Raw genomic sequence first — 127,890 nt, forward strand, 5'->3', positions numbered from 1 at the left:
TATTTAGTATTTTCAGAATGCTTTAATCCTTCACTATTTAGTATTTTCGGAATGTTTTAACCCTTCACTGTCTAGTATTTTCGGAATGTTTTAAACCGTCACTATTTAGTATTTTCGGAATGCTTTAACCCTTCACTATTTAGTATTTTCGGAATGCTTTAACCCCATTCACTATTTAGTATTTTCGGAATGTTTTAACCCTTCACTATTTAGTATTTTCGGAATGCTTTAACCCCTTCACTATTTAGTATTTTCGGAATGTTTTAACCCTTCACTATTTAGTATTTTCGGAATGCTTTAACCCCTTCACTATTTAGTATTTTCGGAATGTTTTAACCCTTCACCATTTAGTATTTTCGGAATGTTTTAACCCTTCACTATTTAGTATTTTCGGAATGCTTTAACCCTTCACTATTTAGTATTTTCGGAATGCTTTAACCCCATTCACTATTTAGTATTTTCGGAATGTTTTAACCCTTCACTATTTAGTATTTTCGGAATGCTTTAACCCCTTCACTATTTAGTATTTTCGGAAAGCTTTAATCCTTCACTATTTAGTATTTTCGGAATGTATTAACCCTTCACTGTCTAGTATTTTCGGAATGTTTTAACCCTTCACTATTTAGTATTTTCGGAATGCTTTAACCCTTCACTATTTAGTATTTTCGGAATGCTTTAACCCCATTCACTATTTAGTATTTTCGGAATGTTTTAACCCTTCACTACTTAGTATTTTCGGAATGCTTTAACCCCTTCACTATTCAGTATTTTCGGAATGTTTTAACCCTTCACTATTTAGTATTTTCGGAATGCTTTAATCCTTCACTATCTAGTATTTTCGGAATGCTTTAACCCTTCACTATTTAGTATTTTCGGAATGCTTTAATCCTTCGCTATCTAGTATTTTTGGAATGCTTTAACCCTTCACTATTTAGTATTTTCGGAATGCTTTAACCCTTCACTATTTAGTATTTTCAGAATGCTTTAACCCCATTCACTATTTAGTATTTTCGGAATGCATAAACCCCTTCACTATTTAGTATTTTCGGAATGCTTTAACCCTTCACTATTTAGTATTTTCGGAATGCTTTAATCCTTCACTATCTAGTATTTTCGGAATGCTTTAATCCTTCACTATCTAGTATTTTTGCAATGTTTTAACCCTTCACTATTTAATATTTTCGGAATGCTTTAACCCTTCACTATCTAGTATTTTCGGAATGTTTTAATCCTTCACTATCTAGTATTTTCGCAATGTTTTAACCCTTCACTATCTAGTATTTTCGGAATGCTTTAATCCTTCACGATCTAGTATTTTCGCAATGTTTCAACCCTTCACTATTTAGTATTTTCGGAATGCTTTAACCCTTCAGTATTTAGTATTTTCGGAATGCTTTAACCCTTCACTATTTAGTTTTTTCGGAATGCTTTAACCGTTCACTATTTAGTATTTTTGAAATGCTTTAACCCCTTCACTATTTAGTATTTTTGGAATGTTTTAACCCTTCACTATTTAGTATTTTCGGAATGCTTTAACCCCTTCACTATTTAGTATTTTCGGAATGCTTTAACCCTTCACTATTTAGTATTTTCGGAATGTTTTAACCCCATTCACTATTTAGTATTTTCGGAATGCTTTAACCCCTTCACTATTTAGTATTTTCGGAATGCTTAACCCTTCACTATTTAGTATTTTCGGAATGCTTTAACCCCTTCACTATTTAGTATTTTCAGAATGCTTTAACCCTTCACTATTTAGTATTTTCGGAATGCTTTAACCCCTTCACTATTTAGTATTTTCGGAATTCTTTAACTCTTCACTATTTAGTATTTTCGGAATGCTTTAACCCTTCACTATTTAGTATTTTCGGAATGCTTTAACCCCTTCACTATTTAGTATTTTCGGAATGCTTTAATCCTTCACTATTTAGTTTTTTCGGAATGTTTTAACCCTTCACTGTCTAGTATTTTCGGAATGCTTTAACCCTTCACTATTTAGTATTTTCGGAATGCTTTAACCCCATTCACTATTTAGTATTTTTGGAATGTTTTAACCCTTCACTATTTAGTATTTTCGGAATGTTTTAACCCTTCACTGTCTAGTACTTTCGGAATGTTTTAACCCTTCACTATTTAGTATTTTCGGAATGCTTTAACCCTTCACTATTTAGTATTTTCGGAATGCTTTAACCCCATTCACTATTTAGTATTTTCGGAATGTTTTAACCCTTCACTATTTAGTATTTTCGGAATGCTTTAACCCCATTCACTATTTAGTATTTTCGGAATGTTTTAACCCTTCACTATTTAGTATTTTCGGAATGCTTTAACCCTTCACTATTTAGTATTTTCGGAATGTTTTAACCCTTCACTTTTTAGTATTTTCGGAATGCTTTAACCCTGCACTATTTAGTATTTTCGGAATGCTTTAACCCCATTCACTATTTAGTATTTTCGGAATGTTTTAACCCTTCACTATTTAGTATTTTCGGAATGTTTTAACCCTTCACTGTCTAGTATTTTCGGAATGCTTTAACCCTTCACTATTTAGTATTTTCGGAATGTTTTAACCCTTCACTTTTTAGTATTTTCGGAATGTTTTAACCCCATTCACTATTTAGTATTTTCGGAAAGCTTTAACCCCTTCACTATTTCGTATTTTCGGAATGCTTAACCCTTCACTATTTAGTATTTTCGGAATGCTTTAACCCCTTCACTATTTAGTATTTTCAGAATTCTTTAACCGTTCACTATTTAGTGTTTTCGGAATGCTTTAACCCCTTCACTATTTTGTATTTTCGGAATTCTTTAACTCTTCACTATTTAGTATTTTCGGAATGCTTTAACCCTTCACTATTTAGTATTTTCGGAATGCTTTAATCCTTCACTATTTAGTTTTTTCGGAATGTTTAAACCCTTCACTGTCTAGTATTTTCGGAATGCTTTAACCCTTCACTATTTAGTATTTTCGGAATGTTTTAACCCCATTCACTATTTAGTATTTTCGGAAAGCTTTAACCCCTTCACTATTTCGTATTTTCGGAATGCTTAACCCTTCACTATTTAGTATTTTCGGAATGCTTTAACCCCTTCACTATTTAGTATTTTCAGAATTCTTTAACCGTTCACTATTTAGTGTTTTCGGAATGCTTTAACCCCTTCACTATTTTGTATTTTCGGAATTCTTTAACTCTTCACTATTTAGTATTTTCGGAATGCTTTAACCCTTCACTATTTAGTATTTTCGGAATGCTTTAACCCCTTCACTATTTAGTATTTTCGGAATGCTTTAATCCTTCACTATTTAGTTTTTTCGGAATGTTTAAACCCTTCACTGTCTAGTATTTTCGGAATGCTTTAACCCTTCACTATTTAGTATTTTCGGAATGTTTTAACCCCATTCACTATTTAGTATTTTTGGAATGTTTTAACCCTTCACTATTTAGTATTTTCGGAATGTTTTAACCCTTCACTGTCTAGTACTTTCGGAATGTTTTAACCCTTCACTATTTAGTATTTTCGGAATGCTTTAACCCTTCACTATTTAGTATTTTCAGAATGCTTTAACTCCATTCACTATTTAGTATTTTCGGAATGTTTTAACCCTTCACTATTTAGTATTTTCGGAATGCTTTAACCCCATTCACTATTTAGTATTTTCGGAATGTTTTAACCCTTCACTATTTAGTATTTTCGGAATGCTTTAACCCTTCACTATTTAGTATTTTCGGAATGCTTTAACCCCATTCACTATTTAGTATTTTCGGAATGTTTTAACCCTTCACTATTTAGTATTTTCGGAATGCTTTAACCCCGTCACTATTCAGTATTTTCGGAATGTTTTAAGCCTTCACTATTTAGTATTTTCGGAATGCTTTAACCCCTTCACTATTTAGTATTTTCAGAATGTTTTAACCCTTCACTATTTAGTATTTTCGGAATGCTTTAACCCCTTCACTATTTAGTATTTTCGGAATGTTTTAACCCTTCACTATTTAATATTTTTGGAATGCTTTAACCCCTTCACTATTTAGTATTTTCGGAATGCTTTAACCCCTTCACTATTTAGTATTTTCGGAATGTTTTAACCCTTCACTATTTAGTATTTTCGGAATGCTTTAACCCCGTCACTATTCAGTATTTTCGGAATGTTTTAACCCTTCACTATTTAGTATTTTCGGAATGCTTTAACCCCTTCACTATTTAGTATTTTCAGAATGTTTTAACCCTTCACTATTTAGTATTTTCGGAATGCTTTAACCCCTTCACTATTTAGTATTTTCGGAATGTTTTAACCCTTCACTATTTAGTATTTTCGGAATGCTTTAACCCCATTCACTATTTAATATTTTCGGAATGTTTTAACCCTTCACTATTTAGTATTTTCGGAATGCTTTAACCCCTTCACTATTTAGTATTTTCGGAATGCTTTAATCCTTCACTATTTAGTATTTTCGGAATGTTTTAACCCTTCACTGTCTAGTATTTTCGGAATGTTTTAACCCTTCACTATTTAGTATTTTCGGAATGCTTTAACCCTTCACTATTTAGTATTTTCGGAATGCTTTAACCCCATTCATTATTTAGTATTTTCGGAATGTTTTAACCCTTCACTATTTAGTATTTTCGGAATGTTTTACCCCTTCACTATTTAGTATTTTCGGAATGCTTTAATCCTTCACTATCTAGTATTTTCGGAATGCTTTAACCCTTCACTATTTAGTATTTTCGGAATGCTTTAATCCTTCACTATCTAGTATTTTCGGAATGCTTTAACCCTTCACTATTTAGTATTTTCGGAATGCTTTAACCCTTCACTATTTAGTATTTTCGGAATGCTTTAACCCTTCACTATTTAGTATTTTCGGAATGCTTTAATCCTTCACTATCTAGTATTTTCAGAATGCTTTAATCCTTCACTATCTAGTATTTTCGGAATGCTTTAACCCTTCACTATTTAGTTTTTTCGGAATGCTTTAGCCCTTCACTATGTAGTATTTTCGGAATGCTTCAACCCCTTCACTATTTAGTATTTTCGGAATGTTTTAACCCTTCACTATTTAGTATTTTCGGAATGCTTTAACCCTTCACTATTTAGTATTTTCGGAATGCTTTAATCCTTCACTATCTAGTATTTTCGGAATGCTTTAACCCTTCACTATTTAGTATTTTCGGAATGCTTTAACCCCATTCACTATTTAGTATTTTCGGAATGCTTTAACCCCTTCACTATTTAGTATTTTCAGAATGCTTTAACCCTTCACTATTTAGTATTTTCGGAATGCTTGAATCCTTCACTATCTAGTATTTTCGGAATGCTTTAATCCTTCACTATCTAGTATTTTTGGAATGTTTTAACCCTTCACTATTTAATATTTTCGGAATGCTTTAACCCTTCACTATCTAGTATTTTCGGAATATTTTAATCCTTCACTATCTAGTATTTTCGCAATGTTTTAACCCTTCACTATCTAGTATTTTCGGAATGCTTTAATCCTTCACAATCTAGTATTTTCGCAATGTTTCAACCCTTCACTATTTAGTATTTTCGGAATGCTTTAATCCTTCACTATCTAGTATTTTCGCAATGTTTTAACCCCTTCACTATTTAGTATTTTCGGAATGCTTTAACCCCTTCACTATTTAGTATTTTCGGAATGCTTTAATCCTTCTCTATTTAGGATTTTCGGAATGCTTTAATCCCTTCACTATTTAGTATTTTTGAAATGCTTTAACCCCTTCACTATTTAGTATTTTTGGAATGTTTTAACCCTTCACTATTTAGTATTTTTGGAATGCTTTAACCCCTTCACTATTTAGTATTTTCGGAATGCTTTAACCCTTCACTATTTAGTTTTTTCGGAATGTTTTAACCCCATTCACTATTTCGTATTTTCGGAATGCTTTAACCCCTTCACTATTTAGTATTTTCGGAATGCTTAACCCTTCACTATTTAGTATTTTCGGAATGCTTTAACCCCTTCACTATTTAGTATTTTCAGAATGCTTTAACCCTTCACTATTTAGTATTTTCGGAATGCTTTAACCCCTTCACTATTTAGTATTTTCGGAATGCTTTAACTCTTCACTATTTAGTATTTTCGGAATGCTTTAACCCTTCACAATTTAGTATTTTCGGAATGCTTTAATCCTTCACTATTTAGTATTTTCGGAAGGTTTTAACCCTTCACTGTCTAGTATTTTCGGAATGTTTTAACCCTTCACTATTTAGTATTTTCGGAATGCTTTAACCCCTCACTATTTAGTATTTTCGGAATGCTTTAACCCCTTCACTATTTAGTATTTTTAGAATGTTTTAACCCTTCACTATTTAGTATTTTCGGAATGTTTTCACCCTTCACTGTCTAGTATTTTCGGAATGTTTTAACCCTTCACTATTTAGTATTTTCGGAATGCTTTAACCCTTCACTATTTAGTATTTTCGGAATGCTTTAACCCCATTCACTATTTAGTATTTTCGGAATGCTTTAGCCCTTCACTATGTAGTATTTTCGGAATGCTTCAACCCCTTCACTATTTAGTATTTTCGGAATGTTTTAACCCTTCACTATTTAGTATTTTCGGAATGCTTTAACCCTTCACTATTTAGTATTTTCGGAATGCTTTAACCCCATTCATTATTTAGTATTTTCGGAATGTTTTAACCCTTCACTATTTAGTATTTTCGGAATGTTTTACCCCTTCACTATTTAGTATTTTCGGAATGCTTTAATCCTTCACTATCTAGTATTTTCGGAATGCTTTAACCCTTCACTATTTAGTATTTTCGGAATGCTTTAATCCTTCACTATCTAGTATTTTCGGAATGCTTTAACCCTTCACTATTTAGTATTTTCGGAATGCTTTAACCCTTCACTATTTTGTATTTTCGGAATGCTTTAACCCCTTCACTATTTAGTATTTTCGGAATGCTTTAACCCTTCACTATTTAGTATTTTCGGAATGCTTTAATCCTTCACTATCTAGTATTTTCAGAATGCTTTAATCCTTCACTATCTAGTATTTTCGGAATGCTTTAACCCTTCACTATTTAGTTTTTTCGGAATGCTTTAGCCCTTCACTATGTAGTATTTTCGGAATGCTTCAACCCCTTCACTATTTAGTATTTTCGGAATGTTTTAACCCTTCACTATTTAGTATTTTCGGAATGCTTTAACCCTTCACTATTTAGTATTTTCGGAATGCTTTAATCCTTCACTATCTAGTATTTTCGGAATGCTTTAACCCTTCACTATTTAGTATTTTCGGAATGCTTTAACCCCATTCACTATTTAGTATTTTCGGAATGCTTTAACCCCTTCACTATTTAGTATTTTCAGAATGCTTGAATCCTTCACTATCTAGTATTTTCGGAATGCTTTAATCCTTCACTATCTAGTATTTTTGGAATGTTTTAACCCTTCACTATTTAATATTTTCGGAATGCTTTAACCCTTCACTATCTAGTATTTTCGGAATATTTTAATCCTTCACTATCTAGTATTTTCGCAATGTTTTAACCCTTCACTATCTAGTATTTTCGGAATGCTTTAATCCTTCACAATCTAGTATTTTCGCAATGTTTCATCCCTTCACTATTTAGTATTTTCGGAATGCTTTAATCCTTCACTATCTAGTATTTTCGCAATGTTTTAACCCCTTCACTATTTAGTATTTTCGGAATGCTTTAACCCCTTCACTATTTAGTATTTTCGGAATGCTTTAATCCTTCTCTATTTAGGATTTTCGGAATGCTTTAATCCCTTCACTATTTAGTATTTTTGAAATGCTTTAACCCCTTCACTATTTAGTATTTTTGGAATGTTTTAACCCTTCACTATTTAGTATATTTGGAATGCTTTAACCCCTTCACTATTTAGTATTTTCGGAATGCTTTAACCCTTCACTATTTAGTTTTTTCGGAATGTTTTAACCCCATTCACTATTTCGTATTTTCGGAATGCTTTAACCCCTTCACTATTTAGTATTTTCGGAATGCTTAACCCTTCACTATTTAGTATTTTCGGAATGCTTTAACCCCTTCACTATTTAGTATTTTCAGAATGCTTTAACCCTTCACTATTTAGTATTTTCGGAATGCTTTAACCCCTTCACTATTTAGTATTTTCGGAATGCTTTAACTCTTCACTATTTAGTATTTTCGGAATGCTTTAACCCTTCACAATTTAGTATTTTCGGAATGCTTTAATCCTTCACTATTTAGTATTTTCGGAAGGTTTTAACCCTTCACTGTCTAGTATTTTCGGAATGTTTTAACCCTTCACTATTTAGTATTTTCGGAATGCTTTAACCCCTCACTATTTAGTATTTTCGGAATGCTTTAACCCCTTCACTATTTAGTATTTTTAGAATGTTTTAACCCTTCACTATTTAGTATTTTCGGAATGTTTTCACCCTTCACTGTCTAGTATTTTCGGAATGTTTTAACCCTTCACTATTTAGTATTTTCGGAATGCTTTAACCCTTCACTATTTAGTATTTTCGGAATGCTTTAACCCCATTCACTATTTAGTATTTTCGGAATGTTTTAACCCTTCACTATTTAGTATTTTCGGAATGCTTTAACCCCTTCACTATTTAGTATTTTCGGAATGTTTTAACCCTTCACTTTTTAGTATTTTCGGAATGCTTGAACCCTTCACTATTTAGTATTTTCGGAATGCTTTAACCCCATTCACTATTTAGTATTTTCGGAATGTTTTAACACTTCACTATTTAGTATTTTCGGAATGCTTTAACCCCTTCACTATTTAGTATTTTCGGAATGCTTTAATCCTTCACTATTTAGTATTTTCGGAATGTTTTAACCCTTCACTGTCTAGTATTTTCAGAATGTTTTAACCCTTCACTATTTAGTATTTTCGGAATGCTTTAACCCTTCACTATTTAGTATTTTCGGAATGCTTTGACCCATTCACTATTTAGTATTTTCGGAATGTTTTAACCCTTCACTATTTAGTATTTTCGGAATGCTTTAACCCCGTCACTATTCAGTATTTTCGGAATGTTTTAACACTTTACTATTTAGTATTTTCGGAATGCTTTAACCCCTTCACTATTTAGTATTTTCAGAATGTTTTAACCCTTCACTATTTAGTATTTTCGGAATGCTTTAACCCCTTCACTATTTAGTATTTTCGGAATGTTTTAACCCTTCACTATTTAGTATTTTCGGAATGCTTTAACCCCTTCACTATTTAGTATTTTCGGAATGCTTTAACCCCTTCACTATTTAGTATTTTCGGAATGTTTTAACCCTTCACTATTTAGTATTTTCGGAATGCTTTAACCCCGTCACTATTCAGTATTTTCGGAATGTTTTAACCCTTCACTATTTAGTATTTTCGGAATGCTTTAACCCCTTCACTATTTAGTATTTTCAGAATGTTTTAACCCTTCACTATTTAGTATTTTCGGAATGCTTTAACCCCTTCACTATTTCGTATTTTCGGAATGCTTTATCCCCTTCACTATTTAGTATTTTCGGAATGCTTTAACCCTTCACTATTTAGTATTTTCGGAATGCTTTAACCCCTTCACTATTTAGTATTTTCGGAATGCTTTAACCCTTCACTATTTAGTATTTTCGGAATGCTTTAATCCTTCACTATCTAGTATTTTCGGAATGCTTTAATCCTTCACTATCTCGTATTTTCGGAATGCTTTAACCCTTCACTATTTAGTATTTTCGGAATGCTTTAACCCTTCACTATTTAGTATTTTCGGAATGCTTCAACCCCTTCACTATTTAGTATTTTCGGAATGTTTTAACCCTTCACTATTTAGTATTTTCGGATTGCTTTAACCCTTCACTATTTAGTATTTTCGGAATGCTTTAATCCTTCACTATCTAGTATTTTCGGAATGCTTTAATCCTTCACTATCTAGTATTTTCGGAATGCTTTAACCCTTCACTATTTAGTATTTTCGGAATGCTTTAACCCTTAACTATTTAGTATTTTCGGAATGCTTTAATCCTTCACTATCTAGTATTTTCGGAATGCTTTAATCCTTCACTATCTAGTATTATCGGAATGTTTTAATCCTTCACTATCTAGTATTTTCGCAATGTTTTAACCCTTCACTATCTAGTATTTTCGGAATGCTTTAATCCTTCACGATCTAGTATTTTCACAATGTTTCAACCCTTCACTATTTAGTATTTTCGGAATGCTTTAATCCTTCACTATCTAGTATTTTCGCAATGTTTTAACCCCTTCACTATTTAGTATTTTCGGAATGCTTTAACCCCTTCACTATTTAGTATTTTCGGAATGCTTTAATCCTTCTCTATTTAGGATTTTCGGAATGCTTTAATCCCTTCACTATTTAGTATTTTTGAAATGCTTTAACCCCTTCACTATTTAGTATTTTTGGAATGTTTTAACCCTTCACTATTTAGTATTTTCGGAATGCTTTAACCCCTTCACTATTTAGTATTTTCGGAATGCTTTAACCCTTCACTATTTAGTTTTTTCGGAATGTTTTAACCCCATTCACTATTTCGTATTTTCGGAATGCTTTAACCCCTTCACTATTTAGTATTTTCGGAATGCTTAACCCTTCACTATTTAGTATTTTCGGAATGCTTTAACCCCTTCACTATTTCGTATTTTCAGAATGCTTTAACCCTTCACTATTTAGTATTTTCGGAATGCTTTAACCCCTTCACTATTTAGTATTTTCGGAATGCTTTAACTCTTCACTATTTAGTATTTTCGGAATGCTTTAAACCTTCACTATTTAGTACTTTCGGAATGCTTTAACCCCTTCACTATTTAGTATTTTCGGAATGCTTTAATCCTTCACTATTTAATATTTTCGGAATGTTTTAACCCTTCACTGTCTAGTATTTTCGGAATGTTTTAACCCTTCACTATTTAGTATTTTCGGAATGCTTTAACCCTTCACTATTTAGTATTTTCGGAATGCTTTAACCCCTTCACTATTTAGTATTTTTGGAATGTTTTAACCCTTCACTATTTAGTATTTTCGGAATGTTTTCACCCTTCACTGTCTAGTATTTTCGGAATGTTTTAACCCTTCACTACTTAGTATTTTCGGAATGCTTTAACCCTTCACTATTTCGTGTTTTCGGAATGCTTTAACCCCATTCACTATTTAGTATTTTCGGAATGTTTTAACCCTTCACTATTTAGTATTTTCGGAATGCTTTAACCCTTCCCTATTTAGTATTTTCGGAATGTTTTAACCCTTCACTATTTAGTATTTTCGGAATGCTTTAACCCCTTCACTATTTAGTATTTTCGGAATGTTTTAACCCTTCACTATTTAGTATTTTCGGAATGCTTTAACCTTTCACTATTTAGTATTTTCGGAATGTTTTAACCCTTCACTTTTTAGTATTTTCGGAATGCTTTAACCCTTCACTATTTAGTATTTTCGGAATGCTTTAACCCCATTCACTATTTAGTATTTTCGGAATGTTTTAACCCTTCACTATTTAGTATTTTCGGAATGCTTTAACCCCTTCACTATTTAGTATTTTCGGAATGCTTTAATCCTTCACTATTTAGTATTTTCGGAATGTTTTAACCCTTCACTGTCTAGTATTTTCAGAATGTTTTAACCCTTCACTATTTAGTATTTTCGGAATGCTTTAACCCTTCACTATTTAGTATTTTCGGAATGCTTTGACCCCATTCACTATTTAGTATTTTCGGAATGTTTTAACCCTTCACTATTTAGTATTTTCGGAATGCTTTAACCCCGTCACTATTCAGTATTTTCGGAATGTTTTAACCCTTCACGATTTAGTATTTTCCGAATGCTTTAACCCCATTCACTATTTAGTATTTTCAGAATGTTTTAACCCTTCACTATTTAGTATTTTCGGAATGCTTTAACCCCTTCACTATTTAGTATTTTCGGAATGTTTTAACCCTTCACTATTTAGTATTTTCGGAATGCTTTAACCCCTTCACTATTTAGTATTTTCGGAATGTTTTAACCCTTCACTATTTAGTATTTTCGGAATGCTTTAACCCCGTCACTATTCAGTATTTTCGGAATGTTTTAACCCTTCACTATTTAGTATTTTCGGAATGCTTTAATCCCTTCACTAATTAGTATTTTCAGAATGTTTTAACCCTTCACTATTTAGTATTTTCGGAATGCTTTAACCCCTTCACTATTTCGTATTTTCGGAATGTTTTAACCCTTCACTATTTAGTATTTTCGGAATGCTTTAACCCTTCACTATTTAGTATTTTCGGAATGCTTTAACCCCATTCACTATTTAGTATTTTCGGAATGTTTTAACCCTTCACTATTTAGTATTTTCGGAATGCTTTAACCCCTTCACTATTTAGTATTTTCGGAATGCTTTAATCCTTCACTATTTAGTATTTTCGGAATGTTTTAACCCTTCACTGTCCAGTATTTTCGGAATGTTTTAACCCTTCACTATTTTGTATTTTCGGAATGCTTTAACCCTTCACTATTTAGTATTTTCGGAATGCTTTAACCCCATTCACTATTTAGTATTTTCGGAATGTTTTAACCCTTCACTATTTAGTATTTTCGGAATGCTTTAATCCTTCACTATTTAGTATTTTCGGAATGCTTTAACCCGTCACTATTTAGTATTTTCGGAATGCTTTAACCCTTCACTATCTAGTATTTTCGGAATGCTTTAATCCTTCACTATCTAGTATTTTCGCAATGTTTTAACCCTTCACTATTTAGTATTTTCGGAATGCTTTTATCCTTCACTATCTAGTATTTTCGCAATGTTTTAACCCCTTCACTATTTAGTATTTTCGGAATGCTTTAACCCCTTCACTATTTAGTATTTTCAGAATGCTTTAACCCTTCTCTATTTCGTATTTTCGGAATGCTTTAACCCCTTCACTACTTAGTATTTTCGGGATACTTTAACTCTTCACTATTTAGTATTTTCGGAATGTTTTAACCCTTCACTATTTAGTATTTTCGGAATGCTTTAACCCCTTCACTATTTAGTATTTTCGGAATGCTTTAATCCTTCACTATTTAGTATTTTCGGAATGTTTTAACCCTTCACTGTCTAGTATTTTCAGAATGTTTTAACCCTTCACTATTTAGTATTTTCGGAATGCTTTAACCCTTCACTATTTAGTATTTTCGGAATGCTTTAACCCCATTCACTATTTAGTATTTTCGGAATGTCTTAACCCTTCACTATTTAGTATTTTCGGAATGCTTTAACCCCTTCACTATTTAGTATTTTCGGAATGTTTTAACCCTTCACTATTTAGTATTTTCGGAATGCTTTAACCCCTTCACTATTTAGTATTTTCGGAATGTTTTAACCCTTCACTATTTAGTATTTTCGGAATGCTTTAACCCCTTCACTATTTAGTATTTTCGGAATGTTTTAACCCTTCACTATTTAGTATTTTCGGAATGCTTTAACCCCTTCACTATTTAGTATTTTCGGAATGTTTTAACCCTTCACTATTTAGTATTTTCGGAATGCTTTAACCCTTCACTATTTAGTATTTTCGGAATGCTCTAACCCATTCACTATTTAGTATTTAGGAATGTTTTAACCCTTCACTATTTAGTATTTTCGGAATGCTCTAACCCATTCACTATTTAGTATTTTCGGAATGATTTAATCCTTCACTATTTAGTATTTTCGGAATGTTTTAACCCTTCACTGTCTAGTATTTTCGGAATGTTTTAACCCTTCACTATTTAGTATTTTCGGAATGCTTTAACCCTTCACTATTTAGTATTTTCGGAATGCTTTAACCCCATTCACTATTTAGTATTTTCGGAATGTTTTAACCCTTCACTATTTAGTATTTTCGGAATGCTTTAACCCATCACTATCTAGTATTTTCGGAATGCTTTAACCCTTCACTATTTAGTATTTTCGGAATGCTTTAATCCTTCACTATCTAGTATTTTCGGAATGCTTTAATCCTTCACTATCTAATATTTTCGCAATGTTTTAACCCTTCACTATTTAGTATTTTCGGAATGCTTTAACCCTTCACTATCTAGTATTTTCGGAATGTTTTAATCCTTCACTATCTAGTATTTTCGCAATGTTTTAACCCTTCACTATCTCGTATTTTCGGAATGCTTTCATCCTTCACTATCTAGTATTTTCGCAATGTTTTTACCCCTTCACTATTTAGTATTTTCGGAATGCTTTAACCCCTTCACTATTTAGTATTTTCGGAATGCTTTAATCCTTCACTATTTAGTATTTTCGGAATGCTTTAACCCTTCACTATTTAGTATTTTCGAAATGCTTTAACCCCTTCACTATTTAATATTTTCGGAATGCTTTAATCCTTCACTATTTAGTATTTTTGGAATGTTTTAACCCTTCACTATTTAGTATTTTCGGAATGCTTTAACCCCTTCACTATTTAGTATTTTCGGAATACTTTAACCCTTCACTATTTAGTATTTTCGGAATGTTTTAACCCCATTCACTATTTAGTATTTTCGGAATGCTTTAACCCCTTCACTATTTAGTATTTTCGGAATGCTTTAACCCTTCACTATTTAGTATTTTCAGAATGCTTTAACCCCATTCACTATTTAGTATTTTCGGAATGCATAAACCCCTTCACTATTTAGTATTTTCGGAATGCTTTAACCCTTCACTATTTAGTATTTTCGGAATGCTTTAATCCTTCACTATCTAGTATTTTCGGAATGCTTTAATCCTTCACTATCTAGTATTTTTGCAATGTTTTAACCCTTCACTATTTAATATTTTCGGAATGCTTTAACCCTTCACTATCTAGTATTTTCGGAATGTTTTAATCCTTCACTATCTAGTATTTTCGCAATGTTTTAACCCTTCACTATCTAGTATTTTCGGAATGCTTTAACCCTTCACTATGTAGTATTTTCGGAATGCTTTAACCCTTCACTATTTAGTATTTTCGGAATGCTTTAACCCTTCACTATCTAGTATTTTCGGAATGCTTTAACCCTTCACTATTTAGTATTTTCGGAATGCTTTAACCCTTCACTATTTAGTATTTTCGGAATGCTTTAACCCTTCACTATTTAGTATTTTCGGAATGCTTTAACCCCTTCACTATTTAGTATTTTCGGAATGCTTTAACCCTTCACTATGTAGTATTTTCGGAATGCTTTAACCCTTCACTATTTAGTATTTTCGGAATGCTTTAACCCCTTCACTATTTAGTATTTTCAGAATGCTTTAACCCTTCACTATTTAGTATTTTCGGAATGCTTTAACCCTTCACTATCTAGTATTTTCGGAATGCTTTAACCCTTCACTATTTAGTATTTTCGGAATGCTTTAACCCTTCACTATTTAGTATTTTCGGAATGCGTTAACCCTTCACTATGTAGTATTTTCGGAATGCTTTAACCCTTCACTATTTAGTATTTTCGGAATGCTTTAACCCTTCACTATCTAGTATTTTCGGAATGCTTTAACCCTTCACTATTTAGTATTTTCGGAATGCTTTAACCCTTCACTATTTAGTATTTTCGGAATGCTTTAACCCTTCACTATTTAGTATTTTCGGAATGCTTTAACCCCTTCACTATTTAGTATTTTAGGAATGCTTTAACCCTTCACTATGTAGTATTTTCGGAATGCTTTAACCCTTCACTATTTAGTATTTTCGGTATGCTTTAACCCTTCACTATGTAGTATTTTCGGAATGCTTTAACCCTTCACTATTTAGTATTTTCGGAATGCTTTAACCCTTCGCTATTTAGTATTTTCGGAATGCTTTAATCCCCTTCACTATTTAGTATTTTCGGAATGCTTTAACCCTTCACTATTTAGTATTTTCGGAATGCTTTAACCCTTCACTATTTAGTATTTTCGGAATGCTTTAATCCCCTTCACTATTTAGTATTTTCGGAATGCTTTAACCCCTCACTATTTAGTATTTTCGGAATGTTATTAGTATTCTCCACCATGAAGACTGGTGCAAAGTATTTGTTCGACTGTTCTGCCATTTCCTGGCTCCCCATTATTATTTCACTGGCTTCATTGTCAAAGGGTTTAATTGCTCTCTTCTTGAATTTACATATTCAAATCACCTCTTGGTGTTTAATTGTTACTTTGCTCTCAAGGTTCATTTTCTCCTTTAATATTTTCTTGGTCATCTTTTGTTGACTTTTCAAATTTTCCCAATTCTTTAATAACTCAACAACAGTGAAGATAGTCATTCGGCTAAAAATGTGTAGGTGCCTTCAAGTAATTAATAGTACTTTTAACATTAATCATCAATTATTTTTAAAAATCACATAACACCAGGTTATAGTCCAACAGGTTTAATTGGAAGCACTAGTTTTCGGAGCACTGCCCCTTCGTCAGGTGGTTGTGAAGGAGCAGCCAGCGCTCCGAAAGCTAGTGCTTCCAAATACACCTGTTGGGCCATAACCTGGTCCTATGGGATTTTTAACTTTGTACACCCCAGTCCAACACCCGCATCTCCAAATCATCAAGTAATGATTGGTTACAGTGCTTGCAGTAAAATAGTAAATTTGATAAAGTTAAGCATTCTGAGTTAGTTCAGTCCATAGCTGGTTTGTAATAAAATAGAATAATGCAAAGTAACAGTATAACTCAGACAACTGTTGGTAGAAGTTTAAGACATTATAATGTATCACTGCAAGTTGGTGCAAAAAGTGACCTTGAATTCATGGAAAGACGGAGGGAGAAGAATAGTTAAGATTCAGAAGTTAGACTCCAGATCCTTGAAGTAATACCAGAGGCTAACTACTTACACTTTTACTTGGTTACAGTCATTGTATCAACAATAATAAATAATTTAAAACTGAAAGCTCAGAATCACAGCTATGTTACAGAAGAGGAGGAGGTCATTCAGCCCATCAAATCTACACCTTGAGCTCTTTATCCACTGCCAATCTCCCACTTTTTAGAATATTTTTGCAGTTATATTTATCAAAATAATCATCCAATGCCTTCTCCTGTTACCGTGGTGTATAAACTGAAGCCCAGCTCCTCAATACAAAAGCACCAAGAACTCAATGTTTATTGTTCTGGTATGTGTATTTGCCTTCAGCCATTACTGTGATGCTTTAATCTGAACTACAGTTGCATTTCCATGATATGATGTGAAATTAACATAGTGAACTGTTATTGCTTGAGTAGCTGTAATTGAATAAAGTAGATTTTAGCTGTACATGAATGGTGTCCTGTCAAATCCTTCACTGAGCTGAGCAAAGAATTCCCAGTTCCACACTATGTTTACAAAGGATTGTCTGTGCAGCTGAATCTTATTCCTTGATCCAGTTTATTTAAACATTGGTCATTATCAAAAATGCCCTAAATCCTGAAACCCATTTGCATTCTCATATCCCCCAGTCCATTACTGACTTGATATGCCCGAAACATTGATTCTCCTGTCCCTCGGATGCTGCCTGACTAGCTGTGCTTTTCCAGCACCACACTCTTTGACTCTGATCTCCAGCATCTGCAGTCCTCACTTTCTCCTTCCTCTATTCCCTGCCTGTTCATGTGTCTGGCTAAATGTCTGTTAAATATTGCTATCATATCTGTGTCCACCAGTTCCCCTAGCAACATGTTCCAGGTACCTAGCAACCTCTGTGTAAAAAAACCTGCCTCGCACATCTCTTTTAAACTTTCCCCTCTCAACTTAGACCTCTGCCCTCTAGTATTTGATATTACCATCCTGGGGAAAAAAAAACTTTGACCATCCACCCTATCAATACCTCTCATATTTTATATACTTCTATCAGGTTGTCCCTCAGCCTCTGGGGCTCTAACAAAAACAAAGTTTGTCCAATCTCTTCTTAGTTGACAATGGGTCCACCGTGATCTCCTCTGCAGTTGGGGTGAGTGATCCACCTTCCAGAATTCACCTCAGTCACTTCTCACTATTGCCCTCTGCTCATTATAATGCTGAGTCTGGGATCTACCAAGCTTCATTGCAGCGTTGACTCAAACATGGACCAAAGGGCTTAACTCCAAGGGGTGAGGAGAGAGTGACTACACTCCACTGAATGGGGCATTAAGGAACCCCAGCAAAATTGAAGTAATTGGTAATATGGGAGAAAGCCTCTCCATTGGTTGGAATAACACTGAGCACAAAGGAAGATGGTTTCAATTCATAGGATCACAGGCAAAATGTTGCCATTCAGCCTTTTAGGTCCACGTGGTTCTCTGGGTATTCCATGTTATCTCCTCCACTTCCCGTACCCCTGCCCTTAAACCCCAGGCCTTCAACTGCAAAAAGGATAGAACCCCCTTGGTCCTCACCTTCCAACCCATTACTCTCTGGATACAGCACAATATCCTCCGCCATTTCTGCCATCTACAAAAAGACCCCACCATCAGAGAAAAATTTCCTCCCCACTCCTATTTGTGATCCGCAGTAACCATTCCCTCCTTGATTCCGTCATAGGCGCCCCCACCAACCCACCCTCCACTCCCGGCACCTTCCCTTGTTGCAGCAAGGGGTGTAAAACCTATGCTCACACCTCCCACCTCAGCTCCATCGAGGCCCCAAAGGATCCTTCCATATCCAACAGAGATTTCCCTGCACATCCAAACACCTCATCTACTGCGACCATAGCTCTCGATGTGGTCCCCTCTACATTGGGGAGACAGGACACCAACTCACGGAATGTCTTTGAGAACATCTCTGCGACACATGTACCAAACAACCTCACCCCCTGTGGCTGACCACTTCAACTTCCCCCTCCCACTCCTGGGCCTCCTCCACCGCCAAATCCAAGCTATTCGACATCCACAGGAAGATGGCCTCATCTTCCGCCTTAGGACCCTCCATCTTCCGGGATCAATGTTGACTTCACCGGTTTCCCTATTTCCCTGCCCCCTACCACCTTATCCCCTCCCAACTCAGCACCGCCCTCTTGAACCATCCTACCTGTCCCCCTTCCTTCCCACCTATCTGCTGCACCCTCCCCTCCGACCTATCACAATCACCTCCCACCTGTATCCACCTATCACCTTTCCAGCACCCCACCCCCACCGTCCTATTTATCCATCAGCTCCCTTTTCCCCCACCCACATTCCTAATGAAACATCGATTCTCCTGCTCCTCGAATACTGCCTGACCTGCTGTGCTTTTCCAGCACCACACTTTTTGACCTCATTCTAACTTGTCACCAATCTGCTGCTGTTTCCCCAAATCCTGAACATTATTTCTATTTAAATATCATTCAACAGACTCTTGAATGCCTCAACTGAACCTACCCCTGTCACACTTTCAGGCAGTGCATTCTATACTCCAACTAATCACTGTGTGAGAAAAGCGTTTTCTCGAATTACATTTGCTCCATTTGCAAATCACTTTGAAGCCATGCTCCATGGTTCTTGATGTGTTTAAAAGTGGAAAAGGTTCTTCCCTGTCCACTCTGTCCAGACCCTTAGTGATTTTGAAAGCATCAATCAAAGTTCCTCTCAGCCTTCTCTTCTCCAAGAAAATCTGTCCCAATCAATCCTTGTCATTGAAGTGTGTCTCATCCCTGAAACTACTCTCACAACAGGGGTCACGGAGCTGTATAGTACAGAAACAGACTCTTCAGTCCAACTTGTTCATGCTGACCAGATATCCTAAATAAATCTAGTCCCATTAGCCAGCATTTGATTGATGTCCCTCTAAATCCATGTCTCTGACTCTATTTACGTACCCATCCAGATGCCTTTTAAATGTTGTAACTGTACCAGCCTCCACCACTTCCTCTGGAAGCTTGTTTTATACATGCATACCCTCTGCATGAAAACCTCGCTCCTCAGGTCCCTTTTAAATCTTTCCCCTCTCTCCTTAAACCTATCCCCTCTAGTTTTGGACTCCCCATCCTGGGGAAAAGACCTTGTCTATTCATCCTATCCATGTCCCTCATGATTTTATAAGCCTCTATAAAGTCACCCCTCAGCCTCCAACACTCCAGGGAAAACAGCCCCAGCCTCTCCCTCATGCTCAAACCCTCCAACCCTGGCAACATCCTTGTAAACCTTTTCTGAATCCTTACAACATCCTCCCTATATCAGAGAGACCAGAATTGCACATAGCATTCCAACAGTAGCCTAACCAATGTCCTGTACAGCCACAATATGACCTCCCAACTCCTATACTCAATGCTCTCACCAATAAAGGCAAGTGTACCAAATGCCTTCTTCATTATCCTGTTTACCTCAGACTCCACTTTTAAGAAACTATGAACCTGCATTGCAAGGTCCCTTTGTTCAGCAACATTCCCCAGGACCTTATCATTAAGTATTTAAAGCTTGCCCTGATTGGTCTTTCCAAAATGCAGCATCTCATATTTATCTAAATTAAATTTCATCTTCCAAAGACTAAGAAGCTTACATGAAGTCACTCCAGGACTTACAACCAAGGTAATAAAGGAGGTTTGAAATGAAATTTCAAAGATGATGTTCTGCTGCACTTTAGAGATGATACAATTCCATCAACCTCCCCAAAAAGAACAGTAACAAGAGAAGCTGAACAGTGGGGTTGGTTAATATAGAACACAATGACTTTATCCATCATGTACATCAACACACATGCTATACAGTATTCCCAATTCCTCCGCCGGATCTGCTCCCAGGAGGGCCAGTTCCATCACAGAACACACCAGATGGCCTCCTTCTTTAGAGACCGCAATTTCCCTTCCCACGTGGTTAAAGATGCCCTCCAACGCATCTCGTCCACATCCCGCACCTCTGCCCTCAGACCCCACCCCTCCAAACGTAACAAGGACAGAACGCCCCTGGTGCTCACCTTCCACCCTACCAACCTTCGCATAAACCAAATCATCCGCCGACACTTCCGCCACCTCCAAACGGACCCCATTACTAGGGGTATATTTCCCTCCCCACCCCGTTCCGACTTCCGCAAAGACCGTTCCCTCCGTGACTACCTGGTCAGGTCCACGCCCCCCTACAAGCCACCCTCCCATCCTGGCCCAGCAGGAATTGCAAAGCCTGCACCCACACCTCCTCCCTCACCTCCATCCAAGGCCCTAAAGGAGCCTTCCACATCCATCAAAGTTTTACCTCCACATCCACTAATATCATTTATTGTATCCGTTGCTCCCGATGCGGTCTCCTCTCCACTGGGGAGACTGGACACCTCCCAGAGCGCTTTAGGGAACATCTCTGGGTCACCCGCACCAATCAACCACACCGCCCTTGGCCCAACATTTTAACTCCCCCTCCCACTCTGCCGAGGACATGGAAGTCCTGGGCCTCCTTCACCGCCGCTCCCTCACCACCCGACGCCTAGAGGAAGAACGCCTCATCTTCCGCCTCGGAACACTTCAACCCCAGGGTATCAATGTGGACTTCAACAGTTTCCTCATTTCCCCTTCTCCCACCTCACCTCAGTTCCAAACTTCCAGCTCAGCACTGTCCCCATGACTTGTCCTACCTGCCTATCTCCTTTTCCACCTATCCACTCCACCCTCCTCCCTATCACCTTCATCCCCTCCCCCACTCACCTATTGTGCTACTTTCTCCCCACCCCCCACCCTCTCTCACTTATCTCTCCATCCTTCAGGCTCTCTGCCTGTATTCCTGATGAAGGGCTTTTGCCCGAAACGTTGATTTTACTGCTCCTTGGATGCTGCCTGAACTGCTGTGCTTTTCCAGCACCTCTCTAGTCTAGACTCTGGTTGCTAGCATCTGCAGTCATCATTGTTTTTACCTACCTGCTATACAGTTTTGTCATAGGCACACTAAAATAGATGTGACTGGTATGCTTAGTCCTGAGACATCTAAATCATGCTCTAATGCAAGGTCCACATGAAATTCCTGCATTTGTTATTCATTCACAAGATAGATCCAGTGGCTAGGCTAGCATTTACTGCCAGTTCCTGGCAGCCCCTTGACAAGGGGGTGGTGAATGTAGGTACACAACGGTGTTAGGGTGGGAATTCAAATATTTCCACTCAATGACACTAACAGAATGGTGATATATTTCTAAGTCAAGATGGTGTGTGACTTCAGGGGAACTTAAAGATGGCAGTTTTCCCATTTATATGCTGCCCTTGTCCTTCTGATCGTGGTCAGAGCTTTGGTAGGTTCTGTCTACGAAGACTTGGTGTGTTACTGCAGTGCATCTTGTAGATAGTATACACTGCTGCCAAGGTGGAGGGAGTATGTGTTGAAGGTGTCAGATGGGATTCCAAACAAGCTTTGTCCTGGATGGTGTCAAATGTGGAGTCATAGAGGTAATGCAGCATGGAAGCAGACCCTTCTGCCTGAACTGGTCCATGCTGTCCATGGTGCCCACTCAGCTAGTTTCAATTGCCTGCATTTAGTCTATATCCCCTTAAATCCTTCCCTTCCATGTTCCTATCTAAATGTTTTTTTAAATGGTGCTATTGTACCTGCCTCAACCACTTTCTTTGGCAGCGCATTCTATATGCTTCTTGAATACTGTTGAAGCTGCAACCATCCAGGTATATGAGAGTATTCCTCACTGTGCCATGTAGATGGTGGATAAGCCCTGGGGAGTCATAAGTTACTCACTGCAAGATTCCCAATTTCCCCGATCCACTCTTGTAATTGCAGTATGTATAATCAGTGGCAATCCCCACAAGAATGTGATGGCTAGACCTTCAGCAGTGGTAATACCATTACACATGAAGGAGCAATGGTTAGATTTTCTCTTACACAGAAACATAGAAGATAGTAGCAGGAGGAGGCCATTCGGCCCTTCAAGCCTACTCTGCCATTCATCACTATCATGGCTAATCATGCAATCCAACAGCATAACCTCACAATCTGGAAGAAGTATCTAGATGAATGCTTGAAGTGGCATAACATTCAAGGCTAGGGGCTGGTGCTGGTGCTGGAAACAGGGACTGACATAGATTTGGCCGTGCAGACTTGACCAAGGAGCCTCTTCTGTACCGTATGATTCTATGATTCAAAGTCACTCAGTTCCAGGGCAGTTAGGGATGGGCAATAAATACTGGCTTAAATTAGGAATCCTACATCCCATGGATGAATTTGAAAAAGTGGATTTTTCCATCTACTTGGTTCTCTCACTGCTAGTTTGACAAAGATCCATCATTCAGGACTTGGCTAGCACAGTCAATATTCATTCTATTTACTTTTAGCGATGAACTTCAAGCCCTAAATCTACACTGTATTTAGTGCCTTTTCCAACCTCAGCATTCTTGCAAATAACATAGATGGTAATGGAAATGGCAGTAGGTGATAATTAGGCAGAAACTCTCTGACCCGCATTTAGCGTGAAACCAAGAGACTTCATTGGATAATGCAGGCAATGTTGAGGACTCCCAAAGCCACTCTCTCTTGACTGTATAGCATGGAGCCATTGCTTCTGGTATATCTGCCTGCCAGTGATAGGTAATTAATGCAACTCCTACTAAAGGAGAGAATAGTAGAACACCGAGAAATAAGAAATATAATAATGAATAAGCATTACGGTAACAGAAAAAGCAGACAATGGTAATGCAGTCAATGTGATTAATTTGAATTTACAAACAACTTCAAATAAAGAACCCCCCAACACATCAATTAATAAGGTCAATAAAGATGGAGTCACAGGACAACTGGCAGAATGGATCGTGAATTGCCTTCAATACAGAAAGTAGTGAATGGGAATCAATAGTACTTATTAACGTGGTAGGAGGAGAAGTGATGGTCTTCCAGGAGGATCAGTTCTGGACCACTGATGTTCACAATTTATATTAACAGCTTGGACTTTGGAATTAAACACACAATTTCAAAATCTGAAGATGATAAATTGTGCATGAGAGGGGTCTAGGATACTGTGAAGGTCTGCAACAGAATACAGAACTTTAACACATTTGCAGAATGGACAAATAATTGCCAAATAGAGTTCAATACAGATTGATGTGTCATATTACATGTTAGTAGGAAGAATGGAAAGTTCACTCGTTTTAAAATGCAAGTTTACGTCAAGCTGAGAAATAAAGAGATTTTGAAGTTATGACTCAATGACTAATTTTATTTGACTATAGTTTTCAGAAACAGTTGCTTCAAGCCCTACAATGAGAGGGTGTGTCCGAGATGGACATAAATAAACCCTCCCACTGGTGCAGTACACAGCACAAACTTAACATTTTAAAACAAGCTGGAAAATCCATACGATTGGTAATGCTTATGGCAGGATTGGTCACATTTATTAAAAGCAGATAACTTATATATGCACATTGTCAGCTGAACAGTCTGAATACAAGATTGCCCAGAGTTATGCATATCTAGAAGAGCAAATGTTTTCTTTAATAAACACCGAAATATCTACAACCGAATATGAAAAACAAACAGTTTACAATTCAACTACAGAGCACTTTCAACAGATCCTTCCCGTTTGCTTCCTAATTAGCTCTCAAGATGTGGGTGTCACTACTGACAAGGCTGGGATTACTCCTCCATTCCACAGTTGCCAAGATGGAAGTGACCAGAATTTGATCTATTGATAAATGGTTTGGGCCTTAGATAATTTCAGAGGCAGTTAAGAATAATATTGTTGTGGATTTACAGTGAATATATCAGCCAGAGAAAGGAAGGAGAACAAAAGTGTCCTTTCCAAAAGACATTCAGAAAATAATTTCTTTCAAGTAACAATCCAGAGTTACATAGTGAGAGTAGCTTTTAATTAATATTCTAAACTGCTGTGGTGCAACTTAAAATTATCTGTTCTCTTTCTAGTGTGAGATTACTAACTTTGTGACATAGCCAATTTAGCTATTTTGTAACAAGATCAGTGATCATTCACAATGAGTTTCTGCCTCAAGTGGGGGAAAATTACAGAAATTATTTCTTTGCAGTAGTTTAAAAACTCCATGCCTATGGGAATCAAACCACAGAATCCCTGCAGTGTGGAAGCAGGCCTTTTGGCCAATCGAGGCCACACCAATCTTCCAAAGAGCATCTCAGCCAGACCCACACCACCCTACCTTACATCTTTCCCATGGCTGATCCACCTAGCCTGTACATCCCTGGATAGTATAGGGCAATTTAGCATGGCCAATCCAAATAACCTGCACATTTTTGGACAGGCAGATATGAGAGGCATATCACGTGACATTGTGATGGTTAGTCCCTGTTAAATTGCCTAGGTTCTGAAAGCCTGTGCTTTCCAGGCATTGTCCCCAGCTCGTGGTCTTTCGCACGATCCCATCCATCTGCAATTACACCAGGACATAATGAATAATCTCACTCAGGTCATATCCTGTCACTGCAAAGGCGTTTCCTTCAGGGTCACAGAACTTGGCTCCACATATCTGCACATCAGTTACGCATTCCATGTGCTCATGTTCCACTTGACAAGGAAAAGTATCCTGTTATATTCTTGGCTCACAAGCTGGAGAGAACATTTCTTGCTCAGCAACAGAAATTTGCCTTCATACTCGATGAATCTCATAGCTTGCTGCCTGCTAGGTCCTTGTTACATCTAGCCTGCATGCAGTTGGCCCCTCTGTTACAGATGGCACTCAGTTACAGATCAGGCCTCAGTATTACAGATGGCCCTCAGTCACAGAGTAGGCCTCAGTGTTACAGATGGCCCTCAGTCACAGACCAGGCCTCAGTGTTACAGATGGCCCTCAGTCACACACCAGGCTTCAGTGTTACAGATGGCCACCAGCCACAGACCAAGCCTCAGTTTTACAGATGGCCCTCAGTCACAGACCAGGCCTCAGTTTTACAGATGGCCCTCAGTCACAGACCAGGCCTTAGTGTTACAGATGGCCCTCAGTCACAGAGTAGGCCTCAGTGTTACAGATGAAGCTCAGGCCTCACTCAGCTTCTCTTTTCCACCTTCACACTAAACCCACCCCATCCCATTTTTCTCTCCACCCTGGCCGTTCCCTTTCTTTATTCCTGATGAAGGGCCTTTGCCAGAAATGTAGATTTTTCACCTCTTGGCTGCTGCTTGACCTGCTGTACTTTTCTAGCAACACTCTAATCTAAACTCTGAATTCCAGTATCTGCAGTCCTCACTTTTGCCTCAGTGTTACAGATGGCCCTCAGTCACAGACCAGGCTTCAGTGTTACAGAAATAGAATGCTGAATGTCTGTCAGGAAAGATACACAGTTGAGAGGGCAAAGGGATGGGTGAAAGTGTGGCTGTTTCAATGCAAGAAGTATCAGGAATAAGCGTGCTGAACTTAGAGCATGTATCAGTACTTGGAACTACGATGTTGTGGCCATAACGGAGACATGGATTTCACAGGGGCAGGAATGGTTGCTGGATGTTCCAAGGCTTATATATTTTAAAACGAACAGGGAGGAGTGTAAGAGAGGAGGGGGACTGGCATTGTTAATTAGAGACAATCACATCTGCAGAAAAGCAGGTTTTTGAGGTGGATTTGTCTACTGAGTCAGTATGGGTGGAAGTCAGTAACAGGAAAGGAGCAGTCACTTTATTGGGTGTTTCTTATACAACCTCCTCGATAACAGCAGAGAGAGGGAAGAACAGCTTGGACAGATCTTGGAAAGGTGCAGATATAACAGAGTTGTCGTTATTGGTGACTTCACCTTCCAATTCCAAACTATTGTTTGGAAGCACCTTAGTGCAGATGGTCTGGATGGAGTCGATTTTGTCAGGTGTGTCCAGAAAGAAATCCTGACTCAATATCTAGATAGGCCGCCTAAGGGAGAGGTCATATTGGATTTGGTGCTAGGCAACAAGCCGAGCCAGGCAGGTATCAGATCTCTCGGTCAGGAAGCATTTCAGTGACAGTGACCACAACTGCCTCACCTTTACCATAGCCATGGAGAGGGATAGGAACAGACAGTATAGGAAGGCGGAGGGGAATTTATACTGCTATTAGACAGGACCTGTAGAGTATAAATTGGGAACAATTGTTCTCAGGAAAGGCAGAACAGAAATGTGGAGGCTGTTTAAGGATCACTTTTTGAGAGTGTTGTATTTTTTTTCCCCACTGAAACATGGAATGAATGTTAAGGAGAAGGAGCTTCTTATCAAAAGGAAGAAGTAGATTGATATTAAGAAAGTGGATGTGCTGGAATGTCTGGGAAGCATCAAGATAACTAAGTCCCCCAGGGCCAGACCAGATATATTTAAGGTTACTAATGGTAAGGTCCTGGGGAGTGTTGCTGAACAAAGAGACCTTGGAGTTCAGGTTCATATCTCCCTGAAAGTGGAGTCACAGGTAGATAGGATAGTGAAGAAGGTATTTGGTATGCCTTCCTTTATTGGTAGAGTGTTGAGTACAGGAGTTGGGAGGTCATGTTGCGGCTGTACAGGACATTGGTCAGGCCACTGTTGGAATATTGCGTACAATTCTGGTCTCCTTCCTATCGGAAAGATGTTGTGAAACTTGAAAGGGTTCAGAAAAGATTTACAAGGATGTTGCCAGAGTTGGAGGATTTGAGCTGTAGGGAGAGGTTGAACAGGCTCGAGCTGTTTTCCCTGGAGCGTCGGAGGCTGAGGGGTGACCTTATAGAGGTTTACAAAATTATGAGGGGCATGGATAGGGTAAATAGGCAAAGTCTTTTCCCTGGGGTCGGGGAGTCAAGAACGAGAGGGTATAGGTTTAGGGTGAGAGGGGAAAGATATAAAAGAGACCTAAGGGGTAACTATTTCACACAGAAGGTGGTATGTGTATGGAATGAGCTGCCAGAGGATGTTGTGGAGGCTGGTACAATTGCAACATTTAAGAGGCATTTGGATGGGAATATGAATAGGAAGGGTTTGGAGGGATATGGGCCGGGTGCTGGCAGGTGGGACTAGATTGGGTTGGGATATCCGGTTGGCCTGGACGGGTTGGACCGAAAGATCTGTTTCTATGCTGTACATCTCTATGACTCACTGACTCTACTATGGGAAGTGAGGAATGACATTGCTGCAACTCTGGTGATGAGCTTTGCTTCCTCACTCTCCACATGAGTAGTACCCGATGATTGGAGGGAGGCGAATGTTGTTCCTCAGTTTAAGAAAGGGAATAGGGAAATCCCTGGGTATTACAAACCAGTCAGTCCTATGTCTGTGGTAAGCAAAGTACTAGAAAGGATTCTGAGAGATTAGATTTACGAGTATTTAGATAAACATCATTTGATTAAAGATAGTCAGCATGGCTTTTTGAGGGGCAGGTCTTGCCTCACAAGCCTTATTGAGTTCTGTGAAGACGTGATGAGACAAGTTGATGAAGGTCGAGCAGTGGATTTCAGCAAGGCTTTTGGTAAAGTTCCCTACGGTAGGCTCATTCAGAAAATTGGGAGGTATTGGATACTGGGAAATTTGGCTGTCTGGATACAAAATTGGCTGGCTGAAAGAAGACAGCCAATGGTAGTAGATGGAAAGTTTTCTGCCAGGAGGTCAGTGACCAGTGGGTGTCCCACAAAGATCTGTTTTCTGCTCTTTGTAGTTTTTATGAATGACTTGAATGAAGAAGTGGAAGGGTGGGTTTGTAAATTTGCCAGTGACACAAAGGTCAGTGTCAACAGCTGTTGCAGGCTGCAACAACACTGACAGGATGCAGAGCAGGGCTGAGAAGTGGCTGATGGCGGTCTTCCTAGATATATGCAAAGTGATTCATTTTGGAAGGTTGAATTTGAATGCTGAATACAGGATTAAAAACAGGATTCTTGGCAGTGCGGAGGAACAGGTCTACATACGTGGATCCCTCAAAGTCGTTACCCAAGCTGATAGGGTTATTAAGAAGGCATATGGTGTTTTAGCTTTCATTAACAGGGAGATTGAGTTTAAGAGATGCAAGGTTCTGCTGCAGCTCTATAAAACCCTGGTTAGACCACACTTGGAATAGTCCAGTTCTGGTCGCCTCATTATAGGAAGGATGTAAATGCTTTAGAGAGGGTACAGAGAAGATTTACCAGGATGCTGCCTGGTTTGAAGGGCTTGTCTTATGAGGAGAGGTTGAGGGAGCTAGGGCTTTTCACATTGGACAGGAGGAGGAAGAGAGGTGATTTGATAGAGGTGTACAAGGTAATAAGAGGCACAGATAGAGTAGATAGCCAGAGACTTTTCCCCAGGGCAGAAAGGGATCATAATTTTAAGGTGATCGGAGGAAGGGGAGATGTCAGAGGTAGGTTCTTTACGTAGAGCATGGTGGGTGTGTGAAATGCACTGCTAGCGCTGGTAGTAGAGTCAGAGACATTAGGGACATTCAAGTAAAGAGACCAGGCCCCAGTGTTACAGACCAGGCCTCAGTATTACAGCTAGCCCTCAGTCACAGACTAGACATCCCTCTCCTCTCACCAAACACAACACAGATTTCTCCCTTTCGTTCTCACTCTTTCTGTGCAACTAATCTTCATCTCATCCACAGCCCAGACCTCAATCACAGCCCAACAGGTTTTTTTTTAATTTACGCAACAAATCAATCACAACACAGTTCTCTCTCTGTTTGCTTAGACCTCAATCAGAAACCAGCTTCCATGTACAGCTAGGCCTCACCCTAATCACAATACAGGCCTCTGTATACAATTAACAAAATATTATAGATGCTGCAGATCTCGCATATAAAGTGTTGAAGGAGGTCTGGCAGCCTCTTGTGGAAACAGAAGCAATTGAGTTTCAAACACAATGGCGCTTCTCTGGAGTTGTAAAGTTCCAAAGAAAAACAGTTGGATGTGAAATGTAACTCTGTTTCTCATTCCACAGATTCTGCCAGAACTGCTTGAATTGTCCCATTTCCTCTCTCTGTACAGCTGAGGCTGCTGTCAGTACATATAGACCTCACATCAATCAATTACACTCCTGATGTATCCTATATATTCTTCCTATGTCAATCAAAATTTGCACATTCAACAAAAGTGGATGGAGAGTGTGTAGGTGAAAAGGAACTCTGGGTGTCACTGGCTGGAATTGCATTCATTGCCCGTTCATTGGCCTTGCAAAGGTGGTGGTGAACTGCCTTCTTAAACCACTGCAGTCCATGTGCTGTAGGTATGGAGTTAAAGAGAGAGTTTCAGGATTTTGACCCAGTGACACTGAACAAATGGCGATATACTTCCAAGTCAGGATGGTGAGTGGCTAAGGGATGAACTTATGGTGGTGTTCTCATGTATCTGCTGTCCTTGCCTTCCTCAATGTAACTGCCCCATGAAGTTGGAAGCTGCTGTCTAAAGAGCCTTGGTGAATTTCTGCACCACATCTGCTGCTATTGCATGTTGGCCGTGGAGGAACTGAATATTTGTGGATGTGCTGCCAATAGATCAGGCTTTGTCTTCAGTAGTGTCAGGATTCTCCAGTTTTGTTGCAACTGCACACATTCAGGCAAACAAGCAGTGTTCCATCATGCACCTGACTTGTGTCTTATAAATGGAAATAGGTCTCAGGATGCTGGAGGTAACTTCTTCACTGAAGAAGGGTTCTGAAGGAGGGTCACTGGACTCAAAACGTTAACTCTGCTTGCTCTCCACAGCTATTTCCATACCTGTTGAGACTTTCAAGCAATTTCTGTTTTTATTTGCCATTTTTGACTTATTCACTGTAGGATTCATAGAATCAAACAACACAGAAGAGGCCCTTTGGCTCCTCAACTCTCTACCACCAAAATTAAACGACTACCTACACTAGTCCCAGTTTTCTGCACTAAGCCCATGATTCCTCGCATCTGATTTACTGTGAGTCCAGTTCAGTTTCTGGTTAATGGCAACCCCTGGGATGTTGACAGTGGGAGATTCAGTGATGGCAATGCCACCAAATGTCAAGGGGCATTAGTTACATTTTCGTTTGTTAGAGATGGTCATTTCCTGGTACTTGTGTGGTGAATATTACTTTCCACTAGTCAGCCTAAGCTTGGATATTGTTCAGGCCTTGCTGTATTTGGACATGGACTGCTTCTGTATCTGAGGAATTATAAATAACACTGAACATTGTTCACTGATTATTGCACAACCTTCTTGTGACCTTATGATGGAGGGAAGATCATTGATGAAGCGGCTGAAGATGGTTGGATCTATAATATGACCCAAGGACCTCCCACAAAGATGGAAATTAGCTGGATGATCTCCAAAAATCACAATCATCTTCCTTTGTGCTTGATTAGATTAAATTCCCTACAGTGTGGAAACAGGCCCTTCGGCCCAACAAGTCCACACCGACCCTCTGAAGAGCAACCCACCCAGACCCATTCCGCTACATTTACCCCTGACTAATGCTAACACTATGGGCAATTTAGCATGGCCAATTCACCTAACCTGCACATCTTTGGAATGTGGGAGGACATCGGAGCACACCCACGCAGACACGGGGAAGGTGTACGAACTCCACATAGACTGTTGCCCAAAGTGGGAATTGAACCTGGATCGCTGGTGCTGTGAGGCAGCAGTGTTAACCACTGAGCCACTGTACCACCCCTTGGGTATGACTCCAATTAGCAGACAGAGTTCCCTTGATTCCATTCAAAACTCATTTGGTCAGGACTACTTTAATGCCACAATTGGTAAAATGAAATCTTGATCTCAAGGCTAGCCTTTGTAGTATTCAGTGCTTTCAATTGTTACATGGATATCACATGGAGTGAATAAAATTGGCTGAAGACTAGTATATATGCTGCTGGAGACCACTGGCGAAGGCAGAGATGGATCATCCACCCAACATGTTTGGCTGACATTCTTGCAAATGCTTTAAATTGATCTTTTGCACTGATGCATTGTGCACTTTACCATTGCGAATGAGGATGTTATGGAGCTTCCTCCAGTGAGTAGTTTATGACTGGATGTGGCAGGAACTCAGATCCCATGGTTATGAGAGTGCTTAGCTCTATTGCTTTCTGTTTTTGTTGTTTAGCACACATGTAGTCCTGTGATGTAGCGTCAGACTGACCTCATCATTACGTAGGTCAGATATTCCTCGGACATGCTGTCTTCCACTCTTCCTCAAACCAGAACTGAATATCTGTCTTTGCAGATTAGATGTGCGTACTATTTAACCAATGCTCATGGCCCTCAATAACTCCTTAATGGAAAGGATAAGGTCAGGTATGTTTTTCCCTCACCACCTGCTGCAGACCAGGTCTAGCAGCAATGCCCTTTAGGACTCAACCAGTTTGGTCAGAGATGATGTTGCCAAACAACACTTGATGAAGGACATTGAAATCTCCCACCCAGTGTATATTCTGCACCCTTGTCAGCACTTCCTCCAAGTGAAATTCAAAATGAAGGAACAGAGTCATTTGCTGAGGTTTTTTGGGAGGGGGAAGTGAGCAGCAGATTTCTTTGTCCATGTTTGACCTGATGAAATGAGATGATTCTCATGGCAACTCCCTCCTGACTGTAAGTTATTATGCTGCTATCTCTGCTGGTTCTGTCTTGTTGGTGGAACAGAACATACTAGGCATAAGTCAGGAATACTCCCCACTTGCCTGGATGGGTTCTGCTCCAAAGACCCCAGCTCAAGAACCTTCACACCATTCAGGACAAAGCAGCCCGCTTGACTGGCACCAAATCCACAAACATCCACTCCCTCCATCATCGATGCTCAGTAGCAGCAGTGTGGACTATCTACAAGATGCACTGTGGAAATTTGCCAAAGACTCTTGACAGCACCTTCCAAACCTAAAACCAACTTCCACTCAGGAGGACAAAGCCAGCAGATATATTAGAATGTCACTCAAGATCCCCTCCAAGCCCCTCCTGACTGACTTGGAAATATATCATAGTTCTTTCAGTGTCGCTGGGGTCAAAATCCTGGATTTCCCTCCCTAAGGGCAATGTGGATCTACCTACAGCACATGGACTAAAGCGGTTCAAGATGGCAGTTCACTCCCACCTTCTCAAGGGAAACTAAGGAAAGCTACAACTCACAAGTGAACAAAAAACAGTGCCAGGGAGGTGGTGGCGATGCTTTGAACATGGACTGCGAGATATAATTCCACGGTTATGACTATGTCAGGCTGCATCTGTGAGACAGCTTTCTCAGTATTTGTGCTGGCTCCCAGATGTCAGCAAGGAAAATTTTGCATGGTTGTCAGGGCTGTTTGTTATTGTCGTTTCTGGTGCCAGGTCATCGCCCATTCTTAATTTTTGGTCTTCTTAACATGGTGTAGATAGTACACACTGCTGCTAGTGGGCATCCCTGGAGGAGCAGGCAGCAGGCCCAGGAGGAGACAGTCCTGCACTTACCTTGGAGCAGCTGAGTGCCGATACGGAGCAGACTTGGGCTTGGAGGGAAGCAGGAATGGCCGTTGGACTGGGATCTGATGTGGGTGGTCAGACCACATGCAGAAGCCCTGTGCTAAGCTGTTAAACTGTAATGTCTATTTCGAATTTCCAATCTTACTGTAATGCCAACCCTTTAATGATGTCCTATTTTCAATTTCTTTGTCAACTCTGTAAGTAATGTAACTACTTTTAACCCTCTGCTGTATCCAAGAATTGTACTTAGTTACTTGTATCTAAGATGTCATCATAAGGCAGCAGACATTGGAAAAACCTTTCCCTGTCCTCCTGCAATGGAGTACATGTGACAATAAAATGATATTGACATTGACAATAAAACAATATCGAGGACGGACTGAGTCTTTGTGGATGAGGAGACAATTAATTGGGCTGCTTTGTCCAAGATGGTGTCAAGTTTCTGGAGTGTTGTTGGTGCGGAGAGTTTCCCCCAACTCCCACTGATTCCAGTTTTGCACAGGCTCCTAGATGCCACACCCGGTCAAATGCAGCCTTGATGTTAAGCAGTTTTGTCTATGTTTGAACCAAAGCTCGAATGAGGTCAGGAGTTGCTGTGGTGTTACGTGAATCCAGGTTTCCCACAGATTACCTCAATTTCTAGATTACAATGACCATCAAAAATACCACCGTGGCTTTTTGGCAGGTGCACGAGGCTGTTACCAGTTGTCACAGGGAAAAACCATGCGTTGAAAGGACAGAACTGCTAGATTGATGGTACACCCACAACTTCTTTCTCTCAGTGAGGTGGGAACCACACTTCGTCCTCCTCTTTCTACTTACTTCGCTCCAGCACTAACCACATTCTCAATATTATTTTCTCATAAAGCTGATTGGTGCTGAAAATGTCTCGGTAGTGAGGAGGCCCAAGGAACAGATGGACAGACCTAATCAATAAGCTGGGGAGGGAAGGGGAGAGTGGACAAATATTGGCAAGAGCCTGAGGCTACTACCAGTGGTCCTGTCACAAGAAGATCAAGGAACTCAAATACAGTCCGGGGTGCTTTACACGTTATATCAGTTGGAGAAGACAGCGATCTTCCCTGAAAACTAATCGAGTTGGATAAAACTGGTTGGACCGTTTGCAATACAGTGTTTGTGAGCTGGCGAGGAGCTTCTGCATGTACACTAATTTTAAACCTGGATAAATCTATTGTTTAATTTTGTTTAATGATGCACTTGTGGACATTAAGCCCTACTTACCTCAATGGTGTTGGACTCAGAGTTCCGATAAATCCTCCAAATCCTGAGAAAAGAATCCTCAGCTCCCGACAGCAGCTGTTTGGAAATTGAGATGTTACCACATGGTAAAGGGATCTCACAAATTATGTTGTAGATTATATCAATAAAGATGCAGTAGCAGACATTTAAGATGATATTTCAGAATGTGTAAAGTAGTGTGATGAAAAGGATCAGATTTTTTTTTAGAACTTAGGTTTAAAACAGGGAAGATTACTTCAGAATATCTGGTCGGCACAGACGAATTGGACAGAGAGGTCTAATTCCATGCTAAATGACACTACGACTCCAATTGAATACAAAAGTATGAACTGAATACAAAATATAGAGGGGACTGGTGAAACTGCATCTGGAATTCCATAGACAACACTAGTCTCCTTATTGAAGAAAGGATGCAACAGCATTGGAAGCAGTTTGGAGAAGATTTACTAGACCAACTCCAGGAATGGGTAAGTTGCCTTATGAGGAAAGGTTGTTCGAGGTAGGCTCATATCCACTGGAGTTGAGAAATATAAGACGGACCTTAATTGAAAAATGTAAGATTCTGAGGAGCCTTGAAAGGGTGGATGTGAAAAGGAGATGTCTTCATATGGGGAAATCTAGAAATAGGGAATTACTATTTAAATGTAAATAGTCATTCATTTAAAACAGAGATAAGCAGAACTGTTGATAGAGGGTTGAGCATCTTTGGAACTTCTTTCACAAAGGATGCTACAAGCAGAGTCTGCATCACTAAGGCAGAGGTAGATAAATTCTTGATAGGCAACGGAGTAATAGGTTATCGAGAATGGTGCAATAATTCGCATTAATCCAATTGAACTGCAGAGCAGGGTCAAAAGGTTGAGTGGTCAACTCCTAATTAGTATGTCTGCAAGTTCATATTTTGTGATGCAAACAATCCAACTCCTTCAGGGAGCAACATAGCAGGGAGAGAAAGTACACAGCCTGTCAGTGTCATGCAGGACAGCAGAGCTCCAAAGAAGCTTGTGGATACCTTGCCACTTTCAGATGCGAGGTCGAGAGCGCAGATCCAGCGTGCGTGAGCATTCACCTCCACATGCACTGTACCAGTCGCTGCATCATAAACCAGGATCTGGCCACTCCCATATCCTGCTGCAATGATCCCACTCCACATCTTCACAGATGAGCAAGTGCCTCTGGAAACAGGCAATAATTGGCTAGTTAGCACTGATGGTTCAGTAGTGAGTCTCAATCTACTGCAATGTGATTGATTCTTAACTACCTTCCTGGCAATTAAGGCTGAGCAATGAATGCTGGTTGAGCCAGGACCCACACCTCACAAGTGATTTAAAAAAAGCTTTTTCAAAATAGAAACATACAACTTTGGAACAGGTCATTTAGCTCCTTGAGCTTGCTCTACCACTCAATAAGCTGATGTTAGTGTGATCTTAAATCCCCTTTCCTATCTATGCCTGATACCCATTGACTTTCTCGTTCATCAAAGAAAAGTGCAGTGTGGTGGAATAAAGGTACATGCAGGCCAGGACGATGGGATTTTAACTCCGGGTAGCTGGTCCAGTATTTGAAATACTGAGCACTCCTAAAGTTAGAAATTAGAAATCCTACAGTGTGGAAAACAGGCCTTTCGGCCCAACAAGTCTGTACCGATTCTCTGAAGAGCATCCCACCCACACTCACACCACTATCTTATCGCTGCAACCCTGCATTTCCCATGGTTAGCCCCACCTACCTTTACAGCCCAGTGATGATATGGGCAACTTAGCTAACCTGCAAATCTTTGGACTGTGGGAGGAAACTGCAGCATCTGGAGAAAACCCATGCAGACATGGGTCGAATATCCAAACTCCACACAGACAGTCACCCCAGGCTGGAATTGAACCCAGGTCCCTGGTGTTGTGAGGCTGCAGTGCTAACCACCAAGCCACTGTGCCGCATCAAATGTGTCAACTCTGGAAAGTTCAGATCCAGGGGCCCAGTGCGAACTCATAGCTGTAGTGGAACTGCATTCTGCATCAACGAAGCGGTTGTAGCACCAACTCATGGCTGTTGTGTCAGAGGTGAGTTTGGGCTCCCGGCACTGTTTGCGTCCAAAGCAAATTCATGGAAGCAGAGGCAGCTTTGGTGCCCAGTAGAACACCCACCAGCATCAGCAGCTGCTGCATTGGCAAGGTATGCTTGAAGTGGACTGGTGATGGCGGAATCGGGTTTGGGCTGGTGCAGTACCCAGCAGCAATGGTGGCATCTGCATTAGTGAGGTCCAGCAAGGATGCATAGTGGTAAGTAAACTGGTGGACAAGCAGAAGGCTGGAAGATCACAGGAAGCCAGGCAACATCAGGAGGTGGAGAAGTCAATGTTTTGGATATAACACTTCTTCAGGACTGGGGTTGGGTGGAAGGGGAGCTGCAGATAAAGTGGGGGCGGATCAGGCAGGAGGAATAGGTGGCCACAGGCAGAGGGCACAACCTGGTTGGTCGATGGGAGGAATGAATCTGGTTGGTAGCTGTTTCATTGGCTTTTCGGTTTCAAAGTCTCTTCAAACCAAACTGGTGGAGGCTTGACAGCACCAAAGAGTGGCGACATTCATTCCAGCTGCGACAGTGAGGTAAAGGGGACTTGTGCCTCACTACCAGCCTCATGGCCCATGCTGGGGTGCTTAACAATAAGCAGTGGAAAGCAGTGCCTTTGTATTCTATGTTTTGGTTTATTTTTCCATGTTTTGAGATGACACCAGAGAGTGGTGACATATACAACATTTTTCACTGTATTTTGTAAAAAAATACACATGGCAATAAGTAAAACCAGTCAGATTATTAATCAACTTTGTGATTCTCTATTACACTTATTGGAGTGAGACAAGACAAAGACATCACCTACCCATAAGCTGCCAACTTATGCATTAATTTAAAATCTTCCCCTGATTTCCAGATACACAGGACCCCAGAGTCATCTGCCGTCACCAGATCTGCAACATACTCCTATAGAATGAAACCAGCATCAATCAATCCCAGTAAAACATTCTATTATTGGATACTTGGGAAAAAAATGGGATATGAGAAAAACTCGGATTGTATTTGGAGTACCCCTGTGCAGTGAACCTTGCTTAAAGTGCCCCACCAGTCCTCTCAAACAGTGCACACTCAGAGTCAAAAGGTGTGGTGCTGGAAAAGTACAGCAGGTCAGGCTGCAGCCAAGGAGCAGTAGAGTCGACATTTCGGGCATAAGCCCTTCATTGCCCGAAACGTTGACTCTCCTACTCCTCAGATGCTGCCTGACCTGCTGCTGTGCTTTTCCAGCACCACACTTTTCGATTCTGATCTTCAGCATCTGCAGTCCTCACTTTCAGATCCAATTCAGTGTCACCTCTCAAACACCTTCAGCAATGGCTTCACTTCCCAGAAAATAACATGCAACATACATACACAAAATCATATTATAGTAAAGACCACATGTTTAAAATTTCTTTTATGTCACAAAGGAAGGCGCAGCTATAAACCAAGGAGGCTGTGCAAAGTGGCTGCAGTTTCAAAAGGTCTTGTTATTGGAACACTTTGTGAATCATATACAATTTGGTGTTTTTCTTGGGGCAGTGAGAATAATCAAATGCCATGGAACCAATGGGTTATGAACTAAGGAGCAACAATATTTTGATTGCCTCCTGACCAGGTGACCACAGCCTGTATGTGGCCAGTGCAGTGGAAAACACCTTGAGAAAGCATCAAAAACGACCTAGAGCTTTAGCTTTTGCAGAAGTACCAGGAAGTCCCCAGTAACAGCTAGTTTTCTTCCATTCACCTTTCTCTGCAAATCCTCTGGTGAAACTTCAAAGATTTTGGAAAGATACATTCTCAACTAGTGACAGAAAATGTGCATTGATGTGCAAACAACTTTGTGACAACAGTAAAGAATTAAAAGAAATGAATACAATCTGAAAGAAACAACTCAAACTCGTGAGATTCAGACTGATTCTACTGCACTGTGTTTCCATGATTTCTTCTCCCCACTTTTGATTATCCATGTTTTATCTGCCTGGAAAAAGAAGTTAAGTTAAACTGTAAAGACCTATGAGGTTATCAGTTTGTGTTTTGTTTCTCCCATTTGGATAATTTGATTAATTTTTTGAAACAGATAGAAATGTTTAAAAATGAGACAATGACTATCAGCCATTTCCAAGAAATACCGAGACAAAACTAGGCTATGGTCATAGCCATTAATAGACAAAATAACCACTGCCCTTTGACATTTAGTGGTGTTACCATCACTGAATCCCCCACTATCAACATCCTGAAACTCAATTGGCAATGCCAGATAAATACAATGGCTACAAATACAGCTAGGAATACTGCAGTGATTAATTCACCTCTTGAATTCCTGGACCAAATCCTGTCCACAAAGTACTAGTCACAAGTGTAATGGAATACTCCCCACTTAACTGGATGGACGCAGCTCCAGCAACACTCAAGAAACTTGGCACCATCCAGGACAAAGCAGCCTGCTTGTTTGACACTGCCTCCACAAGCATCCACTCCTTCCACTGCCAACGTTCAGTAGCAGCAGAGTGTACTATCTATAAGGTGCACTGCAGAAATTCACCAAAGATTCTTAGACTGCAGCTTCCAAATACAGGACCATGTAGATCTAGAAGCACTTCAGTAAGGTGTTTGATAAGGTACCCCATGGTAGGCTGATGGAGAAAGTGAAGTCACAAGGGTGTAGTGGTTAGATGGATAGAGAACTGGCTGGGCAGCAGCAGACAGAGCGTAGTAGTGGAAAGGAGTTTCACAAAATGGAGAATTGTGACCAGTGGTGTTATACAGGCTTCGTGTTGGGACCACTGTTGTTTGTGATATACATAAATAATCTCCAGGAAGGTAATGGTGGTCTGATTAGCAGGTTTGCAGATGACATGAAGATTGGTGGATTGCAGATAGTGAAGGGATAGGTCAGAGAATGCAGCAGAATATAGATCGATTGGAGAGTTGGAAGGAGAAAAGGCAGATTGAATTCAATCTGGGCAAATATGAGGTGGTGCATTTGGGAAGATCCAATTCAGAGTGAACTATATGGTAAATTAGATTCCCTACAGTGTGGAAACAGGCCTTTCGGTCCAACAAGTCCACACCTACCCTCTGAAGAGTAACCCGCCCAGACCCATATCCCTCTGACTAATGCACCTAACATTATGGACAATTTAGAATGGCCAATTCACCTGACCTGCACATCTTTGGACCGTGGGAGGAAACCGGACCACTCAGAGAAAACCCACGCAGACAAAGGGAGAATGTGCAAACGCCACACAGACAGTCGCCCATGGCTAGAATCGAACCTGGGTCCCTGGTGCTGTAAGGCAGCAGTGCTAACCACTGTACAGAGATCTGTATGGAAATCAGGTCCATTGTACCCTGAAGAAGTGTTGGAGAAATTAGCCGAATAAATTAGAGATTACAAAGCACAGTGCGAAGTGAAATTGACAAATAGTTTATTAGTAAGGCGATATCGCGGAAGAAAAATTGACCAAGCTGAAATAGCACAGACAATCTGTCCAGGTAGCCGAGAATTCTCTTCTTCGAGCTGAGGATGAAGCCAGGTTTTATAGGAATCTTGTACAATGAGGTTAATTAAAATGGGGAAAGATACAATATATTTTGAAAATTCAGTAATCCGGTTACAATTACAATAATTGAAAAACAGTTATTGGCAGAATGTCCTGATTGTTGATAAAATGCAACATCCTGACGGTATCAGTGTGATCAAGAGATTCCAGTTCTCTTTGCAGGTAGGTGAGCATGCCTCCTTTGAACTAGTAAGGAGCTTCCATTGTCCTTCCTGGGAGCGATGTCCTGAATTATTTTCATTAGAGAGACAGAGTTGAGGGGGGACCTGACTGAGGTCTACAAAATCATGAGAGGTATAGAGAAGGTGGTTAGCAAAAAGCCTTTTCCCCCCAGAGTGGGGGACTCAATTACTAGCAGTCATGAGTTCAAGGTGAGAGGGGAAAAGTTTAAGAGAGATATGCATGGTAAGTTCTTTACGCAGAGGGTGATGGGTTCATGAAACGTTGACGTGGTAGAGGTGCACACAACAGCGTCATCTAAGATGTATCTAGATAGATACGTGAATGGGCAGGGAGCAGAGGGATACAGATCTTTAGAGAATAGGTGACAGGTTTAGATCGAGGAACTGGATCGGCGCAGGCTTGGAGGGCCAAAAGGCCTGTTCCTGCGCTGTAACTTTCTTTGTTCTTTGACAAGGGCAACAAGTACATGGAAACACCACCATTTGCAAGTTCCCCTCCAAGTTATTCACCATCCTGACACTCCTTCTCTTAATGACGTTGAGAGTCAACCTACGGCATTTGGACTGCAGTGGTTCAAGGTAGCAGCTCATCACCACCTTCGCAAGGGCAACCAGGGACGTGCAACAATCTGGCCAGCCAGTGACGACCATGTGAGTAAACAAATGCAAACTCGTAATGTTATCGCATCTCTACTCTTTGCATTGAACATTCCAGTTGAGTTAACACAAAGGAAAGTAGATAAAAAAGGACAAAGGAGACCATCAAAACCCAATTTGGTTTGCCTTGCTGCTAACGGCTCCAACAGTTATCTGACCCAAAATACAGTGGGTTAGGAGTGAAAGACGCAGGAACATAGGTAGCCACTCAGCCCATCAAGACTGCTCCACCATTCAATAAGATCATTGTTGATCAAACACTGCAGTTCCTTTTACACACCCCGAACCCAACATCCCTGTACACAAGTGGAAATCAGAAATCTATCAATCGCCACCTTAACCATATTCAACCTTCTATAGCCTCTCCATGATAAGAATTACAAACATTCAGAGTATTGAATGCAGGAGTTGGGAGATCATATTGCAGCTGTACAGGACATTGGTTAGGCCACTGTTGGAATATTGTGCGCAATTCTGGTCTCCTTCCTATCGGAAATATGTTGCGAAACATGACAGGGTTCAGAAAAGATTGACAAGGATATTGCCAGGGTTGGAGGATTTGAGCTACAGGGAGAGGCTGAACAGGCTGGGGCTGTTTTCCCTGGAGTGTCGGAGGCTTCAGGGGTGACCTTATAAAGGTTTACAAAATTATGAGGGGCATGGATAGGATAAATAGACAAAGTGTCCTTGGGGTCGGTGAGTGCAGAACTAGAGGGCATAGGTTTAGGGTGAGAGGAGAAAGATATAAAAGAGACCTAAGGGACAACTTTTTCAGAGGGTGGGACGTGTATGGAATGAGCTGCCAGAGGAAGTGGTGGCGGCTGGTACAATTGCAACATTTAAGAGGCATTTGGATGGGTATATGAATAGGAAGGGTTTGGAGGGGTATGGGCCGGGCACTGGCAGGTGGGACTAGACTGGGTTGGGATCGCTGGTTGGCATGGACAGGTTGGATTGAAGGGTCTGTTTCCATGCTGTACATCTCTATGACTCTAATTAAAAGTAAATTCTTCTCTTCTTGGAGATAATGTCATTTACTGTCATTAAAGACTACGCTGCACATTTTGGGTGAAGGACATCTCATCTAGGCTGGACAGGAAGCTGGAGAAGAGGGATCCAGTTGTTGTCATCTGGTACTACTTACTTGAGTGAATGCATAAAAGAAACTAATTCACTGCATAAATGGAGATTAATGGGTAATAATCATTATAGAGATATGGTCATATGGAAGTTGAAATTGAGAACTGAACATTCAGGGGTAGAGACCTTTTGAAAGAACTGGCAGGAAGGGAAGAATGGTGATATGGCATTCTTAGTACAGGATGGAATTAGTACAATAACAAGAAATAATCTTGGATCGGAAGATGTAGAATCCATATGGGAGGAGGTAAGAAAAAAATAAGGGAACGTTGTTGTAGTCATCTAGAGGCTCCCTAATAGTAGTCACACAGTGCAAGGGCTGATTAGGGATAGTCAACGTGGCTTTGTGCGTGGGAAATCATGTCCACAAACTTGATTGAGTTTTTTGAAGAAGTAACAAAGAAGATCGATGAGAGCAGAGCAGTAGATGTGATCTATATGGACTTCAGTAAGGCGTTCGACAAGGTTCCCCATGGGAGACTGATTAGCGAGGTTAGATCTCATGGAATACAGGGAGAACTAGCCATTTGGATACAGAACTGGCTCAAAGGTAGAAAATAGAGGGTGGTGGTGGAGGGTTGTTTTTCAGACTGGAGGCCTGTGACCAGTGGAGTGCCACAAGAATCGGTGCTGGGCACTCTATTTTTTGTCATTTACAAATCCATGATTTGGATGCGAGCAAAAGAGATACAGTTAGTAAGTTTGCAGATGACACCAAAATTGGAGGTGTAGTGGACAGCGAAGAGGGTTACTTCAGATTACAACAGAATCTGGACCAGATGGGCCAATGGGCTGAGAAGTGGCAGATGGAGTTTAATTCAGATAAATGTGAGGTGCTGCATTTTGGGAAAGCAAATCTTAGCAGGACTTGTATGCTTAATGGTCCTAAGGAGTGTTGCTGAACAAAGAGACCTTGGAGTGCAAGTTCATAGCTCCTTGAAAGTGGAGTCGCAGATAGATAGGATAGTGAAGAAGGCATTTGGTATGCTTTCCTTTATTGGTCAGAGTATTGAGTACAGGGGTTGGGAGGTCATGTTGTGGCTGTACAGGACATTGGTTAGGCAACTGTTGGAATATTGCGTGCAATTCTGGCCTCCTTCCTATTGGAAAGATGTTGTGAAACTTGAAAGGGTTCAGAAAAGATTTACAAGGATGTTGCCAGGGTTAGAGGCTGGGGCTGTTTTCCCTGGAGCATCGGAGGCTTATAGAGATATACAAAATTATGAGGGGCATGGTTAGGGTAAATAGACAAAGTCTTTTCCCTGGGGTCGGGGAGTCCAGAACTCGAGGGCATAGGTTTCGGATGAGAGGGGAAAGATATAAAAAAGATCTAAGGGACAACCTTTTCACGCAGAGGGTGGCACATATATGGAATGAGCTGCCAGAGGAAGTGGTGGAGGCTGGTACAATTGCAACATTTAAGAGGCATTTGGATGGGTATATGAATAGGAAGGGTTTGGAGGCATATGGGCCGGGTGCTAGCAGGTGAGACTAGATTGGGTTGGGATAGCTGGTCGGCATGGACAGGTTGGACTGAAGGGTCTGTTTCCATGCAGTACATCTCTATGACTCTATGGTACAGAGAATAAATGAGAAGATATTAGGAGGAAGGTATAAAGGAGACATCAGAGGTAGGTTCTTTACGCAGAAAGTTGGGAGTGCACGGAATGCGTAGACAACTGAGGTGGCAGAAGCGAAGTCATTGGGGACATTTAAGCGACTGCTGGACATGCACATGGATAGCAGTGTGTTGAGGGGTGCGTAGGTTACTATATTTTACATTAGGATTAAGTCTCAGCACAACATCATGGGACTAAGTGCCTGTTCTGTGCTGTACTTTTCTATATTCTATAATGAGGGTGTGTAAAAAGACAATACATTGATTGGTGACTTTAAGCTTTCTGTGGATTGGCAGAGGTAGCCATAAAGAAGAATTCAAGGAATGTAAGGGACAGTGTTCTCAACCAATATGATCCAACCAGGGATCAAGCTATTGTGGATCTGGTAATGTGTAATGAGGCAGGTTTAACAAATAATGTCAGAATAAAAGATCCCTGAGGAGGTATTGACCATAGTATGGTAGAATTTAGCAATCAGTTTGAGAGTGAGAAATTTGGGTCAGAAACAACTATTCAAAATTTAAACAAGGGTATGTACATGGGAATGAAGACAGAGTTGGCTGCAGTGAACTGGGAAAGGAGTTTACCAAAAAATGTCAATTGATTGGCAAAATAATTCTGAGTAGGACTGAAAGGAACAGGATGGTCATTATGAGCGACATCCCCCATAATTCCCCAACATTGACTGGAAATGCTGTAACTCTAGTACATCGGATGGATCAGTTGTTGTCCAATGTGTGCAGGAGGGTTTCCTAACACAGTATGTCGAAGGGCTGACAAGAGGGGAGGCCACACTAGATCTGGTGCTTGGAAATGAACCAGGCCAGGTCTTTGATATAGTGGTAGGTGACTACTGTGGAGAGAGTGACTATAATTCAGTTACATTTAGTTTAGCGCTGGAAGGGGACAGCTCCATGCCACAGGGCAAGAGTTATCAATGAGGCAAAAGTAATTATAATGCGATTAGGCAAGTGTTTGGAGGCATAGAATGGGCAAAATGCAGGGGATGGGGACAATTGAAATGCGGAGCTGGTTTAAGGAACAGATATTGCGCGTCCTTGAAAGGTATGTCCCTGACAGGCAGGGAGAAAGTGATAAAGTAAGGGAACCGTGGTTTACTACAGAAATTGCATCTCTTGTTAAGCAGAAGAAGGAGGCTTATGTAATGATGAGACAAGATGGTTCAAATGAGGTGATGGAGAGTTACAGATCAGCTAGAAAGGATTTAAAGAGAGAGTTAAGAAGAGCAAAGAGAGGACATGAGCAGTCTTTAGTAGATAGAATAAAGGAAAACTCTAAAGCTTTCTATAGGTATGTGAGGAATAAAAGGATTACTAGGGTAGGAATAGGGCCAGTCAAAGACAGAAGTGGGAAGTTGTGTGTGGATCCTGTGGACATCGGAGAGGTGCTAAATGAATATTTCTCATCGGTTTTCACTCAGGAAAAGGAGAATCTTGTAGAGGAGGAGAATGAGATACGAGATATTAGACTAGAAAGGATCGAGGTTCGTAAGGAAGAGGTGATATAAATTCTAGAAAGAATGAAAGTAGACAAGTCCCCTGGACTGGATGGGATTTTGCCGAGGATTCTCTGGGAACCTCGGGAGGAAATGGCTGAAACTTTGGCTTTGATCTTTAAGTCGCCATTGTCTATGAGTTTAGTACCAGAGGATTGCAAATGTTGTGCCCTTGTTCAAGAAGGGTCGTAGAGATGACCCAGGTGATTAGAGGAGCAGGAGAATCAACGTGAGCCCTTTTTCAGGAATGAGGAAAGTATGCCAAGCAGGCTAAGATAAAAGGTAGACAGGAGGGACTTGGGGGAGGGGCGATAGGTGGAAATGCGATAGGTGGAAGGAGGTTAAGGTGAGGGTGATAGGCCGGAGTGGGGGTGGGGGCAGAGAGGTCAGGAAGAAGATTGCAGGTTAGGAAGGTGGTGCTGAGTTCGAGGGTTGGGACTGAGACAAGGTGGGGGGAGGGGAATGAGTAAACTGGAGAAATCTGAGTTCATCCCTTGTGGTTGGAGGGTTCCTAGGCAGAAGATGAGGCGCTCTTCCTCCAGCCGTCGTGTTGATATGGTCTGGCGATGGAGGAGTCCCCCATGTCCTTGGTGGAGTGGGAGGGGGAGTTGAAGTGTTCAGCCATGGGGTGGTTGGGTTGGTTGGTCCGGGTGTCCCAGAGGTGTTCTCTGAAACGTTTCGCAAGTAGGCGGCCTGTCTCCCCAATATAGAGGAGGTTACATTGGGTGCAGCGGATGCAGTAAATGATGTGTGTGGAGGTGCAGGTGAATTTGTGGCGGATATGGAAGGATCCCTTGGGGCCTTGGAGGGAAGTGAGGGGAGAGGTGTGGGCGCAAGTTTTGCATTTCTTGCGGTTGCAGGGGAAGGTGCCGGGAGTGGAGGTTGAGTTGGTGTGACCTGATGAGGGAGTCACAGAGGGAGTGGTCTTTTCAGAACGCTGATAGGGGGAGGGGAGGGAAATATATCCCTGGTGGTGGGGTCTGTTTGGAGGTGGCGGAAATGACGACCAATGATACGATGTATATGGAGGTTGGTGGGGTGGTAGGTGAGGACCAGTGGGGTTCTGTCCTGGTGGCGATTGGAGGGACAGGGCTCAAGGGCGGAGGAGCGGGAAGTGGAGGAGATGCAGTGGAGAGCATCGTCGATCACGTCTGGGGGGATTTTGCAGTCTTTGAAGAAGGAGGCCATCTGAGTTGTACGGTATTGGAACTGATCCTTCTGGGAGCAGATGCGGCGGAGACGAAGGAATTGGGAATATGGGATGGCGTTTTTACAGAGGGCAGGGTGGGAGGAGGTGTAGTCTAGGTAGCTGTGGGAGTCGGTCAGTTTATAGTAAATGTCCGTGTTGATTCGGTCGCCTGAGGTAGAAATGGAGAGGTCTAGGAAGGGGAGAGAGGAGTCTGAGACGGTCCAGGTAAATTTGAGGTCGGGGTGGAAGGTGTTGGTAAAGTGGATGAACTGTTCAACCTCCTTGTGGGAGCACGAGGCAGCGCCGATACAGTCATCGATGTAGCGGAGGAAAAGGTGGGGGGTGGTGCCAGTGTTGCTGTTCCACATATCCTACAAAGAGGCATGCATAGCTGTGGCCCATGCAGGTCCCCATGGCTACTCCTTTGCTTTGGAGAAAGTGGGAGGATTGGAAAGACCATCATCTCCCAGGCCATCCATAACCTCATCACCTCAGGGGATCTCCCATCCACCGCCTCCAACCTCATAGTCCCACAACCCCGTACCGCCCGTTTCTACCTCCTGCACAAAATCCACAAACCTGACTGCTCCGGTCGACCCATTGTCTCAGCCTGCTGCTGCCCCACCGAACTCATCTCTGCATACCTCGACATGGTCCTGTCCTTCTTAGTCCAAGAACTCCCCACCTACGTTCGGGACACCACCCACGCCCTCCACCTCCTCCATGATTTTCGCTTCCCCGGTCCCCAACGCCTTATCTTCACCATGGACATCCAGTCCCTGTACACCTCCATCCCCCATCACGAAGGACTCAAAGCCCTCCGCTTCTTCCTTTCCCGCCGTACCAACCAGTACCCTTCCACTGACACCCTCCTTCGACTGACTGAACTGGTCCTCACCCTGAACAACTTCTCTTTCCAATCCTCCCACTTCCTCCAAGCCAAAGGAGTAGCCATGGGCACCCGCATGGGCCTCAGCTATGCCTGCCTCTTCGTAGGATATGTGGAACAGTCCATCTTCCGCAGCTACACTGGCACCAACCCCACCTTTTCCTCCGCCAAATCGATGACTGTATCGGCGCTGCCTCGTGCTCCCACGAGGAGGTTGAACAGTTCATCCACTTTACCAACACCTTCCACCCCGACCTCAAATTTACCTGGACCGTCTCAGACTCCTCCCTCCCCTTCACAGACCTCTCCATTTCTATCTCGGGCGACCGAATCAACACGGACATTTACTATAAACTTACCGACTCCCACAGCTACCTAGACTACACCTCCTCCCACCCTGCCCTCTATAAAAACGCCATCCCATATTCCCAATTCCTTCGTCTCCACCACATCTGCTCCCAGAAGGACCAGTTCCAATACTGTACAACCCAGATGGCCTCCTTCTTCAAAGACCGCAATTTCCCCCCACACGTGATCGACGTTGCTGTCCACCGCATCTCCTCCACTTCCCGTTCCTCCGCTCTTGAGCCCTGCCCCTCCAATCGCCACCAGGACAGAACCCCACTGGCCCTCACCTACCACCCCACCAACCTCCATATACATCGTATCATTGGTCGTCATTTCCGTCACCTCCAAACGGACCCCACCACCAGGGATATATTTCCCTCCCCTCCCCTATCAGCGTTCCGAAAAGACCACTCCCTCCGTGACTCCCTCGTCAGGTCCACACCCCCCACCAACCCAACCTCCACTCCTGGCACCTTCCCCTGCAACCACAAGAAATGCAAAACTTGCGCCCACACCTCCCCCCTTACTTCCCTCCAAGGCCCCAAGGGATCCTTCCATATCCGCCACAAATTCACCTGCACTTCCACACACATCATTTACTGCATCCGCTGCACCCGATGTGGCCTCCTCTATATTGGTGAGACAGGCCGCCTACTTGCGAAACGTTTCAGAGAACACCTCTGGGACACCCGGACCAACCAACCTAACCACCCCGTGGCTCAACACTTCAACTCCCCCTCCCACTCCACCAAGGACATGCAGGTCTTGGACTCCTCCATCGCCAGACCATATCAACACGACGGCTGGAGGAAGAGCGCCTCATCTTCTGCCTAGGAACCCTCCAAACACAAGGGATGAACTCAGATTTCTCCAGTTTACTCATTTCCCCTCCCCCCACCTTGTCTCAGTCCCAACCCTCGAACTCAGCACCACCTTCCTAACCTGCAATCTTCTTCCTGACCTCTCCGCCCCCACCCCCACTCCGGCCTATCACCCTCACCTTAACCTCCTTCCACCTATTGCATTTCCAACGCCCCTCCCCCAAGTCCCTCCTGTCTACCTTTTATCTTAGCCTGCTTGGCACACATTCCTCATTCCTGAAGAAGTGCTCATGCCCGAAACGTCAATTCTCCTGCTCCTTGGATGCTGCCTGACCTGCTGTGCTTTTCCAGCAACACATTTTCAGTTCTGATCTCCAGCATCTGCAGTCACTTTCTCCCAGGTAATTAGAGACCAGTCATCCTTACATCTGTTGTAGGAAAAGTTTTGGAAAGGATAATAAGAGGCAGGATTTATAATCATCGAGCACGCAACAATTTGATTTCAGATAGACAATAGGTGCAGGAGTAGGCCATTCTGCCCTTCGAGCCTGCACCACCATTCATTACGATCATGGCTGATATCCTCAATCAGTATAATGTTCCTGCTTTATTTCCATAACCCTTGATTCCACTATCCTTGAGAGCTCTATCCAACTCTTTCTTAAACAAATCCAGAGTCTGGGCCTCCACTGCCTTCTGGGGCAGAGCATTCCACACAGCCACCACTCTCAGGGTGAAGAAGTTTCTCCTCATCTCTGTCCTAAATGGCCTACTCCTTATTTTTAAACTGTGTCCTCTGGTTCGGGACTCACCCATCGGCATCCAGAGTGTCCAATCCTTTCATAATCTTATACGTCTCAATCAGATCCCCTCTCAGTCTTCTAAACTCAAGGGTATACAAGCCCAGTCGCTCCAGTCTTTCAACATAAGATAGTCCCGCCATTCCAGGAATTGACCTCGTGAACCTACGCTGCACTCCCTCAATAGCCAGAATGTCTTTCCTCAAATTTGGAGACCAGAACTGCGCACAGTATTCCAAGTGTGGTCTCTCCAGGGCCCTGTACAGCTACAGAAGGACCTCTTTGCTTTCATACTCAATCCCTCTTGTTATGAAGGCCAACATGTTATTAGCCTTCTTCACTACCTGCTGTAACTGCATGCTTACCTTCATTGACTGGTGTACAAGAATACCCAGATCTCTTTGTACTGCCCCTTTACCGAACTTGATTCCATTTAGGTAGTAATCTGCCTTCCTGTTCTTGCCACCAAAGTGGATAACCATACATTAAACTGCATCTGCTATGCATCTGTCCACTCACCTAACCTGTCCAGGTCACCCTGTAATCTCCTAACATCCTCCTCACATTTCACCCTGCCACCCAGCTTAGTATCATCAGCAAACTTGCTAATGTTACTATTAATACCATCTTCTATATCATTAATATATATTGTAAAAAGCTGCGGTCCCAGCACTGATCCCTGCGGTTCCCCACTGGTCACCGCCTGCCATTCCGAAAGGAAGCCGTTTATCACTACTCTTTGTTTCCTGTCAGCCAACTAATTTTCAATCCAAGTTAGTACTTTGCCCCCAGTACCATGCGCCCTAATTTTGCTCACTAACCTCCGATGTGGGACTTTATCAAAGGCTTTCTGAAAGTCCAGCTACACTACATCCACTGGATCTTCCTTGTCCATCTTCAGAGTTACATCCTCAAAAAATTCCAGAAGATTAGTCAAGCATAATTTCCCCTTCATAAATCCATGCTGACTCTGACCTATCCTGTTACAGATGTGTCGTAATTTCATCCTTTATAATTGACTCCAGCATCTTTCCCACCACTGAGGTCAGACTAACTGGTCTATAATTTCCTGCTTTCTCTCTCGCTCCTTTCTTAAAAAGTGGTACAACATTAGCCACCCTCCAATCCACAGGAACTGATCCTGAATCTATTGAACTCTGGAAAATAATCACCAACGCATCCACAATTTCTCGAGCCACCTCCTTCAGTGCTCTGGGATGTAGACCATCAGGCCCTGGGGACTTATCAACCTTCAGACCTAAGAGTCTCTCCAACACCAATTCCTGGCAAATATGAATTCCCTTCAGTTCAGGTCCTTCAGCCAGTTACCTCAGGGAGATTGCTTGTGTCTTCCCCAGTGAACACAGATCTGAAGTATCAATTCAACTCTTCTGCCATTTCTTTGTTCCCTGTAATGTATTCCCCTGTTTCTGTCTTCAAGGGCCCAATTTTAGTCTTAACCATTTTTTCCCCTTTACATCCCTAAAAAAGCTTTTACTATCCTCCTTTATATTTTTGGTCAGTTTACCTTCGTACCTCATTTTATCTCTGCGTATTTCCTTCTTAGTAATCCTCTATTGTTCTTTAAAAGCTTCCCAGTCCTCCGTTTTCCCACTTATCTTTGCTACGTTATACTTTTTCTCTTTTAACTTTATATGTTTCTTAACTTCCCTCGTCTGCCACGGCCACCGCTGCCTCCTCATAAGATCTTTCTTCCTTTTTGGAATGAACTGATCCTGCATCTTCTGCATTATATCCAGAAATACCTGCCATTGTTCCTCCACTGTCATCCCTGATAGATAACATAGTTTTGTCAAAGGCAGGTGATGTCTCACAAACCTCACTGAATTTGTTTGAGATGGTGACCAAGCATGCGGATGAGGTTAGGCCAGTTGACGTGGTGTACATAGAGGTAAAAATAATGACTGCAGATGCTGGAAACCAGAATTTAGATTAGAGTGGTGATGGAAAAGCACATCAGTTCAGGCAGCAACCGAGGAGCAGTAAAATCTATGTTTCGGGCAAAAGCCCTTCATTAGGAAGCAGTAAAATCAATGTTTTGGGCAAAAGCCCTTCCATGGGCTTCAGTAAAGCCTTCGATAAGGTTCCATATGGTAGAATGTTGGAGAAAATGCAGAGGTTTGGGATTGACGGTGATTGAACAGTTTGGATTAGAAACTGGCTTTCTGAAAGAAGGCAGCCAGTGGTATTTGATGGAAAATATTCAGCCTGGAGTCAGGTTACTAGTGGTGTGCCACAAGGATGTTTTGGGATCACTGCTGTTTGTTATTTTTATAAATGACTTATTCGCAGGCATAGGTGGATGGGACGATAAGTTTGCAGATGACACTAAAGTCGGTGGAGTCGGTGCAGTGTGGAAGAATGGTGCAGGTTGCAGGAGGACTTGGATAAATTACAGAATTGGGCTGAGAGGTGGCAAATGGAGCTAAATGTGAGGTGATTCACTTTGGGAAGAATAACAGGAAGGCAGAACACTGGGTCAATAGAAAGTATTGCGGATGTGCAGAGGGATCTTGGAGTCCATGTGCATAGATCCCTGAAAGTTGCCACCCAGGGTGATAGTGCTGTTAAGAAAGTATATGGTGTGTTAGGTTTAATTGGTAGAGGATTGAGTTCTGGAGCTGTAATGTCATGCTGCATCTATAAAAAAACATTAGTGCAGCCACACTTGGAATATTATGTACAGTTCTGGTTGCCCCATTACAGGAAGGATGTGGAAAGCATTGCAAAAGGTGCAGAGGAGATTTACCAGGATGTTGCCTGGTCTAGAGGGTAGGTCTTATGAGGAAAGGCTGAGAGACTTGAGTCTGTTCTCATTCGAAAAAAGAAGGTGAAGAGGGGATTTGATAGAAATGTAGATGATCAGAAGATTAGATAGGGTAGACAGTGAAAGTCTTTTTCCTAGGATGATGACGTCAGCTTGTACGAGGGGGCAGAACTACAAATTGAGGGGTGATAGATTTAAAACAGATGTCAGAGGCAGGTTCTTTATTCAGAGTGGTAAGGTGTGGAATGCCCTGCCTGCCAATGTAGTAACTCAGCCACATTAGGGAGATTTAAACAATCCTTGGATAAGCAAATGGATGATGATGGGATAGTGTAGGGGGACGAGCCGAGAATAGTTCACAGGTTGGTGCAACATCGAGGGCCGAAGGGCCTGTTCTGCGCTGTACTGTTCTATGTTCTATGATGAACAATGGCAGAAAAATAGGTTGTGTCTCACAGCAAAGAAATAATCCAGTGAGGAAGTGGGATTCTAGAAAGGGGATAAAGTAACTATGGCTAACCAAGGACATTAAGACCATTACCAAATTGAGAGGAAAAATATACTTTGTGGCAAAGATCAGTGACAATTATAGAATTGGGAAAATTTTAAAAGTCAACAAAAGATGACCAAGAAAATATTAAAGGAGAAAATAAACCATGAGAGCAAAGTAACAATTAAACACCAAGAGGTGATTTGAATATGTAAATTCAAGAGGAGAGCAATTAAACCCTTTGACAATGAAACCAGTGAAATAATAATGGGGAGCCAGGAAATGGCAGAACAGTCGAACAAATACTTTGCACCAGCCTTCATGGTGGAGAATACTAATAACATTCCGAAAATACTAAATAGTGAAGGGTTAAAGCATTCCGAAAATACTAAATAGTGAAGGGGTTAAAGCATTCCGAAAATACTAAATAGGGAAGGGTTAAAGCATTCCGAAAATACTAAATAGTGAAGGGTTAAAGCATTCCGAAAATACTAAATAGTGAAGGGGTGAAAGCATTCCGAAAATACTAAATAGTGAAGGGTTAAAGCATTCCGAAAATACTAAATAGTGAAGGGTTAAAGCATTCCGAAAATACTAAATAGTGAAGGGGTTAAAGCATTCCTAAAATACTAAATAGTGAAGGGTTAAAGCATTCCGAAAATACTAAATAGTGAAGGGTTAAAGCATTCCGAAAATACTAAATAGTGAAGGGGTTAAAGCATTCCGAAAATACTAAATAGTGAAGGGTTAAAGCATTCCGAAAATACTACATAGTGAAGGGTTAAAGCATTCCGAAAATACTAAATAGTGAAGGGTTAAAGCATTCCGAAAATACTAAATAGTGAAGGGGATTAAAGCATTCCGAAAATACTAAATAGTGAAGGGGGCTAAAGCATTCCGAAAATACTAAATAGTGAAGGGTTAAAGCATTCCGAAAATACTAAATAGTGAAGGGGTTTAAAGCATTCCGAAAATACTAAATAGTGAAGGGGTTAATGCATTCCGAAAATACTAAATAGTGAAGGGTTAAAGCATTCCGAAAATACTAAATAGTGAAGGGTTAAAGCATTCCGAAAATACTAAATAGTGAAGAGGTTTAAAGCATTCCGAAAATACTAAATAGTGAAGGGGTTAAAGCATTCCGAAAATACTAAATAGTGAAGGGTTAAAGCATTCCGAAAATACTAAATAGTGAAGGGTTAAAGCATTCCGAAAATACTAAATAGTGAAGGGGTTTCAAGCATTCCGAAAATACTAAATAGTGAAGGGTTAAAGCATTCCGAAAATACTAAATAGTGAAGGGGTTTAAAGCATTCCGAAAATACTAAATAGTGAAGGGTTAAGCATTCCGAAACTACTAAATAGTGAAGGGTTAAAACATTCCGAAAATACCAAATAGTGAAGGATTAAAGCATTCCGAAAATACTAAATAGTGAAGGGGTTAAAGCATTCCGAAAATACTAAATAGTGAATGGGGTTAAAACATTCCGAAAATACTAAATAGTGAAGGGGTTAAAGCATTCCGAAAATACTAAATAGTGAATGGGGTTAAAGCATTCCGGAAATACTAAATAGTGAAGGGGTTAAAGCATTCCGAAAATACTAAATAGTGAAGGGGTTAAAGCTTTCCGAAAATACTAAATAGTGAAGAGTTAAAGCATTCCGAAAATACTAAATAGTGAAGGGTTAAAGCATTCCGAAAATACTAAATAGTGAAGGGGTTAAAGCATTCCGAAAATACTAAATAGTGAAGGGTTAAAGCATTCCGAAAATACTAAATAGTGAAGGGGTTTAAAGCATTCCGAAAATACTAAATAGTGAAGGATTAAAGCATTCCGAAAATACTTAATAGTGAAGGGTTAAGCATTCCGAAAATACTAAATAGTGAAGGGTTAAAGCATTCCGAAAATACTAAAGAGTGAAGGGGTTAAAGCATTCCGAAAATACTAATTAGTGAAGGGTTAAAGCATTCCGAAAATACTAAATAGTGAAGGGGTTTAAAGCATTCCGAAAATACTAAATAGTGAAGGGTTAAAGCATTCCGAAAATACTAAATAGTGAAGGATTAAAGCATTCCGAAAATACTAAATAGTGAAGGGTTAAGCATTCCGAAAATACTAAATAGTGAAGGGTTAAAACATTCCGAAAATACCAAATAGTGAAGGATTAAAGCATTCCGAAAATACTAAATAGTGAAGGGGTTAAAGCATTCCGAAAATACTAAATAGTGAATGGGGTTAAAACATTCCGAAAATACTAAATAGTGAAGGGGTTAAAGCATTCCGAAAATACTAAATAGTGAATGGGGTTAAAGAATTCCGGAAATACTAAATAGTGAAGGGGTTAAAGCATTCCGAAAATACTAAATAGTGAAGGGTTAAAGCATTCCGAAAATACTAAATAGTGAAGGGTTAAAGCATTCCGAAAATACTAAATAGTGAAGAGTTAAAGCATTCCGAAAATACTAAATAGTGAAGGGTTAAAGCATTCCGAAAATACTAAATAGTGAAGGGGTTAAAGCATTCCGAAAATACTAAATAGTGAAGGGGTTTAAAGCATTCCGAAAATACTAAATAGTGAAGGGGTTAAAGCATTCCGAAAATACTAAATAGTGAAGGGTTAAAGCATTCCGAAAATACTAAATAGTGAAGGGTTAAGCATTCCGAAAATACTAAATAGTGAAGGGGTTAAAGCATTCCGAAAATACTAAACAGTGAATAGGGATAAAGCATTCCGAAAATACTAAATAGTGAAGGGGTTAAAGCATTCCGAAAATACTAAATAGTGAAGAGTTAAAGCATTCCGAAAATACTAAAGAGTGAAGGGTTAAAGCATTCCGAAAATACTAAATAGTGAAGGGGTTAAAGCATTCCGAAAATACTAAATAGTGAAGGGGGTTAAAGCATTCCGAAAATACTAAATAGTGAAGGGGTTTAAAGCATTCCGAAAATACTAAATAGTGAAGGGTTAAAGCATTCCGAAAATACTAAATAGTGAAGGGTTAAAGCATTCCGAAAATACTAAATAGTGAAGGGGTTAAAGCATTCCGAAAATACTAAATAGTGAAGGGTTAAAGCATTCCGAAAATACTAAATAGTGAAGGGGTTAAAGCATTCCGAAAATACTAAATAGTGAAGGGTTAAAGCATTCCGAAAATACTAAATAGTGAAGGGTTAAAGCATTCCGAAAATACTAAATAGTGAAGGGGTTAAAGCATTCCGAAAATACTAAATAGTGAAGGGTTAAAGCATTCCGAAAATACTACATAGTGAAGGGTTAAAGCATTCCGAAAATACTAAATAGTGAAGGGTTAAAGCATTCCGAAAATACTAAATAGTGAAGGGGATTAAAGCATTCCGAAAATACTAAATAGTGAAGGGGGCTAAAGCATTCCGAAAATACTAAATAGTGAAGGGGTTAAAGCATTCCGAAAATACTAAATAGTGAAGAGGTTTAAAGCATTCCGAAAATACTAAATAGTGAAGGGGTTAAAGCATTCCGAAAATACTAAATAGTGAAGGGTTAAAGCATTCCGAAAATACTAAATAGTGAAGAGGTTTAAAGCATTCCGAAAATACTAAATAGTGAAGGGGTTAAAGCATTCCGAAAATACTAAATAGTGAAGGGTTAAAGCATTTCGAAAATACTAAATAGTGAAGGGTTAAAGCATTCCGAAAATACTAAATAGTGACGGGGTTTAAAGCATTCCGAAAATACTAAATAGTGAAGGGTTAAAGCATTCCGAAAATACTAAATAGTGAAGGGGTTTAAAGCATTCGGAAAATACTAAATAGTGAAGGGTTAAGCATTCCGAAACTACTAAATAGTGAAGGGTTAAAACATTCCGAAAATACCAAATAGTGAAGGATTAAAGCATTCCGAAAATACTAAATAGTGAAGGGGTTAAAGCATTCCGAAAATACTAAATAGTGAATGGGGTTAAAACATTCCGAAAATACTAAATAGTGAAGGGGTTAAAGCATTCCGAAAATACTAAATAGTGAATGGGGTTAAAGCATTCCGGAAATACTAAATAGTGAAGGGGTTAAAGCATTCCGAAAATACTAAATAGTGAAGGGTTAAAGCATTCCGAAAATACTAAATAGTGAAGGGGTTAAAGCATTCCGAAAATACTAAATAGTGAAGAGTTAAAGCATTCCGAAAATACTAAATAGTGAAGGGTTAAAGCATTCCGAAAATACTAAATAGTGAAGGGGTTAAAGCATTCCGAAAATACTAAATAGTGAAGGGTTAAAGCATTCCGAAAATACTAAATAGTGAAGGGGTTTAAAGCATTCCGAAAATACTAAATAGTGAAGGATTAAAGCATTCCGAAAATACTTAATAGTGAAGTGTTAAGCATTCCGAAAATACTAAATAGTGAAGGGTTAAAGCATTCCGAAAATACTAAAGAGTGAAGGGGTTAAAGCATTCCGAAAATACTAATTAGTGAAGGGTTAAAGCATTCCGAAAATACTAAATAGTGAAGGGGTTTAAAGCATTCCGAAAATACTAAATAGTGAAGGGTTAAAGCATTCCGAAAATACTAAATAGTGAAGGATTAAAGCATTCCGAAAATACTAAATAGTGAAGGGTAAAGCATTCCGAAAATACTAAATAGTGAAGGGTTAAAACATTCCGAAAATATCAAATAGTGAAGGATTAAAGCATTCCGAAAATACTAAATAGTGAAGGGGTTAAAGCATTCCGAAAATACTAAATAGTGAATGGGGTTAAAACATTCCGAAAATACTAAATAGTGAAGGGGTTAAAGCATTCCGAAAATACTAAATAGTGAATGGGGTTAAAGCATTCCGGAAATACTAAATAGTGAAGGGGTTAAAGCATTCCGAAAATACTAAATAGTGAAGGGTTAAAGCATTCCGAAAATACTAAATAGTGAAGGGGTTAAAGCATTCCGAAAATACTAAATAGTGAAGGGTTAAAGCATTCCGAAAATACTAAATAGTGAAGGGGTTAAAGCATTCCGAAAATACTAAATAGTGAAGGGTTAAAGCATTCCGAAAATACTAAATAGTGAAGGGTTAAAGCATTCCGAAAATACTACATAGTGAAGGGTTAAAGCATTCCGAAAATACTAAATAGTGAAGGGTTAAAGCATTCCGAAAATACTAAATAGTGAAGGGGATTAAAGCATTCCGAAAATACTAAATAGTGAAGGGGGCTAAAGCATTCCGAAAATACTAAATAGTGAAGAGGTTTAAAGCATTCCGAAAATACTAAATAGTGAAGGGGTTAAAGCATTCCGAAAATACTAAATAGTGAAGGGTTAAAGCATTCCGAAAATACTAAATAGTGAAGGGTTAAAGCATTCCGAAAATACTAAATAGTGAAGAGGTTTAAAGCATTCCGAAAATACTAAATAGTGAAGGGGTTAAAGCATTCCGAAAATACTAAATAGTGAAGGGTTAAAGCATTCCGAAAATACTAAATAGTGAAGGGGTTTAAAGCATTCCGAAAATACTAAATAGTGAAGGGTTAAAGCATTCCGAAAATACTAAATAGTGAAGGGGTTTAAAGCATTCCGAAAATACTAAATAGTGAAGGGTTAAGCATTCCGAAACTACTAAATAGTGAAGGGTTAAAACATTCCGAAAATACCAAATAGTGAAGGATTAAAGCATTCCGAAAATACTAAATAGTGAAGGGGTTAAAGCATTCCGAAAATACTAAATAGTGAATGGGGTTAAAACATTCCGAAAATACTAAATAGTGAAGGGGTTAAAGCATTCCGAAAATACTAAATAGTGAATGGGGTTAAAGCATTCCGGAAATACTAAATAGTGAAGGGGTTAAAGCATTCCGAAAATACTAAATAGTGAAGGGTTAAAGCATTCCGAAAATACTAAATAGTGAAGGGGTTAAAGCATTCCGAAAATACTAAATAGTGAAGAGTTAAAGCATTCCGAAAATACTAAATAGTGAAGGGTTAAAGCATTCCGAAAATACTAAATAGTGAAGGGGTTAAAGCATTCCGAAAATACTAAATAGTGAAGGGTTAAAGCATTCCGAAAATACTAAATAGTGAAGGGGTTTAAAGCATTCCGAAAATACTAAATAGTGAAGGATTAAAGCATTCCGAAAATACTTAATAGTGAAGTGTTAAGCATTCCGAAAATACTAAATAGTGAAGGGTTAAAGCATTCCGAAAATACTAAAGAGTGAAGGGGTTAAAGCATTCCGAAAATACTAATTAGTGAAGGGTTAAAGCATTCCGAAAATACTAAATAGTGAAGGGGTTTAAAGCATTCCGAAAATACTAAATAGTGAAGGGTTAAAGCATTCCGAAAATACTAAATAGTGAAGGATTAAAGCATTCCGAAAATACTAAATAGTGAAGGGTTAAGCATTCCGAAAATACTAAATAGTGAAGGGTTAAAACATTCCGAAAATACCAAATAGTGAAGGATTAAAGCATTCCGAAAATACTAAATAGTGAAGGGGTTAAAGCATTCCGAAAATACTAAATAGTGAATGGGGTTAAAACATTCCGAAAATACTAAATAGTGAAGGGGTTAAAGCATTCCGAAAATACTAAATAGTGAATGGGGTTAAAGCATTCCGGAAATACTAAATAGTGAAGGGGTTAAAGCATTCCGAAAATACTAAATAGTGAAGGGTTAAAGCATTCCGAAAATACTAAATAGTGAAGGGTTAAAGCATTCCGAAAATACTAAATAGTGAAGAGTTAAAGCATTCCGAAAATACTAAATAGTGAAGGGTTAAAGCATTCCGAAAATACTAAATAGTGAAGGGGTTAAAGCATTCCGAAAATACTAAATAGTGAAGGGGTTTAAAGCATTCCGAAAATACTAAATAGTGAAGGGGTTAAAGCATTCCGAAAATACTAAATAGTGAAGGGTTAAAGCATTCCGAAAATACTAAATAGTGAAGGGTTAAGCATTCCGAAAATACTAAATAGTGAAGGGGTTAAAGCATTCCGAAAATACTAAACAGTGAATAGGGATAAAGCATTCCGAAAATACTAAATAGTGAAGGGGTTAAAGCATTCCGAAAATACTAAATAGTGAAGAGTTAAAGCATTCCGAAAATACTAAATAGTGAAGGGTTAAAGCATTCCGAAAATACTAAATAGTGAAGGGGTTAAAGCATTCCGAAAATACTAAATAGTGAAGGGGGTTAAAGCATTCCGAAAATACTAAATAGTGAAGGGGTTTAAAGCATTCCGAAAATACTAAATAGTGAAGGGTTAAAGCATTCCGAAAATACTAAATAGTGAAGGGTTAAAGCATTCCGAAAATACTAAATAGTGAAGGGGTTTAAAGCATTCCGAAAATACTAAATAGTGAAGGGTTAAAGCATTCCGAAAATACTAAATAGTGAAGGGGTTTAAAGCATTCCGAAAATACTAAATAGTGAAGGGTTAAGCATTCCGAAACTACTAAATAGTGAAGGGTTAAAACATTCCGAAAATACCAAATAGTGAAGGATTAAAGCATTCCGAAAATACTAAATAGTGAAGGGGTTAAAGCATTCCGAAAATACTAAATAGTGAATGGGGTTAAAACATTCCGAAAATACTAAATAGTGAAGGGGTTAAAGCATTCCGAAAATACTAAATAGTGAATGGGGTTAAAGCATTCCGGAAATACTAAATAGTGAAGGGGTTAAAGCATTCCGAAAATACTAAATAGTGAAGGGTTAAAGCATTCCGAAAATACTAAATAGTGAAGGGGTTAAAGCATTCCGAAAATACTAAATAGTGAAGAGTTAAAGCATTCCGAAAATACTAAATAGTGAAGGGTTAAAGCATTCCGAAAATACTAAATAGTGAAGGGGTTAAAGCATTCCGAAAATACTAAATAGTGAAGGGTTAAAGCATTCCGAAAATACTAAATAGTGAAGGGGTTTAAAGCATTCCGAAAATACTAAATAGTGAAGGATTAAAGCATTCCGAAAATACTTAATAGTGAAGGGTTAAGCATTCCGAAAATACTAAATAGTGAAGGGTTAAAGCATTCCGAAAATACTAATTAGTGAAGGGTTAAAGCATTCCGAAAATACTAAATAGTGAAGGGGTTTAAAGCATTCCGAAAATACTAAATAGTGAAGGGTTAAAGCATTCCGAAAATACTAAATAGTGAAGGATTAAAGCATTCCGAAAATACTAAATAGTGAAGGGTTAAGCATTCCGAAAATACTAAATAGTGAAGGGTTAAAACATTCCGAAAATACCAAATAGTGAAGGATTAAAGCATTCCGAAAATACTAAATAGTGAAGGGGTTAAAGCATTCCGAAAATACTAAATAGTGAATGGGGTTAAAACATTCCGAAAATACTAAATAGTGAAGGGGTTAAAGCATTCCGAAAATACTAAATAGTGAATGGGGTTAAAGCATTCCGGAAATACTAAATAGTGAAGGGGTTAAAGCATTCCGAAAATACTAAATAGTGAAGGGTTAAAGCATTCCGAAAATACTAAATAGTGAAGGGTTAAAGCATTCCGAAAATACTAAATAGTGAAGAGTTAAAGCATTCCGAAAATACTAAATAGTGAAGGGTTAAAGCATTCCGAAAATACTAAATAGTGAAGGGGTTAAAGCATTCCGAAAATACTAAATAGTGAAGGGGTTTAAAGCATTCCGAAAATACTAAATAGTGAAGGGGTTAAAGCATTCCGAAAATACTAAATAGTGAAGGGTTAAAGCATTCCGAAAATACTAAATAGTGAAGGGTTAAGCATTCCGAAAATACTAAATAGTGAAGGGGTTAAAGCATTCCGAAAATACTAAACAGTGAATAGGGATAAAGCATTCCGAAAATACTAAATAGTGAAGGGGTTAAAGCATTCCGAAAATACTAAATAGTGAAGAGTTAAAGCATTCCGAAAATACTAAATAGTGAAGGGTTAAAGCATTCCGAAAATACTAAATAGTGAAGGGGTTAAAGCATTCCGAAAATACTAAATAGTGAAGGGGGTTAAAGCATTCCGAAAATACTAAATAGTGAAGGGGTTTAAAGCATTCCGAAAATACTAAATAGTGAAGGGGTTAAAGCATTCCGAAAATACTAAATAGTGAAGGATTAAAGCATTCCGAAAATACTAAATCGTAAAGGGTTAAGCATTCCGAAAATACTAAATAGTGAAGGGGTTAAAGCATTCCGAAAATACTAAACAGTGAATAGGGATAAAGCATTCCGAAAATACTAAATAGTGAAGGGGTTAAAGCATTCCGAAAATACTAAATAGTGAAGGGGTTTAAAGCATTCCGAAAATACTAAATAGTGAAGGGGTTTAAAGCATTCCGAAAATACTAAATAGTGAAGGGGTTAAAGCATTCCGAAAATACTAAATAGTGAAGGGGGTTAAAGCATTCCGAAAATACTAAATAGTGAAGGGGTTTAAAGCATTCCGAAAATACTAAATAGTGAAGGGGTTGAAGCATTCCGAAAATACTAAATAGTGAAGGGGTTTAAAGCATTCCGAAAATACTAAATAGTGAAGGGGTTATAACATTCCGAAAATACTAAATAGTGAAGGGGTTAAAGCATTCCGAAAATACTAAATAGTGAAGGGTTAAAGCATTCCGAAAATACTAAATAGTGAAGGGGTTTAAAGCATTCCGAAAATACTAAATAGTGAAGGGGGTTAAAGCATTCCGAAAATACTAAATAGTGAAGGGTTAAAGCATTCCGAAAATACTAGATAGTGAAGGGTTAAAGCATTCCGAAAATACTAAATAGTGAAGGGGTTTAAAGCATTCCGAAAATACTAAATAGTGAAGGGGTTTAAAGCATTCCGAAAATACTAAATAATGAAGGGGTTAAAGCATTCCGAAAATTCTAAATAGTGAAGGGGTTAAAGCATTCCGAAAATACTAAACAGTGAAGGGTTAAAGCATTCCGAAAATACTAAATAGTGAAGGGGTTATAACATTCCGAAAATACTAAATAGTGAAGGGGTTAAAGCATTCCGAAAATACTAAATAGTGAAGGGTTAAAGCATTCCGAAAATACTAAATAGTGAAGGGGGTTAAAGCATTCCGAAAATACTAAATACTGAAGGGGTTTAAAGCATTCCGAAAATACTAAATAGTGAAGGGTTAAGCATTCCGAAACTACTAAATAGTGAAGGGGTTAAAACATTCCGAAAATACCAAATAGTGAAGGATTAAAGCATTCCGAAAATACTAAATAGTGAAGGGGTTAAAGCATTCCGAAAATACTAAATAGTGAATGGGGTTAAAACATTCCGAAAATACTAAATAGTGAAGGGGTTAAAGCATTCCGAAAATACTAAATAGTGAATGGGGTTAAAGCATTCCGGAAATACTAAATAGTGAAGGGGTTAAAGCATTCCGAAAATACTAAATAGTGAAGGGTTAAAGCATTCCGAAAATACTAAATAGTGAAGGCGTTAAAGCATTCCGAAAATACTAAATAGTGAAGAGTTAAAGCATTCCGAAAATACTAAATAGTGAAGGGTTAAAGCATTCCGAAAATACTAAATAGTGAAGGGGTTAAAGCATTCCGAAAATACTAAATAGTGAAGGGTTAAAGCATTCCGAAAATACTAAATAGTGAAGGGGTTTAAAGCATTCCGAAAATACTAAATAGTGAAGGATTAAAGCATTCCGAAAATACTTAATAGTGAAGGGTTAAGCATTCCGAAAATACTAAATAGTGAAGGGTTAAAGCATTCCGAAAATACTAAAGAGTGAAGGGGTTAAAGCATTCCGAAAATACTAAATAGTGAAGGGGTTTAAAGCATTCCGAAAATACTAAATAGTGAAGGGTTAAAGCATTCCGAAAATACTAAATAGTGAAGGATTAAAGCATTCCGAAAATACTAAATAGTGAAGGGTTAAGCATTCCGAAAATACTAAATAGTGAAGGGTTAAAACATTCCGAAAATACCAAATAGTGAAGGATTAAAGCATTCCGAAAATACTAAATAGTGAAGGGGTTAAAGCATTCCGAAAATACTAAATAGTGAAGGGTTAAAACATTCCGAAAATACTAAATAGTGAAGGGGTTAAAGCATTCCGAAAATACTAAATAGTGAATGGGGTTAAAGCATTCCGGAAATACTAAATAGTGAAGGGGTTAAAGCATTCCGAAAATACTAAATAGTGAAGGATTAAAGCATTCCGAAAATACTAAATAGTGAAGGGTTAAAGCATTCCGAAAATACTAAATAGTGAAGGGTTAAAGCATTCCGAAAATACTAAATAGTGAAGGGGTTAAAGCATTCCGAAAATACTAAATAGTGAAGGGGTTTAAAGCATTCCGAAAATACTAAATAGAGAAGGGGATAAAGCATTCCGAAAATACTAAATAGTGAAGGGTTAAAGCATTCCGAAAATACTAAATAGTGAAGGGGTTAAAGCATTCCGAAAATACTAAACAGTGAATAGGGATAAAGCATTCCGAAAATACTAAATAGTGAAGGGGTTAAAGCATTCCGAAAATATTAAATAGTGAAGGGTTAAAGCATTCCGAAAATACTAAATAGTGAAGGGGTTAAAGCATTCCGAAAATACTAAATAGTGAAGGGGTTAAAGCATTCCGAAAATACTAAATAGTGAAGGGTTAAAGCATTCCGAAAATACTAAATAGTGAAGGGTTAAAGCATTCCGAAAATACTAAATAGTGAAGGGGTTTAAAGCATTCCGAAAATACTAAATAGTGAAGGGTTAAAGCATTCCGAAAATACTAAATAGTGAAGGGGTTTAAAGCATTCCGAAAATACTAAATAGTGAAGGGTTAAGCATTCCGAAACTACTAAATAGTGAAGGGTTAAAACATTCCGAAAATACCAAATAGTGAAGGATTAAAGCATTCCGAAAATACTAAATAGTGAAGGGGTTAAAGCATTCCGAAAATACTAAATAGTGAATGGGGTTAAAACATTCCGAAAATACTAAATAGTGAAGGGGTTAAAGCATTCCGAAAATACTAAATAGTGAATGGGGTTAAAGCATTCCGGAAATACTAAATAGTGAAGGGGTTAAAGCATTCCGAAAATACTAAATAGTGAAGGGTTAAAGCATTCCGAAAATACTAAATAGTGAAGGGGTTAAAGCATTCCGAAAATACTAAATAGTGAAGAGTTAAAGCATTCCGAAAATACTAAATAGTGAAGGGTTAAAGCATTCCGAAAATACTAAATAGTGAAGGGGTTAAAGCATTCCGAAAATACTAAATAGTGAAGGGTTAAAGCATTCCGAAAATACTAAATAGTGAAGGGGTTTAAAGCATTCCGAAAATACTAAATAGTGAAGGATTAAAGCATTCCGAAAATACTTAATAGTGAAGTGTTAAGCATTCCGAAAATACTAAATAGTGAAGGGTTAAAGCATTCCGAAAATACTAAAGAGTGAAGGGGTTAAAGCATTCCGAAAATACTAATTAGTGAAGGGTTAAAGCATTCCGAAACTACTAAATAGTGAAGGGGTTTAAAGCATTCCGAAAATACTAAATAGTGAAGGGTTAAAGCATTCCGAAAATACTAAATAGTGAAGGATTAAAGCATTCCGAAAATACTAAATAGTGAAGGGTTAAGCATTCCGAAAATACTAAATAGTGAAGGGTTAAAACATTCCGAAAATACCAAATAGTGAAGGATTAAAGCATTCCGAAAATACTAAATAGTGAAGGGGTTAAAGCATTCCGAAAATACTAAATAGTGAATGGGGTTAAAACATTCCGAAAATACTAAATAGTGAAGGGGTTAAAGCATTCCGAAAATACTAAATAGTGAATGGGGTTAAAGCATTCCGGAAATACTAAATAGTGAAGGGGTTAAAGCATTCCGAAAATACTAAATAGTGAAGGGTTAAAGCATTCCGAAAATACTAAATAGTGAAGGGTTAAAGCATTCCGAAAATACTAAATAGTGAAGAGTTAAAGCATTCCGAAAATATTAAATAGTGAAGGGTTAAAGCATTCCGAAAATACTAAATAGTGAAGGGGTTAAAGCATTCCGAAAATACTAAATAGTGAAGGGGTTTAAAGCATTCCGAAAATACTAAATAGTGAAGGGGTTAAAGCATTCCGAAAATACTAAATAGTGAAGGGTTAAAGCATTCCGAAAATACTAAATAGTGAAGGGTTAAGCATTCCGAAAATACTAAATAGTGAAGGGGTTAAAGCATTCCGAAAATACTAAACAGTGAATAGGGATAAAGCATTCCGAAAATACTAAATAGTGAAGGGGTTAAAGCATTCCGAAAATACTAAATAGTGAAGAGTTAAAGCATTCCGAAAATACTAAATAGTGAAGGGTTAAAGCATTCCGAAAATACTAAATAGTGAAGGGGTTAAAGCATTCCGAAAATACTAAATAGTGAAGGGGGTTAAAGCATTCCGAAAATACTAAATAGTGAAGGGGTTTAAAGCATTCCGAAAATACTAAATAGTGAAGGGGTTAAAGCATTCCGAAAATACTAAATAGTGAAGGATTAAAGCATTCCGAAAATACTAAATCGTAAAGGGTTAAGCATTCCGAAAATACTAAATAGTGAAGGGGTTAAAGCATTCCGAAAATACTAAACAGTGAATAGGGATAAAGCATTCCGAAAATACTAAATAGTGAAGGGGTTAAAGCATTCCGAAAATACTAAATAGTGAAGGGGTTTAAAGCATTCCGAAAATACTAAATAGTGAAGGGGTTTAAAGCATTCCGAAAATACTAAATAGTGAAGGGGTTAAAGCATTCCGAAAATACTAAATAGTGAAGGGGGTTAAAGCATTCCGAAAATACTAAATAGTGAAGGGGTTTAAAGCATTCCGAAAATACTAAATAGTGAAGGGGTTGAAGCATTCCGAAAATACTAAATAGTGAAGGGGTTTAAAGCATTCCGAAAATACTAAATAGTGAAGGGGTTATAACATTCCGAAAATACTAAATAGTGAAGGGGTTAAAGCATTCCGAAAATACTAAATAGTGAAGGGTTAAAGCATTCCGAAAATACTAAATAGTGAAGGGGTTTAAAGCATTCCGAAAATACTAAATAGTGAAGGGGGTTAAAGCATTCCGAAAATACTAAATAGTGAAGGGTTAAAGCATTCCGAAAATACTAGATAGTGAAGGGTTAAAGCATTCCGAAAATACTAAATAGTGAAGGGGTTTAAAGCATTCCGAAAATACTAAATAGTGAAGGGGTTTAAAGCATTCCGAAAATACTAAATAATGAAGGGGTTAAAGCATTCCGAAAATTCTAAATAGTGAAGGGGTTAAAGCATTCCGAAAATACTAAACAGTGAAGGGTTAAAGCATTCCGAAAATACTAAATAGTGAAGGGGTTATAACATTCCGAAAATACTAAATAGTGAAGGGGTTAAAGCATTCCGAAAATACTAAATAGTGAAGGGTTAAAGCATTCCGAAAATACTAAATAGTGAAGGGGGTTAAAGCATTCCGAAAATACTAAATACTGAAGGGGTTTAAAGCATTCCGAAAATACTAAATAGTGAAGGGTTAAGCATTCCGAAACTACTAAATAGTGAAGGGGTTAAAACATTCCGAAAATACCAAATAGTGAAGGATTAAAGCATTCCGAAAATACTAAATAGTGAAGGGGTTAAAGCATTCCGAAAATACTAAATAGTGAATGGGGTTAAAACATTCCGAAAATACTAAATAGTGAAGGGGTTAAAGCATTCCGAAAATACTAAATAGTGAATGGGGTTAAAGCATTCCGGAAATACTAAATAGTGAAGGGGTTAAAGCATTCCGAAAATACTAAATAGTGAAGGGTTAAAGCATTCCGAAAATACTAAATAGTGAAGGGGTTAAAGCATTCCGAAAATACTAAATAGTGAAGAGTTAAAGCATTCCGAAAATACTAAATAGTGAAGGGTTAAAGCATTCCGAAAATACTAAATAGTGAAGGGGTTAAAGCATTCCGAAAATACTAAATAGTGAAGGGTTAAAGCATTCCGAAAATACTAAATAGTGAAGGATTAAAGCATTCCGAAAATACTTAATAGTGAAGGGTTAAGCATTCCGAAAATACTAAATAGTGAAGGGTTAAAGCATTCCGAAAATACTAAAGAGTGAAGGGGTTAAAGCATTCCGAAAATACTAATTAGTGAAGGGTTAAAGCATTCCGAAAATACTAAATAGTGAAGGGGTTTAAAGCATTCCGAAAATACTAAATAGTGAAGGGTTAAAGCATTCCGAAAATACTAAATAGTGAAGGATTAAAGCATTCCGAAAATACTAAATAGTGAAGGGTTAAGCATTCCGAAAATACTAAATAGTGAAGGGTTAAAACATTCCGAAAATACCAAATAGTGAAGGATTAAAGCATTCCGAAAATACTAAATAGTGAAGGGGTTAAAGCATTCCGAAAATACTAAATAGTGAATGGGGTTAAAACATTCCGAAAATACTAAATAGTGAAGGGGTTAAAGCATTCCGAAAATACTAAATAGTGAATGGGGTTAAAGCATTCCGGAAATACTAAATAGTGAAGGGGTTAAAGCATTCCGAAAATACTAAATAGTGAAGGGTTAAAGCATTCCGAAAATACTAAATAGTGAAGGGGTTAAAGCATTCCGAAAATACTAAATAGTGAAGAGTTAAAGCATTCCGAAAATACTAAATAGTGAAGGGTTAAAGCATTCCGAAAATACTAAATAGTGAAGGGGTTAAAGCATTCCGAAAATACTAAATAGTGAAGGGGTTTAAAGCATTCCGAAAATACTAAATAGAGAAGGGGATAAAGCATTCCGAAAATACTAAATAGTGAAGGGTTAAAGCATTCCGAAAATACTAAATAGTGAAGGGGTTAAAGCATTCCGAAAATACTAAACAGTGAATAGGGATAAAGCATTCCGAAAATACTAAATAGTGAAGGGGTTAAAGCATTCCGAAAATACTAAATAGTGAAGGGTTAAAGCATTCCGAAAATACTAAATAGTGAAGGGGTTAAAGCATTCCGAAAATACTAAATAGTGAAGGGGTTAAAGCATTCCGAAAATACTAAATAGTGAAGGGTTAAAGCATTCCGAAAATACTAAATAGTGAAGGGGTTTAAAGCATTCCGAAAATACTAAATAGTGAAGGGTTAAAGCATTCCGAAAATACTAAATAGTGAAGGGGTTTAAAGCATTCCGAAAATACTAAATAGTGAAGGGTTAAGCATTCCGAAACTACTAAATAGTGAAGGGTTAAAACATTCCGAAAATACCAAATAGTGAAGGATTAAAGCATTCCGAAAATACTAAATAGTGAAGGGGTTAAAGCATTCCGAAAATACTAAATAGTGAATGGGGTTAAAACATTCCGAAAATACTAAATAGTGAAGGGGTTAAAGCATTCCGAAAATACTAAATAGTGAATGGGGTTAAAGCATTCCGGAAATACTAAATAGTGAAGGGGTTAAAGCATTCCGAAAATACTAAATAGTGAAGGGTTAAAGCATTCCGAAAATACTAAATAGTGAAGGGGTTAAAGCATTCCGAAAATACTAAATAGTGAAGAGTTAAAGCATTCCGAAAATACTAAATAGTGAAGGGTTAAAGCATTCCGAAAATACTAAATAGTGAAGGGGTTAAAGCATTCCGAAAATACTAAATAGTGAAGGGTTAAAGCATTCCGAAAATACTAAATAGTGAAGGGGTTTAAAGCATTCCGAAAATACTAAATAGTGAAGGATTAAAGCATTCCGAAAATACTTAATAGTGAAGTGTTAAGCATTCCGAAAATACTAAATAGTGAAGGGTTAAAGCATTCCGAAAATACTAAAGAGTGAAGGGGTTAAAGCATTCCGAAAATACTAATTAGTGAAGGGTTAAAGCATTCCGAAAATACTAAATAGTGAAGGGGTTTAAAGCATTCCGAAAATACTAAATAGTGAAGGGTTAAAGCATTCCGAAAATACTAAATAGTGAAGGATTAAAGCATTCCGAAAATACGAAATAGTGAAGGGTTAAGCATTCCGAAAATACTAAATAGTGAAGGGTTAAAACATTCCGAAAATACCAAATAGTGAAGGATTAAAGCATTCCGAAAATACTAAATAGTGAAGGGGTTAAAGCATTCCGAAAATACTAAATAGTGAATGGGGTTAAAACATTCCGAAAATACTAAATAGTGAAGGGGTTAAAGCATTCCGAAAATACTAAATAGTGAATGGGGTTAAAGCATTCCGGAAATACTAAATAGTGAAGGGGTTAAAGCATTCCGAAAATACTAAATAGTGAAGGGTTAAAGCATTCCGAAAATACTAAATAGTGAAGGGTTAAAGCATTCCGAAAATACTAAATAGTGAAGAGTTAAAGCATTCCGAAAATACTAAATAGTGAAGGGTTAAAGCATTCCGAAAATACTAAATAGTGAAGGGGTTAAAGCATTCCGAAAATACTAAATAGTGAAGGGGTTTAAAGCATTCCGAAAATACTAAATAGTGAAGGGGTTAAAGCATTCCGAAAATACTAAATAGTGAAGGGTTAAAGCATTCCGAAAATACTAAATAGTGAAGGGTTAAGCATTCCGAAAATACTAAATAGTGAAGGGGTTAAAGCATTCCGAAAATACTAAACAGTGAATAGGGATAAAGCATTCCGAAAATACTAAATAGTGAAGGGGTTAAAGCATTCCGAAAATACTAAATAGTGAAGGGTTAAAGCATTCCGAAAATACTAAATAGTGAAGGGGTTAAAGCATTCCGAAAATACTAAATAGTGAAGGGGGTTAAAGCATTCCGAAAATACTAAATAGTGAAGGGGTTTAAAGCATTCCGAAAATACTAAATAGTGAAGGGGTTAAAGCATTCCGAAAATACTAAATAGTGAAGGATTAAAGCATTCCGAAAATACTAAATCGTAAAGGGTTAAGCATTCCGAAAATACTAAATAGTGAAGGGGTTAAAGCATTCCGAAAATACTAAACAGTGAATAGGGATAAAGCATTCCGAAAATACTAAATAGTGAAGGGGTTAAAGCATTCCGAAAATACTAAATAGTGAAGGGGTTTAAAGCATTCCGAAAATACTAAATAGTGAAGGGGTTTAAAGCATTCCGAAAATACTAAATAGTGAAGGGGTTAAAGCATTCCGAAAATACTAAATAGTGAAGGGGGTTAAAGCATTCCGAAAATACTAAATAGTGAAGGGGTTTAAAGCATTCCGAAAATACTAAATAGTGAAGGGGTTGAAGCATTCCGAAAATACTAAATAGTGAAGGGGTTTAAAGCATTCCGAAAATACTAAATAGTGAAGGGGTTATAACATTCCGAAAATACTAAATAGTGAAGGGGTTAAAGCATTCCGAAAATACTAAATAGTGAAGGGTTAAAGCATTCCGAAAATACTAAATAGTGAAGGGGTTTAAAGCATTCCGAAAATACTAAATAGTGAAGGGGGTTAAAGCATTCCGAAAATACTAAATAGTGAAGGGTTAAAGCATTCCGAAAATACTAGATAGTGAAGGGTTAAAGCATTCCGAAAATACTAAATAGTGAAGGGGTTTAAAGCATTCCGAAAATACTAAATAGTGAAGGGGTTTAAAGCATTCCGAAAATACTAAATAGTGAAGGGGTTAAAGCATTCCGAAAATACTAAACAGTGAAGGGTTAAAGCATTCCGAAAATACTAAATAGTGAAGGGGTTATAACATTCCGAAAATACTAAATAGTGAAGGGGTTAAAGCATTCCGAAAATACTAAATAGTGAAGGGTTAAAGCATTCCGAAAATACTAAATAGTGAAGGGGGTTAAAGCATTCCGAAAATACTAAATACTGAAGGGGTTTAAAGCATTCCGAAAATACTAAATAGTGAAGGGTTAAGCATTCCGAAACTACTAAATAGTGAAGGGGTTAAAACATTCCGAAAATACCAAATAGTGAAGGATTAAAGCATTCCGAAAATACTAAATAGTGAAGGGGTTAAAGCATTCCGAAAATACTAAATAGTGAATGGGGTTAAAACATTCCGAAAATACTAAATAGTGAAGGGGTTAAAGCATTCCGAAAATACTAAATAGTGAATGGGGTTAAAGCATTCCGGAAATACTAAATAGTGAAGGGGTTAAAGCATTCCGAAAATACTAAATAGTGAAGGGTTAAAGCATTCCGAAAATACTAAATAGTGAAGGGGTTAAAGCATTCCGAAAATACTAAATAGTGAAGAGTTAAAGCATTCCGAAAATACTAAATAGTGAAGGGTTAAAGCATTCCGAAAATACTAAATAGTGAAGGGGTTAAAGCATTCCGAAAATACTAAATAGTGAAGGGTTAAAGCATTCCGAAAATACTAAATAGTGAAGGATTAAAGCATTCCGAAAATACTTAATAGTGAAGGGTTAAGCATTCCGAAAATACTAAATAGTGAAGGGTTAAAGCATTCCGAAAATACTAAAGAGTGAAGGGGTTAAAGCATTCCGAAAATACTAATTAGTGAAGGGTTAAAGCATTCCGAAAATACTAAATAGTGAAGGGGTTTAAAGCATTCCGAAAATACTAAATAGTGAAGGGTTAAAGCATTCCGAAAATACTAAATAGTGAAGCATTAAAGCATTCCGAAAATACTAAATAGTGAAGGGTTAAGCATTCCGAAAATACTAAATAGTGAAGGGTTAAAACATTCCGAAAATACCAAATAGTGAAGGATTAAAGCATTCCGAAAATACTAAATAGTGAAGGGGTTAAAGCATTCCGAAAATACTAAATAGTGAATGGGGTTAAAACATTCCGAAAATACTAAATAGTGAAGGGGTTAAAGCATTCCGAAAATACTAAATAGTGAATGGGGTTAAAGCATTCCGGAAATACTAAATAGTGAAGGGGTTAAAGCATTCCGAAAATACTAAATAGTGAAGGGTTAAAGCATTCCGAAAATACTAAATAGTGAAGGGGTTAAAGCATTCCGAAAATACTAAATAGTGAAGAGTTAAAGCATTCCGAAAATACTAAATAGTGAAGGGTTAAAGCATTCCGAAAATACTAAATAGTGAAGGGGTTAAAGCATTCCGAAAATACTAAATAGTGAAGGGGTTTAAAGCATTCCGAAAATACTAAATAGAGAAGGGGATAAAGCATTCCGAAAATACTAAATAGTGAAGGGTTAAAGCATTCCGAAAATACTAAATAGTGAAGGGGTTAAAGCATTCCGAAAATACTAAACAGTGAATAGGGATAAAGCATTCCGAAAATACTAAATAGTGAAGGGGTTAAAGCATTCCGAAAATACTAAATAGTGAAGGGTTAAAGCATTCCGAAAATACTAAATCGTGAAGGGGTTAAAGCATTCCGAAAATACTAAATAGTGAAGGGGGTTAAAGCATTCTGAAAATACTAAATAGTGAAGGGGTTTAAAGCATTCCGAAAATACTAAATAGTGAAGGGGTTAAAGCATTCCGAAAATACTAAATAGTGAAGGATTAAAGCATTCCGAAAATACTAAATAGTGAAGGGTTAAGCATTCCGAAAATACTAAATAGTGAAGGGGTTAAAGCATTCCGAAAATACTAAACAGTGAATAGGGATAAAGCATTCCGAAAATACTAAATAGTGAAGGGGTTAAAGCATTCCGAAAATACTAAATAGTGAAGAGTTAAAGCATTCCGAAAATACTAAATAGTGAAGGGTTAAAGCATTCCGAAAATACTAAATAGTGAAGGGGTTAAAGCATTCCGAAAATACTAAATAGTGAAGGGGGTTAAAGCATTCAGAAAATACTAAATAGTGAAGGGGTTTAAAGCATTCCGAAAATACTAAATAGTGAAGGGGTTGAAGCATTCCGAAAATACTAATTAGTGAAGGGTTAAAGCATTCCGAAAATACTAAATAGTGAAGGGGTTATAACATTCCGAAAATACTAAATAGTGAAGGGGTTAAACCATTCCGAAAATACTAAATAGTGAAGGGTTAAAGCATTCCGAAAATACTAAATAGTGAAGGGGTTTAAAGCATTCCGAAAATACTAAATAGTGAAGGGGGTTAAAGCATTCCGAAAATACTAAATAGTGAAGGGTTAAAGCATTCCGAAAATACTAGATAGTGAAGGGTTAAAGCATTCCGAAAATACTAAATAGTGAAGGGGTTTAAAGCATTCCGAAAATACTAAATAGTGAAGGGGTTTAAAGCATTCCGAAAATACTAAATAATGAAGGGGTTAAAGCATTCCGAAAATACTAAATAGTGAAGGGGTTAAAGCATTCCGAAAATACTAAATAGTGAAGGGTTAAAGCATTCCGAAAATACTAAATAGTGAAGGGGTTATAACATTCCGAAAATACTAAATAGTGAAGGGGTTAAAGCATTCCGAAAATACTAAATAGTGAAGGGTTAAAGCATTCCGAAAATACTAAATAGTGAAGGGGTTTAAAGCATTCCGAAAATACTAAATAGTGAAGGGGGTTAAAGCATTCCGAAAATACTAAATAGTGAAGGGTTAAAGCATTCCGAAAATACTAGATAGTGAAGGGTTAAAGCATTCCGAAAATACTAAATAGTGAAGGGGTTTAAAGCATTCCGAAAATACTAAATAGTGAAGGGGTTTAAAGCATTCCGAAAATACTAAATAATGAAGGGGTTAAAGCATTCCGAAAATACTAAATAGTGAAGGGGTTAAAGCATTCCGAAAATACTAAATAGTGAAGGGGTTAAAACATTCCGAAAATACTAAATAGTGAAGGGTTAAAGCATTCCGAAAATACTAAATAGTGAAGGGGTTAAAGCATTCCGAAAATACTACATAGTGAAGGGTTAAAGCATTCCGAAAATACTACATAGTGAAGGGTGAAAGCATTCCGAAAATACTAAATAGTGAAGGGTTAAAGCATTCCGAAAATACTAAATAGTGAAGGGGATTAAAGCATTCCGAAAATACTAAATAGTGAAGGGGGCTAAAGCATTCCGAAAATACTAAATAGTGAAGGGTTAAAGCATTCCGAAAATACTAAATAGTGAAGGGGTTTAAAGCATTCCGAAAATACTAAATAGTGAAGGGGTTAAAGCATTCCGAAAATACTAAATAGTGAAGGGTTAAAGCATTCCGAAAATACTAAATAGTGAAGGGTTAAAGCATTCCGAAAATACTAAATAGTGAAGGGGTTTAAAGCATTCCGAAAATACTAAATAGTGAAGGGGTTAAAGCATTCCGAAAATACTAAATAGTGAAGGGTTAAAGCATTCCGAAAATACTAAATAGTGAAGGGTTAAAGCATTCCGAAAATACTAAATAGTGAAGAGGTTTAAAGCATTCCGAAAATACTAAATAGTGAAGGGGTTAAAGCATTCCGAAAATACTAAATAGTGAAGGGTTAAAGCATTCCGAAAATACTAAATAGTGAAGGGTTAAAGCATTCCGAAAATACTAAATAGTGAAGGGGTTTAAAGCATTCCGAAAATACTAATTAGTGAAGGGTTAAAGCATTCCGAAAATACTAAATAGTGAAGGATTAAAGCATTCCGAAAATACTAAATAGTGAAGGGTTTAGCATTCCGAAAATACTAAATAGTGAAGGGTTAAAACATTCCGAAAATACCAAATAGTGAAGGATTAAAGCATTCCGAAAATACTAAATAGTGAAGGGGTTAAAGCATTCCGAAAATACTAAATAGTGAATGGGGTTAAAACATTCCGAAAATACTAAATAGTGAAGGGGTTAAAGCATTCCGAAAATACTAAATAGTGAATGGGGTTAAAGCATTCCGGAAATACTAAATAGTGAAGGGGTTAAAGCATTCCGAAAATACTAAATAGTGAAGGGTTAAAGCATTCCGAAAATACTAAATAGTGAAGGGGTTAAAGCATTCCGAAAATACTAAACAATGAAGAGTTAAAGCATTCCGAAAATACTAAATAGTGAAGGGTTAAAGCATTCCGAAAATACTAAATAGTGAAGTGGTTAAAGCATTCCGAAAATACTAAATAGTGAAGGGTTAAAGCATTCCGAAAATACTAAATAGTGAAGGGGTTTAAAGCATTCCGAAAATACTAAATAGTGAAGGATTAAAGCATTCCGAAAATACTTAATAGTGAAGGGTTAAGCATTCCGAAAATACTAAATAGTGAAGGGGTTAAAGCATTCCGAAAATACTAAATAGTGAAGGGGTTTAAAGCATTCCGAAAATACTAAATAGTGAAGGGGTTTAATGCATTCCGAAAATACTAAATAGTGAAGGATTAAAGCATTCCGAAAATACTAAATAGTGAAGGGTTAAGCATTCCGAAAATACTAAATAGTGAAGGGGTTAAAGCATTCCGAAAATACTAAACAGTGAATAGGGATAAAGCATTCCGAAAATACTAAAGAGTGAAGGGGTTAAAGCATTCCGAAAATACTAAATAGTGAAGAGTTAAAGCATTCCGAAAATACTAAATAGTGAAGGGTTAAAGCATTCCGAAAATACTAAATAGTGAAGGGGTTAAAGCATTCCGAAAATACTAAATAGTGAAGGGGGTTAAAGCATTCCGAAAATACTAAATAGTGAAGGGGTTTAAAGCATTCCGAAAATACTAAATAGTGAAGGGGTTAAAGCATTCCGAAAATACTTAATAGTGAAGGGTTAAAGCATTCCGAAAATAGTAAATAGTGAAGGGGTTATAACATTCCGAAAATACCAAATAGTGAAGGGGTTGAAGCATTCCGAAAATACTAAATAGTGAAGGGTTAAAGCATTCCGAAAATACTAAATAGTGAAGGGGTTTAAAGCATTCCGAAAATACTAAATAGTGAAGGGGGTTAAAGCATTCCGAAAATACTAAATAGTGAAGGGTTAAAGCATTCCGAAAATACTAGATAGTGAAGGGTTAAAGCATTCCGAAAATACTAAATACTGAAGGGGTTTAAAGCATTCCGAAAATACTAAATAGTGAAGGGGTTTAAAGCATTCCGAAAATACTAAATAATGAAGGGGTTAAAGCATTCCGAAAATACTAAATAGTGAAGGGGTTAAAACATTCCGAAAATACTAAATAGTGAAGGGGTTTAAAGCATTCCGAAAATACTAAATAGTGAAGGGGTTAAAGCATTCCGAAAATACTAAATAGTGAAGGGGTTAAAACATTCCGAAAATACTAAATAGTGAAGGGGTTAAAGCATTCCGAAAATACTAAATAGTGAAGGGGTTAAAACATTCCGAAAATACTAAATAGTGAAGGGGTTTAAAGCATTCCGAAAATACTAAATAGTGAAGGGGTTAAAGCATTCCGAAAATACTAAATAGTGAAGGATTAAAGCATTCCGAAAATACTAAATAGTAAAGGGTTAAGCATTCCGAAAATACTAAATAGTGAAGGGTTAAAGAATTCCGAAAATACTAAATAGTGAAGGGGTTAAAGCATTCCGAAAATACTAAATAGTGAAGGGGTTTAAAGCATTCCGAAAATACTAAATAGTGAAGGGTTAAAGCATTCCGAAAATACTAAATAGTGAAGGGGTTAAAGCATTCCGAAAATACTAAATAGTGAAGGGGTTGAAGCATTCCGAAAATACTAAATAGTGAAGGGTTAAAGCATTCCGAAAATACTAAATAGTGAAGGGGTTATAACATTCCGAAAATACTAAATAGTGAAGGGGTTAAAGCATTCCGAAAATACTAAATAGTGAAGGGTTAAAGCATTCCGAAAATACTAAATAGTGAAGGGGTTTAAAGCATTCCGAAAATACTAAATAGTGAAGGGGGTTAAAGCATTCCGAAAATACTAAATAGTGAAGGGTTAAAGCATTCCGAAAATACTAGATAGTGAAGGGTTAAAGCATTCCGAAAATACTAAATAGTGAAGGGGTTTAAAGCATTCCGCAAATACTAAATAGTGAAGGGGTTTAAAGCATTCCGAAAATACTAAATAATGAAGGGGTTAAAGCATTCCGAAAATACTAAATAGTGAAGGGGTTAAAGCATTCCGAAAATACTAAATAGTGAAGGGTTAAAGCATTCCGAAAATACTAAATAGTGAAGGGGTTATAACATTCCGAAAATACTAAATAGTGAAGGGGTTAAAGCATTCCGAAAATACTAAATAGTGAAGGGTTAAAGCATTCCGAAAATACTAAATAGTGAAGGGGGTTAAAGCATTCCGAAAACACTAAATACTGAAGGGGTTTAAAGCATTCCGAAAATACTAAATAGTGAAGGGTTAAGCATTCCGAAACTACTAAATAGTGAAGGGGTTAAAACATTCCGAAAATACCAAATAGTGAAGGATTAAAGCATTCCGAAAATACTAAATAGTGAAGGGGTTAAAGCATTCCGAAAATACTAAATAGTGAATGGGGTTAAAACATTCCGAAAATACTAAATAGTGAAGGGGGTTAAAGCATTCCGAAAATACTAAACAGTGAATGGGGTTAAAGCATTCCGGAAATACTAAATAGTGAAGGGGTTAAAGCATTCCGAAAATACTAAATAGTGAAGGGGTTAAAGCATTCCGAAAATACTAAATAGTGAAGGGGTTAAAGCATTCCGAAAATACTAAATAGTGAAGAGTTAAAGCATTCCGAAAATACTAAATAGTGAAGGGTTAAAGCATTCCGAAAATAGTAAATAGTGAAGGGGTTAAAGCATTCCGAAAATACTAAATAGTGAAGGGTTAAAGCATTCCGAAAATACTAAATAGTGAAGGGGTTTAAAGCATTCCGAAAATACTAAATAGTGAAGGATTAAAGCATTCCGAAAATACTTAATAGTGAAGGGTTAAGCATTCCGAAAATACAAAATAGTGAAGGGTTAAAGCATTCCGAAAATACTAAAGAGTGAAGGGGTTAAAGCATTCCGAAAATACTAATTAGTGAAGGGTTAAAGAATTCCGAAAATACTAAATTAGTGGGCGGCACGGTGGCACAGTGGTTAGCACTGCTGCCTCGCAGCGCCAGAGACCCGGGTTCAATTCCCGACTCAGGCGACTGACTGTGTGGAGTTTGCACGTTCTCCCCGTGTCTGCGTGGGTTTCCTCCGGGTGCTCCGGTTTCCTCCCACAGTCCAAAGATGTGCAGGGTCAGGTGAATTGGCCATACTAAATTGCCCGTAGTGTTAGGTAATGGGTAAATGTAGGGCTATGGGTGGGTTTCGCTTTGGCGGGTCGGTGTGGACTTGTTGGGCCGAAGGGCCTGTTTCCACACTGTAATCTAATCTAATCTAATCTAATCTAATCTAAATAGTGAAGGGGTTTAAAGCATTCCGAAAATACTAAATAGTGAAGGGTTAAAGCATTCCGAAAATACTAAATAGTGAAGGGTTAAAGCATTCCGAAAATACTAAATAGTGAAGGATTAAAGCATTCCGAAAATACTAAATAGTGAAGGGGTTCAAAGCATTCCGAAAATACTAAATAGTGAAGGGTTAAAGCATTCCGAAAATACTAAATAGTGAAGGGGTTAAAGCATTCCGAAAATACTAAATAGTGAAGGGGTTGAAGCATTCCGAAAATACTAAATAGTGAAGGGTTAAAGCATTCCGAAAATACTAAATAGTGAAGGGGTTATAACATTCCGAAAATACTAAATAGTGAAGGGGTTAAAGCATTCCGAAAATACTAAATAGTGAAGGGTTAAAGCATTCCGAAAATACTAAATAGTGAAGGGGTTTAAAGCATTCCGAAAATACTAAATAGTGAAGGGGTTAAAGCATTCCGAAAATACTAAATAGTGAAGGGTTAAAGCATTCCGAAAATACTAGATAGTGAAGGGTTAAAGCATTCCGAAAATACTAAATAGTGAAGGGGTTTAAAGCATTCCGCAAATACTAAATAGTGAAGGGGTTTAAAGCATTCCGAAAATACTAAATAATGAAGGGGTTAAAGCATTCCGAAAATACTAAATAGTGAAGGGGTTAAAGCATTCCGAAAATACTAAATAGTGAAGGGTTAAAGCATTCCGAAAATACTAAATAGTGAAGGGGTTATAACATTCCGAAAATACTAAATAGTGAAGGGGTTAAAGCATTCCGAAAATACTAAATAGTGAAGGGTTAAAGCATTCCGAAAATACTAAATAGTGAAGGGGGTTAAAGCATTCCGAAAATACTAAATACTGAAGGGGTTTAAAGCATTCCGAAAATACTAAATAGTGAAGGGTTAAGCATTCCGAAACTACTAAATAGTGAAGGGGTTAAAACATTCCGAAAATACCAAATAGTGAAGGATTAAAGCATTCCGAAAATACTAAATAGTGAAGGGGTTAAAGCATTCCGAAAATACTAAATAGTGAATGGGGTTAAAACATTCCGAAAATACTAAATAGTGAAGGGGGTTAAAGCATTCCGAAAATACTAAACAGTGAATGGGGTTAAAGCATTCCGGAAATACTAAATAGTGAAGGGGTTAAAGCATTCCGAAAATACTAAATAGTGAAGGGTTAAAGCATTCCGAAAATACTAAATAGTGAAGGGGTTAAAGCATTCCGAAAATACTAAATAGTGAAGAGTTAAAGCATTCCGAAAATACTAAATAGTGAAGGGTTAAAGCATTCCGAAAATAGTAAATAGTGAAGGGGTTAAAGCATTCCGAAAATACTAAATAGTGAAGGGTTAAAGCATTCCGAAAATACTAAATAGTGAAGGGGTTTAAAGCATTCCGAAAATACTAAATAGTGAAGGATTAAAGCATTCCGAAAATACTTAATAGTGAAGGGTTAAGCATTCCGAAAATACTAAATAGTGAAGGGTTAAAGCATTCCGAAAATACTAAAGAGTGAAGGGGTTAAAGCATTCCGAAAATACTAATTAGTGAAGGGTTAAAGAATTCCGAAAATACTAAATTAGTGGGCGGCACGGTGGCACAGTGGTTAGCACTGCTGCCTCGCAGCGCCAGAGACCCGGGTTCAATTCCCGACTCAGGCGACTGACTGTGTGGAGTTTGCACGTTCTCCCCGTGTCTGCGTGGGTTTCCTCCGGGTGCTCCGGTTTCCTCCCACAGTCCAAAGATGTGCAGGGTCAGGTGAATTGGCCATACTAAATTGCCCGTAGTGTTAGGTAATGGGTAAATGTAGGGCTATGGGTGGGTTTCGCTTTGGCGGGTCGGTGTGGACTTGTTGGGCCGAAGGGCCTGTTTCCACACTGTAATCTAATCTAATCTAATCTAATCTAATCTAAATAGTGAAGGGGTTTAAAGCATTCCGAAAATACTAAATAGTGAAGGGTTAAAGCATTCCGAAAATACTAAATAGTGAAGGGTTAAAGCATTCCGAAAATACTAAATAGTGAAGGATTAAAGCATTCCGAAAATACTAAATAGTGAAGGGTTAAGCATTCCGAAAATACTAAATAGTGAAGGGTTAAAACATTCCGAAAATACCAAATAGTGAAGGATTAAAGCATTCCGAAAATACTAAATAGTGAAGGGGTTAAAGCATTCCGAAAATACTAAATAGTGAATGCGGTTAAAACATTCCGAAAATACTAAATAGTGAAGCGGTTAAAGCATTCCGAAAATACTAAATAGTGAATGGGGTTAAAGCATTCCGGAAATACTAAATAGTGAAGGGGTTAAAGCATTCCGAAAATACTAAATAGTGAAGGGTTAAAGCATTCCGAAAATACTAAATAGTGAAGGGGTTAAAGCATTCCGAAAATACTAAATAGTGAAGAGTAAAAGCATTCCGAAAATACTAAATAGTGAAGGGTTAAAGCATTCCGAAAATACTAAATAGTGAAGGGGTTTAAAGCATTCCGAAAATACTAAATAGTGAAGGGGTTAAAGCATTCCGAAAATACTAAATAGTGAAGGGGGTTAAAGCATTCCGGAAATACTAAATAGTGAAGGGGTTAAAGCATTCCGAAAATACTAAATAGTGAAGGGTTAAAGCATTCCGAAAATACTAAATAGTGAAGGGGTTAAAGCATTCCGAAAATACTAAATAGTGAAGAGTTAAAGCATTCCGAAAATACTAAATAGTGAAGGGTTAAAGCATTCTGAAAATACTAAATAGTGAAGGGGTTAAAGCATTCCGAAAATACTAAATAGTGAAGGGGTTTAAAGCATTCCGAAAATACTAAATAGAGAAGGGGATAAAGCATTCCGAAAATACTAAATAGTGAAGGGTTAAAGCATTCCGAAAATACTAAATAGTGAAGGGGTTAAAGCATTCCGAAAATACTAAACAGTGAATAGGGATAAAGCATTCCGAAAATACTAAATAGTGAAGGGGTTAAAGCATTCCGAAAATACTAAATAGTGAAGGGTTAAAGCATTCCGAAAATACTAAATAGTGAAGGGGTTAAAGCATTCCGAAAATACTAAATAGTGAAGGGGGTTAAAGCATTCCGAAAATACTAAATAGTGAAGGGGTTTAAAGCATTCCGAAAATACTAAATAGTGAAGGGGTTAAAGCATTCCGAAAATACTAAATAGTGAAGGATTAAAGCATTCCGAAAATACTAAATAGTGAAGGGTTAAGCATTCCGAAAATACTAAATAGTGAAGGGGTTAAAGCATTCCGAAAATACTAAACAGTGAATAGGGATAAAGCATTCCGAAAATACTAAATAGTGAAGGGGTTAAAGCATTCCGAAAATACTAAATAGTGAAGAGTTAAAGCATTCCGAAAATACTAAATAGTGAAGGGTTAAAGCATTCCGAAAATACTAAATAGTGAAGGGGTTAAAGCATTCCGAAAATACTAAATAGTGAAGGGGGTTAAAGCATTCAGAAAATACTAAATAGTGAAGGGGTTTAAAGCATTCCGAAAATACTAAATAGTGAAGGGGTTGAAGCATTCCGAAAATACTAATTAGTGAAGGGTTAAAGCATTCCGAAAATACTAAATAGTGAAGGGGTTATAACATTCCGAAAATACTAAATAGTGAAGGGGTTAAACCATTCCGAAAATACTAAATAGTGAAGGGTTAAAGCATTCCGAAAATACTAAATAGTGAAGGGGTTTAAAGCATTCCGAAAATACTAAATAGTGAAGGGGGTTAAAGCATTCCGAAAATACTAGATAGTGAAGGGGTTTAAAGCATTCCGAAAATACTAAATAATGAAGGGGTTAAAGCATTCCGAAAATACTAAATAGTGAAGGGGTTAAAGCATTCCGAAAATACTAAATAGTGAAGGGTTAAAGCATTCCGAAAATACTAAATAGTGAAGGGGTTATAACATTCCGAAAATACTAAATAGTGAAGGGGTTAAAGCATTCCGAAAATACTAAATAGTGAAGGGTTAAAGCATTCCGAAAATACTAAATAGTGAAGGGGTTTAAAGCATTCCGAAAATACTAAATAGTGAAGGGGGTTAAAGCATTCCGAAAATACTAAATAGTGAAGGGTTAAAGCATTCCGAAAATACTAGATAGTGAAGGGTTAAAGCATTCCGAAAATACTAAATAGTGAAGGGGTTTAAAGCATTCCGAAAATACTAAATAGTGAAGGGGTTTTAAGCATTCCGAAAATACTAAATAATGAAGGGGTTAAAGCATTCCGAAAATACTAAATAGTGAAGGGGTTAAAGCATTCCGAAAATACTAAATAGTGAAGGGGTTAAAACATTCCGAAAATACTAAATAGTGAAGGGTTAAAGCATTCCGAAAATACTAAATAGTGAAGGGTTAAAGCATTCCGAAAATACTAAATAGTGAAGGGGTTAAAGCATTCCGAAAATACTACATAGTGAAGGGTTAAAGCATTCCGAAAATACTACATAGTGAAGGGTTAAAGCATTCCGAAAATACTAAATAGTGAAGGGTTAAAGCATTCCGAAAATACTAAATAGTGAAGGGGATTAAAGCATTCCGAAAATACTAAATAGTGAAGGGGGCTAAAGCATTCCGAAAATACTAAATAGTGAAGGGTTAAAGCATTCCGAAAATACTAAATAGTGAAGGGGTTTAAAGCATTCCGAAAATACTAAATAGTGAAGGGGTTAAAGCATTCCGAAAATACTAAATAGTGAAGGGTTAAAGCATTCCGAAAATACTAAATAGTGAAGGGTTAAAGCATTCCGAAAATACTAAATAGTGAAGGGGTTTAAAGCATTCCGAAAATACTAAATAGTGAAGGGGTTAAAGCATTCCGAAAATACTAAATAGTGAAGGGTTAAAGCATTCCGAAAATACTAAATAGTGAAGGGTTAAAGCATTCCGAAAATACTAAATAGTGAAGAGGTTTAAAGCATTCCGAAAATACTAAATAGTGAAGGGGTTAAAGCATTCCGAAAATACTAAATAGTGAAGGGTTAAAGCATTCCGAAAATACTAAATAGTGAAGGGTTAAAGCATTCCGAAAATACTGAATAGTGAAGGGGTTTAAAGCATTCCGAAAATACTAATTAGTGAAGGGTTAAAGCATTCCGAAAATACTAAATAGTGAAGGATTAAAGCATTCCGAAAATACTAAATAGTGAAGGGTTTAGCATTCCGAAAATACTAAACAGTGAATAGGGATAAAGCATTCCCAAAATACTAAATAGTGAAGGGGTTAAAGCATTCCGAAAATACTAAATAGTGAAGAGTTAAAGCATTCCGAAAATACTAAATAGTGAAGGGTTAAAGCATTCCGAAAATACTAAATAGTGAAGGGGTTAAAGCATTCCGAAAATACTAAATAGTGAAGGGGGTTAAAGCATTCAGAAAATACTAAATAGTGAAGGGGTTTAAAGCATTCCGAAAATACTAAATAGTGAAGGGGTTGAAGCATTCCGAAAATACTAATTAGTGAAGGGTTAAAGCATTCCGAAAATACTAAATAGTGAAGGGGTTATAACATTCCGAAAATACTAAATAGTGAAGGGGTTAAACCATTCCGAAAATACTAAATAGTGAAGGGTTAAAGCATTCCGAAAATACTAAATAGTGAAGGGGTTTAAAGCATTCCGAAAATACTAAATAGTGAAGGGGGTTAAAGCATTCCGAAAATACTAGATAGTGAAGGGGTTTAAAGCATTCCGAAAATACTAAATAATGAAGGGGTTAAAGCATTCCGAAAATACTAAATAGTGAAGGGGTTAAAGCATTCCGAAAATACTAAATAGTGAAGGGTTAAAGCATTCCGAAAATACTAAATTGTGAAGGGGTTATAACATTCCGAAAATACTAAATAGTGAAGGGGTTAAAGCATTCCGAAAATACTAAATAGTGAAGGGTTAAAGCATTCCGAAAATACTAAATAGTGAAGGGGTTTAAAGCATTCCGAAAATACTAAATAGTGAAGGGGGTTAAAGCATTCCGAAAATACTACATAGTGAAGGGTTAAAGCATTCCGAAATTACTACATAGTAAAGGGTTAAAGCATTCCGAAAATACTAAATAGTGAAGGGTTAAAGCATTCCGAAAATACTAAATAGTGAAGGGGATTAAAGCATTCCGAAAATACTAAATAGTGAAGGGGGCTAAAGCATTCCGAAAATACTAAATAGTGAAGGGTTAAAGCATTCCGAAAATACTAAATAGTGAAGGGGTTTAAAGCATTCCGAAAATACTAAATAGTGAAGGGGTTAAAGCATTCCGAAAATACTAAATAGTGAAGGGTTAAAGCATTCCGAAAATACTAAATAGTGAAGGGTTAAAGCATTCCGAAAATACTACATAGTGAAGGGTTAAAGCATTCCGAAAATACTGCATAGTGAAGGGTTAAAGCATTCCGAAAATACTAAATAGTGAAGGGTTAAAGCATTCCGAAAATACTAAATAGTGAAGGGGATTAAAGCATTCCGAAAATACTAAATAGTGAAGGGGGCTAAAGCATTCCGAAAATACTAAATAGTGAAGGGTTAAAGCATTCCGAAAATACTAAATAGTGAAGGGGTTTAAAGCATTCCGAAAATACTAAATAGTGAAGGGGTTAAAGCATTCCGAAAATACTAAATAGTGAAGGGTTAAAGCATTCCGAAAATACTAAATAGTGAAGGGTTAAAGCATTCCGAAAATACTAAATAGTGAAGGGGTTTAAAGCATTCCGAAAATACTAAATAGTGAAGGGGTTAAAGCATTCCGAAAATACTAAATAGTGAAGGGTTAAAGCATTCCGAAAATACTAAATAGTGAAGGGTTAAAGCATTCCGAAAATACTAAATAGTGAAGAGGTTTAAAGCATTCCGAAAATACTAAATAGTGAAGGGGTTAAAGCATTCCGAAAATACTAAATAGTGAAGGGTTAAAGCATTCCGAAAATACTAAATAGTGAAGGGTTAAAGCATTCCGAAAATACTGAATAGTGAAGGGGTTTAAAGCATTCCGAAAATACTAATTAGTGAAGGGTTAAAGCATTCCGAAAATACTAAATAGTGAAGGATTAAAGCATTCCGAAAATACTAAATAGTGAAGGGTTTAGCATTCCGAAAATACTAAATAGTGAAGGGTTAAAACATTCCGAAAATACCAAATAGTGAAGGATTAAAGCATTCCGAAAATACTAAATAGTGAAGGGGTTAAAGCATTCCGAAAATACTAAATAGTGAATGGGGTTAAAACATTCCGAAAATACTAAATAGTGAAGGATTAAAGCATTCCGAAAATACTAAATAGTGAAGGGTTAAGCATTCCGAAAATACTAAATAGTGAAGGGGTTAAAGCATTCCGAAAATACTAAACAGTGAATAGGGATAAAGCATTCCGAAAATACTAAATAGTGAAGGGGTTAAAGCATTCCGAAAATACTAAATAGTGAAGAGTTAAAGCATTCCGAAAATACTAAATAGTGAAGGGTTAAAGCATTCCGAAAATACTAAATAGTGAAGGGGTTAAAGCATTCCGAAAATACTAAATAGTGAAGGGGGTTAAAGCATTCCGAAAATACTAAATAGTGAAGGGGTTTAAAGCATTCCGAAAATACTAAATAGTGAAGGGGTTAAAGCATTCCGAAAATACTAAATAGTGAAGGGTTAAAGCATTCCGAAAATACTAAATAGTGAAGGGGTTATAACATTCCGAAAATACTAAATAGTGAAGGGGTTAAAGCATTCCGAAAATACTAAATAGTGAAGGGGTTTAAAGCATTCCGAAAATACTAAATAGTGAAGGGGTTTAAAGCATTCCGAAAATACTAAATAGTGAAGGGGTTTAAAGCATTCCGAAAATACTAAATAGTGAAGGGGGTTAAAGCATTCCGAAAATACTAAATAGTGAAGGGTTAAAGCATTCCGAAAATACTAGATAGTGAAGGGTTAAAGCATTCCGAAAATACTAAATAGTGAAGGGGTTTAAAGCATTCCGCAAATACTAAATAGTGAAGGGGTTTAAAGCATTCCGAAAATACTAAATAATGAAGGGGTTAAAGCATTCCGAAAATACTAAATAGTGAAGGGGTTAAAGCATTCCGAAAATACTAAATAGTGAAGGGTTAAAGCATTCCGAAAATACTAAATAGTGAAGGGGTTATAACATTCCGAAAATACTAAATAGTGAAGGGGTTAAAGCATTCCGAAAATACTAAATAGTGAAGGGTTAAAGCATTCCGAAAATACTAAATAGTGAAGGGGGTTAAAGCATTCCGAAAATACTAAATACTGAAGGGGTTTAAAGCATTCCGAAAATACTAAATAGTGAAGGGTTAAGCATTCCGAAAATACTAAATAGTGAAGGGGTTAAAACATTCCGAAAATACCAAATAGTGAAGGATTAAAGCATTCCGAAAATACTAAATAGTGAAGGGGTTAAAGCATTCCGAAAATACTAAATAGTGAATGGGGTTAAAACATTCCGAAAATACTAAATAGTGAAGGGGTTAAAGCATTCCGAAAATACTAAATAGTGAATGGGGTTAAAGCATTCCGGAAATACTAAATAGTGAAGGGGTTAAAGCATTCCGAAAATACTAAATAGTGAAGGGTTAAAGCATTCCGAAAATACTAAATAGTGAAGGGGTTAAAGCATTCCGAAAATACTAAATAGTGAAGAGTTAAAGCATTCCGAAAATACTAAATAGTGAAGGGTTAAAGCATTCCGAAAATACTAAATAGTGAAGGGGTAAAGCATTCCGAAAATACTAAATAGTGAAGGGTTAAAGCATTCCGAAAATACTAAATAGTGAAGGGGTTTAAAGCATTCCGAAAATACTAAATAGTGAAGGATTAAAGCATTCCGAAAATACTTAATAGTGAAGGGTTAAGCATTCCGAAAATACTAAATAGTGAAGGGTTAAAGCATTCCGAAAATACTAAAGAGTGAAGGGGTTAAAGCATTCCGAAAATACTAATTAGTGAAGGGTTAAAGCATTCCGAAAATACTAAATAGTGAAGGGGTTTAAAGCATTCCGAAAATACTAAATAGTGAAGGGTTAAAGCATTCCGAAAATACTAAATAGTGAAGGATTAAAGCATTCCGAAAATACTAAATAGTGAAGGGTTAAGCATTCCGAAAATACTAAATAGTGAAGGGTTAAAACATTCCGAAAATACCAAATAGTGAAGGATTAAAGCATTCCGAAAATACTAAATAGTGAAGGGGTTAAAGCATTCCGAAAATACTAAATAGTGAATGGGGTTAAAACATTCCGAAAATACTAAATAGTGAAGCGGTTAAAGCATTCCGAAAATACTAAATAGTGAATGGGGTTAAAGCATTCCGGAAATACTAAATAGTGAAGGGGTTAAAGCATTCCGAAAATACTAAATAGTGAAGGGTTAAAGCATTCCGAAAATACTAAATAGTGAAGGGGTTAAAGCATTCCGAAAATACTAAATAGTGAAGGGGTTTAAAGCATTCCGAAAATACTAAATAGTGAAGGGGTTAAAGCATTCCGAAAATACTAAATAGTGAAGGGTTAAAGCATTCCGAAAATACTAAATAGTGAAGGGGTTATAACATTCCGAAAATACTAAATAGTGAAGGGGTTAAAGCATTCCTAAAATACTAAATAGTGAAGGGTTAAAGCATTCCGAAAATACTAAATAGTGAAGGGGTTTAAAGCATTCCGAAAATACTAAATAGTGAAGGGGGTTAAAGCATTCCGAAAATACTAAATAGTGAAGGGTTAAAGCATTCCGAAAATACTAGATAGTGAAGGGTTAAAGCATTCCGAAAATACTAAATAGTGAAGGGGTTTAAAGCATTCCGAAAATACTAAATAGTGAAGGGGTTCAAAGCATTCCGAAAATACTAAACAGTGAAGGGGGTTAAAGCATTCCGAAAATACTAAATAGTGAAGGGTTAAAGCATTCCGAAAATACTAGATAGTGAAGGGTTAAAGCATTCCGAAAATACTAAATAGTGAAGGGGTTTAAAGCATTCCGCAAATACTAAATAGTGAAGGGGTTTAAAGCATTCCGAAAATACTAAATAATGAAGGGGTTAAAGCATTCCGAAAATACTAAATAGTGAAGGGGTTAAAGCATTCCGAAAATACTAAATAGTGAAGGGTTAAAGCATTCCGAAAATACTAAATAGTGAAGGGGTTATAACATTCCGAAAATACTAAATAGTGAAGGGGTTAAAGCATTCCGAAAATACTAAATAGTGAAGGGTTAAAGCATTCCGAAAATACTAAATAGTGAAGGGGGTTAAAGCATTCCGAAAATACTAAATACTGAAGGGGTTTAAAGCATTCCGAAAATACTAAATAGTGAAGGGTTAAGCATTCCGAAACTACTAAATAGTGAAGGGGTTAAAACATTCCGAAAATACCAAATAGTGAAGGATTAAAGCATTCCGAAAATACTAAATAGTGAAGGGGTTAAAGCATTCCGAAAATACTAAATAGTGAATGGGGTTAAAACATTCCGAAAATACTAAATAGTGAAGGGGTTAAAGCATTCCGAAAATACTAAATAGTGAATGGGGTTAAAGCATTCCGGAAATACTAAATAGTGAAGGGGTTAAAGCATTCCGAAAATACTAAATAGTGAAGGGTTAAAGCATTCCGAAAATACTAAATAGTGAAGGGGTTAAAGCATTCCGAAAATACTAAATAGTGAAGGGTTAAAGCATTCCGAAAATACTAAATAGTGAAGGGGTTAAAGCATTCCGAAAATACTAAATAGTGAAGGGGTTAAAGCATTCCGAAAATACTAAATAGTGAAGGGGTTTAAAGCATTCCGAAAATACTAAATAGTGAAGGATTAAAGCATTCCGAAAATACTTAATAGTGAAGGGTTAAGCATTCCGAAAATACTAAATAGTGAAGGGTTAAAGCATTCCGAAAATACTAAAGAGTGAAGGGGTTAAAGCATTCCGAAAATACTAATTAGTGAAGGGTTAAAGCATTCCGAAAATACTAAATAGTGAAGGGGTTTAAAGCATTCCGAAAATACTAAATAGTGAAGGGTTAAAGCATTCCGAAAATACTAAATAGTGAAGGATTAAAGCATTCCGAAAATACTAAATAGTGAAGCGTTAAGCATTCCGAAAATACTAAATAGTGAAGGGTTAAAACATTCCGAAAATACCAAATAGTGAAGGATTAAAGCATTCCGAAAATACTAAATAGTGAAGGGGTTAAAGCATTCCGAAAATACGAAATAGTGAATGGGGTTAAAACATTCCGAAAATACTAAATAGTGAAGCGGTTAAAGCATTCCGAAAATACTAAATAGTGAATGGGGTTAAAGCATTCCGGAAAAACTAAATAGTGAAGGGGTTAAAGCATTCCGAAAATACTAAATAGTGAAGGGTTAAAGCATTCCGAAAATACTAAATAGTGAAGGGGTTAAAGCATTCCGAAAATACTAAATAGTGAAGAGTAAAAGCATTCCGAAAATACTAAATAGTGAAGGGTTAAAGCATTCCGAAAATACTAAATAGTGAAGGGGTTAAAGCATTCCGAAAATACTAAATAGTGAAGGGGTTTAAAGCATTCCGAAAATACTAAATAGTGAAGGGGTTAAAGCATTCCGAAAATACTAAATAGTGAAGGGTTGAAGCATTCCGAAAATACTAAATAGTGAAGGGTTAAGCATTCCGAAAATACTAAATAGTGAAGGGGTTAAAGCATTCCGAAAATACTAAACAGTGAATAGGGATAAAGCATTCCGAAAATACTAAATAGTGAAAGGGTTAAAGCATTCCGAAAATACTAAATAGTGAAGAGTTAAAGCATTCCGAAAATACTAAATAGTGAAGGGTTAAAGCATTCCGAAAATACTAAATAGTGAAGGGGTTAAAGCATTCCGAAAATACTAAATAGTGAAGGGGGTTAAAGCATTCCGAAAATACTAAATAGTGAAGGGGTTTAAAGCATTCCGAAAATACTAAATAGTGAAGGGGTTAAAGCATTCCGAAAATACTAAATAGTGAAGGATTAAAGCATTCCGAAAATACTAAATAGTAAAGGGTTAAGCATTCCGAAAATACTAAATAGTGAAGGGGTTAAAGCATTCCGAAAATACTAAACAGTGAATAGGGATAAAGCATTCCGAAAATACTAAATAGTGAAGGGGTTAAAGCATTCCGAAAATACCAAATAGTGAAGAGTTAAAGCATTCCGAAAATACTAAATAGTGAAGGGTTAAAGCATTCCGAAAATACTAAATAGTGAAGGGGTTAAAGCATTCCGAAAATACTAAATAGTGAAGGGGGTTAAAGCATTCCGAAAATACTAAATAGTGAAGGGGTTTAAAGCATTCCGAAAATACTAAATAGTGAAGGGGTTGAAGCATTCCGAAAATACTAAATAGTGAAGGGTTAAAGCATTCCGAAAATACTAAATAGTGAAGGGGTTATAACATTCCGAAAATACTAAATAGTGAAGGGTTAAAGCATTCCGAAAATACTAAATAGTGAAGGGGTTTAAAGCATTCCGAAAATACTAAATAGTGAAGGGGGTGAAAGCATTCCGAAAATACTAAATAGTGAAGGGTTAAAGCATTCCGAAAATACTAGATAGTGAAGGGTTAAAGCATTCCGAAAATACTAAATAGTGAAGGGGTTTAAAGCATTCCGAAAATACTAAATAGTGAAGGGGTTTAAAGCATTCCGAAAATACTAAATAATGAAGGGGTTAAAGCATTCCGAAAATACTAAATAGTGAAGGGGTTAAAGCATTCCGAAAATACTAAATAGTGAAGGGTTAAAGCATTCCGAAAATACTAAATAGTGAAGGGGGTTAAAGCATTCCAAAAATACTAAATAGTGAAGGGTTAAAGCATTCCGAAAATACTAGATAGTGAAGGGTTAAAGCATTCCGAAAATACTAAATAGTGAAGGGGGTTAAAGCATTCCGAAAATACTAAATAGTGAAGGGGTTTAAAGCATTCCGAAAATACTAAATAGTGAAGGGGTTTAAAGCATTCCGAAAATACTAAATAATGAAGGGGTTAAAGCATTCCGAAAATACTAAATAGTGAAGGGGTTAAAGCATTCCGAAAATACTAAATAGTGAAGGGGTTAAAACATTCCGAAAATACTAAATAGTGAAGGGTTAAAGCATTCCGAAAATACTAAATAGTGAAGGGTTAAAGCATTCCGAAAATACTAAATAGTGAAGGGGTTAAAGCATTCCGAAAATACTAAATAGTGAAGGGTTAAAGGATTCCGAAAATACTACATAGTGAAGGGTTAAAGCATTCCGAAAATACTAAATAGTGAAGGGTTAAAGCATTCCGAAAATACTAAATAGTGAAGGGGATTAAAGTATTCCGAAAATACTAAATAGTGAAGGGTTAAAGCATTCCGAAAATACTAAATAGTGAAGGGGTTTAAAGCATTCCGAAAATACTAAATAGTGAAGGCGTTAAAGCATTCCGAAAATACTAAATAGTGAAGGGTTAAAGCATTCCGAAAATACTAAATAGTGAAGGGTTAAAGCATTCCGAAAATACTAACTAGTGAAGGGGTTTAAAGCATTCCGAAAATACTAAATAGTGAAGGGGTTAAAGCATTCCGAAAATACTAAATAGTGAAGGGTTAAAGCATTCCGAAAATACTAAATAGTGAAGAGGTTTAAAGCATTCCGAAAATACTAAATAGTGAAGGGGTTAAAGCATTCCGAAAATACTAAATAGTGAAGGGGTTAAAGCATTCCGAAAATACTAAATAGTGAAGGGTTAAAGCATTCCGAAAATACTAAATAGTGAAGGGGTTTAAAGCATTCCGAAAATACTAATTAGTGAAGGGTTAAAGCATTCCGAAAATACTAAATAGTGAAGGATTAAAGCATTCCGAAAATATTAAATAGTGAAGGGGTTAAAGCATTCCGAAAATACTAAATAGTGAAGGGTTAAAGCATTCCGAAAATACTAAATAGTGAAGGGGTTAAAACATTCCGAAAATACTAAATAGTGAAGGGGTTTAAAGCATTCCGAAAATACTAAATAGTGAAGGGGTTTAAAGCATTCCGAAAATACTAAATAATGAAGGGGTTAAAGCATTCCGAAAATACTAAATAGTGAAGGGGTTAAAGCATTCCGAAAATACTAAATAGTGAAGGGGTTAAAACATTCCGAAAATACTAAATAGTGAAGGGTTAAAGCATTCCGAAAATACTAAATAGTGAAGGGTTAAAGCATTCCGAAAATACTAAATAGTGAAGGGGATTAAAGTATTCCGAAAATACTAAATAGTGAAGGGTTAAAGCATTCCGAAAATACTAAATAGTGAAGGGGTTTAAAGCATTCCGAAAATACTAAATAGTGAAGGCGTTAAAGCATTCCGAAAATACTAAATAGTGAAGGGTTAAAGCATTCCGAAAATACTAAATAGTGAAGGGTTAAAGCATTCCGAAAATACTAAATAGTGAAGGGTTAAAGCATTCCGAAAATACTACATAGTGAAGGGTTAAAGCATTCCGAAAATACTAAATAGTGAAGGGTTAAAGCATTCCGAAAATACTAAATAGTGAAGGGGATTAAAGTATTCCGAAAATACTAAATAGTGAAGGGTTAAAGCATTCCGAAAATACTAAATAGTGAAGGGGTTTAAAGCATTCCGAAAATACTAAATAGTGAAGGCGTTAAAGCATTCCGAAAATACTAAATAGTGAAGGGTTAAAGCATTCCGAAAATACTAAATAGTGAAGGGGTTTAAAGCATTCCGAAAATACTAAATAGTGAAGGGGTTAAAGCATTCCGAAAATACTAAATAGTGAAGGGTTAAAGCATTCCGAAAATACTAAATAGTGAAGAGGTTTAAAGCATTCCGAAAATACTAAATAGTGAAGGGGTTAAAGCATTCCGAAAATACTAAATAGTGAAGGGTTAAAGCATTCCGAAAATACTAAATAGTGAAGGGGTTTAAAGCATTCCGAAAATACTAATTAGTGAAGGGTTAAAGCATTCCGAAAATACTAAATAGTGAAGGATTAAAGCATTCCGAAAATATTAAATAGTGAAGGGGTTAAAGCATTCCGAAAATACTAAATAGTGAAGGGTTAAAGCATTCCGAAAATACTAAATAGTGAAGCGGTTAAAACATTCCGAAAATACTAAATAGTGAAGGGGTTTAAAGCATTCCGAAAATACTAAATAGTGAAGGGTTAAAGCATTCCGAAAATACTAAATAGTGAAGGGGTTTAAAGCATTCCGAAAATACTAATTAGTGAAGGGTTAAAGCATTCCGAAAATACTAAATAGTGAAGGGTTAAAGCATTCCGAAAATATTAAATAGTGAAGTGGTTAAAGCATTCCGAAAATACTAAATAGTGAAGGGTTAAAGCATTCCAAAAATACTAAATAGTGAAGGGGTTAAAACATTCCGAAAATACTAAATAGTGAAGGGGTTTAAAGCATTCCGAAAATACTAAATAGTGAAGGGTTAAAGCATTCCGAAAATACTAAACAGTGAAGGGGTTAAAACATTCCGAAAATACTAAATAGTGAAGGGTTAAAGCATTTCGAAAATACTAAATAGTGAAGGGGATGAGGGAGGAAATAAACACAATAACTATCACTAGACTAGACACTGAACAAATCTAGACACCAAGGTGCTGTGGGCCATCAGCAGCAGCAGAATCAAACTCCAACCCAATCTGGCCTCTTGGCCCGGCATACTCTCAACTCTACTATTACCAGCAAGCTGGGGATCAATCCTGATTCAATCAAGAGTCCAGGATGGCATGCAATAAGCAGTATTAAGTTCACCTAAAAATGAAATGTGAACGTGGTAAAGCTACCAAACAGGACTACTTGCATAAACAGAAAGTAATAGATGGGACGGAGAGATCCTGCAGCCAATGGATCAGATCTATACTCCACAATCCTGTCACATCCAGTTGTGGACAAATTAAAACTCACATAATACCAGGTTACAGTCCAACAGATTTATTTGCAAATACAAGCTTTTGGAGAGCTGCTCCTTTGTCAGCACTCTGAAAGCTTGTGATTTTAAACAAACCTGGCGGACTATAACCTGATGTCATGTGACTTTTAACTTTTTCCACCCCAGTCCATGCTGGCACCTCCAAATCATGACATCCAGTTGTGAACAATGCTGGAGGAGGCAGCTCCGTAAACATCCCAGCCTCAATACTGGGGGAACCTCTATAATACAAGGCTGAAGCATTCAGAACAATCTTCAGCCAACGTGCCAAGTGAATGAGCCAGCTCAACCCTCTCCAGTGGTCCATTGCATCACAGATGCCAGACTTCAGTGAACTTAATTCAACATGCATGATATCAAGAAACAGTTGGAGGCACTGGATTTTGCAAAGGCTGCAGGGCCTGACAACATTCCAGCTCAAAGGACTGGAGTCCTCCTCCACACAAGTGCCAAGCAAAGATCATCTCCAATAAATGAAAATCAAACCTTCTCCCTTTACATTTAATGGTATCAACATCCAATCTCAACATACTGCAGGTTACCATTGACCAAGAATGGAATTGGACTAGCCATATAAATACAGTTGCTACAAGAACTGGTCAGAGACTACAAATCCTGCAGTGAGTAATTCACTTCCTGACTCTCCTAATCTGTCCAAAAACTACAAGGCACAAGTCAGGAGTGTGACAGAATACTCCCCAATTGTCTGGATGAGTGCAGCTACAACAGTCAAGATGACTGACACCATTCAAGACAAAGCAAACCACTCAATTGGCACCATATCCACAAACATCCATTTCCTCCCTACTAATGTTCAGTAGCTGCAGTGTGTACCATCTACAAGATAAACTGCAGAAAATCACCTGGGATCCTTCAGCACCACCTTCCAAATCCACAAACACCACCATCTAGATGATCAAGAGCAGCAATTATATGGAAGCACCACCATCTGGAGGCCAGATACCATCCTGACATGAAAACATATCATTGTTCCGTCATTGTTGCTGGGTCAAAATTCTAGAACCCCCTCCTAGATTTACTTACACCAAATTAACTGCATATTTTCAAGAATGCAGCTCATCACCACTTTCTTAATAGGCATCAGGGATTTGAATAAATTCAGACGAAACCAATTATACTGACATCTCATGAATGAATATAAACAAGTGTCTTTTTTTTTACAACCTTACTTCTGACGTAAGGCTAACTGGTCTGTAGTGCCCAGTTTTCTTTATTACGTCCTTCTTAAATAATGGGGTTACATTTGTTAACTTCAAGTCTGCAGGAATCAATCCCAATCTAGAATTTTGCAAGATAATTACAGATGCATTGACTATCTCCACCTACTCTGGATATCGACTATCAAATCCAGGGCACTTATCAACTTTCAGCTCTGTTATTTTTTTTTCAGTACAATCTTCTTACTATCACTAACTTTTTACAAATCCTCATTTTCCCTCGTCACGTTGATCTCCAGTTCCGGTGATTTCCTTACATGTTCTCCAAATGAATCATTTAGCTTTCTATTATTTCTCTATTCCCCATTATAAACTCTCCTAACTCCTGGTTACAATGAATTATTTGTTTTCGTTGTTATGAAGGTACGTAGTGTACCTTTAAGAGAGAGTGAATGTTGTTTTGTACGGACAGCTTACAAGCACATGTCATATGACTAGCTAGCAATCTCAGAGTGTACTGAAAATTGAAAATATGTAACAGTTGGCTGTGGATACCCGAGTTGGTTGCTATTTTGACAATTCGAATTTAACCAATCAGTTTACATTATGCTTCAGGATACTAAAACCCAATCGAGTTTGAATTCATTGTGTACCAACGTTGAACGAATGAGATGATCCGATATTGGCGGTATAAAAAACCAGGCATTTTTAAAGTTAGACAGTGTAACTGCCATCGAAACATTCTCTATCGAAGGTACCTTTGCCATATAAAACATCCTCATAGAAGACAACGACCCAGGGAGATCTTCAGCCGAAAGAAGAAAGACACCGATGACAACAGTCACTGTGTGGTTTTGAAATTAAATTGATGTAATTTTAAGAAGTGTTTTATTGGAACAGTATATTGTTATAGAGTTGGAGTCAGATAATAAGCAGTGAAGAGAAAGCTGAGGGCTTAGAGATGTGAATAGTTGTTTTTTTAATGTTCACTTTTAGAGTTAAAGAATAAATTGATATTATTTTCAAAAAAACAGTAGAATTTGGGAGATGTCTGTCACTCATATATTTTAACAGATTATGAGACAAGGTGAGCTTTTCTGGGTGTTTATTTTAATTAACAGAGGGGTTCACTGCCATGTCATAACATTGTCTAAGACTTCCTTTTCACTACTGTTTTGGCCAGGACATCAACTCCAATCACATTAGCTGAGTGCTTAACTTGGAAGTGCCAAACTTCCGACAAACTGGCTTCTTTGGATATGCACTTTTTAAACTTATTCCCTCCATCCACTAAGAAAACCAGAAGAGAAAGAAGCTTCTAAACTCAATCTCTCCCAGTTTGATTTTGAAACTCTGTACTTCAATTGTGAAGTAACCAATTACTGCACTTTCATCGGTAATTCAACTGCACTCAAGCCCCTGTGAAAGGGCTTCTGTCATTGCCAAATGAAAGAACTCCAAGTGACCTTGTCATATCAGATTCGTAAATTCACATAAACTAATTATGATCTCTTTGGATTTGAAGTAATTTCATGGATTCATACAGTGCAGAAAAGGCCCTTTAACCCATTGAGTATGCACCAATATAACTACCACTACAAGTACGCTCATCCCAATTCTCTGCACTGGTCCCATATCCTTGAACGTTATGATATTTGAAGTGCTCATCTAAATATTTATTAAAAGTTGTAAAGTTTCCAGCTTCCAGTTTCCAGGCACTGCACTCCAGATCCTCACCACCTGCTGAACGAAAAAGATTTTTCCCCAAATGCCCTCTAAGTCTCCTGCCCCTTACCCCAAAACTATGCCTCTCAACCAAGAGGAACAGCTGCCCTCTATTCACCCTGTCCGTACTCATATAATCTTATACACCTCAATCATACCCGCCTTTAGAACAGAGTCTTCTCTCCTCCAGAGAAAACAATCCAAACCTATCTCGTCTCTCATGATAGCTCAATTTCTCCATTCCAGGTCACATCCTGGAGAACCTACTCTGTATGCTCCCCTGTGCTATCATATCCTTCCTGTAATGAGGTGACCAGAACTGCACACAGGTCTCCTGACCAACACTCTGTACAACTTCAACATTATCTCCTTGCTCATATATTCTATGCCATGACTGATGAAAGCAAGTGTCCCATAGGCCTTCTTAACTCTTCCATTCATGTGCTCTGCTGACTTCAGGCATCAGTGAATAACTACCCTTAGATCCTTCTGTTCCTATAAGCTGGCCAGTGTCCTGTCATTCATTAGACATTCCTTCATCATGTTTCTTCTTCCAAAATGCATCACCTTACACTTATCAGGGTTAAATATCATCTGCCACCGCTCTGCCCATCTGACAAACCCATCTATATCTTCCTACAACTATCTTCTTCACTATTAACTACCCTATCAATCTTGGCGTCATGCAAATTTGCTTAACTTTCTCCCCACATTGTCATCAATATCATTTTTGAATATAACAACAATAACACTTTTAGTACTGATCCTTGTGGTACACCAATCTCCAGTCACTCAAACAGCCTTCCACCATTACCCTTTGTGACCTGTTACTAAGCCAGTTCCTGATCCATCTCGGGAAGTTTCCCTCAATTCCACGTGTTTCATCTTTCTCAATCAGTCTCCCATGTGGGACCTTGTTAAAACCTTTGCCAAAATCTGTATAAACTATATCGACTGAACTTCCCTCATCCATATATTCGATCACATTTTCAAAATGTTCTAACAAATTTACTAGGCATGACCTCACTCTGACATAGCCATGCTGACTAACAACATATCAATCTCTGTTTTTAAAAGATAATAAGAAAATACAATTTTAAAACACTTGTTACAAACTCAAATGACAAGCACACAAAACACAAACGCAGTTACCACTAAACCTCTTCATCTTATAACTAGATTAATTGAATGCTGGCCTTGTATTCCACTCCTTGATGACATAAAGAGGAACTAACATATGCCTCAGTTATGCAGAATTCTGGTCTGAGCCTATCCAGAGGACTATGTTAAGTTTAGGGTCCCACACTTTAGAAACCATATATTGACTTTGTAGGGGGTTACTGCACAGATTTGCTAGAATGATACTGGGCCAAACGTTAAGTTTTGAGAAAAGGTTACTTTAACAGCACTATGTTGCTTCAAATTTAGAAAGCTTTAGGGATGATCTAATAGGGATCTGATAGCTTGTTTATAACACGTTCATTCACAGAACTTTGGCATAAGGAGTAAACTGAGAATTTATCACACATCCCTAATTGCCCTTAAGGTGGTGATGAGCCCCTGTTTTGAATCACTTTAGTCCAATGGGTAAACGTCCATCCACAGTGCTGTTAGAGAGAGAGAGAGAGAGAGAGAGAGAGAGAATTCAAATGTTTTATCCCGTTAATTTGTCCTGGATTATCATTTCCCTACTACTGAGGTTAAATTGGCTGGCCTATAGCTTCTGGGTTCACCCTAACAACTGCTTTTGATCAAAAGTGCAATATTTGGCATTATTGAGTCCAATGACACCAATTCTGTATCCAAAGAGGATTGGAAGATTATGACCTGTGGCTCCACAATTTCTGCCAAAAGTAATAGGAACAGGAGTAGGCCAGATGGCCTCTTGAGCCTGCTGCCATTAAATAGGACCATGGCTGATCTAATATTCCTCATGTCCACTTTCCTCCTTTTTTCCCCGAAACACTTGATTCCCCGACTAATCAAGAATCTACCTATTTCTGCCTTTAAATGCACAATGACTCTGTCCCGACAGTTCTCAACTCTCTGAAAGAAGCAACTCCTTGTCACCTCAGTCTTAAATGGTGCCCCTTTATCTGGTCCCAGACTCGCCCATGAGGAAGAACATCCTCTCATCACTTACCCTGTCAATGCCCCTAAGAATCCTATACATTTCAAGGAGATTACCTCTTATTCTTCTAAACTCCAGTCAGAGTCGAAACCTGTTTAATGTTTGCTCATAAGGCAATCCCTCCATACCACAGATCATCCTAGTAAACCTTCTCTGAACTGTCTCCAATGAAATTATATATTTCCTTAAATAAGGGGACCCAAAATGCTCATAGTACTCCAGATGAGGTCTCACCAGCATCATGTAAAGTTACAGTAAGTCTTTCCGAGTCTCATCGTCCAACTCCCTTGAAATAAGGACCAACATTCCCTAAACAAAGAACAATACAGCACAGGAACAGGTCCTTCAGCTCACCACCAAGACTGCACTGACAAATGATGCCTATCTAAACTAAAAACGTTTTTCTGCTTAAACGTTGCTACATCCCCCAGTAATTGATATTGCGAATGAATGTATTAAAAAGCTATTAAATCTCTATTAGATCACCCCTACAACATCTAAATTTGAAGGAACATAGTGCTGTTCAAGTAACCTGGGGAAAAAAGACTCCAACTTTTCAATTCTATCCATACCTCCTATAGTTTTGTGAACTTCTATCAAGTCACCCTTATCCTTGGACGTTCAAGTGAAAACAAACCAAGTTTGTCCAATCTCTCCTCATAGCTAATACCATCCAAACCAGGCAACATTCTAGTAAACCGTTTCTGTACCCTCTCTAAAGCCTCCACACCCTTCTGGTAGTATGATGATCAGAACTGTACGCAATATTCCAAATGTGGCCTAACTAAAGTCTGATACAGCTGCAACATGATTTGCTAATTTTTATAATCTATGTCACAACTGAAGAAGTCAAGCACGCTATATGCCTCTTGACCATATTATCCATTTGCGTTGCCACTTTCAGGAAACTGTGGACCTGTATGTCGAGATCCCTCTATTTACTGATGCTACTAAGAATTCTGCCATTGACTGTATACTTCCGTCCTGCATGAACATCTCCCGAAATGCATTACTTCACATTTGTCCAGGCTAAAACCCTTCTGCTATTTCTCCAGTCAAGTCTCTAGACTTTCTACATTGTGCTGTATCCTCTGGTCACCCTCCTCACCATCTGCAGCTCCCTAATCTTTGTGTCATCTGCAAACCTATTAACCAGGCCACTTACATTCTCCTCCATATATATATATATTACAAATAACAGGAGTCCCAGCACTGATCCCTGTCAAACATGACTGGCCCCAGATCTTCAATTTGAAAACATCCTTCCATTGCCTCTGTCTTCTATGACTAAGCCAGTTCTGTATCCATTCTACCAGCTCACTGCAGATCCCACACAACTTCAGCTTTTGCATCAGCCCGGTCAACAGACTTACTAAAGTCAATGTTGACAACATCTCCTCCCTGCCCTCATCAATCATCTTTGTCACTTCCTCAAAAAACTGTATTATGTTTGTCAGACATAACCTTCTCCAGACAAAGCCATGTTGCCTATCGCTACTAAGTCCATACTTATGCAAATGTGAGTAAATCCTATCTTTAAGAACTTTTTCCAATAATTTCCCTACCAATGATGCAAGGCTCACTGGCCTGTAACTTCCTGGATTATTCCTGTGGCTCTTCTTAAACAAAGGAACAATATCGGCTAATTTCCAGTCCTCTGGGACCTCTCCTGTGACTAAACTTTCATACAGGGCCTCAACAATTTCCTTGCTTGCCTCTCTCAGTATTCTGGGATAGATCTGAGCAGGTCCTGGGGACTTGTCTACCTTAAATGTTTTCAAAACACCCAACACCTTTTTTATATTGACAATGCCCTACAATATCAACATACTCCTCCCAAGAATCATCACTCACCATTCCTTCTCCTTTCTGAACACCAAAGCAAAATATTCGTTAAGGACCTCACCTACTTCATCCAGCTCTGCATATAAATTCCCGCCTTTGACCTTTCTGCAACTACTAACTTGCTCCATAGATATGTATAAAACACCTTGGGATTTTCCTTAATCCTGTTTGCCAAAGATACTTCAAGACCCATTTTTGTCTTCTTAATTCTTGGCGAGACTGAGGAGATACTATGACAACGGATAAATGGATACCGCACAACAATCACCATGCAAGGGGAGCATTTCAGCAGTTAGGGACATTCGGCCTTGGACCTTCGGGTGACCATCCTCCAAGGCGGACTTCGGGACTGGCAACCACGCAAAGTGGCTGAGCAGAGGCTGATCGCCAAGCAGAGGCTGATAGCCAAGTTCGGTACCCATGAGGATGGCCTCAACCGTGATCTTGGATTCATGTCACACTACAGGTGAACCCAATTCACTATACACTCACCCAAATACACACACATTAACAGACACTCTCTCATATACAAGCTCTCTCTCAAACGCACACACATACATATCCCACACTCACACACACACGCACCCTCTCACAGGCTTATGCCCCATCAAACTCACATAGAGTCATAGAGATGTACAGCATGGAAACAGACCCTTCGGTCCAACCCGTCCACGCTGACCAGATATCCTAACCCAATCTAGTCCCACCTGCCAGCACCCGGCCCATATCCATCCATATCCATCCTTCCTATTCATATACCCATCCAAATGCTTCTTAACTGTTGCAATTGTACCAGCCTCCACCACATCCTCTGGCAGCTCATTCCAAGCACCTACCACTCTCTGCGTGAAAAGGTTGTCCCTTAGGTCTCTTTTATATCTTTCCCCTCTCACCCTAAACCTATGCCCTCTATTCTGGACTCCCCAACCCCAAGGAAAAGACTTTATCCTATCCATGCCCCTCATAATTTTGTAAACCTCTATAAGGTCACCCCTCAGCCTCCAACGCTCCAGGGAAAACAGCCCCAGCCTGTTCAGCCTCTCCCTGTAGCTCAGATCCTCCAACCCTGGCAACATCCTTGTAAGTCTTTTCTGAACACTTTCAAGTTTCACAACATCTTTCCAATAGGAAGGAGACCAGAATTGTACACAATATTCAAACATTGGCCTGACCAATGTCCTGTACAGCCGCAACATGACCTACCAACTCCTACACTCAATACTCTGACCAATAAAGGAAAGCATACCAAATGCCTTCTTCACTATCCTGTCTACCTGCGACTCCACTTTAAAGGAGCTATGAACCTGCACTCCAAGGTCTCTTTGTTCAGCAACATTCCTTAGGACCTTACCATTAAGCATACAAGTCCTGCTAAAATTTGCGTTCCCAAAATGCAACACCTCGCATTTATCTGAATTAAACTCCATCTGCCACTCCTCAGCCCATTGGCCCATCTGGTCCAGATCCTGTTGTAATCTGAGGTAACCCTCTTCACTGTCCACTACACCTCCAATTTTGGTGTCATCTGCAAACTTACTAACTGTACCTCTTATGCTTGCATCCAAATCATTTATGTAAATGACCAAAAGTAGAGGGTCCAGCACTGATCCTTGTGGCACTCCACTGGTCACAGGCCTCCAGTCTGAAAAACTACCCTCCACCACCACCCTCTGTCTTCTATATTTGAGCCAGTTCTGTATCCAAATGGCTAGTTCTCCCTGTATTCCATGAGATCTAACCTTGCTAATCAGTCTCCCATGGGGAACCTTGTCGAACGCGTTACTGAAGTCCATATAGATCACATCTACTGCTCTGCCCTCATCAATCTTCTTTGTTACTTCTTCAAAAAACTCAATCAAGTTTGCGAGACATGACTTCCCACACACAACGCCATGTTGACTATCCCGAATCAGTCCTTGCCTTTCCAAATATATACATCCTGTACCTCAGGATTCCCTCCAACAACTTGCCCACCACCGAGGTCGGGCTCACTGGTCTATAGTTCCCTGGCTTGTTTTTACCATCCTTCTTAAACAGTGGCACCACGTTTGCCAACCTCCAGTCTTCTGGCACCTCACCTGTGACTATCGATGATATAAATATCTCAGCAAGAGGCCCACCAATCACTTCTCTAGCTTCCCACAGAGTTCTCGGGTACACCTGATCAGGTCCTGGGGATTTATCCACTTTTAACCATTTCAAGACATCCAGAACTTCCTCCTCTGTAATCTGGGCATTTTGCAAGATGTCACCATCTATTTCCCTGCAGTCTATATCTTCCATATCCTTTTCCACAGGAAATACTGATGCAAAATATTCATTTTGAACCTCCCACATTTTCTGTGGCTCCACACAAAGGCCACCTTGCTGATCTTTGAGGGGCCCTATTCTCTCCCTAGTTACCCTTTTGTCCTTAATGTATTTGTAAAAACCCTTTGGATTCTCCTTAATTCTATTTGCCAAAGCTATCCCATGTCCCTGTTTTGCCCTCCTGATTTCCCTCCTACTCCTATAAAGTAAACTCCTACTTTATACTCTTCTAAGGATTCACTCGATCTATTCTGTCTATACCTGACATATGTTTCCTTCTTTTTCTTCACCAAATCCTCAATTTCTTTAGTCATCCAGCATTCCCTTTCACCCTGACAGGAATATACTTTCTCTGGATTCTTATTATTTCATTTCTGAAGGCTTCCCATTTTACAGCCGTCCCTTTACCTGGGAACATCTGCCTCCAATCAGCTTTCGAAAGTTCTTGCCTAATACCGTCAAAATTGGCCTTTCTCCAATTTAGAACTTCAACTTTTAGATCTGGTCTATCCTTTTCCATCACTATTTTAAAACAAATAGAATTATGGTTGCTGGCCCCAAAGTGCTCCTCCACTGACATCTCAGTCACCTGCCCCGTCTTATTTCCCAAGAGTAGGTCAAGTTTTATACCTTCTCTACTAGCTACATCCACATACTGAATCAGAAAATTGTCTTGTACACACTGAAGGAATTCCTCTCCATCTAAACCTTTAACACTATGGCAGTCCCAGTTGATGTTTGGAAAGTTAAAATCCCCTACCATAACTACCCTATTATTCTTATAGATAGCTGAGATCTCCTAATAATTTTGTTTCTCAATTTCCCTCTGACTATTAGGGGGTCTATAATACAATCCCAATAAGGTGATCATCCCTTTCTTATTTCTCAGTTCCACCCAAATAACTTCCCTGGATGTATTTCGGAAATATCCTCCCTCAGTACAGCTGTAATGCTATGCCTTATCAAAAATGCCATTCTCCCTCCTCTCTTGCCTCCCTTTCTATCCTTCCTGTAGCATTTGTATCCTGGAACATTAAGCTGCCAGTCCTGCCCATCCCTGAGCCATGTTTCCGTAATTGCTATGATATCCCAGTCCCATGTTCCTAGCCAAGCCCTGAGTTCATCTGCCTTCCCTGTTAGGCCCCTTGTATTGAAATAAATGCAGTTTAATTTATTAGTCCTACCTTGTCCCTGCCTGCCCTGACTGTTTGACTCACTTCTGTTCTCAGCTGTACCCGTCTCAGATCGATCTCTTTCCTCACTATCTCCCTGGGTCCCATCCCCTCACCTTACTAGTTTAAATCCTCCCAAGCAGTTCCAGCAAATTTCCCTGCCAGTATATTAGTCCCCTTCCAATTTAGGTGCAATCCGTCCTTCACATACATACTTAGTGAAGCTTACACACACACACACGACCAGAACATATGACTTTACAGTACAGTACAGGCACTTCGGCCCTCTATGTTGCGCCAACCTGAGCAATTAATCTGATGCCCATCTAACCTTCACTGTCCCATTATTATTCATATGTTTGTCCAATTTGAATGCCCTTAACATTGGCAAGTCTACTACTGTTGCAGGCAGGCCATTCCTCACCCCTACTACTCTCCGAGTAAAGAAACTACTCCTAATATCTGTTCTAAATCTATCACTCCTCAACTTAAAGCTGTCCCCTCATGTTACTTCACCATCCAAGGAAAACAGCTCTCACTGTCCACTCTATCTCACCCTCTGATTATCTTATACGTCTCGATTAAGCCACCTCTCAACCTTCTTCTCTCTAACGAAAACAGCCCTAGTTCCCTCAGCCTTTCCTTGTGAGATCTTCCTTCCACACCAGGCAACATCCTACTAAATCTCCTCTGAATCCTTTCCAAAGCTTCCACATCCTTCCTATAATGCGATGACCAGAACTGCACACAATACTCCAGGAGTGGTTTTACCAGTGTCTTGTGCAGCTGAAACATGACCTCGTGGCTCTGAAACGCAATCCCCATACCAATAAATGCCAACACACCATATATCTTCTTAATAACCCTATTAACCTGGGTGGCAACTGTCAGGACCTGGACACCAAGATCTCTCTATTCATCTACACTGCCAAGAATTTTACCATTAGCCCAGTACTTTGCATTCCTGTTACTTCTTCCAAAATGAATTACATCACACTTTTCCGCATTAAACTCTGTTGGCCACTTTTCAGTCCAGCTCTGCATCTTACCTATGCCCCTCTGTAACCCACAACATCCTTTGGCACTGTCCACAACTCTGCCTACCTTAGTGTCATATGCAAATTTACTAACCCATCCTTCTATGCCCACCTCCAGGTCATTTATAAAAACGACAAACAGCAGTGGCCTCAAAACAGATCCTTGCAGCACATCACTGGTAACTGAGCTCCAGGATGAACATTTCCTATCAACCACCTCCCTCTGTCTTCTTTCACCTCGCCAATTTCTGATGCAGACCGCTAAATCACCTCAAATCCCGAAACTCCTTATTTTGTGCAACTCACACCCACACGCGAACACACTCCTACATACTCACTGTCTCTCCTGTACACACACGTTTATGGGGTGAATCTGTATTTGCAGAATTATATTTTAATTTGCTCAAAAAATGCATAACCTACTGTCAATCCATGTATGACTCTCTAAATCCCACTTTAGAAATAGAACCACTCTGACTCAAGATTGGTACATCGACAGACTTTAACCTCACACTTTTAATACATTGTCTGAGCTGAGATGACACATTTTGTTGGAAAACCTGAAGTTATCTTGAGAATGTGACTTAAGAGGAGGTCTGGGATTTACATATTAATGAACCAAAACTAGCAAAACCATTCTAAAAGATGAAAGACTTCATCTAAGTTTGTTTAATGTATTTCAGTCGCATAACACTGTAACCTTTTGCTATAAATTCTGTGTCTTGTGGTCCTGCTCCACAACCACCTGAAGAAGAAGCAGCGCTTCCAAAGTTAGTGCTTCCAAATAAACCTGTTGGATTATAAACTGGTTTTGTGGGATTTTTAACTTGTTAACCCCAATCCAACACCAGCCCATCCAAATCTCCGAACTGTTTGCATTCCTCTCACAATCTGCCTTGCCATCTATTTTTGTGTCATCTGCAAATCTGGCTACATTCACATCCTCCAATTTATTAATGTAAATTGCAATGTGTGTAATGTACGATGTATGTTGCCCTTACTTTACACAGCATCAAATCATTCCTAAACGTTTCACATCTATGACTGCGCTGTCACCTTATTTTCAGAGCAATCACATGCGATGTCAGTGATGGGGTCTCTGTGCTGCTCAAGTACTTCAGACACAGTGATGTTCGTTCCTTTTGGGGGAATATTGAAGACCAGGACTGATCCCGTTGAGGTGCCTGTAATGACAGGAACACACACTCAGGATGTCTCAGGAATGCAGTAATTAGAGAACAAAGTGTAAAATGCTGCAGGTTGCAAATTGAGCCAACATTGAAGAATAAGGGGAATGCCTGCAGTTAACACAGTATCTGAAGAGACATTAACTAATTCAAAGTATTAACTTCTTTGCTGTTGATAAATGTTGTCTGATCTGCTATATATTCCCAACATTATCTTTCCATCATATTATTGAGTGGAACATAGTACGTGGAACAACTCAGAAGAAATACGGAGGGTGGCATGGGCACACAATGTACTTTGGGTGAGGAACTTCAAAATCCATCATCAAGAGCAGTTTGGGAACCAGAAGAAGATTCCAGTTGCCATTTCTTTTCCCACTCTACTGCCCAAGTCCTTCTGCAGCCTCCCTACTTCCTCATCATTACCTGTCCCTCCATCTATCTTTGTGTCATCTGCAAACTTAGCAATAACGTCCTCAGTTCCTTCTTTCAGATCGCTAATGTATCATGTATAATGTACAGCTGTGGTCCCAATATTGACCATTGCAGAAATCCACTGGTGACCGGCTCCCATCCTGAAAAACATCCATTCGTCATCATTCTATGCCTTCTGCCAATCAACCGATCTTCTATCCATGCCAGTTCCTTGCCCCTCATCTTATTCAACAGCCTCCAACACTGCACCTTGTTAAAGGCCTTTTAGAAATCCAATTAAATCATGACCACTGGCTCTCATTTGTCTAACTTGCTTATTACCTTCTCTAAGAAATTTATCAGATCTGACCTCTCCTTGATGAAACCATGATGACTCAGCCCCATTTTACTGTCCATTTGCAAATATTCCACAATCTCCTCTTTAATACTGGACTCTAAAATCTTACCAATTACCGAGGTCAGGCTAATCAGAGTATAATTTCCCTGTCTTCTGCCTCCCTCTCGTCTGGGTGGAGAGTGTGACATTTGCCATTTTCCAGTCCTCTGGGACCCTTCCTGACTCCAGCAATTCCTGAAAGATCACCACCAATGCTCTACCATCTCCTTCAGAACTCTGGAATGCAGTCCATCTAGTGCATGTGATTTATCCACCTTCTGACCTTACAACATCCCCAGCACTTCCTTCGTGATGGCCACTACACTCACTTCTGCCCCTACTCTCTTGAAGTTCTGCTGTTACTGGTGTCTTCCATCATGAAAAACGATGCAAAGTTCCTTTAGTATTTCCTTGCTCCACTTTACTAGTTGTCCAGTCTCACTTTCGAGCAGTCCAGTGTTTACATTTGCTTCTCTCTTACCTTTTAGATATCTAAAGAAACTTTTGGAATCTTCTTTGTGAACCCTCCTCTGTGTCCAGTTCTGGTCATCCAGTTATAGGGTGGATATTAAGCTGGAGAGGGTTCAGAAGAGATTTACCAGAATGTTGCCAGGTATGACAGGTTTGAGTTATAAAGAAAGGCTGAATAGGCTGGGAATTTTTTCACTAGAGTGTAGGAGGTTGAGAAGCGACCTAATAGAAGTTTATAAAACAATGAGGGGTATAGATAGAGTTAATGGTAGTTGTCTTTTTAAGAGAATGGGGATTTCAAGAGTAGGGGACACATTTTTAAGGTGAGAGGAGAGAGATTTAAAAAAGACATGAGGGGCAACTTGTTTTACACAGAGGGTCATTCACGTATGGAATGAACTTCCTGAGGAAGTGGTGTATATGGGTACAATTACAATATTTAAAAGATATTTGGATAAGTATATGAAGAGGAAAGATTTGGAGGGATATGGGCCAGGAGCAAGCAGGTAGGATTAGTTTAATTTGGGATTGTTAGGCATGGACTGGTTGGACTGAAGGGTCTGTTTCCGTGCTGTATGATCCCATGACACTATGACTAGCTAGCTTACTGTCATAATTCATCTTCTCCCCCTTGTTGCTTTTTCAGTTGTCCTCTGCTGGTTTTTAAAAGCTTCCCGTTAATCTTCACCACATTATTTTACTTTTGATTTTACTGTCCCTGACCTCCCTTGTCAGCCATGATTACCTTGCCCTCCCCTTAGTATGTTTCATCTTCCTTTTCTGCTGTGCCTCCCAAATTGCTCCAGAAACTCCTGCCATTGCTGCTCCACCATTTTCCGTGTTAGGATCCTCTTCCAATCAACTCTGGCCAGTTCCTCCCTTATTTCTTTGCAGTTACCTTCACTCTATTCTAATACCGTTATATCCGATTTCAACTTCTCCCTCTCAAACTGCAAGGTGAACCCTATTGTAGTCACTGCCACCGAGGGATTCTTTCACCTTAAATTCCCTAATCAAGTCTGCTTGATTATAAATCACTACATCCAGAATTGCCTGTTCCCTCATGGGTTGTACCACAAGCTGCTCCACAAATATCAGCTCGTAGACGTTTCCTTTTTTCAGGATCTGCGACCACTCTGATTTTCCCTGTCCACCTGCAAACTGAAGTCCCCTATGATTATTGTAACAGTGCCTTCCTTTTCTATCTCCTCATTTATTTTCTGCCCCATATCCTGACTACTGTTTGGAGGCTTGTACCTAACTCCTATTAGGGTCTTTTTGTCTTTGCAGTTCCTCAACTGTACCCACACAGTTTCTATACTTTCTGACCCTAAATTCCTTTTTGCCATTGATTTAATTTAGTTTCTTACTGACAAGCGAACTGTGCCCCCGTATCCTTGGATATTTAATTTTCAGCTTTGATCCCCTTGTCGCCACATCTCTTTGATGCCCATAACATTTTTTACCTACTAATTTCAATCTGCGCTACAAGTTTATGTACCTTGTTCCATCAACTGCGCTCATTTAAGTACAACACTCGCCACCCCTTCTCATAGCTATCCCTGAAATTAGATTCCTGACCCTTTCCATATGTTCATCATTATTATTTGTTCTGGAAACTTTCATAACCTCTCCTGAGCCTTCCAGCCTTTAACTAATTTAAGGTCCTTGGTGACCACCCCATTTAGCCTTTCCACTAGGATCCTTGACCCAGGTCAGTTCAGGTGGAGCCATTCCCAACATTTTAGTTCTCCCTGTCCCAATACTGACATCAGTATCCCACAAAATGGAACCTATCTTTCCTGCACCATTCCTTTAGTCATGTGTTTACTTCCTTAATTATCTTATCTCTATGCCAATTTGAATGTGATTCTGATCCAGAAATGATAAACCTTGATGTCCTGTTCTTTCGTTTTGTTCTCTTGCTTACTTGGTCTCAACATGGACTACAACAGCTGGATCCACACCCTTGCTCCAATAATCCTTTCAAGCCTATTCCCGATGCCCCTTACTTCATAGAACATAGAACATAGAAGAATACAGCGCAGTACAGGCCCTTCGGCCCTCGATGTTGTGCCGATCCAAGCCCACCTAACCTACACTAGCCCACTATCCTCCATATGCCTATCCAATGCCTGCTTAAATGCCCATAATGAGGGAGAGTCCACCACCGCTACTGGCAGGGCATTCCATGAACTCACGACTCGCTGAGTAAAGAACCTACCCCTAACATCTGTCCTATACCTACCCCCCCTTAATTTAAAGCTATGCCCCCTCGTAATAGCTGACTCCATACGTGGAAAAAGATTCTCACTGTCGACCATATCTAAACCCCTAATCATCTTGTACACCTCGATCAAGTCACCCCTAAACCTTCTTTTCTCCAATGAAAACAACCCCAAGTGCCTCAGCCTTTCCTCATACGATCTTTCTACCATACCAGGCAACATCCTGGTAAACCTCCTCTGCACCCGTTCCAGTGCCTCCACATCCTTCCTATAGTATGGCGACCGAAACTGCACACAATACTCCAGATGCGGCCGCACCAGAGTCTTATACAACTGCAACATGACCTCAGTACTCCGGAACTCAATTCCTCTACCAATAAAAGCCAGGACGCCATATGCCTTCTTCACCGCACTATTTACCTGGGTGGCAACTTTCAAAGATCTGTGTACATGGACACCAAGATCCCTCTGCTCATCCACACTACCAAGTATCCGTCCATTAGCCCAGTACCCCATCTTTTTGTTACTCTTACCAAAGTGAATCACCTCACACTTAGCTACATTGAACTCCATTTGCCACCTTTCTGCCCAGTTCTGCAGCTTATCTATATCCCGCTGTAACCTGCCACATCCTTTCTCACTGTCTACAACTCCTCCGACTTTCGTATCATCCGCAAACTTGCTCACCCAACCTTCTAACCCCTCCTCCAGGTCATTTATAAAAATGACAAACAGCAATGGTCCCAAAACAGATCCTTGCGGAACACCGCTAGTGACGGCACTCCAAGATGAACCTTTGCCATCAACTACTACCCTCTGTTTTCTTCCAGCCAGCCAACTCCTAATCCAAACCTCCAACTCACCCTCAATGCCATACCTCCGTATTTTTTGCAGTAGTCTACCATGGGGAACCTTATCAAACGCCTTACTAAAATCCATATACACCACATCTACCGCTTTCCCCTCGTCCACCTCCTTAGTCACCTTCTCAAAGAATTCAATAAGGTTCGTGAGGCACGACCTGCCCTTCACAAAACCATGCTGACTATCCTTGATCACATTATTCCTATCCAGATGTTCATAAATCCTATCCCTTACAATTCTCTCTAAGATTTTGCCCACAACAGAAGTGAGACTCACCGGCCTATAGTTACTAGGGTTATCCCTACTCCCCCTCTTGAACAAGGGAACCACATTTGCTAGCCTCCAATCTTCTGGCACTACTCCTATAGACAACGAGGACATAAAAATCAAGGCCAATGGCTCTGCAATCTCCTCCCTTGCTTCCCAGAGAATCCTAGGATAAATGCCATCAGCCCAGGGGACTTATCTATTTTCACCCTTTCCAGAATTTCCAACACCTCTTCGCTACATACCTCAAAGCCATCCATTCTACTTAATTGTGACTCAGTACTCACATTGACAACAATGTCCTGTTACTGATTGAATACTGACGAAAAGTATTCATTCAATCTCTCCCCAATCTCTTCAGCCTCCACACGCAACTTCCCACTACTATCCTTGACTGGACCTATTCCTACCCTAGTCATTCTTTTATTCCTGACATACCTATAGAAAGCCTTAGGGTTTTCCCTAATCCTACCAACGAAGGACCTTTCATGTCCCCTCCTTGCTGCTCTTAGCTCTCTCTTCAGGTCCTTCCTGGCTACCTTATAACTCTCAATCGCCCCAATTGAACCTTCACACCTCATCTTTACATAGGCCGCCCTCTTCCATTTAACAAGGGATTCTGCTTCGGTATTAAGCAGACAACATTTCTGATCCTGCTTACAAAGGATGCTATCTACATCCCTAATTATAGAGTCTCCCATTACTACCACTTCTTTGTTTGCTCCCCGCTCTCAATTGTGATCATTCCGTACCATGTGCAGTGGTCAGTTTGCCTATTCTCCTTATAGTCATTTTTCTCATCGTCACAGGCAGCAAATACCACATATCTGACACTGAGGCTCCTCTAATGCTAAGTTCAGGATCCCTTTACCTACCTGATGTGTAGTCACACACTCCTGTCCCAGAACACTAGTCAAATTTGAAGGACTTAGAGTCATAGAGATGTACAGCATAGAAACAGACCCTTCAGTCCAACCCGTCCTTGCTGACCAGATATCGCAACCCAATCTAGTCCCACTAGCCAGCACCTGGCCCATATCCCTCCAAACCCTTCCTATTCATATACCCATCCAAATGCTTCTTAAATGTTGCAATTGTACCAGCCTCCACCACATCCTCTGGCAGCTCATTCCATACACGTACTACCCTCTGCGTGAAAAAGTTGCCCCTTAGGTCTCTTTTATATCTTTCCCCTCTCACCCTAAACCTATGCCCTCTAGTTCTGGACTCCCCGATTCCAGGGAAAAGACTTTGCCTATTTACCCTATCCATGCCCCACCTAATTTTGTAAACCTCTATAAGGTCGCTGCTCGGCTTCCGATGCTCCAGGGAAAACAGCCCCAGCCTGTTCAGCCTCTCCCTGTAGCTCAGATCCTCCAACCCTGGCAACATCTTTGTAAATCTTTTCTGAACCCTTTCAAGTTTCATAACATCTTTCCAATAGGAAGGAGACCAGAATTGCACGCCTAACCAATGTCCTGTACAGCCGCAACATGACCTACTAATTCCTACACTCAATACTCTGACCAATAAAGGAAACGCCTTCTTCACTATCCTATCTACCTGCGACTCCACTTTCAAGGAGCTATGAACCTGTACTCCAAGGTCACTTTGTTCAGCAACACTCCCTAGAACCTTACCATTAAGCATACAAGTCCTGCTAAAATTTGCGTTCCCAAAATGCAGCACCTCGCATTTATCTGAATTAAACTCCATCTGCCACTTCTCAGCCCATTGGCCCATCTGGTCCAGATCCTGTTGTAATCTGAGGTATCCCTCTTCGCTGACCACTACACCTCCAATTTTGGTATCATCTGCAAACTTACTAACTGTACCTCTTATGCTTGCATCCAAATCATTTATGTAAATGACAAAAAGTAGAGGGTCCAGCACTGATTATTGTAGCACTCCACTGGTCACAGGCCTCCAATCTGAAAAACCACCCTCCACTACCACCCTCTGTCTTCTATCTTTGAGCCAGTTCTGTATCCAAATGGCTAGTTCTCCCTGTATTCCATGAGATCTAACCTTGCTAATCAGTCTCCCATGGGGAACCTTGTCGAATGCCTTACTGAAGTTCATATAGATCACATCTGCTGCTCTGCCCTCGTCAATCTTCTTGTTACTTCTTCCAAAAACTCAATCAAGTTTGTAGGGTCTGACCGCCTCCTGAAACACAGATTGCTAGGCAAAAAGGAGCTCTGTTCCTCCTTTATTCTTGTTTCAAATATACCAAGCTGTTCATGTCTAAAGATTTTAAAGACATATTCTGAATGCACATTAACAAAACTTCAGACAACCCTATACCGTCTCAAAACTCAAATATTATACTAAATCTAAGACCTTCCTTTCATAACAATATAAAAATAAATCAAAGTTGAAGCCACACATCACTTCACTAAGGTACCCAAGTTATCAAATATTAATAGCATAACATGAACATTCATCGCAAACAACACTCACTAACTGAACCATAGGAGCGGATCCCTCTGTCATACCTTACTTGCGATTCCAGCTCAGTACTCACCCACACAGATATAGTTGCTCCTTGTAGCTGCAATTCCTCGTGCAAACACAGCCTCTGCTGGGAAAAGGAAAAAGGCAAAAAATTGAATTTTCCTCCATCACAGTTTCTTGGGACAGGAACGACCTACTGCAAACAATTGCAGTACATTACATTACATTTCAAATCCATCCAGTGACTGTCAATCCTTCCGTTAGTTCAAAACCTTTTATATCCAATCATTAGGATACTAGGAACTAGTAAAACCAGAGGTGGCATGATAGCTCAGTGGTGAGCACTGTTGCCTCACAGTGCCAGGGATCTAAGTTCAATTATAGCCTCAGGTGAGTGTCTGTGGAGTTTGTACATTCTCCTCATATTTGCATTGGTTTCCTCTGGGTGCTCTGGTTTCCTCACACAGTCTAAAAATGTACAGATTAGGTGGATTGGCCATGCTAAATTGCCCAATAGTATCCAGGAATGTGTAGGTTAGGCGGATTAGCCATGGAAAATGCAGGGTTACAGAGATATGGTAAGGGGGGGGGGTTGTAAGTCTGGGTGGGATGCTCTTCGGAGAATCAGTGTTGATTTTTTGGGCTGAATGGCCTGCTTCAACACTGTAGGGAATCTATGATAAGAAAGGCAGATTCAATTGTATTGTTGTAGTATCGTACATTACCTCAAAACATCCCACGTTGTACGATGGAGAAGTGACATTTCAGAGGGGAGTACCGAGGAAACATTGCTCTGGTTGAGAGACAGTATTTTTTTTTTAAATGTCATTTAGGGGATGTAGGTTAGACTGGCAGAGCAAGCATTGTGTGTTATTCACAAATCTATTTGCCCTTGAACTGCTGCACTCCACATGTTGTAGGTTGACCTGCAATGTCCTTAGGGAGGGAATTCTAGGAATTTGACCCAGCAACAGTGGAAGAATGGAGACATATTTCCAAGTCAGGATGGGGAATGGCTGGGGGCAGGGAGATGCAGATGGTGGCATTCCAATGTACTTACTGTCCTTGTTGCCCTAGATGGAAGGTACTGTTTAAAGATCTTTGGTGAATTGCTGCAGTACATCTTGTAGCTAGGTCACACTACTGCTTTTGAGGCAATACTGCACTCTTGAAGGTGGAGTCTGTCAACAGCACATAAAAGATTCCAGGGGATTATTTGAAGACGACTCGGGCAATTCAGAAAAACAGAAGAAGCTTATGCCCGAATGCTGCAGAACTTGGAACCAATGCTCAACTGTTCCAATATAATAAGTGCTGTAGCCAAGAGCTTCATTCAGCCCTTCCGTGAGAAATGTATCCAACAACTGAAAATATTGTCAATAAAACCTTGCATAGTGCTCGGCATTGTGATGATGCTGCCCCTTTAACAAGGATGTTGTCCTTGGTTTTTGTTTCAAGAGGGGTTGTAAAGACAGAGGTTCCAATATGTCTGGAAATACCTACTTGAAAACAGTGGCAGGGTTGTGGCCAGTTCTCCCAGTTCAGATTTTCTTCTAGTTTGGTTTAGTATTATCTGGGGACCTAGTGAAGCAGCTACTGTGAAAAGAGGTTCTATGCTTCAGCAAAATGATCCCTGACTGACTTTTCTCTGAAATCTTACTGTCTGTAAGAACTATGTTTGAATTTACCTTTTGCCAAAAGGTGTGTTTATGGGATGTTGCAAAGTTTGGAACAGCTTTGTTAAGTTGCGATAGTGTCGTTTGGGTTTTCAACTAAGTTGTTATTCTAAATTCGGTTTCCTTTTGTTTGTGTTTCATCTGTAGTGTTTAAATAAATTGTTTTGCTTCAAGCCAAGTAGTTTGATCATCTGCATCATTCCTGGAATATCCACCTTACATCTGCCTAAAAGAACAAAAAAGGTTAAGGTCTGGACTACCTTCTTAAAATGTTTTGAGGGAGTCTGGCCTAGTCCACAACAGCATAAAGCTTTTACTGGTACCTGTTGGTGCTTCTGGGGTATCCACTGCATGCCAATACACCATGATGGAGCCATCTGACTCATACATCTGTAAAGATATGTGCAGTGAGTTTGCTGGAAACATTTACACATCCATTGCATTAAATATTACATTGCAATGGATCAATCCAACACATAAAAACTGCACAATCACACAATAGCAATGATCAGAATCATGAAGCCTGTTATATGGGATGGCAGTCAGAGAGACACATTGACAAGAAAGAGAGAACAAAAGTTTCAAAGCTAAATTTAATGTACAAGAAGCTTGGTAACCAAAACAACCTATAAAATTCTCTCCGACAGAAAGCAGCTGATGTCAAAAATATTGAAAGTTTCAAATGAAGAATTAGATATAATTCTTAGGGCTAAAGGGATCAAAGGGTATAGACAGAAAGCCAGAAGAGGATACTACGTACAATAATCAGCCACGAGCTTATTATAGAATCATACCATACAGGAAAGGCCCTTCAGCCCAGCAAGTTTGCACTGACAAAACTACTGTAAATCTACACTAGTCCCACTTTCCAGCACTTGGCTCAAGTCACTAAATCATTATGACATTTGCAATGCTCATCCAAGTACTATTCAAATAATGTGAGGTCTCCCACCTCAATTACCCTCCCAACACCCTAGGCACTCAACACCCTCAGTGAAAATTTGAATTCTCAAATCCCCTCTAAACCTCTTGACCTTCACCTTAAAATCATGCCTTCTGTTATTGATCTTTCAAATAAAAGGAACAGCTGCTTTTTATCCACCCTGTCCATGTCCCTCAATCAGGTCCTATCTCAGTCTTCTCTGTTCAACAGAGAACATCCCAGGCGTACAGCATAGCTAAAACTGAATGGATCAGCAGGCTGAGGTGGACTACTCCTGCTCCTATTTTCTATGTTTGAAAAGGTTACTCAGTCCCTCCTCATCAAATCACTCTCCTGATCACACCCTATCTCACTGTCCCACAATTCACATTACAATCCCTCAATTTCCTCATCTAATCTTGTCCCACTTAATACTCACCACCTTCTGTCAAATGGTTGTAGAAGAGATGAATAGTTAACTGTTGAAGAATATCAATATTAATTCACATACATCACAGTTTCACTCCACAATTCCAACTCCGAAAACAAAGAAATTTCATTCACTTTGACTGATGGCTTCATTTGCTAGCACCTCATGAGGTGATTACAACAACAACTATTTATACAGCAAACAGCTCGAAGCACGTCACAGAAACATAATAAAAAAAACAGGGAGCTCCAAAGATTTATTAGATTAGATGATCCAAAACTGGGCAAAGGGGTAGGTTTTAAAGAGTGTCTAAAACAAAGACAGCAAGGTAGAGAGGTGCAGGAGGGAATTCCAAATGTGGAACTGAAGGCAGTTGAAGGCACAGCCACTACTGGTAGAACAATTAAAATTAGGGATGCACAAACTCTTAAATTGAGATCAGAACAATAACTATGTACATCATCATGGGAATGGAAGAGATTACAAAAAGATTTGAATCATCAAATGAGATTAAACTGCAGATGTATAAATTCATATTGAATGAATTTATAGACTCTCCCCTACCTGAATGCCTTTTTGTGACGCCAGTACGAGGAGAATGCGGGAAGGTAACACACACCATGAAGCCTGGAAAAAGACAGAGGATAAATGTTCAGCAACAATGCATCTACTTTTATATTCTGACAATGTGGAAGAAATCATTGTAAGCTAAGGGTTAATATTTCTGTTTATTCATTCATAAATGTGGGTGTTGCTGGTTGGGCCAGTGTTTATTCCCCATTCTTAGGTACCCTGGTGAGGGTAGTGGTGAACTGCTGCAGTTCATATGGTACAGTGATATAAAGGGAGGGACTCATGATTTTGACTCAAGACCAATGAAGGAATGGTGATATATATCCAAGTCAGGATGGTGTGCAGGTTGGAGTGGAACTTGCAGATGATGGTTTATCCTCGTGTTTCCTGCCCTTGTCCTTCTAGATGTAGAAGTCACTGGTTTGGAATTTGGTGTTGAAGGAGCCTGGCTGTGTTGCTGTGGTGCGTTGTAGTTTTATTTAATGTGGCATTATTAACATTGCCAGCACTTATTGCCCAGTCCTAATTGCCCAGAGAGTGGTGAAGAGTCAACCACATTGCTGTGGGTCTGCAGTCAGACGTGGGAAGGATGGCAGATTTCCTTCCCTAAAGGACATCAATAAATCTGCTTTTCCCACAATTGACAATGGTTTCATGGTCATCATTAGACTCTTAATTCCGAATTCAAATTCCACTCTCTGTCCTGTCAGGACTTGAACTTGGATCCCCAGAACTTTACCTGGGTACTGAATTAATAGTTTCACTGCTGGCATTGTGGTGAAGGAAGAGAAAATCAAAGGTTGTGGATGGATGCTAATCAAGTGGGCAGGATGATGTTGAGCCTCTTGAGTGTTGTTAGCCCTGCATCGAAAAGTGTGGTGCTGGAAAAGCACAGGCGGTTAGGCAGCATCCGAGGACCAGGAGAATCAATGTTTCAAGCATAAGCTCTTTATCAGGCTTGAAACGTTGACTCTCTTGCTCCTCGGACGCTGCCTGACTGGCTGTGCATTTCCAGCACCACACTTTTCGACTCTGATCTCCAGCAACTGCAGTCCTCACTTTCTCCTTGTTGTTAGCCCTGCACTCATCGAAGCAACTGCAGAGTACCCATTATACTGCTGACTTGTGTCTTTTAGAATTTGCGGTGTGACAGGTTGTTGCAGCCACAACAGTGATGGCTTTTAATCTTTCACAGTTTGCGTGTGTCACTGGCAAGATCAGCATTTGCTGTCCATCCTTAACTGCCCTCAAATTGAATGATTTGCTCAACAATTTCAGATGGCAATTAAGACTTAACCACATGTTACAGATCTGGAGCCATAGAACTGAACTAGATAGCTTTTAATAACAACCAATGGTAATTTCATGATGAGCTGAGACATACAGAATCTTGGGCTGAGGAACGGTAGATGGAGATTAATTTAGTATGGAGTACAGGAGTTGGAAGGTCATGTTGCGGACACTGGTGAGGCCACTTTTGGAATACTGCGTGCAATTCTGGTCTGCTTCCTATTGGAAAGATGTTGTGAAACTTGAAAGGATTCAGAAAATATTTACAAAGATGTTGCCAAGTTTGGAGGGTTTGAACTATTGGGAGGGGTTGAGTAGGTTGGGGCTGTTTTCCCTGGAGTGTCAGAAGCTGAGGGGTGACCCTATAGAGGTTTATAAAATCATGAGGGGCATGAATAGGATAAATAGACAAGTCTTTTCCCTGGGATGTGGGAGTCCAGAACTAGAGTGCATAGGTTTCGGATGAGAGGGGTAAGATATAAAAGGGACCTCAGGGACAATGTTTACGTGCAGAGGGTGGTGCATGTATGGAATGTGCTGGCAGAGGAAGTGGTGGAGGCTGGTACAATTGCAGCACTTAAAAGGCATCTGGATGGGTACATGAATAAGAAGGGTTCAGAGGGATATGGGCCAAATGCTGGCAAATAGGACTAGATTAATTTACTTAAAAATCACACAACACCATGTTATAGTCCAACAGGCTTATTTGGAAGCACTAGCTTTCAGAGTGCTGCTCCTTCATCAAGTGACTGTGGAGAATAAGATAGTAAGACACAGAATTTATAGCAAAAGTTTACACTGAGATGTAACTGAAATTATATATTGAAAAAGACCCAGATCGTTTGTTAAGTCTCTCATCTTTTAGAATGACCATGTTGGTTTCAGTTCTTCCATTTGTAAATCGCAAAATCTTTTTTAAAAGTTACATTCTCAAGTGCACTTTAACAACTGGTGTCATGTTGGCCCACATAAGGTATTGAAAGGTATTAACCCCCTGTGAGGCTGTCTGTGCCACAATGGTCAGACTGATTCCAATCTAAAAAATGGATTGACAGAATTTTACATGGATTCATGCAGTTTTTGAGCAAAGTAAAATGTAATTCTGGAAGTGTCTGTGTGTATGTCTATTGCAATGGGGTCACCTGTAGTGTGACATGAACCCAAGGTCCTGGTTGAGGCCATCCTCATGGGTAATGAACTTGGCTATCAGCTTCTGCTCAGCCACTTTTTGTTGTTGCCTGTCCCGAAGTCCACCTTGGAGGACGGTCACCTGAAGGTCCGAGGTCGAATGTCCCGGACCGCTGAAGTGTTCTCCGACTGGGAAGAAAACTCCTGTCTGTCAATTGTTCTGCGGTGTCCATTCATCTGTTGCCATAGCCTCTGTTTGGTCTCGCCAATGTACCATGCCTCAGGACATCTTTGCCTGCAGCGTATTAGATAGACAACATTGGCTGAGTCGCATGAGTACCTGCCACGTACATGGTGGGAAGTGTCCCCACGCGTAATGGTGGTATCTGTGTCGACATTCAGACAGGTCTTGCAGCGTTTACCATGACAAGGTTGTATGGTATTGTCCTAAAAGACGGGCAGTTTGCTGTGAACAATGATCTGTTTAAGGTTTGATGGCTGTTCAAAGGCAAGATGTGGAGATGTGGGGAAGGTCTTGGCGAAGTGCTCATCCTCATTGATAACGTGTTGCAGGCTGCGAAGAACATGGCGTAATTTTTCGGCTCCTGGGAAGTACTGGATAACGAAGGGTACCCTGTCAGTTGCAGCTCGTGTCTGTCTCCTGAGGAGGTAATTATGGTTCCTCACTGTGGCACATTGGAACTGGCAGTCGATGAGTTAAGCATCACACTCCGTTCTTATGAGGGCATCTCTGAGTACTTCCAAGTGCCCGTCACGTTCCTCCTCATGCGAACAGATCCAGTGTATGCGTAGGGCTTGTCCATAGGGGATGGCTATTTTAATATGTTTCAGGTGGAAGCTGGAGAAGTGTAGCACTGTGAAGTTATCCGTGAGTTTGTGGTAGAGTGTGGTGCTGAGGTGTCCATCCTTGATGGAGATGCATGTGTCCAAGAATGAGACAGATAGTAGAGAGTAGTCCATGGAGAGTTTGATGGTGGGTTGAAACTTGTTGATATCACTGTGTAGTTTTATCAGTGACTCCTCGCCATAGGTCTAGAGGAAGAAAATGTTGTCAATGTACCTGGTGTATAGTGTTGGTTGGAGGTCCTGTGTGGAGAAGAAGTCTTGTTCAAATCTGTGCATGAAAATGTTGGCATATTGGGATGCAAATTTGGTCCCAATGGCTGTTCCATGTGTCTGAATGAAGAACTGGTAGACATTATGATCGAGGATAAAACGGATGAATTGTAGGATGGTGTTTGGAGATTGGCAGTTGTTGGTGTTGAGTACTGAGGGTGTTGCCGTGATGCCGTCATTGTGGGAGATGCTGGTGTAGAGTGCTGAAACTTCCATTGTGACGAGGAATGTTCTGGATTCGACTGGTCCGTTGGTGCTGAGATTCTGTAAGAAATCTGTACTGTCGCGACAGAAGCTGGATCCCCTGTACAACGGGATTCAAAATGCCTTTGACATAGCCAGAGAGATTGTCACACAGAGTCCCATTGCCTGATACGATGGGACATCCTGGTGTATTGGCTTTGTGTATTGTTGGAAGGCAGTAGAAGTTGCCTACACGAGAAGTATGTGGGATGAGTGCATGTGGGGAACTCTGAAGAACTGGGTCCAAAGTCCTGATCAATGTGTTTGGTTCACGAGTGTGCTGTTTGGTTGGATCGGCCGGTAGTTGCCTGTAGTGTTCCTGGTTGTTCAGTTCTTGGTACACTTCCTTGCAGTAATCCTTTTTAAATATATAATTTCAGTGACATCACACTGTAAACTTTTGCTATAAATTCTGTGTCTTACAATCTTATTCTCCACAATCACCTGATAAAGGACCTGCGCTCAAAAAGCTAGTGCTTCCAAATAAACCTGTTGGACTCTAAACTAGTTTTGTGTGATTTTTAACTTTATCCAGCTGGGAACTTGTGTTGCAGATGTTTCGTCCCCTGTCTAGGTGGCATCCTCAGTGCTTGGGAGCCTCCTGTGAAGCGCTTCTGTGATGTTTCCTCCGGCATTTATAGTGGTTTGTCTCTGCCGCTTCCGGTTGTCAGTTCCAGCTGTCTGTTGCAGTGGTCGGTATATTGGGTCCAGGTCGATGTGCTTATTGACTGAATTTGTGGATGAGTGCCATGCCTCTACGCTGTTCTCTGTTCTCTCCGACCACTGCAGCGGACGGCTGGAACTGACAACCGGAAGGGGCAGATTCAAACCACTACAAATGCCGGAGGAAACATCACAGAAGCGCTTCACAGGAGGCTCCCAAGCACTCAGGATGTCACCTAGATAGGGGACGAAATGTCTGCAACACAAATTCCCAGCTCGGCCAACAGAACCACAACAACGAGCACCCGAGCTACAAATCTTCTCACAAACTTTTAACTTTGTCCACCCCAGTCCATTGAAGGGCATTGTTCAGTTTGATCGCTCTTCTTTGGAGGCCTTCAACATTCACAGCATGTGGAGCACGGCTGTGTGCTTGCCCCCACCCTGTTCGGCATCTTCTTTGCAGTCATTCTGAGGCAGGTCTTTGGAACATCAACTGATAGTGTCTACCTCCACACCAGATCGGATGTGAGGATGTTCAGTCTGTCCCGGCTGAGGACGAAAACCAAGGTTCGTGAAGTACTCGTCAAGGGCATGTTGTTTGCAGACAACGCGGCACTGGTAACACACATCTGCATTGCCTCATGGACAGCTTCTCAAGAGCCTGCCAGGACTTCGGCTTGACCATCAACCTGAAGTCAACCAATGTGCTGGGTCAAGGCATTGAGCACCCCCCTGCCATTACCATCAACGAACTAAGAGCTGGAGGTGGTCCACAAGCTTTCATACCTTGGCTCTACCATCACAGACAGTCTCTCCCTAGACTCCAAAATCAACAGACGGCTCAGACGAGCAGCCTGGCTTGCTGTGTTCTTCCAGCCTCCTGCTTGTCTACTTTGGATTCCAGCATCTGCAGTTATTTTCCTTTAGTTATTTCTTTATTCATTGCCTGCCCCAATATGATGTTATTATTTGGCAGCCTATAGACTAGGCTTATCAGTGACATTTTCTTCTTAGATTTTCTAATTTCTATCCAAATGGATTCAACCTTTTTCTCCATAGAACCTATATCATCTCTCACCACCGCGCTGATGCCAACCTTAAATATCAGAGATATACCAACTCCCTATTCTCCTGTCTGTCCTTCCAAATAGTCTGATACCTCTGGATATTTAACTCCTAGTCATGACCATCCTGCAACGGCTACTAAGTCATACTCATTTGCGCTGTGAACTCACCTAGCTGGTTTCAAATGCGACAAGCATTCAGGTAAAGTGCCTTCATGTTAGTATTTGTACCCTCTTTTGCATTCTAACATCTCGATTAATAATATCTCCTGAGTTATTTTTCCTTTTAATCTTAGAGTCATAGAGATGTATAGCATAGAAACAGACTCTTCACTCTAACTCATCCATGCTGACCAGATATCCTAAATTAATCTAGGCCCATTTGCTAGCATTCGGTTCGTATCCCTCTAAACCCCTCCTATTCATGGACCCATCCAGATGCCTTTTAAATGTTGTATTTGCAACAGCCTCCACCACTCCCCCTGGCAGCCCATTCCATACATGCACCACCTTCCATGTGAAAAAGTTGCCGCTTAAGTCCCTTTTAAATCTTACCTCTCTCACTCTAAACCTATGCCATCTAGTTCTGGACTCTCCCACCCCAGGGAAAAGACCTCATGATTTTATAAACCTTTGTAAGATTAGATTAGATTAGATTATATTACTTTAGATTAGATTACTTACAGTGTGGAAACAGGCCCTTCGGCCCAACAAGTCCACACCGACCCGCCGAAGCGCAAACTACCCATACCCCTACATTTACCCCTTACCTAACACTACGGACAATTTAGCATGGCCAATTCACCTGACCTGCACATCTTTGGACTGTGGGAGGAAACCGGAGCACCCGGAGGAAACCCACGCAGACACGGGGAGAATGTGCAAACTCCACACAGTCAGTCACCTGAGGCGGGAATTGAACCCGGGTCTCTGGCGCTGGGAGGCAGCAGTGCTAACCACTGTGCCACCGTGCCGCCCACAAAGGTCACCCATCAGGCTCTGACAATCCAGGAAAAACAGCCCCAGCCTATTCAGCCTCTCCCTATAGCTCAAACCCTTTCAAATTTCATAATACCCTCCCTAGAGAAGGGAGACCAGAATTGCATACAACATTCCAAACGTGGCCTCACTAATGCCCTGGACAGCTGCAACATGGCATCCCAACTCCTACACACAATGCTCTGGCCAATAAAGGTTCTTTTCTGAATCCTTTCAAGTTTCCTAGGATAAGTTTCACAGCATCCTTCCCATAGGAAGGAGACCAGAATTGCACCACTATCCTATGTACCTGCGGCTCCACTTTATTTCATACGTCTGCCATGCAGTTAAACTCTCCTGCACACATCCTAACCTGCTGCTTTCCTTTCTATTTACCTTTACACTTGCTGTCATTTTTTTTTCCCTTTCCTTTCTCCCCAATTCACTCGTGACTAATCTATTTGTCCTTTTTGCGAGAACACTGGTTCCAGATAAGTTCAGGTGGAGACTGTCCCATCGATACAGATCCCTCCTGTTCCAAAAGTGATGCCAATGCCTTATGAAATGGAACCCCTCTTTCCCACACCACTCCTTTAGCCATGTGTTTACTTCCTTAATTTTCTTATCCCTATGCTAATTTGCTCGGGTAGTAATTTGGAGATTGGTAAGGATGACGTCAAACATGTTCTTGCCTCCTGTTGGTTCCCTCACAACCTGTTGCAGACTCAAGTTTAGTAGCAATGTCCTTTAGAACCTGATCAACTTAATCAGCAGTGCTGCTGCCAAGCCATCCTTGGTCGTGGATAATGAAATCCCCCACCCAGAATACATTTTGTGCCCATGTCACTCAGTGCTTCCCCCAAGAGCTGTTCAACATGAAGGAATACTGAAACATCAGCAGAGGGAGGACAGTATGTAGCAATCAGCAGGTGGTTTCCTTGCCCACGATTATGCCTATGAGGCTTCATGGGATCTGGAGTCAATGTTGAGGACTCCCACAGCAACTCCAACCTACCTCTGCTTGGTCTGTCCTGCCAGTGGGACAGGGCATATCTAGGGATGGTGACAGAACAGTACAGGTCCTTCAGCTTTGATAGTGTGCTGACCTTTCAAACTAACAAGATCAAACTAACCTACATACCCTACATTTTACTACTATCCATGTGCCTATCCAAGAGTCGCTTAAACATCCCTAAATGGAGGTGGTGTCTGGGACATTGCATCTAAGGTATGATTCCATGAGTGTGACTATGCTGAAAATGTGTTGCTGGAAAAGCGCAGCAGGTCAGGCAGCATCCAAGGAACAGGAGAATCGATGTTTCGGGCATAAGCCCTTCTCCTGAATAAGGGCTTATGCCCGAAACGTCGATTCTCATGTTCCTTGGATGCTGCCTGACCTGCTGCGCTTTTCCAGCAACACAGTTTCAGCTCTGATCTCCAGCATCTGCAGTCCTCACTTTCTCCATGAGTGTGACTATGTCAGGCTGTTGCTTGACAAGTCTGTGAGACAGCTCTCCCAATTTTGGCACTAGCCCCCAGATATCTGTAAGGAAGAGTTTGCTAGCTCAGCAGGGCTTGTGCCCAGGTCAATGCCAGGTGATCCACCTGGTTTCAGTTCTTTGAGATCTTGTAGTGATAGCTAGGCTATTTCAGAGGGCAATCGAGAGTCAACTGCTACGGGTTTGGAGTCACATGTAGACCACGCCAGGTGAGGATGGCAAATTTCCTTCCCTGAAGAACATTAGTGGATTTGAGATTTTGGAGAAGATTTGTAGCTCAGATTGTGGATCATTAGTGGGTATTGATGATGAGTTTTTCCGACAATCAAAAATGGTTTCATTGTCATCAGTAGATTCTTAATTCCAGATTCTTTTCATTGAATTCAAATTCCACCATCTGCCAGGGTGAGATTCAAATCCAGGTAAATTGCCAGTTTGATAACTGTTTCAACATTGAATACTAATGGACTGTATTACAAGTATTTGGATTGTACACATCTTGCATGAATTCCAAAGTCACCTGTCAACTTAAACAGCTTCTGTGGACCTCCAGAGACTTTTCCTTACTTATTATAGACTGAGACTTTTCCTTTTCTCAGGACTTTGAATAAGTTAATAACTTGTGAATAACTAGAGAGAGCAAAACCAAAACCAAGTCCAGCAGCTTCCAAAACATTGCCTCCTGTCCAAAGACCTAATCAAAATCAGTTCCCTTTTTGTTTTTTTCACTCCATTGTTGAGGGGAAAAGAATCTGCAGTTATGACCCTGCAGTTGAGCTGTGTAGGTCTGCAGTCTTGATCTGAACAACTTAGTTGTGTTTCACTAGCCAGGGATTCACCATGCAACCATTGCAAACAGAGTGAAAACATGGTTGCTGGGTTAGAAGCGGCTTTTGTGCAGACCCCTGGGAATCAGTAGTGAAAGTTGCAAACAGGGCTAGCAGGCTAATCACCATGCAAGGTCCCTCAGAGCAGCTTTGCATATTGAAAAGAATATTGATTAAGTGGTGGTTGCTTATTGGAACATAGGAACAGGGGAAGGCCATCCTGCCAATACAGCCTGCTCTGCCATTCAACACTTCAATATCTTTTATCCACCACATCCCAATACTCCTGTATGCTACATAGTGTGTACCTCTGTAAATGAATGTTCATGCAAGCATGTAATGATGGTTTAAGTCCTATCGTTCACTAAATGGCTTTTTAACATATATGATGTGGAGGTGCCGGTGGTGGGCTGGGGTGGACAAAGTTAAAAATCTCAAACCAGGTTATAGTCCAACAGGTTTATTTGGAAGTACAAGCTTTCAGAGTGCTGCTCTTTCGTCAGGTAGCTAGTGGAGCAGGGTCATAGGACACAGAATTTATAGCAAAAGATCATAGTGTCAAACAACTGAAACGATATATTGAACAAACCTAAATTGCTGTTAAGTCTTTCATCTTTTGGACGGAATAGAGACTCTAACCTCACACCTTTAATGCATTGTCTGAGCTAAGATGTCACCCTTTTTCATAAAACCTTATCTCGGGAATGTGATTTGAAAGAAGTTATGGGAATTACATTTAATGAATTGAAACATGTAACCTATTCTAAAAGGTGAAAGGCTTAACAGCAATCTAGGTTTGTTCAGTAGAATAAATAGACAAAGTCTTTTCCCTGGGGTGGAGGAGTTCAGAACTACAGGGCATAGATTTAGGGTGAGGGGGGGGGGGGAAAGATATGAAAGAGACCCAAGGGGCAACGTTTTCACACAGAGGGGGGTGCGTGTATGGAATGAGCTGCCAGAGGAAGTGGTGGAGGCTGTTACAATTACAGCATTTAAAAGGCACCTGGATGGGTATATGAATAGGAAGGGTTTGGAAGGATATGGGCCGGGTGCTGGCCAGTGAGACTAGATTGGGTTGGGATATCTGGTTGCATGGACGGGTTGGACCGAAGAGTCTGTTTCCAAGCTGTACATCTCTATGACTCTATATCACATCAGTTGTCCGACACTATGATCTTTTGCTATAAATTCTGTGTCCTATGAACCTGCTCCACTAGCTACCTGATGAAAGAGCAGCTCTCCGAAAGCTTGTACTTCCAAATAAACCTGTTGGATCTGGTGTTCTTCTT

The 127,890-nt window shown here is 39.1% G+C and overlaps 1 protein-coding gene across 1 annotated transcript; it reads right to left on the reverse strand.

Annotated features, from left to right (window-relative positions):
* Positions 1–34,106: 34,106 nt before the first annotated feature.
* LOC148152287 (WD repeat-containing protein 54-like) lies at positions 34,107–116,270 on the reverse strand. The gene is made up of 7 exons (XM_087985794.1): positions 116,168–116,270; positions 114,239–114,295; positions 106,940–107,067; positions 37,254–37,354; positions 35,391–35,553; positions 34,361–34,435; positions 34,107–34,118 (listed from the first exon to the last, which is right to left on the reverse strand). Exons 1-7 carry the CDS (start codon positions 116,268–116,270, stop codon positions 34,107–34,109), a joined length of 639 nt encoding a protein of 212 aa, XP_087841920.1.
* Positions 116,271–127,890: the final 11,620 nt, after the last annotated feature.

Source organism: Chiloscyllium plagiosum, unplaced genomic scaffold, assembly GCF_037043375.1.
Source record: "Chiloscyllium plagiosum isolate Xiang-an unplaced genomic scaffold, Cpla_swu_hap1 HiC_scaffold_1, whole genome shotgun sequence".
Classification (NCBI taxonomy): domain Eukaryota; kingdom Metazoa; phylum Chordata; class Chondrichthyes; order Orectolobiformes; family Hemiscylliidae; genus Chiloscyllium; species Chiloscyllium plagiosum.

Bases quoted from the DNA above. Each gene is read 5' to 3' on its own strand.
- LOC148152287 (XM_087985794.1), bottom strand. From the start codon at position 116,270: ATGTTTCCAGCAAACTCACTGCACATATCTTTACAGATGTATGAGTCA. The intron at 107,068-114,238 runs GTGAGTACTGAG...CTGTCATTACAG, and splicing joins GAGCAACTATATCTGTGTGG to GCACCTCAACGGGATCAGTC. The intron at 35,554-37,253 runs GTAGGTGATGTC...GCCTGTTTCCAG, and splicing joins CATAAGTTGGCAGCTTATGG to AGGCACTTGCTCATCTGTGA.